This window comes from Myxine glutinosa, chromosome 1 (genome assembly GCF_964187855.1).
Source record: "Myxine glutinosa chromosome 1, kmMyxGlut1.1, whole genome shotgun sequence".
NCBI lineage: Eukaryota > Metazoa > Chordata > Myxini > Myxiniformes > Myxinidae > Myxine > Myxine glutinosa.
In genome coordinates, this window is record NC_136261.1 from 91,606,227 (window position 1) to 91,750,405 (window position 144,179).

At 44.8% G+C, this 144,179-nt stretch overlaps 2 protein-coding genes across 2 annotated transcripts in view; both read left to right on the plus strand.

The window, feature by feature from the left end:
* The window catches only part of LOC137425329 (uncharacterized), a 106,486-nt gene extending 101,611 nt beyond the window's left edge, over window positions 1–4,875 (plus strand). The window contains exon 5 of the mRNA XM_068113678.2: window positions 1–4,875. This exon is cut by the window's left edge and continues 60 nt beyond it. Within this exon, the coding sequence (XP_067969779.2) occupies window positions 1–1,001 (1,001 nt within the window). The 3' untranslated portion in view covers window positions 1,002–4,875.
* A 30,090-nt stretch (window positions 4,876–34,965) lies between these two features.
* LOC144891361 (uncharacterized) lies at window positions 34,966–100,709 on the plus strand. The gene is made up of 6 exons (XM_078774649.1): window positions 34,966–35,569; window positions 61,885–61,972; window positions 62,108–62,375; window positions 66,490–66,922; window positions 95,499–95,639; window positions 95,781–100,709. Exons 4-6 carry the CDS (start codon window positions 66,502–66,504, stop codon window positions 97,007–97,009), a joined length of 1,791 nt encoding a protein of 596 aa, XP_078630775.1. The 5' UTR covers window positions 34,966–35,569; window positions 61,885–61,972; window positions 62,108–62,375; window positions 66,490–66,501; the 3' UTR covers window positions 97,010–100,709.
* Window positions 100,710–144,179: the final 43,470 nt, after the last annotated feature.

Consider the following 144,179-nt stretch of genomic DNA (forward strand, 5'->3'; position numbering starts at 1 on the left):
GGCCTTTTATGAAGAAACGATCACGACATCAAGACTCACTTCTTATAAATTATATGTTCATGTCTGGGCCTCGCAACACCAAGATTAACATTAAATTAAACAAACACAAAAAGGTTCTAAAAAGGCGAATACGTTATAAGTGTAATGTGTGCAGAATGGATTTTGCTTCAATGAGTAACATCAAAATACACATGAGGATCCACACTGGAAAACTCCCCCACAAGTGCTCTGTCTGTGATAAAGATTTCTCTTGTAACAGCAATTTGAATAGACATATGAAGATCCATACAGGAGAGCGACTTCATAAATGCTCGATATGTGATAAAGGTTTCTCTCAAAAAGCCTATTTGAAATTACACGTCAGGATCCATACAGGAGAGCGACCTTACAAATGCTGCATATGTGATAAAGGTTTCTCTCATAACAGCAATTTGAATAGACATATGAAGATCCATACAGGAGTTCGACCTCACAAATGCTCGATATGTGATAAAGGCTTCTCTCATAACAGCAATTTGAATACACATATGAAGATCCATACAGGAGATCGACCTCACAAATGCTCGATATGTGATAAAGGTTTCTCTCAAAAAGGCTATTTGAAATTACACGTCAGGATCCATACAGGAGAGCGACCTTACAAATGCTGCATATGTGATAAAGGTTTCTCTCATAACAGCGCTTTGAAATCACATATGAGGATCCATACAGGAGATCAACCACACAAATGCTCGATATGTGATAAAGGCTTCTCTCAAAAAAAACATTTGAAATCACATTTGAAGATCCATTCAGGAGAGCGACCTTACAAATGCTCCATATGTGATAAATGTTTCTCTCATAACAGCAGTTTGAAATCACATATGAGGATCCATACAGGAGATCGACCACACAAATGCTCGATATGTGATAAAGGTTTCTCTCAAAAAACCCATTTGAATTCTCATATGAAGATCCATACAGGAAAGCTGAAATCTGAAATACCAGGATATGAAAAATGAGGTTGAGAGGATAAGAAAATGACAGCTTTTAAAAATGCAAAAATTTATTAATTTGGTTCTCCATCTTCTCATAATAGAGAAATATTGCAAAATTGATGCCACAAACTCAAATGGTAATATAACTTAATCTTCTTTTTATAATATAACTTAAACTTAACATTGTGCTTCTTTCAGGGTTTTCCTTTGGTTTCCAGTTTGTAATTCTTGTTTCCGTCTTGCCATTTATTCAGCAAAGTTCCATTTGAGTTTTTTGATTGTGATCTGTGTTTCGGAATTTTGTTTTCTTTCTGATTTAGTTGTTTTTCTCGTCCCTTTTTGATTATGCTCAGATGGTATCTTTCCATGGCAGTTTGGACATCAATTGCTTCTCAATCTTTGCTGTCGTCCATGTTTCATTGACCTGTGTGATATGGGGAGAACAACCTTGTTGTAAAATTGTTTGTCAGATGAAGTCTTCTCCCTATTACGAAACTTGAATTTTTGAAGGGTTTTGCAATGAAGAGAGGTCCTAAAAGCACAAATGCACTGCCTGTGTTTTTGCGAATTCTGGAAAGATACCTGTTACGGATTCGTCACTTCCGTTGTTGTGGTTCTCATCCACTGTGAACATTTTTGTTGCATGTACTATTATTGTTGTCGTTTAAGTGAAATAGAGATTACTATTTTCAAAAGGTAAAAAAGTTAATGTTTTAAAAGAAACCGGAACCGGACGAAGACGAAGAGGAAGAAGAGAAAAAAAAGAAGGCGGAGCGAGTGAGTCGGACAAGAAGCCGAGCTGCTTCAAGGTCCTGAGCGATCGTTGGCGAACGAGGGTCACGTGTGAACTTTGAATTCCTGGGAAAGGGATTCCTACGAAGGAGTTGTTATCGCTGTGACAGATAAACCTGCGTGACAGGATTTGCGGTTGATTCTGAAGAGAATCATCGGAGTGCCGTTACGCCACGAGAAGGGCCGTCGGCCATTTTTACCTCGCGCAGGATTTGCGCTTCGCTCAAGGTTTTTCACCTCGCTTCAACCATTTTCACCGCATTCAGACGTTAAACTGGTGTGTGTGTGTGTAACGTGGCTTTTGAGTGGGAAATCTGCGGTTCGCCGATTGTGAGCCGTGGAACGTCCATACCCGAGGGTGTGATTTCCCAGTCGCCTTGAGGGCACCTTTGCGCAGCTTTGGCAGCGTGACTGTGACTGTCATCCGAACGGGATTCTGGTCTCGATTAGACATCGTTCTGACGATCACTGGAGCGGATCGACTTTGACTTGATGCCGGAATAGAGACATTGGGAATGTTCTTCTTTTCGCTCACTTGGAGCATAGTGAGTTATATTGTACGAACCTGATGGTACCATCATAGGAAATATATACAGTCACGTGAAAAAGTAAGTAAGTTTTGACCATGTAAAGTTTTGACTTTTTCAACATATTTCAACATACAGCTATTTGATCTTCATTTCAACAATATTGATAGTTAAAGGTGATATAATATAACAAATATCATGAAACATTTACATTTTGTAGCCCATTGTATAATTTAAATAAACATAAATGCAAATTTCGCATGTGGAAAAAGTAAGTACACCCCAAGAAATGTTTTTTAAATCTTTTTAACATATGTGGACATATCAATATTTGATCTTCATTTAAACAGTATCGAAAGATAAAGGTGATCTAAATGAACAAAAAACAATGTCAAATTGACTTTGCAATAATTTATTCAACAAAAAATTGTTGCACAGCTCGTTTCAAATCCCCCCACAACATCTCAATGGGATTTAGATCCAGGCTTTGACTTGGCCATTCCAGAACCCTCCATTTCTTTCTTTTCAGCCATTCCTTGGTGGATTTACTGGTATGTTTAGGGTCATTGTCATGTTGCAAGGTCCACCTTCAGTTGAGCTTCAACTTTCCGACAGATGGCCTCACATTATCCTCAAGCACCCTCTGGTACAATGAAGAATTCATAGTGGATTATATGATGGGGAGCTGCCCAGGCCCTGATGCAGCAAAGCTGCCGCAAATCATAATATTTCCACCACCATGCTTTACAGTTGGTATCAGGTTCTTGTGATCAAATGCTGTCTTTGGTTTTCGCCCAACATGTCTTCTGGTACTGTGGCCAAATAGCTCTATCTTTGACTCATCTGTCCAGAGCACATTGTTCCAGAAGTGCTGGTCTTTGCCTAGGTGTTCATTGGCAAACTTTAGTCTTGCCCTGATGTTCTTTCTGGACAGCAAAGGTTTCCTCCTGGCACACCTCCCATGTCGATCAAATTTGTGCAGCCTCTTTCTAATGGTAGACTCGTGCACTTTGACATCAACAGTGGCAAGAGCTACCTGTTGGTCCCGTGATGACATTCTGGGGGTTCTTAGAGACTTCTTTCAGCGTCTTGCGGTCTGCTCTCGGTCTGAACTTGCTGGGGTGGCCTGGCCTGAACAAGTTGGCAGTTGTTTGGAATCTTCTCCACTTGTAGATGATCTTCTGGACAGTCGAATGATTGATTTCAAATTGTTTGGAGATCTTTTTAAATCCCTTCCCAGACTCGTAGGCATCTGTAACCTTCTTTCTGAAGGCCTTAGCGAGCTCTTTTGATCTAGGCATGGTGATGCCGCACATTTCAACAACAAAGAGCAAACCAAACTAAATGTCTGAGGTTTAAATAAGACAGGTTCCTCCAAGATCCTCTCCAACGATGTTCTAATCATTTGCACCTGAGCTGGTGCACCTGATTCTAATTTTAGGTATTTGAAGTAGTGATAAATGTAGGGGTGTAATTACTTTTTTCTCATGCGAAATTTGCATTTTACGTTTATTTAAATTATACAATGGACTACAAAATGTAAATGTTTCATGATATTTGTTATATTATATCACCTTTATCTGTCAATATTTTTGAAATGAAGATCAAATAGCTGTATGTTGAATTTTCTTTTTTTAAGTCAAAACTTTACATGGGGTGTACTTACTTTTTCACGTGACTGTATATGATGTATGATCACTATATATGATCACTATATATATAACACTAGGTATGATCGCTTTTATTTAATTCTGTCCAAATTCAATTTTCCAATGTTTTCAGAATAGCTTCATGTGTTTGCTGAGATCTATGGTCCTAGGTCGTCACCAATTCACATGCACCTGAGAATCACTGACTAATCACTTTTCTGTGCTGGACTCATACCTGACATGTTTGCAAATTTACCAGCCCGTTTCATCACAAAATCTAACATCTCCAGCCAATTTAGGCAATTTTTCCTTCATTTGTGGGACAGTCAGACAAAATTGATCAGACAGATAATGAGACAGTTCATTGGTAAAAAATTTCCCACTTTCCTCTCTGACACTTTCAGGAATAATGCATTCAGCACGCCCTTTGTTACAACAATTCATTTACTCAATATTCAATTGCAATTTTTTTTTAAATTCAACTTTCAATGATACTCAAACTTCAAACATTCAAAGATTTGAAAACCACCTCAAAATGTTTTGCCAAAAGTTATAATCAATCAATAATTCTTGACAATTTTAATTCAATTATATTCAGATTATTATTGAAATTTAATAGTTATTCTCCAATTCAACTTCTGATTTCCACACTAATCCATTTCCCTGTCAAATTGCTCTTCCATCAAATAATATCCTCGATTTCCATAATCCTCATCTGATCCTACGGAGCTTGAAAGCTCTCCTTTGTACCAGTGCAATCATCTAACTCCACAAAAAAAACTTGTGGTACTTTCCGTACCCTCTGATCATGCTGATTATTTTTATCATAATTCCAAATACATGTATAACAATACTATCCATCTAAAAAAAAACATTTTCTTTATAATCATTGTACATTTGTCATGATATTACACTAACGTGACAACATCATTGTGTGTGTGAATCAGCCCTTCTTTTATGAGCTTTAACCACGAAGGAAAAAGAGGAAGAAAAAAAAAAACACAAACAGGGAGGGAGAGGAAAGGAGGAAGAACAGGAGAGATGATCTCTTGTGATAATGATGACAGAAGACAAGCAAGGAAAGGAAAGAAAGATGGGGAGAGAGAAAGAGTGAAAGTGAGACAGAAAGAGAGGAAGATAGAGATAAAGAAAGAGAAAGAGTGAAAGAAAAGATGACGTATTGATGGAGGTGGCAAAATCAACCAGCATTGGAATTGCCATGCCCATATGCCAACAACATGCCAATGGGGTTTACAGTGAAGATTTGAGGGGAGGAGGAGAAGAAGAGAGACAGATGGAGAGAAAAAGAGATGGAGAATGAGAACAAACAAAGAGAACTAAAAGGAGATGGAGGGGGAGAGACAGAGAGAGGCAGGGTGAGAAGGGGTGGCGAGAGGGAAAGAAAGAAAAATGGAGAAAGATGGAGTAAAAATGGAATGATATAGAAAGAAATGAAGAGAAAGATAAAAGGAGATGGAGAAGGAGAGAGGGGGGCAGACAGAGAGGGAGAGATAGGAGGAAAAAGGAGAGATTAAGGGGAGAGAGGAGGGGGAAAGATGGGTATGAGGGGAGATGAAAGGTGGGGTGTGGATAGAAGGGAGAAGGATTGATGAAAGTGAGACAGAGGAAAAGAAGGAGAAAGAGGGAGAAGGAAAAATGAAGTGATGGAGTAATGGGCAGAGACAGACAGAGAGATGTCGTGAAGAAGAAGAAGCAGAGAAAGGGAGATGAAGAAAGAGAGAAAGAGACATGGACAGGATCTAGAAAGCATTTTCATTCAACCCCAGAAATAATTTGCATCCCACGAAGCATTTCCTGCTTAGTGCAGCACATAATAAGCAGCTTCCTCTTTTCAGGAGTAAGCCACCACTTAATTTAGCGGGACCATTACGCAACAAGTGTGTATTAAAACTGCAAGATCACCTGGCCTTTTCCCTCTGTCAATCCCCATTACTCTAAACAGCAGTTATTTGTTTTCTCCATATTTTATGCAAATAATAAACATTACACAAATTTCAATGTATTCATTCGACCGACCACATTTGATTCTTCATTTTAGATCTATCCATCGATAAAATTTCACATTTGTCCATACATTTCACAACAAACTTCACGAAAATCGACTTAATCGCAAGAAAATGATGATGTCACACCTCACACCTCCTTCACACAGTTCCACAAAACGTCTGCACGCATGCGCACTTTTGACTTCTATCTGAAGAAATGCACATTTCCCTTTATTCCATTTAACCCATCATAAATACCACTTTATGAAGGCATTTCATACCTTTTCAATTTCTTCTAACGTCAATCATAATTCCAGCATCAATTCAAGTGTCTATGGAATAATTTCGTGGTACAAAATGCGATCGCCATTTCCGGGTTTTTTATTTTATTTTATTTTATTTTATTTTTACTTATTTATACACCGCCCTTTCTATGTCCTGATATTTTATGCTTCCTTCTTGACAAAGATTTTTTTTCAACGTATAACAATTGTTTCGTGCTCCTCCCCAAACCCTGGTCACGGTGCACCTCCGAGCCCCGAAAGGAGTCACGGCAGAAAGATGTGTTATAATGTGTGTCAATGACCAATGGTGAAACCACACCAACCAATTGTTACCAAAAACAAGTATTGTATTAAGGTCACACAAGTATAACAGCACAAGTACAATATGTTTCAATTGCACCACAAAAATACCATATAATTCCTGTGATGGTACCATCAGTTTCTTATTCAATAACACACTGTGCTCCAAGTGAGCGAAAAGAACATTCCCAAAGTCACTGTCCCGGCACCAAGCCAAAGTCGATCCACGCTCCGGTGATCGCAAGAAAAATGTCGAATCGAGACCAGAATCCAAGTCAGCTGACAGTCAACGCTGCCAAAGAGGCGCAAAGGTGCACCCAAAAGGCGACTGGGAAATCACACCTTCGGGTATGAACATTCAGCGGCTCCCAAACGGAGAACCACAAATTCCCAATAGAAATCCACGTTGCACTCGCAAACCAGGCTAACGGCTGGGTGCGGTGAAATGGCTGGAGCGAGGTGAAAAGGCTGGAGCGATGCGAAATGGCGGGAGCGAGGCGAAATGGCGGGCGAGCCCGTACTGGAGGCGTACCTGCTCTCCAACGATTCTCTTCGGAATCAACTGCAAAATCCGACACGCAGGTTTATCTGTCACAGCGATAAACACTCTGTCACAGGAATCCCTTTCCCAGGAAACCCAAAGTTCGCTCGTGACCCCGTTCGCCAGCGTCTCTCTCATCCGACTGTCATCCGAACGGGATTCTGGTCTCGATTAGACAACGTTCTGACGATCACTGGAGCGGATCGACTTTGACTTGATGCCGGAATAGAGACATTGGGAATGTTCTTCTTTTCGCTCACATGGAGCACAGTGAGTTATATTGTACGAACCTGATGGTACCATCATAGGAAATATATATTGGTTGTACAATTGATTACTATTGTTGTTGTGCTGTTATTCTTGTGTGATCTTAATACAATACTTGTTTGTTGGTAATAATTGGTGTGGTTTCACCATTGATCTTTGACATACAGAATAACACATCTTTCTGCCGTGACTCCTCTCGGGGCTCGGAGGTACACCGTGACCGGGGTTTGGGGAGGAGCACGTAACATAGCCGTCAATGAAGGAGGTTCGTAAATGTCTGACCTGAATTGAGAAATTAACTTTGGAGTGTGTATTGGTAGAAACCGGAATTCAATGTAAATATTCAGTGAGCATATGCCACAATGGGTAGAGCTGGTAACCTCGACAACCTCATTCCATTCCATCAGTGAAGATTTCCAATCCGTGCTTGTTATACCTCTGAAGTACTGCTTGAGGGGTGTCTGAGGGGTGGAAGGGGTTTAAAGGAGTGAAGGTAAAGTCAAGAAATTACCTCGGGTTCGTAAATAAATTAACTCCGGAGTGCACCACGGAAATAACGGGCCAAATGACGTCCTCATGACTGTTTAAAACCCCGATTCAGGTGCATTGTTGTAAAAAGTCTCATTGTAGAAGGTTTCGTCATGATTAACCTTGGGGGCTCAAAGCAGTAAGGTCACAAACAAACAGAAAAACAGTAACTCACCTTCTTGTGAGTGAGGTAGATGTTATAGGTTTACCCGTTAGCATGTGGTGGCTTGTAGATGGCGGCACGTGGGTTTGTGGCAGGCATTGTATATAAGGATCTACCGTCGTTTATGATGATGATATTGTTGCGGATCTCTCGAAGCCCGTCGACGAACAGAGTGGGGTGGGGGGGGGGGGGTTAAACCCCTTTTCCCCCTCGGGTCTTCGATTCCACGAGGCCGAGTCGCCACCCCCGTAGCGAGCGTGTGGAAGGGTATCGGGTCGACTCCATGCGTACCTCTGGTACCCACGCTGCCACGAGAACGGGGACTGGACCTCGCACAAGCCATGCTATGCGAATAGGCCGAGCAGTTTGCGTATCACGTGACTCGTGCCGTTAATTTTATTGAACCCGATTCGAGCGGTTTTATTCGTGCAATGCTAGGCCAATAGATGGAAATGATGGGAACGATCAAATGGAAGGAAGAACACAGGTTTATTTACAGTTATACAGGGCGAAGAGACACAGAGCAGGCACTTAAGCAGTCTTAACTTATCGCCCAGACACGGGCCCACTCACTCACGCGGGGCAAAAGGAGGAAGAACAAGTTTGCATGCCAAACGCGCCTTGACGCCGGTCGCTCCCGGACAACTCGCCGGGCATGGCCCTCGGGAGTTCACGGCACCTATGCTGGGAGCGCAGGCAGGGAGATCGGGCGTCTGTGGCTCCGGAATGGATCGTCTCCACAAGCGCGATTAACACAGCCACAGAGCGCAGGGCACAGGGGGAGTTCGGGTACAGAGGGGAGGCTTATAACACGCAAAGGACTTCACTCGTGCTGCGACAATGTCTCTTTCTCACTGCGCTCACAACGCTCTCACACCACGAACTCGGGCACGAACAAACTCTCAAGATCTGTCTGGTGCTCTGACTCTGACGCGGGGGGGCTCGGGGCAGCGTCGTATATGGCCCCTGCCCAGCCTTACCTGAATGCCTTGCCAGACTTGTTTCAGGCCTAGCACATGGCATTCCAGCCTAAAGAACACCTAACTCACTGGCCTGCTCAACGCAAACTAACACAGGAGAGGAGACGACACTTACATTTACAAAGAAATAACTGAACTAAAGCAGGGCTACATGTTGTGGTGCATCTACCTACGAGGGGGGTAATCTTTATTCTCAAAACCGTAACACGACCCCCCTCTCTCACCAGACTCGTCCCGAGTCGACCCCAACAGTGGAACGACCGGTAGAGCCTGGCATGCAAATTTACCCTTACTTTTAAATGTGACACATAGGTGTAATTCCCCTAACATTTATTCTGACCCATGTGTGCGACATTTTTAACACTAGATATGTCCCCCCTATTGCGTTGAGCAGCTACTCTAACAGATTCACACCCACAACTACCCGAGTATTTTCAGAAATTTCAAACTACACACATAGCCGGTGGGCACATTCTTATATTTACAACCACAGAACTTAACTTTATTTACAATTCTATGACCCAGGACCTGTACTTTGGAAAAGAGATTTGGAGGGGAGAAAATCACACTCATTATGGCACTTGCTGCTTGCATCTTGCATCTTGCGTCTTCAGTGTGCGGCTACCAAAACCGGCTGGCACTGACCGGCATACAGGCCATATGAATCATCAGGGCCATCTAAACTTTCACATCTTCTTCATACCTGGCACACGATAGTAAACAATGCTTTTCATTGGCCAGCAGGGCCACTCTCGTGTGGTCCAACTGCGTGGCATCAGTGCCACTCAAACAAGTGGTCCAAAGGTGCAAGATGATTTTGTAGCAAGATGCTGCACAGCAGAGGTGCGAGGCCACAAGGCTTGTGGCCCATAAGTATGACAAGGTGCAGCAAAAGACATGGCAGCGAGGTGGTTTTGGCAGCAGAGTGCTGCACAGGTCGGCTTCCAAAATGGTCCTGGGGCAGGGAGGGAAGACGAGGCACAACGAGCAAGCAGAAAGGACACAGTGGCCATGAAAAACAAGGTGACCAGGCACAACCATGCCTGGTGCGGTGTGAGGGACGTGGTAGAGCGAGCAGAGCAAACTTGTCCCTAGCCGTCCGTACCCCCCCCCCCGCCCCCACCGTTGGCTACACTACCCTAGCCCCCCTTGTATTTATAATCCGTCTCTACGTCCTGTCTCCCATATCCCCCTCTATGCCAAATTCATCCCCAACTCCCTCCCAGGAAGGAAGGAATGGAAGACAATAATGTCTTACTTATGTCGTGATGCGTCTCACTTCTGAAACGGCTCACAGAGCCTCGGTGTGGAGCTCGTCCTCCTCGGCGAATGGCTGTGTATGGTGTGAAGGGATTTCTTATATCCTAACTACTCCAGTAACATTTACACTGTTAAACTGCCCTGGGTCGTACCCTGCCAATCGGCCTCTTTAAACTATGTGGTTCTAAGAACCCGAATTCCCATTGCCCACACTGTGGTGCCCTCCAAATTTGGGTCTCACTCCCACAAATTTTCTCGGTGTGCCCTCGCACAATTTCGGGGCTGGGTCGTGTGGCTCCACCAGCAGGTCCACCTACCTGCGCACCGCCACCACTGAAGCCACCTCCCGAGCTTGCCTGTTCCTGACGACTAGCTAACCGGGGAAGGCCCTCCCTGGCACTTACCCCCTCTATGCCCACCTTGGCATCGGGCAACACGAGTCCTCTCCGGGGATCCTCGGGCCCCACTCACAACTAACCTAACCGGCTCCCAGAGCCGACCTGCGGCCTCACCTGGCCGACAAACTACCAGTGGTGGAGTGCCTCAATAACTACATGCACCAATTAAGCCACACGCCCAGCCATTCCACAGTCTCATGCACCCTACAAATCACTTCTTGCTACTACCCGCACCAAAGGTGTCAATTTCCATGTAATTTACCTCTGCCCTCTACCTGGCTTTACACTACCCCCCCCCCCCCCGGGCTTTCATGAATGGGTTCCACTTCCCCCCCATTCAGTCCTTCGCACCATGCATTCCGCACCTTTTATTCCACACCTTTTATCTTGCACACCATTACACAAGTCCATCCACACTACTACACAACTCCGTTTATTCTCAACACAATTCCTCACTCAAACAGCATCATCTATCTACCTAATTTCCCCTAAAACTCGTGCTTCCCCGTCGTCCCTTTAAACTAAGCACACCTTGTTCCTTTATCATCCACCTAAACTCTCTACGTCCCCTCTATAGTTCAGGTGTCACTACTTAAATCTCATGTCTCTACTGTCTTCTAATTCCCAGCCCTCCCTCGGCTAGCTTCGGTGCCCCATGGAGGCAACCATTGCTGGCACCCCCATGTGCCTATCACTGCCATCCCCCTAAACTAATGCTGATGAGCCCCCCTGTCACCATTCCCCCACGTGGGGTACACTACTCTCAGTCCTTTACACTACGAGCCCCCATTCATGGAGGTACATTGTCACGGCTCGGCCTCGAAGGGCCGAGCGATCCATGCGGGTGGTTGGTCGCCTGTATGTGGTGTCCGTCCGGCATTTTCGATCCAAGGGGGGAGGAATAGATGGGCCGAGGTGCCGGGCTCCATCACTGCGCGGGGCCTCGTGGTCCCACGCACGGTGACCAGATAGGGTGCGTGGCTCCGATAACTCCTACCTCCCCTTGAACCCGGCCGATCGCCCTTGCAGCCATGTGGCACCAACCATACAGTGCGGGGGCCAGAGGCACGAATCGTGCATGCCGGTCCTTGTGAGACCGACGCAGCACAGATCCCCTCCGGTCTCTGCAGCACACAACTCAACCGGGGCTCGCGTACGCCACCCGTCCCACTACGCGCTACCCCGGTCGGTGTCGATGCATGAGCCGCGTCCTCACCACGCGCGACCCACTCCACACTCGCACACCCAGGCGCACACGCGCCCCTCACACTCTTTGCTATCGCACACTCCGGTGCACACGCTTCCCACACACCCTCCGGTGTGCATTCTTTTTCCACACACTCGGTCCTCGCACACTCCGGTACACACTCATCTCTCAAACACTCCGTTGTACACTCCGGTGCACACTCTACCCACACACACTCCGGTGTGCATTCTTGCTCACACTCCGGTGTGCATTCTCACTCACTCCGTAACACTCTCTCTCACCACGCGCTCCGGTACGGACTCCCTTTCACACCGCACAATGGCCCCTTCATGAATGCCCGGGTCTCGCCTTTCTCCCAAGCGCGCCGTGCACCCGTTCGCGCCAAACACATTCTCGCCATTATTTCTCACCGCGGGGCTCTCCTTCTCTGCCAGCACCTGCAGACTTTTTTTTATTTCGTTGGCAAGCATGGCATCACGGTGCAAACACGAACTTTGTGCGGATTCCATTTCTTTCTCCCGTGATTCGCTCCCTGTTTCTCCCGTCTCTTCAACCCCAATTGTTTATTTTTCTCGCTCGACGATCGTCGGCGCCCCTAAAATTTTCTCGTCCAATTCGACCTTCGCTGGCGCCCCCCAAATTTTCTTTTCAAATTCGACGATCGTCGGCTCCTCTACACCCCGCGTCGCGACTCCCATAGCCCCAGTCAATTTGGCTGTGCTCCGCTTTACCTCGCTCTCCACGCGCTCCCCGTATCGCGTCACCCCATCGCGTACCACCGCGACCTTCCTGCTCAGCCTGCGCCCAACCTCCTCCTCTGCCTTTTTCATGTCCCTCTTGGACGCTGCCCTAATCTTTTCCATGTCACACCTGGATTCCTTTATTTCTTCCCCCAATTTTTCCATTTGACCACCCATCTTGTTTTCCAACCCCTCCTTCATTTCTTCCATTTCCCGGGTGGATTTCTCCCCCTGGGCATCCATTCGATTAGCCAATCGATCCCCCATTTTGTTCATTTCTTCACTCCTTTTATTCATTTCTTCACTAATTTTATTCCTTTCGCATTTTGACACTGCCATGTATGCGCTGAATTGTGCCATGAACAGCTGCAGGTCAAAACCCGCTGGAACAGTGGGCTCGGCTTCCGCCGCCACGTGTGAGGTGCCGCCATTTTCTTCCCCTGCTGCCGCCCCTACCTCAACTTCCTCCTCTGCCAACTGTCCCTGCCAGTCATGGGCCATTAATTCCTCTCCATCCTCCATTATTCCCACCGGCATTTGACAGTCTTGGCCAGCCATCGTACGAATATAATTTGGTTTTTAAACTAAATTTCGTCCACTCGTAATTTTTTTTGAGTGCATGAAGCGCACTCTAGGTCCGATTATCCCACTCCTGACATCAATTTGTTGCGGATCTCTCGAAGCCCATCGACGTACAAAGGGGGGGTTAAACCCCTTTTCCCCCTTGGGTCTTAGAGTCCACGAAGCCGAGTTGCCACCCCCATAGCGAGCGTGCGGAAGGGTATCGGGTCGACTCCACATGTACCTCCGGTACCCACGCTGCCACGAGAACGCAGACTGGACCTAGCACAAGCCACGCTAATTGAATACGCCGAGGGGTTTGCGTATCACGTGACTCGTGCCGTTACTTTTATTGAACCCAATTCGTGAGGTTTTATTCGTGCGATGCTAGGCCAATAGATGGAAATGATGGGAACGATCTAATGGAAGGAAGAACACAGGTTTATTTACAGTTATACAGGCCGAAGAGACACAGAGCAGGCACTTATGCAGTCTTAACTTGTCTTCCAGACACGGGCCCACTCACTCACGCAGGGGAAAAGGAGGAAGAACAAGTTCATGCGCCAAACGCGCCTTGACGCCGGTCGCTCCCGGACAGTTCGCCGGGCGTGGCCCTCGGGTGTTCACGGCACGTATGCTGGGAGCGCAGGCAGGGAGATCGGGTGCCTGTGGCTCCGGAATGGATTGTCACCACAAGCATGATTAACACAGCCGCAGAGCGCATGGCACAGGAAGAGTTCGGGTACAGAGGGGAGGCTTATAACACGCAAAGGACTTCACTCGTGCTGCGACAATATCTCTTTCTCACTGCGCTCACAACGCTCTCAAACCACGAACTCGGGCACGAACCAACTCTCGAGCTCTGTCTGTTGCTCCGACTCTGACGCGGGGGGCTCAGGTCAGGGTCTTATATGGCCCCTCCCCAGCCTTACCCAAATGTTCCAAGCCCCTCCTCTCGCTGCCGTTGTGAGCCACTCCCCTGTAGCTCCTCCCTTCGGCCTTGCCAGACTTGTTTCAGGCCGAGCACGTGGCATGCCAGCCTAAAGAACACCTAACTCACTGGCCTGCTCAACGCAAACTAACACAGGAAAGGAGACTACACTTACATTTATGAAGGAATAACTGAACTAAAGCGAGGCCACATGTTGTGGTGCATCTACCTACGAGGGGGGTTATCTTTATTCTCAAAACCGTAACAATATGTTACCCACCAGTGCTGTAACGACTCCAAATATTGTTTTTTTTTTTCACCCCTTCTGACATGTCATTGAATGCGTGGCTGTTCTGGCTTTAATTTAATGTATTTGTTTAATCTGCACTGCTTGTAATTTCAAACTGCAGTCAATGGGAACTTATAAAGAACGGCGTTGGTTAAAAACGCACCAGTTGGCCCGATCACCCAAGATCATCACGACTTAATGAAATGAGATATTCGAAATCTGTTTTGTTGTCAGACAATCGTAATACATTCTCTAAACAACTGCATAGATATACGAATAAAAATTGATTGTTTAAAACTGTAGGATTGAAGGAGCTGCGCTCCAACGCGAGTCGAAAGAATTGACGCGACCAAAGACGGAAATTCGTCCGAGTTGCTTTAATGCACGTATCAAACTCGGGTACTCTGAAAAGCCCGTTTATCGGGCAGCAATATATATACACATTTATGCCGGGGCGTTTGCCCGGGAAAACCGAGACCGGGCATGCCCGGGTGTCAAGGGCGAGTCCTGGAAAGGCGAGTCGACATGCCCGGGCGTCCTGGACGCGGCCTGGGAAGTCGAGGCTGGGCGTGCCCGAGCGCTCTGGGCGAGCCCTGGAAAGGCGAGAGTGGGCATGCCCGGACGCTCTGGGCGAGCCCTGGAAAGGCGAGTCTGGACATGCCCGGGCGTCCTGGACGCGGCCTGGCAAGTCGAGGCTGGGCGTGCCCAGGCGCTCCGGGCGAGCCCTGGAAAGGTGAGAGCGGGCATGCCCGGGAAAGACGAGACCGGGCGTGCCCGGGAGGTTCGGGCGTGCCCGGGAACAGCGAGTCCAGGCATGCCCGGGAGAGGCGCGTCTGGGCCCGTCCGGACGAGCCCGGCATGGCGATTGCGCCCTGGCCGCGTCCTGGCAGGTGCAAGGCGATTGTGTACAACCAGCGGGAACCGCTACACACGCCCCTCCAGAATCGACCTGCACCGGCAGGGTCAATTTTTGAAAATATGACCCATCCCGCCAAACGGGCGGAAAAGTCCTGGATGTGCGGGATCGGGTACCTGTCGGGGGTGGTAGCGTCGTTGAGGCGGCGGTAGTCGCCACACGGGCGCCATCCGCCCCCCGGCTTTGGCACGATGTGCAGTGGTGAGGCCCGCGCGCTATCGGAGCGCCGCACGATGCCGAGGTGCTCCAATGCGTCAAACTCGGCCTTTGCCACGGCGAGCTTGGCCGGGTCGAGGCGGCGGGCCCTGGCGTAGACCGGCGGGCCCGTAGTGGGTATGTGGTGCTCGATCCCATGCCGCACTGCGACGGCCGAAAACGTCGGCCGCGTGAGGGCCGGGAATTCCGCGAGCAGGCGAGCGAACTCGTTCGCCGTCGGGAGGGCGCACGCCAGTTCGGTCGGCGCGGAGCTGCTCATCGCACACGCCAGGGAGCTGAAGGTCTCGGCGTTGACAAGGCGACGTCGTTTGACGTCGACCAGCAGCCCGTGCGCGCAGAGGAAGTCGGCGCCCAGCAAAGCCATGGGGACGCAGGCGGTCACAAAGGTCCACTGAAAGCGCTGGCTGCCGAAGCAGAGGGTGACGTCGCGCGGGCCGAAAGTGCGTATGGCCGAGCCGTTAGCAGCGACCAAAGAGGGGCCGCAAACGGCGTCCCGCCTGTCCTGCTCGGAGGCGGGTATGACGCTCAGTTGGGCGCCGGTGTCACAAAGGAAACGCCGCCCGGACGCTTTGTCCCGAATAAAAAGCAATTTGCCCGAGTGGCCGGCGCTCATGGCTGGGAATGAACGCCGGCCCGGCCGTTTCCCGACTTGCCGAAAGTGCACGGGGGTCGGCACGTCCGAGCCTTGTGTCCGAACCTGGCGTGGTAATAACACCACGCCTGGTCAGGTGGAGGCCCCGGCCGTCGTGTCGGAAGCGGTCGGCGCGGCGTGGCGGCCGCCAGTTGCACCGGCAGTTCGGCCTCCAACCGCGCAGTGCGCTCGGGCGTCGTGGGCGTCGCCTCGGACGGCGGCAGGCTCCAGGTAGCCGCTCCGATGTGCTGGCCCGCCGAGGAGATCTTTTCGGCTTCCCTGGCGAGGGCGCGGGGATCTGTGATCGACGTGCCAGCCAGGGCGAGGCGTACCGGGTGAGGCAGCTGGCGAAGGAACAGCTCGCGGAACAGAAAATCCGGAGAGTGCTCACCGAGCAACGAGAGCATATAGTCCATGCGCTCGGACGGGCGCGTGTCGCCGAGCTCGGGCAGGTCGAGCAGGTGCCGTGCGCATGCTGCCGGTGAGAGGGCGAAAGCATCGAGGAGGAGCGTCTTCAGCGCGTCATACTTGTCAGCAGCCGGCGGGTGCTCGAGGAGGCTCAGGGCGCGGGCCGCGGTGGCGGAACCGAGCGCTGCCATGACATGGTGGAACCGGGTGTCGTCCGCGGTGATGCCTCGCAGGGCAAACTGGGAGTCAGCCTGGGCGAACCAAACAGCCGTGTGAGCCTCCCAGAAGGTAGGCAGTTTAAGAGTCACTGCCGTGTCCATGTCGGTAGGTCACCAGGTGAAGGAGCTGCGCTCCAACGCGAGTCGAAAGAATTGACGCGACCAAAGACGGAAATTCGTCCGAGTTGCTTTAATGCACGTATCAAACTCGGGTACTCTGAAAAGCCCGTTTATCGGGCAGCAATATATATACACATTTATGCCGGGGCATTTGCCCGGGAAAACCGAGACCGGGCATGCCCGGGTGTCAAGGGCGAGTCCTGGAAAGGCGAGTCTGGACATGCCCGGGCGGCCTGGCAAGTCAAGGCTGGGCGTGCCCGAGCGCTCTGGGCGAGCCCTGGAAAGGCGAGAGCGGGCATGCCCGGACGCTCTGGGCGAGCCCTGGAAAGGCGAGTCTGGACATGCCCGGGTGGCCTGGCAAGTCGAGGCTAGGCGTGCCCGGGCGCTCTGGGCGAGCCCTGGAAAGGTGAGAGCGGGCATGCCCGGGAAAGACGAGACCGGGCGTGCCCGGGAGGTTCGGGCGTGCCCGGGAACAGCGAGTCCGGGCATGCCCGGGAGAGGCGCGTCTGGGCCCGTCCGGACGAGCCCGGCATGGCGATTGCGCCCTGGCCGCGTCCTGGCAGGTGCAAGGCGATTGTGTACATCCAGCGGGAACCGCTACAGGATGTATATTTTGTGTGTGTATTTGGAGGTGTATATTTAGTAAAGTTAGCGAAGTGGTAACCTTTTTTTGTACAAACAACTTTTTTTCACCCTTGAGAGTGATGTTGTTTGGTGAACAGTAAAATTACCTTTAAATCGATGTATTGGTTGTGTTTGTACTATTTTGGTTTTTGAATGATGAGCGCAATTGAGAGGTCACGTGACTCCTTCTTTACCAATCATGTTAAAGGCTTAAATGAAGAGTTATTTTTTGTCCCCCGTCGCACCGCGGAGCGAAAGGGGGACTATGGTTTTCCCCTCCGTCCGTGCGTGCGGGTGTGCGTGCATGCGTAAGCGAAGGACCGAATTCTAATGTGGTGTGTGGGTGCAACCCACGTCAAAATCCAAGATGGCCGCCGCCATGTCTGTCTGATGCCATGAATGTCTGAAACTTGTGAGCAGAATATCTTGAAAAATAAGCGAAGTACTAACTTCTAATCTGGTGTGTGGGTGTATCTATGCATAAGGAAGAAGGCGATTGAAAATTGGTCGCCACGTCAAAATCCAAAATGGCCGCCGCCATGTATGTCTGAACCTTGTGAGCGGAATATCTTGAAAAATAAGCGAAGTACCAACTTCTAATCTGGTGTGTGGGTTTACCTCGGCATAAGGAAGAACGCGATTGAAAATTGGGTCGCCACGTCAAAATCCAAGATGGCCGCCACCATATATGTGTCTGAACCTTGTGAGCGAAATATCTTGAAAAATAAACGAACTACTAACTTCTAATCTGGTGTGTGGGTGTATCTACGCATAAGGGAGAACACTATTGAAAATTGGGTCGCCACGACAAAATCCAAGATGGCCGCCTTGCGTCTTCCACTTTGTCAACTCACATCACTTCACCGACGGGGGACCTCGGCGTAACGCTTGTTGTCCACTTCGCACCGCGGAGCGAAAGGGGGACTATGGTTTTCCCCTGTGTCCGTGTGTCCGTCCATCCGTCCGTTCGTGCATGCATGCGTACATACGTGCGTGCGCAAGCGAAGGCCCGAATTCTAGTTTGGTGTGTGGGTGCAACCCACGTCAAAATCCAAGATGGCCGCCGCCATGTCTGTCTGACGCCATGGATGTCTGAACCTTGTGAGTGGAATATCTTGAAAAATAAGCGAAGTACTAACTTCTAATCTGGTGTGTGGGTGTATATGGGCATAAGGAAGAACGCCATTGAAAATTGGGTCGCCACATCAAAATCCAAGATGGCCGCCACCATATATCTGTCTGAACCGTGTGAGCGAAATATCTTGAAAAATAAACGAACTACTAACTTTCAATCTGGTGTGTGGGTGTATCTACACATAAGGAAGAACGCTGTTGAATATTGGGTCGCCACGTCGAAATCCAAGATGGCCGCCACCATATATCTGTCTGAACGTTGTGAGCGGAATATCTTGAAAAATAAGCGAAGTACCAACTTCTAATCTGGTGTGTGGGTGTATCTCGGTATAAGAAAGAATGCTTTTGAAAATTTGGTCGCCACGTCAAAATCCAAGATGGCCGCCACCATATATATGTCTGAACCTTGTGAGCGAAATATCTTGAAAACTAAACGAACTACTAACTTCTAATCTGGTGTGTTGGGGTATCTACGCATAAGGGAGAACGCTATTGCAAATTGGGTCGCCACGTCAAAATCCAAGATGGCCACCTTGTGTCTTCCACTTTGTCAACTCACATCACTTCATCGACGGGGGACCGAGGCGTAACGCTTGTTCACATCCGAGTTACCAGTCCGATGTCTAGCGGATGAGAGATTGGAATTAAATCAAGATGACATATATCTATCTGCACATCACAAGCTTAATTAAAACAATATCTGACGTGTACATTGTTTTCAAGTGACTTACTTCCACATCGTAATTATAGTAAAACTCGTGTTTAACTCCAATTAACAATATATGACGTGTAGTAATTGTGTGGGGGATTGTGCCATTAATGATGGCGATTTGTTTTAGTATTTAGCTTCAATACTTCGTATTAAAAGCGAATCATTACCCAGGATCAGCTGAGCTCAAGGGAAGACAGCTCATCGACTGATAGGACAGAGGATAAGACTGGAACTTGGCCTTCATTGGCAATTCGGGCCGATAGGATAGGGGATAAGACTGGAGTCTGGTCTTCATCAGCAATTCGGGCCGATAAGGACAGGATGGGGCCATTTCAAACCCTTTATTCCTTTGAAGCTGCCTTTGTCTCACTGAGGAATAATCTGATTCGGTTGGTATTTAAACTCTACTCTTGGCATGGTGGAGTCAGATGTTTGGGGATCCTGGAGGCTTCTTTGAATCCTGTTCCTCGAAGCATCTCCACGATCGTGTATTTGGTATATTAATAAATTTGTTACTCTTCTTCTTCAACGTGATGGACCTTCGATTCATTCACCAACAATTGGACACCGCTCCTTTCCTATGCCATCGCCAGGCGCTGCATAACGTTATTGACGGGCACCGAAGGGGGCTCAGCAATGACGCACGCTGAAAGGGAGTACTCAGTTTTCACTCTGGTTGTTTGTTTGTTGTACACCGCTCCTTTCCAATGCCACCTCCAGGCACGGCATAACGTCATTGTCGGCCACCGAATGGGGCTTGGCAGTGACGCATGCTGAAAGGGAGTACTCAGTTTTCACTCTGGTTTTTTTTTCTTGCTTTCTTGTTTTCTTGTACACTGCACCTTTCCTCTGCCATCTCCAGGCATTGAAAAACGTCATTGTTGGGCACGGAAGGGGGCTCGGCAGTGACGCACGCTGAAAGGGAGTACTCACTTTTTAATCTGGTTGTTTGTTCGTTTGTTTTCTTGGTTGTTTGTTGTACACCGCACCTTTCCTATGCCATCTCCAGGCATTGCAAATCGTCATTGCTGAGCACTGAAGGGGCTCGGCAGTGACGCACGCTGAAAAGGAGTACTCAGTTTTCACTCTGGTTGTTTGTTTGTTTTCTTGCTGTCTTGTTTGTTTGTCCGGGCGATATCTCAACCATCCTTTGAGCTAGGAAGCTAAAATTTCGGCACAATAGGGAGCAAGTCCTTTTTCAAAAAAGATATTTTTTGTTTTTTGATTAATCAATTAATTGAGGAGTTATTTAATTATTAGCGATTAATTAAGTACTTATTTAATTAATCAAATTTCCTTTCTCTTCTGACCATTAACTCAGGCACCTTTTGAGTTAGGAAGCTGATATTTGGACATGCCAATGACCAGGCGATTTGACTGCAAAGGCTATTTTTGATTTATTAATTAATCAATTAATCGATTAATTATTTAATTATTCGATTAATGACTTCTTTTTTTTTTTTTACGTTACAGATTCTGATGAAATGGTGGTGGTTTATGTGTTCTATGACCGAATTGATTAATAATTTAATTTTTTAATGATTATTATTTATGTATTTTCATTATTAATCATTTATTTATTTTCTTTCTCATTTGGCCAATATCTCAGGCACCTTTTGAGCTCGGAAGCTAATATTTGGACATGAGTGACCAAGTGGTGTGGCTATCAAGGATATTTTAGATTTATTGAGGATTCATTTAATCGATTAATTATTTATTGATTAATCGATTAATTAGTTTTTGATTAATCAATTAATTATTTAATTTTTTATTAATGACATATTTAATTTAATTTCTAAAAGATACAATTTCGGATGAAACACTAGTGGTTTAGTTATGCTATTAGCCAATTGATTAATAAAATATTTTGTGATAATCTTTAATTGATTTTAATTATACAATCAATCAATCAATTAGTGTACACCTCTCCCTCCCAATGCAGCCTCAATTAGCTGCACTGCCGTATTGCCGGGCGCCGGGGGAGCCCCGGCAATGCCGCGCTGTAGGATATTTAATTATTTGGCATGGGGGCGGTGTACTTTGAATGTATGTGTGCTTGTTTTCTTGTTTGTTTGTTTGTTTGTTTGTCCGGGCGATATCTCAGCCATCCTTTGAGCTAGGAAGCTGAAATTTCGGCACAATAGTGAGCAATTCCTTTGTCAAAAACGTTATTTTTTGTTTTGATTAATCAATTAATTGAGGAGTTATTTAATTATTGGCGATTGATTAAGTACTTATTTAATTAATCAAATTTCCTTTCTCTTCTGACCATTAACTCAGGCACCTTTTGAGTTAGGAAGCTGATATTTGGACATGCCAATGACCAGGTGATTTGGCTGCAAAGGCTATTTTTGATGTATTAAGAAATCAATTGATCAATTAATCGATTAATTATTTAATTATTCGATTAATGACTTCTTTTTTTATTTTTAAGTTGCAGATTCTGATGAAATAGTGGTGGTTTATGCGTTCTGTCACCGAATTGATTAATAATTTAATTTTTTAATGATTATTATTTAGTTATTTTCATTATTAATCATTTATTTATTTTCTTTCTAATTTCGCCAATATCTCAGGCACCTTTTGAGCTGGGAAGCTAATATTTGGACATGACAGTGACCAAGTGATGTGGCTGTCAAGGATATTTTTGATTTATTGATGAATCATTTAATCGATTAATTATTTATTGATTAATTGATTAATTATTTTTTGATTAATCAATTAATTATTTAATTTTTTATTAATGACTTATTCAATTACATTTCTAAAAGATACATCTTCGGATGAAGCACTCGTGGTTTAGTTATGCTATTGGCCAATTGATTAAGAAAATATTTCGTGATAATTGTACACCACACCTTTCCTATGCCATCTCCAGGCATTGCAAAACGTCATTGCCGGGCACCGAAGGTGGCTCGGCAGTGACGCACGCTGAAAGGGAGTACTCAGTTTTCACTCTGGTTGTTTGTTTGTTTGTTTTCTTGGTTGTTTTTTTTTTTTCTTGTTTGTTTGTTTGTCCGGGCGATATCTCAGCCATCCTTTGAGTTAGGAAGCTGAAATTTCGGCACAATTGTAAGCAAGTCCTTTGTCAAAAACGTTATTTTTTGTTTTTTGATCAATCAATTAATTGAGGAGTTATTTAATTATTAGCGATTAATAAAGTACTTATTTAATTAATCAAATTTCCTTTCTCTTCTGACCATTAACTCAGGCACCTTTTGAGTTAGGAAGCTGATATTTGGACATGCCAATGACCAGGTGATTTGCCTGCAAAGGCTATTTTTGATTTATTAATTAATCAATTCATCAATTAATCGATTAAGTATTTAATTATTCGATTAATGACTAAATTTTTTTTTTTAGTTACAGATTCTGATGAAATGGTGGTGGTTTATGTGTTCTGTCACCGAATTGATTAATAATTTAATTTTTTAATGATTATTATTTATTTATATTCATTATTAATCATTTATTTATTTTCTTTCTCATTTGGCCAATATTTCAGGCACCTTTTGAGCTGGGAAGCTAATATTTGGACATGACAGTGACCAAGTGATGTGGCTATCAAGGATATTTTTGATTTATTGATTAATCATTTAATCGATTAATTATTTATTGATTAATTGATTAATTATTTATTGATTAATCAATTAATTATTTCATTTTTTATTAATGACTTGCGGAATTGCAGAGAAAAAAATTCATACTGATCGAATCAAGCGTTGTACTTGTCGAATTATGAAATCATAATTAAAGTACCCATGACATCATCATTAACACATCTTATTCCCCAAGCGGAGTACTTGACAATGAGCCATGTTTCAGTTTTATTCCAAGGAGCGGTTACGGAGATATAGAGGTGCAACCTTTTTTCGATTTTTCCAAGATTGCGCCTGTACCACGTGACATATGACGTCATAATTATCATTTTAAAAAATTTCACAGGAGGAGCCGCTCATATTCTGAAAATTTTCTGTCAATCGGACTTACAGTTGCAGATGAATTTTTTTTTTCATACTGATCAGATCAAGTGTTGTACTTGTCGAATTATGACATCATAATTAAGGCACTGATGACATCATCATCAACATATCATTCCCCATGGTGAGTACTTGACAATTTCAATTTTTTCCATTGAGCGGTTTTGGAGTTATAGAGGTGTAAAGTTCTTCCAAGATGGCGCCTGTACCACGTGACCCATGACGTCATAATATTTACTAAAATATTCTGCAGAAGGAGGCCCTCCTATGGTGAAAATTGCATGTCAATCGGACCAACGGTTGCCAAGAAAATGAATTTTTAAAATGCAGACACGGCACAAACATTACTTCACTGAAATGCAGACACGCACATAAGTACATAACTGAATTAACCCTGCTTTTTGCTTCGCGAGCTCAGGATAATAATGTTGGTCTCCTACTTGCTACAGTTGTTCTCTGAACAATCCGTTGTTCTTGTTCAAATTGTTGCCTTCTTATTCTACCCACCTCGTCTTCTCTTGCCCTTATTGTCGCTTGTCGCTGTGTTAGCCTTGTTGTTGTAGCCTCTTCATTTTCTCTTGCCCTCATTGTAGCTTGTCGCTGTTGTTGCTGTGTTAGCCTTTTTGTTGTAGCCTCTTCATCTTCTCTTGCTGTTATTGCAGCCTGTCGCTGTTGTTGCTGTGTTCGCCTTTTTATTGTAGCCTCTTCATCTTATCTTGCTGTTATTGCAGCTTGTCGCTGTTGTTGCTGTGTTAGCCTTTTTGTTGTCGCCTCTTCACCTTCTCTTGCTGTTATTGCAGGTTGTCGCTGTTGTTGCTGTGTTAGCCTTTTTGTTGTGGCCTCTTCATCTTCTCTTGCTGTTATTGCAGCTTGTCACTGTTGTTGCTGTGTTAACCTTTTTGTTGTAGCCTCTTCATCTTTTCTTGCTGTTATTGCAGCTTCTTTTTCTCGCTGTTCTCTTAAGCGGGTACATCTTGTTTCCTGTGTTTCTTGGGACCTGTATCCTCGTTTATTTTGGCACGTTTTGATTTTGTTGAAAATGTAGATTTTCTTGCTCTTCTTGGCATGCTGAAAAAGGGAAGTTTTTTTCCCCAAATAAAATATTGATACAGAAGATGTTTATTCAGATATGATTGATGATATTGATATATATTGTTGCGGATCTCGGACGTCGGCGCTCCCCTTATCAAGGGGGGGGGGGGGTTAATCCCCTTGTCTTTTTATCTGGCCGACCCGAGTCCTGAGAGTTATACGCTCCTTCCGGTCGGTATTAGGTAGGGTTATCGGTCGACTAGGTCCGAATACCTAATTACTAACCCGACCGTAAAGCAGGGAAATAACTCCCGCTCGAACCACGGATATGATGGAAAATGCCGAGCGGATAGCAATCCGCGATCCGAGCCGTTAACAATGGAACTAAACCCGATTATAGCAGTTCCTATCATGCCACGTTTACCCAATGAGAGAAGGGACGGATGCGATCAGACAAGAGGAAACCAGAAGGTAGGAAGAACAAAGATGGGTTTATTAATTACGTACAAGAAGGAGAAGAGGAAACAAAAGAATGTACAGGATAGGAAGAGGAAGAAGCAGCACACAGGGCAGTCTTATGGCAGTCTTAACTTAATACCCCAGACAAACATACACACTCACACGGGGATTGTAGATGGTTGATGGAACGGGTAGAACAGTTATGTAAGGGGGGAAGCTGGTGTCCTGCGGCATACGTAATAGATGCACACTCGTGCCAAACGTCCCCCCTCCACAGTCCTCTCAATCAGCGCGCCGTAAATCTCTTTATAAAGGTGCTTCTCAATGCGCTCTCTCCCATCAGTCCTCTTTAATGAGCGCGCCTCCAGCAAGTCCTCTTGTAATGCACGCTGCCGCCGTCAGTTCTCTCAGTCAATGTGCTCACTGGCAAGTCCCCCGCACAAGTCCTCCGAGTCCTTTTATCAGCGCTCTCTCCCAACGAGTCCTGTGAAAGGGCTTTGCATTCGCACTTATATAACTTGCGCAGCGATCACTCCGCGCGCCCCAAAAAGCCACGCCTGCCAGCGATGTCCCTCAGCCCTGGTTGGCTGGTGAGGGCTTACCGGCCACGCCCTTGACGGCTGGTTGACATGCCACACCTTCTTCCTGGCGTTCCGCCCCCTTTTTCCTGGCCTCACCTCGTGTCTTATGGCAGCGTTGAGCGAGCGCCAAGGCAGCTGTTGCGGGCAGAAGCGCGTATCAATTTGGGAGAGCCATAGGGCAGACTGTAGGCACGTAATGGCGTCGCTTGGAGAGGGAGGTTGCCAAAATGGCCGGAATGGGGACCTACGCTTATTTGATTGACACAACGCAGAGTCGACTATTGGAAACACAGCCTTATCTAAACACATAATAATGAGATAACTGAAGTCCTATGGTGTCCTACGTGTTGCTGTGGCCTATCTAGGGGTGCTACCTTTAACCTTTAATGATGTTGAATTTATTTACACAAGTGTGGGTTCTCAAAACCGCAACAATATGATACAAGTAATTATAAGTCGGGTGATAAGTTGTTTTCTTCAAAGAATAAAAAGGTTATTGGAAAGTTTAAGGATGAATTGGGGGGTAAGATAATGAGCGAATTTGTGGGATTGAGGTCTAAAGCTTATGCTTATAAATATATTGATAATAATATTGAAAAGAGTGATAAAAAGTTGAAAGGAATATCGAAAAATGTTATTAAAGAAACAATAAACTTTGAAAATTATTATAATTGTTTAGCTTTAAAGAAAGAAGAGTTTAGAAAAATGAATACAATAAGAAGTTATAAACATCAATTATATTCAGAAGAGGTGAATATGAAAGCTCTTGGAGCTTTTGATGATAAGAGATTTATTTTAGAAAATGGAATTGATAGTCTCCCTTATGGTTATAAGTGTTAAGATATTGTCGTGTGAATACCCCCCCGGTTAATACCATGGCTCGCGAATGACCAAACAGCTTTAATTGAGGCGACGACCGAAAACTGATTTTGCTATCACAGCACGGGAGAAAGAATGAAGAAGAAGAAGCGAAAGCGCTTATCTGAAGGGGGAACGAACTCAAACGGGAATCCGGGGTAAAATGTACAAAAATAAGGATTTATTAAACGGAACCCGATATAATAAAACGCGACGATGAAATAAATAATGATCCTAAATTGGCATCCCACATGCAGACTTCGAACACGCCACAAAGGAAAATGGATTACGAAAAGAAATGTCTTGTCGTGTAATGGTTCGTGGGTGCGAGCTTATCTGTCCGAAATGTGTCCTTCCAACGTGGCTACCTCAGTCCGCCTCACCCACGAGCTCCGCCAGGCCCGAGTGACCCGCCCCACTCTAGGCTCCTCGTCAACTGCCCACGAGGTCCGTTCGCTCCACGGCACGCCTCGCTCCAGCACCAAAAGCAACTGGGCCAGCGATCTCCCCGCGAAGCCGATCTTCAACACGAGGCCGATCTCCAACACGAGGCACAACGAGAGCCAGGAACGGAGAGCAAAGAGCGAAAGACCGGCACGACTCAATACCCAGAGCAAAGTGTCCAGAATCCCGCCAGCGAGTCCTTTTGTCACTTGGCATGTGACGTCAGTTTTGGCGCCTGACCAACCAGAGCCTCGTAGCTTCCCGCCGTCTCCTCAACCATCTCGCGCCTTCTGCGCTGATTGATTCAAGGCTCGCGCCTTCCGTGCCAACCAATCACACGTTCCCTGTGGCGTGGTTACAGCTCATCTCACGCGATGTTGCTAGGCCAGCTGGTGGTGCTGCTGGCGGCGGCCATCCGGCGGTGCCCCGATCTGGCTTCCTGCCTGTCTTCTTCCAAGGTCATTGTAAGGGAAGAGGAATTATTTAATGTTGCACTAAAGGGCCTATCTAAGTTTTTATATGAGTATGCGTTGCCATAAGGGACAAAGGTTTGGTGACAGGGGGAAATGACGAACAAAGGAATCTTATCCATAATCCCTGTACTATTTAGCACGCCCTGCTCCCTCATAGAGGGGACATCAATACAGCTTATACCGACAACCCGGGCTAACATAGAACTTATTACAGGGTAGATTCCCTATTGCGACAGTCGGATACCTACCTATACAGATCTATCTGGCTCCAGATATTGCTCTACCCAAATTCATAACAATATATTTAATTGATAAGATAAGAACGGGGGTTAGGGATTTTAGCGGGCTACCGCCGCCTTTTTATGAATATATAAATGATAGAACCAAGCAATAACCAAACCAAAGAGTGGAGAAAACAACAACCTTGGTATTTAAATGGAAAACATCATGAATGTGAAAAATTTGTCAACAATGTCTGACAACATGGACCAACCTCTATCAACTCATCCCAACTCTCTCTTCCTCATATGTGGCGACTTCAACTGTCATCATGCCAGCTGGCTGGGTGTGGGTTCCTCTTTCACCAGCCATGGCACCTCAGCAAAGGACTTCTGTGCCTCATTGGGACTGACACAATCTGTCAATTTCCCGACCCGGATCTCAGTCAATGGAGTATCTTCTCTTCTGGCCTTGGTTATGACAAACTTCCCTGCAAATGTCTGCTGCTCTACTTCTGCTCCAATCGGTTCTTCTGATCATGTGCTTGTTAAAGTGGACATCTCTCTGGCCATTCTCAGAGAGCCTCCTCAGCGTCGACGAGTCTGGCATTTCACTCAGGCCGATTGGCACGGCCTGCAAGCAGCCATCAATGACCTGGACTGGTATCCCGGCTCTACTGCCTCTGACATCAATTCTTCCTGGGAATTCTTCCAAAGCAAACTGCTCTCTCTCATGCACAGATTTATCCCATCTCGTCTTCAGTTGTCTTACCCTTCCTCCCGTCCATGGTACACTGAATCTTGTGGTGAGGCAGTTGCCCTGAAACAACTTGCCTTTGCCTCTTGGAAGGCAAATCCAACTAAAGGTAATCTCAGTTCCTCCCACCAAGTTCAGAACAAGTGTGTGTCTACCCTCAGGAGTGCCAGAAAGCACGATCTCTCCACACTCAAGAATGAACTCTCAAACCTGTCTCCTTCCTCAAAATCCTGGTGGCATCTGGTCAAATCCGTTTCTGGTGTTTGTTCCCTCTCCATCCCCTCTCTCGCCTCAAATGGCTACACAGTTGACACTGCACGTGACAAACCCGAATGCCTCAACTCTGTGTTTGCCTCAAAATCTTGTGTCCCAAACCCATCTCTCTCTGTTCCCACATTACCCTGTCGAACCCAACAGCTCCTGGACTCTGTTTCCTTCTCTCCTGATAAGGTGGAGAAGTTTTTGTCAAACTTCGACTCTGATTCTGCAACTGGACCAGACGGCATCAGCCCACGGGTACTAAAATCCTGCTTTGCGGCGCTATCTCACCCTCTCACTGTTCTTTTCACCCTCTCTTTTGCTCAAGGTCATCTGCCAGCATCTTGGAAATCAGCAAACATTACCGCTTTACACAAAAAATGTGCAAAAACAAATCCTTGCAACTACAGACCAATCAGCCTGCTCCCAATTATCAGCAAAGTCATGGAATTCCTTCATTGCTTCGGATATCAAATCCTTCCTCTTCTCCAATGGCTTGATCTCCGGTCATCAATTTGGATTCAGACCAGGTCATGCGACTCTGGACATGTTGTTTCTGCTGTCTCAACAATGGATGGAGGTCCTCAATGCGAAACAGGAAATCAGAGCTGTCCCCCTCGACATATCACATGCCTTCGATATGGTCTGGCACCCAGCTCTCCTCACCAAACTCTCCTCCTATGGTATCCATGGAAATCTCCAAGCTTGGCTTGCGGACTTCCTCTCTGGTCGTAGTCAACATGTGGCACTGAATGGATTTCTCTCATCGCCCCTTCCTGTTCTCGCTGGAGTTCCCCAAGGTAGAGTTCTGGGCACTGTGCTTTTTCTGATCTTCATCAATTATCTCCCCGACTCTCTGGAAAATCCTCTCTATCTCTTTGCTGAAGACTCCCCTCTCTGCCGCTCCATTCCTCATCCCTCAGATCGGCAGCCTGCAGCCTCCTCACTCTCTGCAGACCTGGACAAAATCACAGACTGGTCAAACAAGTGGAACATGTCTTTCCATCCTGACAAATCTCACACTCTTACTATGTCTCTCCGAAAAGACCGACTGGAAAACCCTCCCATCTACTTTCTCAACAATCCTCTCCAGGAAGTTCTGTCGCTCAAGCTTTTGGGTCTCATTATTTGCCATGATCTTTCTTGGGAAAACCACATTGCCAAGCTGGCCGACTGGGCATCCTCTGTCGTGCGAAGCCCTTCCTTGGCACACCTGAGCTCCTCACCACATACAAGGCTTTCATCCGCAGCTCAATGGAATACTGTTCCCCCCTCTGCTCCTGCCTCACACCTAGCTCAGCTTCACGCTGTTGAAGCCAAAGCTTTCAGAATCATTGGAATCTCCTGCGATGAAGCTAACTCCGAGGGCCTTTCACTCACTCACCACAGGCAGGTTGGTGGTCTTTCTGTCTTCTACCGACTCCTCTCCGGGCTTGCTCCCCCAGCTCTCTCTGTGCTCCGTCCCTCAAATATTCCTACAGGTCGCACAAGATCTGCCAGCAACCCTCTTATGGTTAAACTGCCAAAATCTAGGCTCTCTGCTCACCTTCACTCTTTCATGCCCCTTTTTTCCCGCCTCTGTGACAAACTCCCCCACTCCCTTCAATCCCACTCCTCCCTCCAGGTCTTTAAAACAGCTGTTCACCACCATCCCTTATCTTCCCCCATCCAAAACCTTGATATTTTCTACCCCTGCTAATTCACCCCAGATGCACTTTTTCGAAATTCCAACTTCTTTCCTGGAAGTCCTTGCAGTGTCGATATGTTTTATACCTCTCCCACCTCCCCCCAAGCCCTCTCCCTCCCACTGTTCTCTCGAGGTCCCTGCTCTAAAATGTTGTGTTTGTGTCCTTCCCCCTCTCTCCCCATTTTGTCTACCGCTCCCCTTATTTTGTGTTTTATGTGTCGGTTTGTGTCGGTTTGACTTTTTGTCTGATTAATGTTAGCTCTTTCACGAGCCTCGATCTTGTATACAAAAAAAATATGTATATATCAAATAAGTATTTTTGAAAAAATAACAGGGGTAAAAGTAGATAAAACAAATGAGCGAATAAATTTAAATACGAATAGGTTGGAGGCTCTGGGAGGTAATATCCTAGAGTGGTCAGAAAACTGATGGTTGCCAAGAGATTGGGGGGGAAAATAATTTACTATAATCTCAAAATGGTATGTGGCACTGGGGGATTTCAGACAAGGTCATTAAGAGAAGTTTATCATTTCATATCAGCTCAACAACGATACCTAAACCAGGAGTTAAATTCCAATGCCATATTTATCAATATTTTAGGTGGTGATTGTTCTTTTAAGAAAATTAAGCTGTTACCTAAAAATGAAACACAAATATTCGTTGGGTCTCTGTTCGAGTATGATGAAAAATGTGGAGAGTTAATAAGCTAAATGCAGACCATTGACTTCAATGTGTTTTAGTCGTAGGTAAATGGGCTTAGAAAAAGAGGAAAAAAGGGCGATTTAGTGCGTTTCAATGCGCTTTCCCCATTCACTTACATGTTAAATAAAGTGTGTCCTCGAACCAACATTCTTCTCCTACTAACATGCTCTTGGTAGTCACCACAACATGAAAAGCCCTATAAAAATTAAAACTCGCACTTTATTTCAAAACATGCTCTTGGTAGTCACCACAACATAAAACGCCCTATATAAATTAAAACTCGCACTTTATTTCAAAACATGCTCTTCGTCGGCACCACAACATAAAAAGCCCTATAAAAATTAAAACTCACACTTTATTTAAAAACCTGCTCTTGGTAGTCACCACACCATGAAAAGCCCTATAAAATTAAAAACACACTCTATTTTAAAACCTGCTGTTCTTTGATTTTTTTTTCCACGTTGCGTTTTTCCAATTTATGCAACTTTTGGTCGGTTGGGAGTCCCAATATGGCGGCCGTGTAGCTTCATGAGCAAACGCACTCTCATCAGCCAGTCGTTCCTCCATACCATGGAGCTGTGAGTGGATACCATGTCGGATCTGTCATCTGTGCTCTGCCGGCGATTGACATTATTGAGTGTTTGCGATTCAATACATTTTATATCCCTTCCCTAATCCATTGGTGTATCAAATCAAGTAGCACAGCAACCTGTCATTTTTAAACGAATGATGAGCTCCCGTATGCTTGTGTGATAAGCAATAATTGATAGATATAAAATGAAGCGTTTCATATTATAGTGGTGGATCTGGTTATTGAACATTTTAATCGCAAATATATTTCTCCTCAATGTCGGTGCCCTGGGCACGTGCCCAATGTGCCCATTGGTTAATCCGCCACTGGGGATGAGGTTAGTATTAGTAGAAAAAGCAGGTTTAGTAAAATAATAACAACGTTTGATGTATACAAATGCAACAATAAGCACAATAAAAATTGTATAATTCCTAATGTTAATGCATATCGATATTGTTCATCAAATCTACACTATAATATATTGCACATCCCTCATGAGTATATTGCACACAAAACATCCCTCATGAGTAAATGGACCAACCCGTGATCATGGCGGAACGTTGCGGTTTTTAAAATCAGAACACCTGTCCTAAGGTGAAACAAAACTATTCCAGCGATGTTGAAAAGCGAAACACAGCTCAACTAGAACGGCATTCGGTGGAGAGCATACCTGCACCAGGTGAACAGTTTATGTTTTGTTAGGTCGGACACTGAAAGGTCGTATCTGAATTCGACTTAAACCAAGATCGAATCGCTTGTTCTTGTCGCTTAGCAACTCATTCACCAAGTTTCGTCATAATTCGTCGACAACTTTTTCAGATATCGTGCTGTAATATATCGTTTTTGGCCTGAACTCTCATTGGTGAAGAAGAACTTACACAATTTTAAAATTATCGGACCCGGAATCGGATTTGGATCTTCACCAAAATTGAATCAGTTCTTCCTTGTCACACACAACTTGTCTACCAAAGTTCGTCCAAATCAGTTCACAATTTTTTGAGATATTTTGTTCACAAACAAACACACAGACTAGAAATCGGTCAGAGACCGAGGACTTGCCGGAATGTACTTTTTTCAGGGGTGTTGTTTAGAAAGGAAGCGGATAATGTTTGACAGTGTTATTAGTAAAAAAAACAATTTTTGACCTTGAGTTTGACCTTTCAAGGTCACTCAAGGTCAAAGGTCATGGTGCCAAATGAAATGTCGTATGTAACTTCCTATATGTCAGTAACAGTAAGTGTATGCATATTTTTTGTACTTTTAGAGTAACAGTGGTTTGAAATATATTTTAAATGAAAACTCGACCCCCCTGATTTCACGTTTTGGTTGACCTTGAGCTTGACCTTGGGCCTAGAGAGTTAAAAATTGGGCACAGTCTATTCCAGGGCAAGGCAAATATGTGTGTAAAATATGGCGATGCTATGTGCAACGATGTAGACGTAGTACTGTGCACAAACAGACAGACAAACCAACAAACCAACCAACATACTTGCCGGAAATGGTCCGGCAAGTAACAAACCAAACAACTAACATAAATGCCGGAATTTTTCCGGCAAGTAACAAACAGGGGTAAAAACATAACCTGCATCCACCTTCGGTTGTGGAGGTAACAAAAGGTGATAAGGGTTGAACATCACCCGAAATTAACTTTGTTCATTACACAAGCGGCAGAATCAGAAAAGGGTCTTCGGTCTGTCGGGCTTGTGTGTTCAGTTACCAAGCAGCTTGCTATCGCTTGCCAAGCCAGCCGTTCCGTACCAACGGTTTTGTTGAAGTGCTTGCTTGAGTGCTTTAAGCTACGTAGCGATCACTCCACAATAAACTTTTTGTTCTTCAACGAGCCTCGTCTATGTAAACAAAAACAAATAAATAAACACGAATGATGTCGTGCAGAGCACGATACTTGAAAAATCCACCCCCATCCCCTCACCCGAGAAAAGATGCCATTGCGACATCAAATTGTCCATTTCGTTGAGATCAAAGTTGACAATCTTAATCATAGCTCATTGATTTTTAGATGATAATTGATGATTTTGAAAGTTTGACCTTCAACCTTTTGACCTTAAAATACATTGTTTCCCAATTCAGTGAGGCACTTTGCAATTGCTCTTTAATGTTCAGGTTAATCGGATGAAAATTGATAATTTTTTTAACATAAATTTATGATTTTAGAAGTTTGACCTTGAGTTGACATTTGACCTTTTATCCTAAAAAAAATACTTGATTCCCCAATGCGGTGATTCAATATGCAAATGCTGTTCAACTTTCACGGCTATCAGATGAAAATTGACTATTTTAGCATTTTAACCTCAAGATGACCTTTGACCGAAAAATCAATTGGCTTCTCAGTTGTGACTACCTCTACAACTTGGTAAAGTTTCATGACGATCCGGTTGAAAGTGTAACTTGTGGGTAATTGACATTAAACAGACAAAGAATAAATCTGTTGTGTGTAGAACGATACTTGGGAAATCCTGAAAATTGGTTGTTGTCCTTTGGCTGATGTTGACCTTTTATCCAATGTTGACGTCAAAAATAATTGGTGGCTGAATTAATTGTCCTGATATGCAAATCCTCTTTAAATTTCAAGTGAATCAGATGGAAATTTAGCATTTTTAAAAATCTTCCAAAATTGTTGAAATTTGGCCTATCCTGATCTTTTGACCTCAAAATCAATAGGTTTGTTTTTCCTTATGGCCAACTCTATGATTTGGTGAGGTTTCGTAAAGATCGGTCATTTGTGCTCAGGGCCCCAAAAAATGTTAATCTGCCTCTGCCTGACTGACCCACTCACATACACACCCACTCAGTCACTCAATGACTCATACTCACTCACTCAACTCAATGACTGACTCACTCACTCACACAATGCACTCACTGTCTGCCTTACTGATTCCCTCAATGACTGACTGACTCACTGATTCACTCCCTGACTGTCTCACTTACACCCACTCAAAATTCACTCACTCACACACACACACACACACACACACACACACACACACACACACACACACACACACACACACACACACACACACACACACACACACACCGACGGACACTGCGCGATAGATAAGTTTACCCGACGAAGGTCCAGGTGAGCTAAAAACGAGCTTGTAACCTGGTAAAAAGTCAGACAAGTTTTCGGAATCATTTTTAACATACCACGAAATGTTCGTACACCTGGTGATGGTGGGAAGTGACACATTTATTTTATATCAATAAATTATAAAAAAACCGGGAATATCAATTAATTATTTTATTGATAAAAGGGGGAAATATCAGTAATTATTTCATCATTTGTACCTCACATTGAGTGCTACGTCACATAATGATTTTACATTGATAATTTCACAGGGAATCACAGGGATTCAGTGGATTATTGGATTCGATGAAACCTGTTATAATGCAAATACACAATGTATTATGCAAATGTACAATGCAAGTATATTTACCTTCGCAAAAGCGGAAGGTTATGTTTTGATCGCTGTGTATTTATTTGTATGTCTGTGTGTGTGTGTGTATGTTAATCGCATAACTCAAAAAGTATTCAACCGAATTGCATGAAATTTGGTGGGATGATTGGTTATTATACGGGACACATTTGATTAGATTTTGGGAGCAATCGGGTCAAAGGTCAAGGTCAAGGTCACGAAAAGGTCAAAATCGTATTTTTGTTGTTCTGTTCCCTACACTCCCATGCCAAGTACAGAACAGTAGCTGCGGCGAAGGTATGCGCTCTACCGAGTGCCCGTTCTAGTTGATGCATGCATTGGTTTTCTAAAGCTTATATCAGAATATTAACTTATATCAAATGGGTCTTTTGAGGTGAAAGTGTGATGACGTCACCACGTCACGCGGCACGAATGCGGGCCTGTGTCGTTGGAGGTACTGACTTCTATAGGGAGGCCCCATCACCCTCCCCCATCACCCTCCCCGAACACGTCACGGAATGTTGTTACGGGTGTGAACTTGTTGCACCGTAACAAATACACCGCCTTGTGCGTGATTATGGGATGCATGGCAATACAGTGGTGATGTACTTCCGGCGTCATTTCCGGTCTGGACGTGGACCATGTCTTTCTTGAACTGACATCGGCTCCGGCCTCCGTGTCCTTTTCCACAAGCGTCTGACACAGTGATCGGGTCGGATCTTCTGAGGAAAAGGTTTGTTCGGAGATTCTCATTTTATTATTAATACTGAGAAATATATTCTGTAAAACGATGATTTGAAGTGATTCTTCATATTATATTAAAAGAGAGATCGGGCGAACATTATGATTATACAGAGCACGATATGATTATGACAAAGAGTTGTGGATAGATTATGATCAAACTAAGGGGATGAGGTGGGTAAGTGAGAGGAAGAAGCTGATTGGATTTAGGTTCAGGTCGGAATCCAGATCCGGTCTATCAGTGTAGTGTGTATCCTGGTGGAGGTTTGTGCGATACCGAGTGACGTTCTACTTCGTTACCTGTGAAACTAATCCTGGTGTTGGCTTCATGGTTAATGTGGCTGCTTTAAGATGTTAGGGTCACGCCGTTAAAATAACACCAGGTGGGTTGACTCGGCCTGTAATCCTTTTGAAGTCGGCAAAATGAGTACCAGCATCCCGGAAACAGGGAGGGAGCACTGCATCAGCGGCACGTGAAACTGAAAGTGGGTTGTTTTTTAGGGGAATAGGTCTTAAGTCTTGGTGACATAAATCATCAATTTTCAACATTCACTTATTATGTGTGTTTAGACATATTCTTGGGAAAAAATGCCAGGAGCATCGAAAATGCCCCTTTATATGTTATGTGCCATGTGACAAACTATAGAAAAGAAGGGACATTCAAAATAATATTGTGTGCATGCTGGACTACCCTTGTGTTCTTAGGAGGAACCAAGTAATGAACTAGAAAAGTTCGTATAGAGGGGCGCCCTACATCTGGCAAATAAAATACATTCACTTCTTCATGCATAATATTAATGCTAGATGACCGGACAGCCAGCTTAATGTGCATCTGTGGGCCCAGACAAGACAGCTTCAAAGTGTGTATACCTGCAGACAATCAGACCAGCCCTTACCACATCGGACTAAATAAAAAATAAAAAACCTTCTCTGTTTCTTAAAATACACAATTTTGTTGAAAAAAAGGGGATTCTGTTGATACAAATATGTGTGTGTGTGTGTGTGTGTGTGTGTGTGTGTGTGTGTGTGTGTGTGTGTGTGTGTGTGTGTGTGTGTGTGTGTGTGTGGTATGTGTGTGTATTTATTGGTGTGTGTGTGTTAAATTTTGTGTATCATTTATTTATCATGGTAAAAGGTACATATTTCATTTTATCGCTCATTTTGGGAACTCTAATGCTTGGTGTCACGTTCAAATTTGATGTGACGGAAGATAAGATCTGGTGATGATGTCACTGCCGACACATTTTCGCATGGCTCCGGTACCTCAAAATTTGGCCCGACACCACTGTGTACCTGACTCATAATGATGCTGAAAATCATGTTTAAGAATTGATACGTTTTGAATACGAACAAACTGCATTTTGTTCATCATACAAGACTTTATTCAAGATGATGTAAAATACTTGAAAAATATAGAAGAAAAACAATTATTCAACCCAGATGGGACTCGAACCCACAATGCCCAGCTTAGAAGTCTGATGCCTCATCCATTAGGCCAATAAGGGGGTGCCGATTTGATTCATAGAGCTGCATGAAGAAGTAAATGTATTTTATTTGCCAGATGTCGGGTGCTCCTTTATACGAACTTTTCTAGAGCATTACTTGGTTCCTCCTAAGAACACAGGGGTAGTCCAGCATGCACACAATATTATTTTGAATGTCCCTTCTTTTCTATAGTTTGCCACATGGCACATACCATATAGAGGGGCCTTTTATATGCTCCTGGCATTTTCCCCAAGAATGCCCCTTCTTGTAACATGTTAGAATGACAAGGTGGTGCCATAGCCGCTGGATAAAATGGTGGTAAAACCTGGAATTAATTTTTTTTTACACCTTTCAACTTTCAATTAAATTGAATTATAAACTTTAATATTGTATGACACAAATCGTCTTCATAATACTTTCAAGATCCATGATATATATCGATATTTAGCATTAGAGGGCCTGGCATGTATGAGGGACAGGATTGGGGTGAAGAAGACTCTGCTAATATGGATATGCCGTACGAAGCCAATTGCCGCTTTGTTCTATGTTGATCAATAAAACGTCCATTTTCTAAACTACGACTCGATGTCGGCATGTTACAGTGTGCAAGGCCATACTGGTGATGGATGAGACTGCTTCAGTAGCGCTAAACTTCTGGATTTTAAAAACGATCTTTAATACCATTATTTTATTAAAATTGAAGTATGTACTTGAACACGTAGTGAGGCCTCATCTAGAATATGGTTTCCAGTTTTGGTCACCACAAGTCGGAAAGACAGCTACTATCGAGAGGGTTCAGCCCAGGCCTACTAGATTGATTCGGGGCCTAGCTGGACTCAACTAATTTAGGGTGCGTGAAGGAAACGGCTTTATGCATTAGAAAGGAGGCGGTTATGATGGGATATGATAGATGTTTAAGATAATGAAAGGTATAGACAAATTAAGTGCAGAATAATACTTCAGCAGAACTTCTGCTTCAGCAGCATAATACTTCAGCAGAAGTGACAGGATCAGGGGCCGTTGCCCAGTAAAGAAAAGAAGAGTTAATACGGTAGTAAGGTAAGGGTTTTTCTCTCAGAGAATAGTTTATGCTCCGAGAAAGGCAGTGGCAACAGAATCGACATACAAGTTCAAATTAGGATTAGATAGGTACCTGGAAGCTTTAGAGATAGAAGAGTATTGGGATATTGGCAAGACGTTTCTGTTGCTTTATTGAATTTTGTTTTTTTTTGTCCCCCGTCGCACCGCGGAGCGAAAGGGGGACTATGGTTTTCCCCTCCGTCCGTGCGTGCGGGTGTGCGTGCGTATGTGCGTACGTGCGTGCGTGCGTAAGCAAAGGACCGCATTCGAATTTGGTGTGTGGGTGCAACCCACATCAAAATCCAAGATGGCCGCCAACATGGATGTCTGACGCCATGAATGTCTGAACCTTGTGAGCTGAATATCTTGAAAAATAAGCGAAGTACCAACTTCTAATCTGGTGTGTGGGTGTATCTAGGCATAAGGAAGAACGCTATTGAAAATTGGGTCGCCACGTCAAAATCCAAGATGGCTGCCACCATATATATATCTGAACCTTGTGAGCGAAATATCTTGAAAAATAAACGAACTACTAACTTCTAATCTGGGGTGTGGGTGTATCTAGGCATAAGGAAGAACGCTATTGAAAATTGGGTCGCCACGTCAAAATCCAAGATGGCCACCGCCATGTATGTCTGAACTTTGTGAGCGGAATATCTTGAAAAATAAGCGAAGTACCAACTTCTAATCTGGTGTGTGGGTGTATCTAGGCATAAGGAAGATGCCCATTGAAAATTGGGTCGCCACGTCAAAATCCAAGATGGCTGCCACCCTATACATGTCTGAACCTTGTGAGTGGAATATCTTGAAAAATAAGCGAAGTACCAACTTCTAATCTGGTGTGTGGGTGTATCTAGGCATAAGGAAGAAAGCTATTGAAAACTGGGTCACCACGTCAAAATCCAAGATGGCCGCCTCCATGTCTGTCTGAACCTTGTGAGTGAAGTATCGTATCATCGCATGTTTTCTGCGTCTTCCACTTTGTCAACTCGCATCACATCCCGACGGGGAACCTAGGCGTAAAGCTTGTTGTATACAACATGGAGGCTCCTGTAAGAGCTAGCACATTAAACACACATTAGCACATACAAACAACAACACAACAGGCATTGAAAGGCCATTTTCTCTGCGAGAGTGGGGGTTAGTCTTGCGGTCCCCATGACAATCTTCTCCATTTTGCCCCATTTTCTGCATCTCCCCTTGTTAACACCCTTTCCCGCATTTCTTCTTCCACCATCTTCAGCCAAGTCTTTCTCCGTTTTCCCCGTCCTCTACTTCCTTCTACATTCAGTTCCATCACTCTTCTCAACCAGTCACTTTCATCCTTCCTCAACACATGACCAAACCATCTCAACCTGTTTCTCTTCACAGCATCCATCACAGGCTCTATTCCCATCATCTTTCGCAATTCATCATTTGTCTTCCTCTCTCTCAACGATACTCCGCACATCCACCGAACCATTCGCATTTCCAGCCTTCGTTGCTGCTCTACATTAATTACCCATGTCTCACTCGCATAAATTATAACACTTCTCACACATACAGCATACACCTTTCTCTTCAGCTTCAACGACACTCCCCTCCTCGACAGCACGCCACTCAGTTCCCGAAACTTCTTCCATGCACATCTCACTCAAGCAGCCGTTGCCGAGTCTGATCCACCTTCTACATTCAGCACGTCTCCGAGGTAGAAAAATGTTTTCACACCTTCCAGCTTTACGCTGTCTCCGAGATCCAAATCAACATTTCCTCCTTCTGCACCTCTCTCTGTGCACACCTTACACTTGAATGTAGCTGCCAAACTGGTTTATGACCCTCTCAAACCACGACATTTTTGATGAACCCACTCGGCGCACATTGTACATTGAATGGAGTTCACTCCGACACCCTTCCTGCACACAGCACACGGCCACTTCCCAGTTCTTTCCACCTCACCACATTCTTTACCACTTGCCATCACCTTCGTTTTTCCGATATTCACCTTCAGACCCTTTGGCCCCATACATTCCTTCCACTTGTTCATCTTCTCCTTCAGTCCATCCATACCTTCTGCAATCAACACCAGATCATCTGCATACAACAACTCCCAAAGTAAACCCTTCTTTACGTTCCGAGCCAGCACCTCCATCACAGCTACAAATAGCAGTGGACTTAGTATCGACCCCTGATGCATTCCCACCTTCACCTCAAACACACCACTGTTCCCGTCCTTCATCCTTACAGCTGTGCGTGCTCTTTCGTACATTGCCATCACGACTCTGATCAACCATTCCTCCACTTCTAACTTCCTCAATGCCCATGTCAATACTTCGCGTGGAACCCTATCGAATGCTTTCTCCAGATCAACAAACCCAAGAAACAACTTCTTCCTCTTCTCCATGTACTTCTCCTCCAACTGCCTTACAATAAAAAGTGCGTCTGTCGGTCCTCTTCCTGGCATAAATCCAAACTGCATTTCGTCAATCCTCACTTTCTTCCTTTTCCTCCTCTCCAACACCCTTTCCAATACCTTCATTCCATGCTCCAATAACTTTATCGCTCGATACGTGCCACAGTCCAGAGGGTCATCTTTCCCCTTGTATAGAGGGACGAGGGTACTCGGTTCCCAATCCACTGGAATGCGGCCTTCTTTCCCCACCAGATTATAGATCTCTGTCATTCTCTTCAAACCCCAACTTCCTGCTGCCTTCAACATATCTCCAACAACTCCCTTCGGCCCTCCCACTTTTCTACTCTTCATTGCTTTTATCGCTTCCTCAACTTCCTTCTTCTCTGCCGGTCGTAAAACTGCGTTACTCTCCATGTTGTCATCCCATTCATTCTCTGCATTCAACAGCATTTCCATATATCTCTTCCATCTTCCTTTAATTCCATCTGGGTCCATAACGATTTGTCCAACTTCATCCTTCAAGCAACTCACCCACATCACATCACACCTCTCTTTTGTTATCTGCTTTGCAATCCTGAATACACATAGCATATACAAACAGCGTCACGCTCTCTGACCCTCTTCCGAATCCAAGCGTTCTCCGAACATTTTCCTACATGCCTCTGACCCTCTTCCGAATCCAAGCGTTCTCCAAACATTTTCCTTCATGCGTCCTGCGCCTTTGCTACCTCTTTCTTTGCAGCCTTCTTGCCTGCCTTATAACTTTCATGCTCTGCCTTTTCTGCCCCCGTACCCTTCGCCTTCTGCCACTCCTTGAACTTCTTCCTCTTCTCGTCAATCCTCTTTCCAACTTCATCATCCCACCACCATGTTTCCGAGTGCCTCGGTGGTCCTTTTGTCCATCCACGTACCTCACCAACGGCTCCCAACAGACTATCTTTCATTGACATCCAACCACCTCCAAGCTCAACCACATCATCCTCTACCATACTCAGCCTCTCTTTTAATGCCTCCCTCACTGTCACCCCTTTCAACCTCCACACCTTCATTCTCGGTTGGTACTTCACCCGCCGAGCTCTCCTCGCACCTTTCACCCTTATGTCGCAGACAACCAAGTGGTGCTGTGAAACAGCCTCTTCCCCCGGGATCACCTTTGTGTCCCGGAGGTGCCTCCTATCTCGCCTACGCACCATCAGGTAGTCAACGGTTGTCGTCGACCCACCTGACGTGTATGTAACAAGCTTATTCTCCTCTTTCTGGAACTGAGTATTACAAATCAACAAATCAACTCCATCAGCAAGCTCCAAAATCCTTTCACCATGTCCATTTCTCACACCATATCTGTAACCCCCATGAACTCACTCAAAACTGTCCATACTCTTTCCCACATGTCCATTTAGGTCTCCTCATACCACAGCAACTTCCTCATCTTTCACGTTTTCCATCAGTTTCTCTATTGCACACCAGAACTTGTCCTTCTCTTCATCACTCCGACCAACCTCCGGAGCATATCCCGAGATGATGTTAACCAAGAGCTTTCCAATCATCATTTTCACCATCATCAACCTTTCACTCACTCTCGTCACACTCACCACACTGTCTACAAACTCCTCAGAAAACAGGACAGCAACACCATGCACGCCATCTGGGCACCCTTGCCACACAAAGTTGTATTTCTATCCCTGCTTACCCTTCACCATTCTCACACCACTTCCCTTCCATCTCGTCTCCTGCATACAACATATGTCCACTCTTCTTCTGACCAATACTTCCACCACTTCTCCTGATCTCCCTGTCATTGTCCCTACATTCCATGTCCCAAACCTCAGAAACCGATCTCCACGTCGGGCATCAGATGTTTTGTCCTCATAAATGGAGTGATTTCCACCCTTGATTTGATCGGGTTCCCCACCTTGAGTTTTGACGAGAGGGAGTGGGTTCCCCCACGGGGTGCAGCCCGAAGTACCCCGTGGGGGACCTAATAGTTGATTTTGATGTGTTGTTACGGATTCGTCACTTCCATCGTGGTTTTCATCCACGGGAAACATTTTTAGTTCCATGTACTATTATTGTTATCGTTTAAGTGAAATGGACATAACTGTTTTCAAAAGGTGAAAAATTAGTGTTTTAAAAGAAACCGGAAACCGGATTGGGAGAAACCGGAAGAAGAGGAGGAGGAAGCAAAAAGCGGAGCAAGGAGGTCAGGAGAAGACAAGCCGAGCTGCTTTGAGGTCTTGAGCAGACGCTGGCGAACGTGGGTCACGAGCAAACTTTGGTTTTCCCGGGAAAGGGATTCCTGTGACAGAGTCATGATCGCTGTGACAGATAAATCTGCGTGACGGGTTTTGCGGTTGATTCCGGAGAGAATCGTTGTTGGAGAGCAGGTACGCCTCCATTACGGGCCCGCCCGCCATTTCGCCTCGCTCCCGCCATTTTGCATCGCTCCAGCCTTTTCACCTTGCTCCAGCCATTTCACCGCGCCCAGCCGTTAGCCTGGTTTGCGTGTGTAACGTGGATTTTGAGTGGGAATTTGCGGTTCTCCATTTGGGAGCCATTGAACGTTCATACCCGAAGGTGTGATTTCCCAGTCGCCTTTTGGGTGCACCTTTGCGGCTCTTTGGCAGCGTTGACTGTCAGCCGACCTGGATTCTGGTCTCGATACGACCTGTTACTTGTGATCACAGGAGTGTGGATTGACTTTGGCTTGGTGCCGGGACAGAGACTTTGGGGAATGTTCTTTTCGCTCACGTGGAGCACAGTGAGTTATTGAGTAAGAAACTGATGGTACCATCATAGGAATTATATGGTATTTTGGTTGTGCAATTGAAAGTATTGTTGCGGATATGGGATTTGCATCCATTCATATCCGCTTGTAAATATTCCCCTATTTCCTCAATACTTCCCAACTATCCCCAATCCCCCATTCCCTAGTCCCATTTTCTGTAAACAACACTCTGTAGACCCGACCTCCCCCTATTTCCCCCATTAAATGTCGTGCCCAGGTTCACCGCATCTCATGTAAGACAACTATAGGACATCTTGCTAGTTATTCTTAGTCTATGTCAGTTAAGGACTCGTTTCCATTAATTCTGACCCTTCGTTGCACCAGAATGTGATTGTATGGTACCGTTAGGAAGTTTAGGACCTCCCAATACCTCCCCGCAGCTCTTCCTCACGGTTCAACAACAACAACAACAACAGCAACGGCAGCGGCGTGCACAGGGAGTGCGCGTCCTCACTCCGGCTTGGTTGGTAGGGGGTGTTGGGAGGGCACGAGGCCTTCCCAACGAGCCGCCATCGAACATGTGCTCGACGGGGTTACCAAATAGGGGCTCCCTGTCAGCTCCTCGTCAAGGGCGGAGCCCGGTAACCCCCGCACCCAATGGAAGCGGCGGACCGGCCCCAGGGGGGCGGAGCCAACCAGCCGAGGGCGTGTCACTCCCCGCTGAGCATGCGCAGGAAGAGGGAGGTGACGTCAGATGCGCGCTGAACTTGGAGCAAGCAAGATGTACCCTCCGAGCGCTGTGAGGCCTCCCCGCATCTTCTGGACTGGACCGTGCTTTATCCTGTCCCCGAGCCAAGGTGCACCTTGTGCCATCGAACTACCTGTCCCTTCCTGCCATCAATCCCTGTGTAAGTCCGCCTTGTTCCGTTTGTCTGTGGTCTGTCTGGGATAAGATAAGACGGTAATTAAGTGCCCATCTCTTCTGTCTTTTACCTCACTCTGCCGTGTAATCTACCCCCTTTTCTCCAACACTGTAATTATACCCTCCTCCGGAGGTCTTGAGAACTGTACCCCTTGCGTCGTTTCCTCTTTCCCAGTCGTCGTGTCCTTTCCATCATTGATTCGGCATAGCGCGATTTGGTCAACGTCTGGGTGGAATCGGGGTCTAGTCGGGGAATAACTGTTCGGTCGCGGCAATACCACCGCTCGGTAAATAACATCTAAACCGCGTCCGTAACAATTGGTGTCAGGAGTGGGATACGGACCCGAAGCGCGCTTAACGCGCTCAAAATTATAAGTCACCGAAATTTGATTTTGTTTTACAAAAAACCCGAATTTTGAAAGTCGCGCTATGGGAGATCAAGACGGCTGGGTTCCGGTAGAGGAGAGTGAGGCAGGATCGATCCAGGACCAAATTGAGGGACATGAGGAGAGCGAAGCAGTGAGGGCGGCAGGTTCGCAAAATGGCGTCCTCGCGCACGAGGTTACGGGCGCGCAAAATGGCGCCTCGCACATGGCTACGGCGACCGCGCCCGCGACCGTAGCAGCGCCGCTGGTGGATTCGAACCTTTTTTTCCTGCAAATGAGGGCCCTTATGGGACAAATGGGAGACCAAATTGGAGGTTTGAAAAACAGTATAGAGGCTCAGAGTGAGCAAATGGGGGTAATGGGGTCCAATAGCGAGAAATTGAGGGAGGACATGGGGGCCCAGATCGGAGGGTTAGGGAGTAGAATAGAGGGATTAGACAATAGATTAGGGGAAATACAGGAGGGGTTAACGGGGGTAGAAAACAGAATGGCCGCTCAAGAGAATCAAATAGAAGGGGTGAAACATGGGTTAACGGGGGTAGAAAACAGAATGGCCGCTCAAGAGAATCAAATGGAAGGGATGAAAAAGGGGTTAGAGGGGTTAGAAAACAGTATGGAAGGCAAATTGAGGGACATGAGGGACCAAGCGGAAAGGGAAGTTAAACAAATGGGGCAGCAGATAGAGGGGGTCAGAATGGGGGTAGAAACTAAATTGGATGCTCACAGGGAGGAAATGGAGCAGATGAGGGTGGCATCTGGGCAGGAGATGCAAGTGATGGGAGAGGAGATCAGAAGAGGTGTGAGTGAGGAGGTCGGAGGAGTGCGTGAGGAGGTGAGGCACTGTGAGGAGCGCATGGAGAAGGAGGTGAGAAAGGGGACTGTAAAATTGCAAGGTGGTATAGAGGAGTTGACGCTGGGAGTGGAACAGCTGACGGAGGGACAAAAAGAACTAACGGAGCAGGTTCAAAGGAACACTGCGGTATTAGGAGGGTTAAAAGCGACACAAAACGACCTAAAAAATGACTTGATAGCGACACAGAGGCAATGTCAGATGGTACATGAGGGACTGACAACGAGGAAAATGAACAAGGTGGTAGAGGTGATGGAGGTTAAAGAGCGGGAGGTGCGGGAGCACATAGAAAAAAATAAGGTGGAGTTAGAGGAAGAACTTAAGGGGGCGCACGAGGAGATGAAGGAGGTGAAGCAGAAATTAGAAGAAGTGGAAGAAGAGGTGAGCGAAATTAAGAAGCGACGGAGAGAGGATAAGAAAGAGATAAAAGAGGAAGTAAAAGAATTGGTCCAAAGTCTGTGTTCGGATCGTGATGATGTGCTCATTAACCGGATGAGGGATTCGCAGGTGATGGAGGAGAAGCGAAGAGGAAGAGGACCCGGTGTAAGTGGTGACCAATATGGTCGTGCGTATGATGCGCCAGGTGATTTAATAAGCTTGGGGGTCGAGATGGACCCGGGTGTTCGTGAGAGGCCGTTGGTGAAGTGTGCGACAGGTCTGGTGTGCGAAAAAGGAGGTGTGCGAGAAAGTCCGACTCTGGGGTGTGTGAGGAAAAAGTGCGCGCCAAGGAGTGAGGGTGTTGTCGAGAGTGAGTCGGTCGTAGCGCGTGTGCGAGGGAGCACATGGAAGCGCGTAGTGAGGAGTGTTACAGAGGATGTAACGGAAGAATGCACGCCTGTGGTGAGTGTTACAGAGGATGTAACGGGAGAGGATGCGCGAGCAAGGTGTGTAACGGACGGGTGCATGGGGAAAGAGTGCGCTGTCAAAAGTAAGGAAGAGTGTACACGTGTGGTGAGTGTTACATAGGGTGTAACGGGAGAGGGTGCGCGAGAAAGGTGTGTAACGGACAGGTGCATGAGGAATGAGTGCGCTGTCGAGAGTAAGGGTGAGTGCACTGTCAAGAGTGGAGGTGAGAGTAGTAAGAGTGACACGGAGCGTGAGTTGGTTGTGACAGGTGAGAAAGGAAGCACACCTGGAATGGTAGAGCGTGTGTGGGAATGCACGCTGGAATTGGTAGTGAGGCACGTGGTTGGGTGTGCGAGTGAGAGCACACCTGTGATAGTCACAGAGGAGGTGACCGAGAAGGGGGCGCGAAGAGGTGTGTTGGTGAGGTGTGCGAGCGACGAATGTGTGCCAAGGTGTTCGGTGGTCAGGTGTGTGACCAAGTCTGTGAGTGGAATGAGTGTAGCGAGGTGTGTAAGGAAAGGTACGAGGAGCATGGGAACAGCTGGAGGTATGAGCAAGAAAGGGGTAGTGTATGCGTGTAAGCATGCAGGTGAGGCATCGACGGTAACCGGGTTAGCGGTTAGAGCGACTTATAGCCGAATCGGGCCCTCGGTGCGTGCCGGGCTTCGCGTGCCGCGAGAACCAGCGGGGATCCGAGCCACGGCGGGTTCGAAAGGACCGCCGTACGCGATCCACGCTGGGCCTCGCTTTGAACGGCCGCGTCCGTGCTCCACTAGGCGGAGCGGGCAGCCCGATAGGAAGGGTCGTCATGGCGACCACTTTTTGTTGAGGCATTCCGGCAGATCGAGATCGGGCCATGGGATGGCTCCGTGCCGAGATGGTGCGTGGGACCTCGGCCCGGGTAAACCTCCTTCCCTGCACCGAATGCGGGACGTATCCAGCCGCTGGCACCAAACAACCCGCATTCATGGCTTGGCTGTACGAAGCCGAGCTTTAGAAGTGAATTGGCGCACCGAGAGGCATTAGTAAGTAGACTGTAATGACGAGGATAGTGTTTTGGCCCCGAAATTAGAAAAACAAAATTTGATGATTGGCAAAGGATTGGCAGTAATGATTGGCAGATGATGGGTAGTGATTGGCAAATTTTTGATTTGTTGAAATTTGATGTGCAAAATTGGTAGTGGGAGATGCCCCATATGATGGGATGGCCAATCCTCCATCCCTCACAGGGGGGGGCAAATGCGCTATAGATTATGGGGTGTATGGCAGTGAAAACTAGCCCGGGTGGGTTAGGTTATATTGTTAGGGATCTAGAGATTGACATTAGGTAACGTTAAGGTTAGTTAGTGACTGATACCTGTAGTGGGGACGCAGGTAGATTAGTGTGGATGATAATGACGTGGGAGCGCAATAGTTAAAAGGGAAGACGGAGGAGCGCGAGTTTTAGAAGGGAGTAGACAGAGCAGATGATGCAGTATGAATGGAAGTGCTGGTGAGCAGCTTCAAATGAGGCATCGGTGAGGCAATGCTCCGAGGTGTGTGTGAGTGTACAAGTGATGAATGAGAGAGCATTGCGGATGAGTGTCATGGTGAGTAGTGAGTGTTGTGGATCAGCGCGAATGCGCTTGGGGGAGAGAAGGGTGCAGGCGGCACCAAGTATGAGAGCACAGGTGTGCAAGTACAGGTGTGTGGAATATATGGAGCAGAGAATGAGTGGTGTGGAGAGAGTTGGAGTAAGTGGTACGGAGTGGTGTGCATGGTGCGAAGGTGTGGATGGGGGAAGAGTGGACCCCTTTTCACGAGTACCCGGGGAGGGTAGGTTAAAGAATAGTTAGAAGGTATAGGTAAATTGTGGTTGGATATTGGCATTTGTGGTGCGGTTGCAGAATGGTATTGTGGATGGGTGCATTGGTGTGGTGAAATTGGCTGGTCGTGTGGCCTGTTAGTATGAGTGTGAATTGTTGGGCACTCCGCCACTGTTAGATGTCTGCCAGGTGAGCTCTGGGAGCCGTTAGTGTCAGTGGGTACCTGAGGATCCTGGGTGTGGATCGGGCAGCCCCTGCCGGAGAGGGCACTGAAGGGGTGAGAGTGCGAGAGGGCCTTCCCCAGTTAGTTAGGTTAGGATGAGGAGCAGGTGAGCTCGGTAGGCAACAACAGTGGTGGAGGTGTGCAGGTGGGCGGACCAGCTGGGAGCGTCACACGACCCAGCCACCAAAATTGTGCGGGGGCACCGAGTGTTGAATCGGGGAGTGAGACCCAAATTGATGGTGTGCACCACAGATGGTCAATGGGATTTTGGTTCTTCGAACCACATAGAGTAATGAGGGCCAATGGTTTGGCAGGAGAAAGACCCCGGGTAATGTAAAGTTGTTAAAGTCATTTAGGAAATAGTTAGGATTGATGAACCTGTCGCACCATATGCAGCCACTTACCTGAGGTGATGATGATGACTCCACACCTGTGTTTTCTTTGTTTTGTGTTGCAGGAAAGGAGAATTGCTGTTTGGATTTGTGAGACGCATCACGACGTGGATGAGACATTGGGGTGATTCCATCTCTCCCTCCTTAGGAGGGACTGATGATGAATTGGTGATGGCAGATTTTGATGTTGAGTTGGAGATGGCAGATTTTGATGAGAGTTGGAAATGGCGAATTTGATTGGTTAGGAGGGAGAGAAGACGAATTTGGTTTATGGGAGGAACGGGGAAGACAGTAGGGACGTTGTTGATATGTAAAGTAGATGTTTATGGGTAGTGTTGTGTTTTGTGGAAACAGTAAGGGGTAAGGGAGGGGCAATGTAGGTTACCTGGTGGGGGGGGGGGGGGCGTACGGTAGGAACGTACCTGTCTCACCTGGTTCCCATGTGCCCCCAGTGTGCATTACCTTGTATTGCGTGCACTTTTGCGCCCTTACCACCTTACTCACTTGTCTTCTTTTGTCTCCCACCTCCGAGGATCTGGCTTTGGGGCAGAGAGAGAGGAGAGAGAGGGGTGCTGGCTCCGCAGTTGTGGGCCTGTACTTCCGCTGCTTGCTGCCTGGATCGATACACCATATGGACCGCAATTTTTGTGGCCGCCCACAATGGACCGCAGTTCTTTGGCGGTCAAGCACCACCCGTGGATGGACCTCTGGGTCAACGTGGCACCTATGCCATACAGGTGAACCACTTTTAGTTGGCCCCCTGACGGCCACAATTTAGAAATGGACGCGGTTGGCGCCTTTCTTTATTTCTAAAGAAGCCAGAAGGCCAAGTGCACTCCATGAAGGCAAGACCAGCGGCAGAACATCGGCCGGCTGCGACACCACCGGTGACCATGGACACTTAATTGTGCATTGTTATTGAACACTTTATTGGTGCACCGGATGGTGCTGACTGTGCGTATGGGGTGGTGCTTTTGGTGCTTGGACGGGGTGCTCTGCACATTATTAAAGGCCGTAGGGCCACAGGGCACTCGTGGGTTGGTGTATCGATGCTGGCATGCGTGCTCCCTATGCATAACATCTGCATGTGTTCCTCAAAGAACAGGTCCTGGATCGTAGTGTAAATATCAGTCTTGTATAAATGATGCTCCCTACCGGCTGTATGTTTAGTTTGAGGATGCTTTCCGCGATTCGGTTATCCTGTGGGTGTGTTTCTGTTAGGAGAAGGGTGCAACGTCGCAGGGGGACATATTTACTCATTTGTGAACATCTGTAAAACTGTCGCACTCAGGGTTGAGTTAATAGTTGAGGGAACTACATCTGAGTGCCACACTAAAGTAGGTAAAAATTTATCGGGTCGGGACGCCCCGAGGTAGAGAAGGGTGCAATGTTGCGGATATGGGATTTGCATCCATCCATATCCGCTTGTAAATATTCCCCTATTTCCTCAATACTTCCCAACTATCCCCAATCCCCCATTCCCTAGTCCCATTTTCTGTAAACAACACTCTGTAGACCCGACCTCCCCCTATTTCCCCCATTAAATGTCGTGCCCAGGTTCACCGCATCTCATGTAAGACAACTATAGGACATCTTGCTAGTTATTCTTAGTCTATGTCAGTTAAGGACTCGTTTCCATTAATTCTGACCCTTCGTTGCACCAGAATGTGATTGTATGGCACCGTTAGGAAGTTTAGGACCTCCCAATACCTCCCCGCAGCTCTTCCTCACGGTTCAACAACAACAACAACAACAGCAACGGCAGCGGCGTGCACAGGGAGTGCGCGTCCTCACTCCGGCTTGGTTGGTAGGGGGTGTTGGGAGGGCACGAGGCCTTCCCAACGAGCCGCCATCGAACATGTGCTCGACGGGGTTACCAAATAGGGGCTCCCTGTCAGCTCCTCGTCAAGGGCGGAGCCCGGTAACCCCCGCACCCAATGGAAGCGGCGGACCGGCCCCAGGGGGGCGGAGCCAACCAGCCGAGGGCGTGTCACTCCCCGCTGAGCATGCGCAGGAAGAGGGAGGTGACGTCAGATGCGCGCTGAGCTTGGAGCAAGCAAGACGTACCCTCCGAGCGCTGTGAGGCCTCCCCGCATCTTCTGGACTGGACCGTGCTTTATCCTGTCCCTGAGCCAAGGTGCACCTTGTGCCATCGAACTACCTGTCCCTTCCTGCCATCAATCCCTGTGTAAGTCCGCCTTGTTCCGTTTGTCTGTGGTCTGTCTGGGATAAGATAAGACAGTAATTAAGTGCCCATCTCTTCTGTGTCTTTTACCTCACTCTGCCGTGTAATCTACCCCCTTTTCTCCACCACTAATTATACCCTCCTCCGGAGGTCTTGAGAACTGTACCCCTTGCGTCGTTTCCTCTTTCCCAGTCGTCGTGTCCTTTCCATCATTGATTTGGCATAGCGCGATTTGGTCAACGTCTGGGTGGAATCGGGGTCTAGTCGGGGAATAACTGTTCGGTCGCGGCAATACCACCGCTCGGTAAATAACATCTAAACCGCGTCCGTAACAGTATATTGTACTTGTGCTGTTATTGTTGTGTGACATTAATACAATACTTGTTTTTTGGTAACAATCGGTTGGTGTGGTTTCACCATTGGTCATTGACACACATAACACATCTTTCTGCCGTGACTCCTTTCGGGGCTCGGAGGTACACCATGACCGGGGTTTGGGGAGGAGCACGTAACAGTGTGTTTTTGAATACCTATTTCAATATTTTTTGGTTCATCACCTTTTTCTTTCATGATGCCAAGAATTTCAGAAGATAGTACAGAAATCTCGTAAGCTCCGGGGGAACTTTTATAGTTTTATATCCACTTCCCGGATCATAACTAAACTTGTTCTTTTTTTCTGTGTTATTAAACAAGGTATTATCGGCTTCCATAGACAATAACGCCGCTTCATATTATTTTGCGGGATCAAGTTGTATCGGGTATGGTAATGAAGCCGTGTGATCACTCGCTGTAAAATCAAATCTAAGAGTTGTGCTTCTCATTTTATTATACAGTCATGTGAAAAAGTAAGTACACCCCATGTAAAGTTTAGACTTTTTCAACATATTTCAACATACAGCTATTTTTGTGGGATTTTTTTGGTTTTGTTTTTTGTATACAAGATCGAGGCTCGTGAAAGAGCTCACATTAATCACACAAAAAGTCAAACCGACACAAACCGACACAGAAAACACAAAATAAGGGGAGTGGTGGACAAGATGGGGAGAGAGGGGGAAGGACACAAACACAACATTTGAGAGCAGGGACATCGAGAGAACTGTGGGAGGGAGAGGGCGTGGGGGGAGGTGGGAAAGGTATAAAACATATGGACACTGCAAGGACATCCAGGAAAGAAGTTGGAATTTCGAAAAAGTGTATCGGGTGAATTAGCGGGGGTAGAAAAGATCAAGGTTTTGGATGGGGGAAGATAAGAGATGGTGGTGAACAGCTGTTTTAAAGACCTGGAGGGAGGAGTGGGATTGAAGGGAATGGGGGAGTTTGTTCCAGAGGCGGGAGAAAAGGGGAATGAAAGAGCGAAGGTGAGCAGAGAGCCTAGATTTTGGCAGTTTAACCATAAGAGGTTTGCTGTCAGATCCTGTGCGACCTGTAGGAATATTTGGGGGACAGAGCACATAGAGAGCTGGGGGAGCAAGGCCGGAGAGGAGTCGGTGGAAGACAGAAAGACCACCAACCTGCCTGCGGTGAGTGAGTGAGTGAGTGAAAGGCCCTCGGAGTTAGTTTTACCGCAGGAGATTCCCAATGATTCTGAAAGCTTTGGTTTCAACAGCGTGAAGCCGAGCTCAGTGTGAGGCAGGAGAACCGGCCCAGAGGGGGGAACAGTATTCCATTGAGCTGCGGATGAAAGCCTTGTGTGTGGTGAGGAGCTCAGGTGTGCCAAGGAAGGACTTCGCACGACGGAGGATGCCCAGTCCGCGACTGGCTTTGGAGGCCAACTTGGAAATGTGGTTTTCCCAAGAATGATCATGGCAGATAGTGAGACCCAAAAGCTTGAGAGACAGAACTTCTTGGAGAGGATTGTTGAGAAAGTAGATGGGAGGGTTTTCCAGTCGGTCTTTTTGGAGAGGCATCGTAAGAGTGTGAGATATGTCAGGATTGAAAGACATGTTCCACTTGTTTGACCAGTCTGATTTTGTCCAGGTCTGCAGAGAGTGAGGAGGCTGCAGACTGCCGATCTGAGGGATGAGGAATGGAGCGGCAGAGAGTGGAGTCATCAGCAAAGAGATAGACGATTTTCCAGAGATTCAGAGAGATCATTGATGAAGACCAGAAAAAGCACAGGGCCCAGAACACTACCTTGGGGAACTCCAGCCAGAACAGGAAGGGGCGATGAGAGAAATCCAATCAGGGTCACACGTTGACTACGACCAGAGAGGAAGTCCGCAAGCCAAGCATGGATATTTCCATGGATATCATAGGAGGAGAGTTTGTTGAGCAGAGCTGGGTGTCAGACCGTATCGAAGGCATGTGATATGTCAAGGGAGACGGCTCTGATTTCCTGTTTGGCATTGAGGACCTCCATCCATTGTTGAGACAGCAGAAACAACATGTCCAGAGTGGAATGACCTGGTCTGAATCCAAATTGATGATCGGAGATCAAGCCAATGGAGAAGAGGAAGGATTTGATATCCAAAACAATGATGAATTCCATGACTTTGCTGATAATTGGGAGCAGGCTGATTGGTCTGTCATTGCAAGGATATGTTTTTGCACATTTTTTGTGTAAAGCGGTAATGTTTGCTGGTTTCCAAGATGCTGGCAGATGACCTTGAGCAAAAGAGAGGGTGAAAAGAACAGATAGAGGGTGAGATGGAGCGGCAGACCAGGATTTTAGGACCTGTGTGCTGATGCCGTCTGGTCCAGTTGCAGAATCAGAGTCGAGGTTTGACAAAAACTTCTCCACCTTGTCAGGAGAGAAGGACACAGAGTCCAGGAGCAGTTGGGTTCGACTGGATAAGGGGGGAACAGAGAGAGATGGGTTTGGGACACAATATTTTGAGGCAAACAGAGTCGAGGCATTCGCTTTGCCACGTGCGTGTCAACTGTGTAGCCATTTGAGGTGAGGGAGGGAATGGAGGGGGAACAAACACCAGAAACGGATTTGACCAGACGCCACCAGGATTTGGAGGAAGGGGACAGGTTTGAGAGTTCATTCTTTAGTGTGGAGAGATAGTGCTTCCTGGCACTCCTGAGGGTAGACACACACTTGTTCCGAGCTTGGTGGAAGGAACTGAGATTGCCTTCAGTTGGATTTGCCTTCCAAGAGGCAAAGGCAAGTTGTTTCAGGGCAACTGCCTCACCACAAGATTCAGTGTACCATGGACGGGAGGAATGGTAAGACAACTGAAGACTAGATGGGATAAATCTGTGCATGAGAGAGAGCAGTTTGCTTTGGAAGAATTCCCAGGAAGAATTGATGTCAGAGGCAGTAGAGACAGTAGACGAGTCCAGATGATTGATGGCTGCTTGCAGCCCGTGCCAGTCAGCCTGAGTGAAGTGCCAGACTCAGACGCTGAGGAGGCTCTCTGAGAATGGCCAGAGAGATGTCCACTTTAACAAGCACATGATCAGAAGAACCGATTGGAGCAGAAGAAGAGCAGTATACATTTGCAGGGAAATTAGTCAAAACCAAGTCTGGAAGAGAAGATACTCCATTGACTGAGACCCGGGTCTGGAAATTGACAGATTGTGTCAGTCCCAATGAGTCACAGAAGTCCTTTGCTGAGGTGCCATGGCTGGTGAGAGAGGAACCCACACACAGCCAGCTGGCATGATGACAGTTGAAGTCGCCACATATGAGGAAGAGAGAATTGGGATGAGTTGATAGAAGTTGGTCCATGTTGTCAGACAGCGACATGTAAATGGAGTCATCACTGTTTGGAGGACAGTACAGAACACATATGAACAAAAGGTGGGAGCGGAGAGGAAGCCGTAGCCAGAGGTACTCCTGGGTGTGGGGTAGATAGAGGGCAGTGCAAGGAGAGTGAGGAAGAGAGTTTTTGATAAAGATAGTAACCCCACCACCAGGACGAGGCTCAGGTCTATCATACCGGAGGAGGGAGTAACCAGGAAGAGATATTAAGGAATCAGAGACATCTTGAAGGAGGAAAGTTTCTGTTAAGCAGATCGGGTCTGGATTGTCAGAAGCAACCTGAATGGAGAGATCAATCAGGTTTGAGTGAAGGCCCCGGATGTTTGAGGTCCACACCGTTAATGAGGAGAGAGGGGGAGCATCGGGTGCACGACAGGGGAGGGGAGGGGTAGGGTCAGATGAAGGATGAGAGGGGGAGGTCGGGAGAGCAGTTGATAGTGTGTCAGGGTTTACAGAAGAGGTACAAGAGAGGGAAGGATGAGGAGGACGAAAGGTTTGATGGTGATGGGATGAGGCACAGTGAGGGGTTCTTTGAGGGGGGGGGGGGGGTAGAGGAAAGTAGAAGGTTGGGGGAGGTGGAGGTATGACATAGAAGGGAGATGAAGTGGGGAGGAGGCAGCTTTGAGAAGGATGTGGGAGGGGGGAGAATTGGAGAGGGATGGTTGGGGGGGAGATTTGAAGGGGAGGGGTTTGGGGGGAGATCTGAAGGGGAGGGGTTGTGGGGGAGATTTGAAGGGGAGGGTTAAGGGTGGAGTTTAGGAGGGGAGGGACAAGGGAGGAGATTTGGAGGGGAGGTGCAAGGGGAGCGTTTAGAAAGTGGATGATTAATGAAAGACGAACATTTATAACAAATTGGGTTTATTGTGATTTTCAAGTTAGCGATCCGTTTAAGAACGATGGAGGGGTGGAATGAATGTGAATTTAGAGCATGTAGTGATTTAGAATTATAAGAGATTGAATTTTTTTTGAAGTGGAATGAGTTGGAGAGGAAATTGAAAAGAGCCTTTTAAATAGGAAGAAAAACAGCGTGTTGTAATATACCACTGAATAAAACACTGCAGGGGAAAGTTTAAACATATTGTTACGGACCGCGGATAAGATGTTGTTTGCCGAGCGGATGGCACCGCGGCCGAACAGTTACCCCGACTAACCCGATTCCCGAACGTTGGCCGGATCGCGCCACAGATATTCAATGGGGAAAAGACAAAAGCGACACGGATGTGAAGAAGAAGAAGAAGAAGAAGACAAAAATAGGGAATACGAATATAATTTATTTACTATTTACACGCTCAAAGTAACCAAGGAGAAGGAAGGATAATAAAATAATTTACAGAAGAATCAGAGACGCAGTGCAACGCTAGCTTATACGAGCTTAATTAACCCAGGGACAAGACACACAGAACAAACTCACGTACACAAAAGGATGGAAAGGCAGGAGGTGGATGGCTGGAGGGAGAGGAAGGTCCAACGGGTCCTGCAGCACGATCGGCGCGTTTCGCAGCCGCCGCTCCTTCGCGGCCCTGCTCAAAACCGCCGTCCAGGCCCCAAGCAGCTGTTGTTGCTGCTGTGGCTGCTGCTCCTGCTGCGGCTGTGTGGACGTCGCGTGCTCTTTTTAGGACTCGTCTCTCTCGTCTTGTCAAAGCTCATCTGGTCCAACCCCTCAACTCAACAACTCTCTTGCACGTCTCCCTGTCCAACCACTCTTTCTCTCTTGGTCCAACAACTCTTTCTCTCTTGGTCCAACCACTCTTTCTCTCTTGGTCCAACTTCTCCTCACCACCGACAACCACACGGCTCTTGCGCGCGCGCTTTTATATGCCTCAGGCGATCAAGCCGCCAGCCTTCAGGACACGCCCATCGGTGTGCTCACCTCGGCCCTGGTTGGTCGCGCGACCCTCTGGCTCCGCCCTTGATGACGACGGGCGGGTACGCCCTTCTTCCCCGACCCGAGCACATGTTCAATGGTGGTTTTGGAGGGGATGTAATTGGCAATCGAGGCTTGGCAATGGAAGTTTTGGAGGGGATGTAGCTGGAAATGGAGATTTTGGGAATGGGAATGAAAGGGGATCTATCTTGTTTCACTTGGTGCAATGGAGTGTCATCTTAATGGAAGACAAGGCCTTACCCTAATACACATAATAAAGATATAACTATCAACCAGGGGGAAATCTATGATTGGCTGATGTGATTGTTTATGACCTAATTATGGGACGCCCTTTTGACCTTTATACATAACTGGAGTAAGGAGGGTCCAGAATAAAGCAATAATAATTTTTTTTAAACAATAAAAAAACACAATCCTCATATCCATAACAATATTTAAACAGAACCGTGAAGAACAATCTCATATTCACAAAAATACCAACGGGGAGAGGGAGCCTCGAGGGACAACCACAAGTCACGTGAACAGGGCAAAAGATGTCAGCAAAAAGAACAGGGCAAAACAGATCTGGGGAATGGCGTGAAAATGGGGGTGAAACACGTGGTCGAAGAATGAACGAACGAATGAAAAGAACAAAGAAGGAAATGTTTATTTTTTTTATTTTTTTTATTTTTAGTTAAGAATTTAAACAAGGAAGTATGGAGTGAAAAGACTGGGAAAAAATTAAGAGAACGAGAGTAGAAGGACCACAATCGACCACTGGGAGAAAAGAAGCCTCAAGGTAGGAAGCTTCAAGAACGAGGCCGCAAAATACACGGCACAAAATACTCGACTATTACATGCAGGTATGAAAGATAAACACCGATAATTAATCTTCCAAGGGACGCACTTTAGGTACACACACATAAGATAAATACAGTTTTGACAAAAATACAATTGTGAACAATTACTTAACATCGTGTGTGCATGAAGATCGTGACAGCTTCGAAAGACTGTGACCTCCCCCGCAAGATCTCGTGAGATATTCGATCTTCATTTCAACAATATTGATAGATAAAGGTGATATAATGTAACAAATATCATGAAACATTTACATTTTGTAGTCCATTGTATAATTTAAATAAACATAAATGCAAATTTCGCATGTGGAAAAAGTAAACACACCCCTACATTTATCACTACTTCAAATACCTAAAATTAGAAGCAGGTGCACCAGCTCAGGTGCAAATGATTAGAACATCGTTGGAGAGGATCTTGGAGGAACTTGTCTTATTTAAACCTCAGACATTTAGTTTGGTTTGCTCTTTGTTGTTGAAGTGTGCGGCGTCACCATCCCTCGATCAAAACGGCTCTCTGAGGCCTTCAGAAAGAAGGTTATAGATACCTACGAGTCTGGGAAGGGATTTAAAAAGATCTCCAAACAATTTGAAATCAATCATTCGACTGTCCGGAAGATCATCGACAAGTGGAGAAGATTCCAAACAACTGCCAACTTGTTCATGCCAGGCCGCCCCAGCAAGTTCAGCCCGAGAGCAGACCGCAAGATGCTGAAAGAAGTCTCCAAGAACCCCCAGAATGTCATCACTGGACTTACAGGTAGCTCTTGCCACTGTTGATGTCAAAGTGCACGAGTCTATCATTTGAAAGAGGTTGCACAAATTTCATCTACATGGGAGGTGTGCCAGGAGGAAACCTTTGCTGTCCAGAAAGAACATCAGGGCAAGTGTTACGTGTTCCTCCCCGACCTACTGGTTTCGATATATCAACGAACCCCGAGAGGAGTCACGGCAGAAAGAATAGTTGCTCAGCTTCAAAATCAAGCACCAATGGAACCATCCATGAAACCATCAAATGAAACAATCAAATCAAGAAGGAAACCACACCCATGGTTGTCAACGAACAAATAATATATTACAAGCACACAAGAAGAACCATACAACAATGGTGGCAATCAACCATGCAATCAAGATCTTAAGATGGTAACCTAACTCAAACTCACGGCACCCCCAGGTACTGAAACAGAGCCCTTCTCAATGTCTCTAGAACACCATGGTGCTCCCGGCGAAGAGGCGAGGAGGTGGGTAAGGAGAGATAGGCACGGCGGGGACCGTCACGTGGTCCCAGCCAACCTCAGTTGGCGGTGGAAAGAGGAATCCCACAGACGCAATCCAAACGTACACCTACACCATGCAGTCGCGAACCGCACCGTATTCTTCAAAGGCCGCTGTCGCGCACACACATCCTCGGCAAACCACCAGATGGCGGGACCAGCGGACGCGGCTAAACAAGGTTCCGCGAACGATGCGCGAGGTCCCCGGAATGGCGGACGGCTCGTCCTCGAGCCGCAGCCTCGAGGCGAAAATTCTCCGGAATCTCACACCTGTACCTGGCTTTGCAGGCTCTTCCACAACTCCAGCGATCACCAATCGCTCGAGATTCCTTTCCAGGACTCAAAGTTCACTCACCATATACGCTCGACCACGCTAGGTACAGAGCTTTTACCAAACGCGTCGTTTTCCCTCTCCCTCATGTCCTCTTCTTCCTCCCTTGACCTCTTCCGGTGCACCATGCGATTTCCGGTATCATTTTATCATGAGCGCTTTTAAACCTTTTAACTACAATAACCCTTTCCCTTAAACCACAATAACCATAATACTTAGAACCAACAATAATAATAACAACAATAATTAGTGCCGAATCCGTAACACAAGACTAAAGTTTGCCAATGAACACCTCGGCAAAGACCAGCACTTCTGGAACAATGTGCTCCGGACAGTTGAGTCAAAGGTAGAGCTATTTGGCCACAGTACCAGCAGACATGTTTGGCGAAAACCAAAGACAGCATTTGACCACAAGAAGCTGATACCAACTGTAAAGCATGGTGTTGGAAATATCATGGTTTGGGACAGTTTTGCTGCATCAGGGCCTGGGCAGCTCACCATCATAAAATCCACTATGAATTCTTTATTGTACCAGAGGGTGTTTGAGGATAATGTGAGGCCATCTGTCGGAAAGTTGAAGCTCAACCGAAGGTGGACCTTGCAACATGACAATGACCCTAAACATACCAGTAAATCCACCAAGGAATGGCTGAAAAGAAAGAAATGAGGGTTCTGGAATGGCCAAGTCAAAGCCCGGATCTAAATCCCATCGAGATGTTGTGGGGGGATTTGAAACGAGCTGTGCATGCAAGAAACCCCTCAAACATCGCACAGCTGAAATAATTCTGCATGGAGGAGTGGGCAAAAGTTTCTCCGAGTCGATGTCAGAGACTGGTAGACAGTTATAAGAAACGCCTACTTGAGGTTGTTTCTGCCAAAGGGGGCAATACCACCTATTAGAGCCAAGGGTGTACTTACTTTTTCCACATGCAAAATTTGCATTTATGTTTATTTATATTATACAATGGACTACAAAATGTAAATGTTTCATGATATTTGTTATATTATATCACCTTTATCTATCAATATTGTTGAAATGAAGATCAAATAGAAATAGCTGTATGTTGAAATATGTTGAAAAAGTCAAAACTTTACATGCGGTGTACTTACTTTTTCACATGACGTGAGATATAAGTGAGATAAAAGATCTTTGTTTTGGCATTTATTAATTATTTTCGTATTCATCAACTGATCCAGAATGGCTGATGTTTCATTGAAACAATTGTTGTTTCCCACCTCCTTACTGCCTCACAGCAATAATAATCTATTAACTGATTGTGATGAGTCATTCGGAAGAAAACTAACACCCGAACCAAGCTTACTTAAAGCATTAATAATATCTTTTTCCTTCACATTCTTCTTATCTTTACGAACAACAGAACCCCCATAATCAAGCGCGCTTAGCAAATCAATATATACCCTATATTCCACATTTTCCATATCAAGTGGTTCCTCAAAATACTCTGAATTAGCATACGCCGCTTTTGTGAGAAGAAACATTAATCTGGGAGTTAATGTTACGGATTCGTCACTTCCGTTGTGGTGGTTTTCATCCACTGTAAACATTTTTGATTCCATGTACTGTTATTGTTTTCAAAAGGTTTATTGTTTATGAACTGTTTTCAAAAGGTGAAAAAGTTAGAGTTAGAAGAAACCAGAAACCAGATCGGGAACCGGACGACGAAGAGGAAGAAGAGGAAAAAAAGAAGGCAGAGCGAGTGGAGTCGGACAAGAAGCACAGTTGCTTTGCGGTCCGTAGCGAACGTTGGCGAGCAAGAGTCACGAGTGAACTTTGGGTTTCCCAGGAGGGGGATTCCTGCGACAGAGTGGTTATCGCTGTGACAGATTAACCTGCGTGTCAGGTTTTGCGATCGATCCCGGAGAGAATCATAGTCAGGCTGTTACGTCTCGAGAACGCTCGCGCTTTTTTTTTTTTTTTTTTTTTTGGGGATACAGAATCGAGGCTCGTGAAAGAGCTAACATTTATCAAACAAACAAACAAATCAAACAAACAAGCAAACAAAGTATATAAAAAGGGGAGCGGTAGACAAGATGGGGAGAGAAGGGGAGGAAGCACACAAACACAGCATTTGAGAGCAGGGACATCGGGAGATGTGTGGGAGGGAGAGGGCTTGGGGGGGAGGCAGGATAGGCATAAAACGCAAGGACACCAAGGACTTCCAGGAAAGAAGTTGGTATTTCGAAAAAGTGGATTTGGGGTGAAATTAGCGGGGGTAGAAAAGATCAAGGTTTTGGATTGGGGAAGACACGAGATGATGGTGAACATCTGTTTGAAAGACCTGGAGCGAGGAGTGGGATTGAAGAGATTGAGGGAGTTTGTTCCAGAGGTGGGAGAAAAGAGGAATGGAGTGAAGGTGAGCAGAGAGTCTCGATTTTGGCAGTTTAACCATAAGAGTGTTGCAGACAGATCTTGTGCGACCTGTAGGAATATTTGGGGGACAGAGCACAGACAGGGCTGGGGGGGCGAGGCCAGAGAGGAGTCGGTAGAAGACGGAAAGACCACCAACCTGCCTGCGGTGAGTAAGTGAAAGGCCCTCGGAGATAGCGTCATCGCGGGAGATTCCAATGATTCTGAACGCTTTGGTTACAACAGCGTGAAGACGAGCTAGGTGTGAGGCAGGAGCACCAGCCCAGAGGGGAGAGCAGTACTCCATTGAGCTGCGGATGAAAGCCTTGTATGTGGTGAGGAGCTCAGGTGTGCCAAGGAAGGACTTCGCACGACGGAGGATGCCCAGTCGGCGACTGGCTTTGGAGGCCAGCTTGGAAATGTGGTTTTCCCAGGAAAGATCATGGCAGATAGTGAGACCCAAAAGCTTGAGTGACAGAACTTCTTGGAGAGGATTATTCAGAAAGTAGATGGGAGGGTTGTCCAGTCGGTCTTTTCTGAGAGACATCGTAAGAGTGTGAAATTTGTCAGGATTGAAAGACATGTTCCACTTGTTTGACCAGTCTGTGATTTTGTCCAGGTCTGCAGAGAGTGAGGAGGCTGCAGACTGCCGATCTGAGGGATGAGGAATGGAGCGGCAGAGAGTGGAGTCATCAGCAAAGAGAATTGTGCGTCGAGCAAGGTTTCTTTGCTTCGCTTCAGCCTTTGCGCGTCGCGCAAGGTTTTTCTTTGCTTCACGTCAGCCGTTTTCACCGCATTCAGACCTATCTGGTGTGTGTGTGTGTGCAACGTGGATTTTGAAGGTAAATCGGAGGTTCGCTGACTGTGAGCCGCGGAACGTCCATACCCGAGGGTTTGATTTCCCAGTCGCCTGGAGGGCACGTTTGGATTTCCCAGTCGCCTGGAGGGCGCCTTTGCACAGCTTTGGCAGCAGGACTGTAACTGCCAACCCAACGGGATTCTGGCCTCGATTGGACATTGATCTGACGATTGCTGGAGGGAAACAACTTTGGCTTGAAGCCGGGAAAAAGAGACATTGGGAATGTTCTTGGTTCACTCACTTGGAGCACAGTGAGTTATATATTACGAAACTGATGGTACCATCATAGGATATATTGATTGTTCTTTTGATTACTATTATTGTTGTACTGTTATGCTTGTGTGATCTTAATACAATATTTGTTTGTTTGTAACAATTGGTGTGGCTTCACCATTGATCTTGGACATACAGAATAACACATTTTTCTGCCGTGACTCCTCTCGGGGCTCGGAGGTACACCGTGACCAGAGGGTTGGGGAGGAGCACGTAACAGTTAATCTAATAGGAGGTCTGTCAGAATTTAAGAATGTCAAGTTATCATTAACTATCCCTACCGTTTCGTTAACAAGGTAAAACTGATCTCCTTGTCCTATATAAATGAGACCCGTTTTGGTTTTTGAACCCGGTGAATATTCGCTGTTTGGAAGAGCGTTCACAACATATTTCGGAGGTTGATTTGTCTCCTCAAGTTGTTGGCGTGCTTCTTGTGCTTCTATAACTCCTAGCTCTTGCTCTGCCTCTTGTCTCAAATCTGCTAACTCTTGATGTTATTTGGGAGTATATCAGTATATGTTATCGCGGGAACTTGAAACGAAACCGCCTTTTGTTCGGAAGATTTTAAAATAGGTTTAAAAAACTTCTCTTGTTTTCTTTCAAATACGTCTTCACCTAATAGCTTTTGTCTCCATTTCTTCTTTATCCCCTCCTTTTGTTCAACAACTTTTGAAAGTAATTGATTATATTTCTTAAATTTTCTTGCTCGTTCTTCGGCATTCATTTTATTTAACCGAGAAAATTATTGGTCATTATATCATCTTCTTTAACAACAATATATTTACATTTTCCAACCGTATGTTTCATATACCCCTCAAATTCCTTTTTATTACATAATGTAGAACAATTATCTCTCCAAAAATTATTTATATCTATTGCATTTACTTTGAATAAAATAAAAGTATTAGCATTGTTTCTTATTGAGCAGCGAGGAAGTTGAAAGTATGACTATAACAACAACAACAGGCATTTAAAGGCCATTTTCCCTGCAAGAGCGGGGGTTAGCCTTGCGGTCCCCATGACAATCTTCTCCATTTTGCCCTATTTTCTGCATTCTGCATCTGCATTTTTCTGCAATCTGCATTTTTTAATGCATTTTCTGCATTTTGCCTTATTTCTGCAGTTGAAAGTATGACTGACTGAGATAAATGCAATTACAGGAAGTATGTCGCCCCCTTGTATAGTAACTGTCCATAACCGTTGGTTTCTCTCATTAACACAATCGTCAAAGATAACGAGATTCTTTTTTGTTTCATCTAAATCTTGGGGTAAAGGTATATCATCCGTATTATCACTGAGAATACACGTTATGGCTGGAGGCTATGTGAGTTTTGATTACTTTTTACCCTTTTGTTGAGTATCACAAAATAGTTGTATTATATCTTCAATGTTATAATCATTTAGTTTGTGTTGAAGTTTAAATAACCCGATTATATCTTCTTTTTTAAGCCCCGCGTTAAAACCTTGTGATAGTAGTTGATACTCTGGTTGAAAACTTGACTTTGTGAAAATTATGCAATTTTCATAGTCTAAAAATTTTGGAGTATGGAGCATCTACGGCACCACGGCACTAATGGATTTACGATCTACCAACCGCGCTCTTTGTTTATCACGTACAGGCATACTCGAAAAATCTGAATTAGCCAACATTGGGGCCCAAAAGCATCCGATTAACTGCCGATACGACGCCATCGTATTGGCGTCTGCTGGGCGAAGGCAAAGCAAGCCGTCCGCTGAGTGGACAATCCCAGAGTGGTGCGATGCCGATTCCTATTACGAATCCATTCATTTTTCAAAAGTATATCGTAGCGTTGTCATTTAAGTAGATTGCAATAAATACGTTGTTCATATATGCACTCTTCATTCTCATCTTTCTTCCTAACTCTTACTCGGACAAGCAAATCCCCTATGCCATCCATAATGGTACACTCTATCCATACACCACATCCTCCCTTCCGTGGATGTTCCACGGGTTTCGGCTAGTCTTAATGAATTTGGGAGGTTCTTATGATTATTAAATTTAATCTTACTTTCCCAAACGGGTAAAAAAATCACTCATTTTATATAAACCAACTAAAAATTTACCGTTTAATCATCCATCCTATGTGTTAACCCTATTATAATTGTGTATACATATTAGAAGTGACTCAACCAACCGTCTAATTGAGTTGAATATATGTTGAAATATTTTGAAAATGGATTCATCCATTTTATATACCCCCAACAAAAAAAATTGATTTTTTTTCACAAACATTACAATGTTATTTTCAAAAATTTTAAAAGAAATATAACATATATGTTATATTTCTATAATTTTAACTACAACTTACCCACAACCTATCATGTAAATTTAATTATATATATATTTTCATATTATTTACCTTTGTTGTGTCGTTGGTACTATCATCGTTAAACATACACGTCACTGCTGCTCCCATAATTTTATTTTGGGGTGCTGCTCCCGTAATATGAATCATTAACCTGTTTTCCTAAATAGCTCTTGAACAACATCATTTACTTTCAATTGAATGGATGGACCCGCACCACTGATAAAATCATTTGATATCTCAATAGCGCAGATGACTTTACAGTTCACACCCATCAATTCCTCTGGCTTGATGCGATGATCTTCGATGCATGATTCTTCAGTGATTTTGTTGTCATAAAACAAAGTTAGAATTTCAGGATGTTTATCCACCTCCCTGTGCACTTTTCGTATTTGTTTAAAAGTTTTGGACACATTGTTGGTGGGTAACCTTCAATGAAAACTCCCCCATCGCGTTTCCGCCAAAATATATCAAGTCCGTTAACAAAGGCTCTCAACTTGTTCTGATCCTTTTCATCTTTTCAATAACATCGGCTTTCATCAGATGTGTTTTAATCCCATTAAGAATTTCTTCAAACATTTCTATTGTTTTTGTTTCCGCCGTCGTCGGGGGAAAGCGCGAATTATACATAACAAGCAGCAGCGAATATGATTCAACTCTGTGTTCCTTAGCATTATTTTCATTCGCTTTACTACCCCACGAAAACAACATTGGTGTTTCAATAAACAGTTTTCTAATACCACTTTGTGTGTGAGTATGATCATAATTATATTTAATCATAATATGGTAATAGGTAATTCCGTTGTTGCTGTAATACTTTGGTTTTTCAAAGATAATATTTTTAATATCAAAATTCAGATAAGTCAACGCCACTTGTATGTTATATAAGAGAATTATTTTTTTAATTAAAATTTTTTCTTTTTTAGTAATTTGGGAAAATCGTGAAAATGGGAAATTTCAATAAAATCGTGAAATCGTGAAAATGGGAAATTAATTAATTAAATAGTTTTAAAGATAATTATTTAATTATTTAATTGAATAATTCGAACACTTCCGGTTTCACTTCTTGTTTTCTCGTCTCAACTTCCTGTTTTTGGGCAAGGGGGTGATACGGGGATTTTGAGGATTGGTGGGTGTTCCAGAATTCCCATTTTACTACTACTGTCGTGTCTGTGGGGGGTCTCATCAAGGGGTGATGTGTGGTTGATGTTGTCTGTCATCCAAGAAGCGGCATAACCCTAACCTCCCTCACCCATCCACCTCTTTCTCGAAAAATAAATAAATAAATAAATTAAAAATCCCCTTTTTCTCTTTTTTTTATTTAAGTAATTAAAATAAATGTATTTCCCCATTTATTTGACGCGCTTGGGATATCCCTGGTCATGCCAGGATATCTCTGGTCATGCCACATCATCTCAGGCACATTTCTCCCCTCATTCCCCAAATTAAATTGCATCGTTTTCGTGGATAAACTTGGTTTGTGTTGATGTGGCGCAGCATAATGGGCCGAATGGTCTCCTCTGGTTTACTCTGGGTTTATTTTTGTCTCTGTGTATAATAACTCACATTCATTAGATCATGATTGATGAGCAAACTTACAAAATGGGACACAGCGGGTGAACCAACTGCATGCAAAAGCCCGCATTTATTGGATAATAATTGATTGGATTGTCAATGGAAATAACTTATAAAAATTCCAAACAGAGTAAGGAAAATAACATGCATACCCTTTCCTTTCTTAACACAGGCATTGTATCCCTGGCAGGTCATCGGCGAAATGGAGAGCTTCTTGGAATGGCTCAAGTCCCGAGGCCTGAGAGCAGAAACAGCCCAAGCAGTGATAGATAAGCTTGGAATTGAGAATCAGAAGGTTATTCGAGCTTGTACTGAGTCGGATGCATTGCGGACCGAGCTCCTATCTCTCGCCAAAGAGAAATTGCAATTTGCAATGTATGCCGACTTCTGTAAATTTATGAATTCTTTTTCAAAGCCGCAAGATGTCCAGATTGCAGGTTCTTCTCTTTTGGGAAGTATTTTCGTCCACTTGGAGAATGTTATTCGGGAACTTTCCAGTTTCTGTGAAAATATATTTGGATCCCAAAATGTGCACCGAGACAATGTTTCTGGTTTCTCTGGAATTGAGTTCAGTGATTTCTGCAGTCTCCACTTTCAAGATGATGGATCAAGACCCATGTCTGGTATGTGACTTTTTTAATACATCGCATGTCAACAAATATCTTTGTTTTACACCATTGTTTTTTTGTATACTTTTAACTCGTGTAATCTCTTTTGGTGCAGTTTTGTATTGTCTAGTATGAATGTATTTTTGATGTAGGTACAAGGTAAATTTTACCTCACCTGGAACATATTTCCGGGGAGCTTATGGGATGGTGCGTCGTCAGTCTGTCCATAAACACTTGCAACTTCTCTGAAACTGCTGATGGGATTGTGACCAAACTTGGCTAAAATTATATTTTGTATGTTGGAACTCAAGTTTGTTCAGGGCATGAAAAAAAATAATCAAGGTCTCAGGGGGTCTACCCGGGGACAAAGTGGGTCCAGATTTGACCCACCCAGGCCCCGAAATTAGAACTACATAAACGGTTTTGATGAAACTTGACCACAACCTTTATTACCCATGATGTACAAACGTTTGTTCATGCATTTGAAAAATGGGGGTCTCTTTCCCCTATTTTTTTCTTTTTTGGAAATTGCATTAAATTCCAAGGTGTTCCGTGTTTCACGGTAGTAGATGTATATGGTCGGTTCTAGGGCAGGCCACGTTCCCAACATCCCCCTTGACCCCAAACCGAAACTGACAACTAAAAAAACAGGAAGTGACTCACCACAAACCGGAAGTGACCAATTAATTATTTATTTTTCAGATGTCATCGTTTTCAAAAAAAAAAAATTGATTTTCAAAATTTTCCAATTTGTAGCTTTTCCCAATTTTCAAAATTTTCCCAAAATTTCTAAAATAGTTATAACAATCAGTTTTTTTAACCATATGGTTAAAAAAAATTATTTTGCAAATATTGGTATTGCCTGTTTGTAAACATTTGTGAATATTTATGACAGCGAATGTGAATCCCCATGGAGAACAAGCACGGACCCCTGTTGCAATCCGAAGGTCATGCGGTCGGTTACCCTCCATATAGGAACTCTCATCCTTTACTATTACAAACTAATCCCTTAAATAAGAATTCTTTTTTTTTTTTTCTTTTTTTTTTGTATACTGAATCGAGGCTCGTGAAAGAGCTAACATTTACTTCACAAACAAATCAACCAGACAAACAAAATATATAAAAAGAGGGAGCGGAAAACAAGATGGGGAGAGAAGGGGAAGCACACAAACACAACATTTGAGAGCAGGGAGATGTGTGGAAGGGAGAGGGCTTGGGGGGAGGAGGCATGGGAAGGGGGGACTTTAGTCTTTAGAAGGAAATAATAACTTTAAAAAAAAAAGATTTTTAGTTTAAAGAATGGTGTATTGCTACGTTTGTGAACGTGAATATACTGTATACATGATAAAATTCATGAGCTCACCCCCAAACACAGGGCTAAAGAGCTACAGATGATGGGTCCGCTTGAACGAGAAAAAATATATTGTCACGTTTGTGATAAAGTCTTGAAGAGGAGCTTTCCCACTCATCTTAAATCACACAAACACACACTTAAACTTTTACATATGGGAGCTCCACCCGAACGAGAAACAAAATATTGTCACGTTTGTGATAAGACGGTCTTGAAGAGGAGCTTTCCTACTCATCTTAAATCACAAAAACACATAAAGTTGTTGGGGTACACGATTAAGGACTGTGATGGAGCATTTAATGGACATATTAAAATAAGGATTTTTAATTTACAACCGCCAGAACCAAAATCAATCGATGAGGCGGTTGAAACAGTCAAACACGCCGTTGAAAGCTATGTAAAGAATGTTTTGGGTGAGATTAGGCCGAAAAAAATATATTGCTGGTCTCTGGTCAGACCAAAGTTCCAGAATTGATGCGGTGATGCGGTTTTTTTTCTTGGTTTTTTTGAAAAGCATGGATTACACATATAAAGGTGTTGTTTTTGTGTCCTCATGCCTTGCGGTCCTCATCTGCCATGGCACCATCCAGAGAGAAATTAAAGACAGCCAATGGGACAGGTAGGCCTTTTTGTAAATGAACACAAGCTTAAGTTATTTTAAAATGTATTTATTCTGAAAATCATTAAGTTCTTCAAGCATATTATAGACTGCCATTTCGTTCTCGAGATCGCCTCGCCGTACCGACAAACATTCCAATGCGTCGATCGCGTCAACACCGCATGCGCAAGTGGTCTCACAGGCCGATGGTCTCCCACGATCACTTCTCCCAGTCCACCAGATTATCAGACACTTACAACATCATGACAAACGAGATAGGATCCAGGCCTAACTAACGAGACCACCCGCAGCTCTCTAGGCCTTCTGGTTGCTTCACACGAACCCGACAAAGAACGTCTTCGTTTCAATAAATGACAATATCCAGCCGATTGGATTCATGACGTCACGGTACACACAACTACTCATATCTTTGGAACGGCTGATTGGATTTGGACAAACTAAACGAAGTTTTGTAGCGGAGAACCGTGCGCGAACGTCGATACCAATGGCGACTCTCACGGACCCGTATTCCCCGAGATAGCGCGCCGGCCCCGCAACAACAGGCGCGCGCTGTTGTCGGTACCGTTGGAAATTAAATAATAATAAAAAATTGTTGATGCGCAGGGTCAAAATCGATGCGCCCGCTGACCAGACACCAGAAATATATTTTTCTCGGCCTTAAACCCCTTAAATTTTATATGGGAGTAAAAATGGAATTGAAAAAACCAAATACTGAAATAGAGGATCTTATTATAAAACGTTATATGAGAACAAAACCTTACTTTATTGCATCACTCCAGGGATTCTTATTAACGGATGTCTATGATAAACTTATAGAACAAGAAGAACAGGTGGATCATTCGCTTGTGGGTAGTGGATTTACTATTACTAGAATACTTTTCATCGATATACACGTTATAAAATCCAACCCTTTTAAAGCCTCTTCTTGCATTGATTTACCAAGAAAGATAAAACTTAAAAAGGTAGTTATTAATATTCAAAATGATGATAATAAATTTTTATATGGGCTGTTCTTGCACACTTACATGATCCTAAATGGAATGCTGAAAGGGTATCACATTATATTAAATATGAAAATACGCTTTGTACTAATGATCTACAATTCCCAATGGTATTATCTGATATTCCTAAATTTGGGAAAATGAATAATCTATCTGTTAATGTTTATGGACTTATGGGTAAAAACAAAGTTCAGGTTTTACAAACTTCTGATAACTATAAAAATGATGAAATTCATATTGACATTCTATATTATAATTTGGGAAAAAATTCGCATTATGCTTACATCAAAAATTTATCAAGATTAGTTTCTTCACAAATAAACAAACGAGGCTAAAAAATACATCTGTAAGCAGTCTCAACTTCTTTAATAGTCAAGAAAAATTAGACAAACACTTACAATACTGTGTCATACATAAAGCCACCGTAATTAATATGCCAGCAGAAGGTTCAAACATATCATTTAAAGATTTCAATAAAACTATAGTCCATCCATTCGTGATATATGCCGACTTTGAATGTATTCTTGAAAAGATGGATAACGTTTCTTCAAATCCAAACGAATCATCCATGAATAAATATCAAAAACATACTCCTTGCGGTTTCTGTTATTATATTAAATCATCTGTTAATAATAATAATAATAATGCATTTATTTTATATAGCGCTTTTCAGGAAGCCCAAAGACGCTTTGACAGAGTGCAAAACATAACGCATAGCAAAACATAAAGACAATTGCAAAAAAAGAAGAATCAATAGGGAAATATTCAAAGCACAAAGGAGGGAGAAGGAGAGGAGATAGTCAGGGGTTAGATGCTGTGGGTTAAATGTTGAATGCAGTGTTGAACAGGTGGGTCTTGAGTGATGTTTTGAATGTGGTGAGTGAGGAGGAGTCTCTGATGGTGTGAGGTAGCGAGTTCCAGAGGGTGGGAGCAGCGATGGAGAAGGCCCTGTCCCCCCAGGATCTAAATTTGGTCCGGATGGGGGGGGTCAGGAGGTTGGTACCAGCAGAGCGGAGGTTGCGGGTGGGAGTGTGTCTGGAGAGGAGGTCAGCCAGGTAGGATGGGGCCAGGTTATGGAGGGCTTTGTAGGTCAAGAGGAGGATTTTGTACTGGATTCTCTGGGAGATGGGGAGCCAGTGAAGCTTGTAAAGGACGGGGGTGATGTGGTCACGGGTCCGGGAATGGGTGAGTAGACGGGCAGCGGAGTTCTGAATGTATTGGAGTTTATTGGTGATTGTTGAGGGTGAACCATAAAGGAGGCTATTGCAGTAGTCCAGACGGGAAGTGATGAAGGCGTGGATGAGGGTTTCTGCAGCCACAGAGGAGAGGGATGGACGGAGACGGGCGATGTTTTTCAGGTGGAAGAAGGCTGTCTTTGTGATCTGTTTAGTGTATTTGTCGAAGGAGAGGGTTTGGTCAAAGATGATGCCAAGATTCCGGATGTGAGGGGAGGTGGACACTGGGAAACCGTCGATGTTGAGGGCAAAGTTATGGGTGGACTTGGTGAGCGTTTTTGGGCCAATGATGATTATTTCAGATTTATCACAGTTAAGTTTGAGGAAGTTGATTTGAAGCCAGGATTTTATTTCAGTGATGCAGTTTGTCAGGATAGAGTGGGTGGCGGTGGAGATGGACTTGGTGGAGATGAAAAGCTGGATGTCATCGGCGAAGCAGTGGAATTGGAGACCATGACGGCGGATTAAGTGACCGAGGGGGGACAGGTAAAGGATAAAGAGGAGGGGGCCAAGAACTGAACCTTGGGGGACACCTTGGGGGAGGGGAGCAGTGGGGGATTTGCAGTTATTGATGGAGATGAACTGACGTCTGTCAGAGAGGTATGATTTAATCCAAGAGAGGGCAGTGCCGGTAATGTTAAAGGTGGTTTCAAGTCGGGTGAGGAGGATGGTGTGATCGATGGTGTCAAAGGCAGCGCTGAGGTCGAGGAGGATGAGAATGTTGAGGTTGCCAGCATCAGAGGAGAGGAGAAGGTCGTTGGTGATTTTGAGGAGAGCAGTTTCAGTACTGTGGTTGGACCGGAATCCGGATTGGAATGTTTCATACAGGTTATTGGCAGAGAGGTGATGCTTGAGTTGAGTGGCTACAGCGCGTTCCAAAACCTTTGACAGAAAGGGTAGGTTGGAGATGGGTCTGAAGTTATTTAGGGTGTCAGGGTTTAGTCCAGGTTTTTTCAGAATGGGGGTAACAGCAGCAATTTTGACAATAAATACAACAAACTAGAAATTTATAGGGGGAAAGACGCGGCTTCTGAGTTTATAAAACGATTAGAAGAGGACTGTGCTCTCTTAACGTTGATAATGGAACAAACCAATAAACTGATGAATCCTCTAACAAAAGAAGAAGAAACAGAATTTGGGCAATCAAATAGCATCTGTCATATTTGTGAAAAGAAAATTGATTTGGAGGATGATCCAACGAATGTAAAGGTTAGAGATCATTGTCATCTCACCGGTAAATATAGAGGCCCGGCCCATAATGTGTGTAATCTTAATTATAAACGCCCCAACTTCATCCCCATCTTGCTTCACAATAACTCGCATAATGATACGCATCTACTCGTATTTATTAATGAACTTTCAAAAACATATGGGAGTATTTTGGCAATTCCTCACTCAGGCGTAGGCGGTCGAAGCGATGCAAAAAGTCACGTGGTCCAAAACCAAAGGCAAACTCGCGGCGGAATGGGAAATCCCAAAGGCGCCCTTCAGGTATGAACATTCACTGTTCAGTAGGCAAACCGCAACTTAATCTCCAAACTCCGCGTTGCGCACACACATCCTCGACAGACGACAGGATGGTGAAAAAACTGACGCGTAGCCAAGACCTTTTGATGAACAAAGCGCGAGTGTCAAAATGGCCGACGGCTCTTACTTGAGCCGACACGACCCGGCGATGATTCTTCGGAATCGCAATGCCCAAACCTGACCACGCAGGTTTTTCAATTCTCCAGCGATAACACCTATCGCAGGACTCATTCCAAGGAAATTCAAAGTTCACTCGCGACTTTCATTCGACACCGCTCGCTACAGAGCTGGAAGCTACTCGCTTCTTGTTCTTGTCCAGCTTCACTCGCCATGCCCTCGCCTTCTTCTTCCTCTTCGCCTTCGTCTTCGTCTTCGTCGTCCGGTTCCGATTTAATTTAAAACATTAATTATTTTTACCTTTTGAAAACAGTTCATAAACAATAAACCTTTTGAAGACAATAATAGAACATAGAATCAGAAATATTTCAAGTGGATGAAAACCACAACAGCGGAAGTGACGAATCCATAACAATAACTGAGAAGGAAGTTGAGGAAGCGATAAAAGCAATGAATAGTAGAAAAGCGGGAGGGCCGACGAGAGTTGTGGGAGATATGTTGAAGGCAGCAGGAAGATGGGGTGTGAAGAGAATGACAGAGATCTGTAATCTGGTGGTGAAAGAAGGCCGCATTCCAGTGGATTGGGAACTGAGTACCCTCGTCCCTCCATACAAGGGGAAAGGTGACCCTCTGGATTGTGCCTCGTACCGAGTGATAAAGTTATTGGAGCATGGAATGAAGGTATTGGAAAGGGTGTTGGAGAGGAGGATAAGGAAGAAGGTGAAGATCGGCGAAATGCAGTTTGGATTTATGCCAGGAAGAGGAACGACAGACGCGCTCTTTATTGTGAGGCAGTTGCAGGAGAAGTACGTGGAGAAGAGGAAGAAGTTGTTTCTTGGGTTTGTTGATCTGGAGAAAGCATTCGATAGGGTTCCACGCAAAGTATTGACATGGGCATTGAGGAAGTTAGAAGTGGAGGAATGGTTGATCAGAGTAGTGATGGCATTGTACAAAAGAGCGTGCACAGCTGTATGGACGAAGGACGAGAACAGTGGTGAGTTTGAGGTGAAGGTGGGAATGCATCAGGGGTCGGTACTTTCGGTCTCTGTTTTTCCCGGTCTTTTCACACCATACTTCCTTGTTTTAAAATCTCAAAAAAAAAAAAATTCCTTCTCTGCTCTTATCTGTGTGTTCGTTCTTATTTGTTCGTTCATTCTTCGACCACATTGTTCGTGATCACGTTGTTAAAAAATGTTTCAACTGTCCCCTGAAGAACTGTATTCTGTCGTATACTATAACACCTTTTTCTTCTTCAAAAAAGGATGCTTTCGACTTGCTCACCAAATCTATTCATTCCAAAAAAAAATTCCATCTCTGACAGTGCCTCTTTCATACATTCCCTAAACTCTCCAACACTCCACCCATCCTTCAGCGTCCTCAAACGTATTTTTGACTCGAATGTCTCAAGAAACTCATTTTGCAATAAATGTTAGTTTCCCATTAATCGTACACTTTTCAAAATCCAATCTCACCCCTCCCGTCCAAATCTTCCCCATCACCCCTTCCCTCCAAAACTTCCCCATCACCCCTCCCCTTCAAAACGTCCCCATCACCCCTCCCCTCCAAATCTACCCCCTTGCCCCTCCCCTCCAAATCTTCCCCATCACCCATCTCTTTCAAATATTCCCCCTTGCCCCTCCCCTCCAAATCTTCCCCATCACCCATCCCTTTCAAATCTTCCCCCTTGCCCCTCCCCTCCAAATCTTCCCCATTACCCCCTTTCCTCCAAAACTTCCCCATCACCCCCTCCCCTCCAAAACTTCCCCATCACCCCTCCCCTCTAAATCTACCCCCTTGCTCCTCCCCTCCAAATCATCCCCATCACCCATCTCTTTCAAATCTTCCCCCTTGCCCCTCCCCTCCAAATCTTCCCCATCACCCATCCCTTTCAAATCTCCCCCCTTGCCCCTTCCCTCCTAAACTCCCCCCACACCCCTCCCCTCCGAGACTCTCCCTCGCTCCTCCCCTCCTAGACTCCCCTCTCACCCCTCCTCCTCAAAGCGTCCTCCCTGCTTCTTCCCCCTTCCAACTTTCACCTTCATCTCCCTCAACCTTCTGCCTCACTCTTCCCCCTCCTCAAATAACACCTCACTGCTCCTCACCCAATCACCATCAAACCTTTTGTCCGCCCCATTCTTCCCTTTCTCCAAGCTATTCTGAAATCTCTGACACACCTTCAACAGCTCTCCCTACCTCTTCCTCCTCTTCCACATCTTACCCTACCGCTCCCCCTCCCCGTTCTGTATCCGATGCCCCCCCTTCCTCTTCTTTAACAGTATGGACCTCAAACATCCGGGGCCTTTGCTCAAACTTGACTGATCTCTCCATACAGGTTGCTTCTGACAAACCAGACGTGATCTGCTTAACAGAAGCTTTCCTCCTTCATGATGTCTCTGATTCCTTGGTATCTCTCCCAGGTTACTCCCTCCTCCGGTATGATAGACCTGAGCCTCGTCCTGGAGGTGTGGTTGCTATCTTTATTTAAAAAACTCTCTTCCTCACTCGCCCTGCACTGCCCTCTCTCCACCTCACCCCCAGGAATACCTTTGGCTACGGCTTCCCCTTCGCTCCCACCTTTTGTTCATATGTGTGTTGAACCGTCCACCAAACAGTGATGACTCCATCTACATCTCGCTGTCTGATAATATGGACCAACTTCTATCTACCCATCCCAACTCTCTCTTCCTCATATGTGGTGATTTCAATTGTCACCATGCCAGTTGGCTGGGTGTGGGTACCTCTCTCACCAGCCAAGGCTCTTCAGCAAAGGACTTCTGTGACTCACTGGGACTGACACAATCTGTCAATTTCCCGACCCGGATCTCAGTCAACGGAGCATCTTCTCTTCTGGACTTGTTTATGACTAACTTCCCTGAAAATGTCTGCTGCTCTTCTTCTGCTCCAATCGGCTCATCTGATCATGTGCTTGTTAAAGTGGACATCTCTCTGACCATTCTCAGAGAGCCTCCTCAGCGTCGACGAGTCTGGCATTTCACTCAGGCCAACTGGCACGGTCTTCAAGCAGCCATCAATCATCTGGACTGGTCTCCCATCTCTACCGCCTCTGACATCAACTCATCCTGGGAATTCTTCCAAAGTAAATTGCTCTCTCTCATGCACAGATTTATCCCATCTCGTCTTCAGTTGTCATGCCCTTCCTCCCATCCATGGTACACGGAATCTTGTGGTGAGGCCATTGCCCAGAAACAACTTGCTTTCGTCTCCTGGAAAGCAAATCCAACGGAAGGAAATCTCATTTCCTTTCACAACGCCCGAAACAAGTGTGTGTCCACCCTCAGGAGAGCCAGGAAACAATATCTCTCCGTTCTCAGGACCGAACTCTCTTATCTGTCTCCCTCTTCCAAATCCTGGTGGCATCTGGTCAAATCTGTTTCTGGTGTTTGTTCCCCCTCCATCCCCTCCCTCACCTCAAACGGCCACACGGCTAACTCCGCACGTGAAAAAGCTGAATGCCTCAGCTCTATGTTTGCCTCTAAATTTTGTGTCCCAAACCCATCCCTCTCTGTACCCACCGTACCCAGTCGTACCCAGCTGCTCCTGGACTCTGTGTCCTTTCCTCCTGACAAGGTGGAAAGGTTTCTGTCAACCCTCGACTCTGATTTGCAACTGGACCTGACGGCATCAGCCCACGGGTCCTAAAATCATGTTCTTCCGCTCTTTCACTCCCTCTCTCTGTTCTCTTCACCCTCTCTTTTGCTCAAGGTCATCTTCCATTTGCTTGGAAATCTGCTAACATCACCGCTTTGCACAAAAAGGTGCAAAAACAGATCCCAGCAACTACAGACCAATCAGCCTTCTCCCAATTATCAGCAAAGTCATGGAATCCATCATTGCTTCAGATATGAAATCTTTCCTCTTCTCCAATGGCTTGATCTCTGATCAACAATTTGGTTTCAGACCTGGTCACTCTACTCTGGACATGCTGCTTCTGCTTTCTCAACAATGGATAGAGGTCCTCAATGCCAAACAGGAAATTAGAGCAGTCTCCCATGACATATCACGTGCCTTCGATACGGTCTGGCACCCCGCTCTGCTCACCAAACTCTCCTCCTTTGGTATCCATGGAAATCTCCACGCATGGCTGTCGGACTTCCTCTCTAGTCGTAGTCAACGTGTGGCCCTGAATGGGTTTCTCTCATCTCCTCTTCCCGTTCAGGCTGGAGTTCCCCAAGGCAGTGTCCTGGGCCCTGTGCTTTTTCTGGTCTTCATCAATGATCTCTCTGACTCTTGAAAATCCTCTCTCTCTCTTTGCTGACGACTCTACTCTTTGTCGCTCCATTCCTCATCCCTCAGATCGGCAGTCTGCAGCCTCCTCACTCTCTGCAGACCTGGACAAAATCACAGACTGGGCAAACAAGTGGAACATGTCTTTCAATCCTGACAAATCTCACACTCTTACGATGTCTCTCCGAAAAGACCGACTGGACAACCCTCCCATCCACTTTCTGAATAATCCCCTCCAAGAAGTTCTGTCACTCAAGCTTTTGGGTCTCACTATCTGCCATGATCTTTCCTGGGAAAACCACATTTCAAATCTGGCCTCCAAAGCCAGTCGCCGACTGGGCATCCTCCATCGTGTGAAGTCCTTCCTTAGCACACCTGAGCTCCTCACCACATACAAGGCTTTCATCCCCAGCTCAATGGAAAACTGCTCTCCCCTCTGGGCTGGTGCTCCTGCCTCACACCTAGCTCGTCTTCACGCTGTTGAAACCAAAGCGTTCAGAATAATTGGAATCTCCCGCGATGAAGCTAACTCCAAGGGCCTTTCACTCACTCACCACAGGCAGGTTGGTGGTCTTTCCGTCTTCTCCCGACTCCTCTCTGGCCTTGCCCCCCCAGCTCTCTCTGGGCTCTGTCCCCCAAATATTCCTACAGGTCGCACAAGATCTGCCTGCAACCCTCTTATGGTTAAACTGCCAAAATCAAGACTTTCTGCTCACCTTCACTCCTTCATTCCTCTTTTCTCCCGCCTCTGGAACAAACTCCCTCACTCTCTTCAATCCCACTCCACCCTCCAGGTCTTTAAAACAGCTGTTCACCACCATCTCTTATCTTCCCCCATCCAAAACCTTGATCTTTTCTACCACCACTAATTTCACCCCAAATCCTACACTTTTTTGAAATACCAACTTCTGTCCTGGAAGTCCTTGGTCTCCTTGTGTTTTATACCTCTTCCCTCCTCCCCCCCCCCCCTTCTCACGCCTCCTCCCCCCAGGCCCTCTCCCTCCCGCGCTTCTCCCTGCTCTCAGGTGTTGTGTTTGTGTGTTTCCCCTCCTCTCCCCATCTTGTCTTCCGCTCCCTCTTTTTGTATGTTTTGTTTGTCTGGTTGATTTGTTTGTGGAATAAATGTTAGCTCTTTCACGAGCCTCGATTCAGTATACAAAAAAAAAAAAAAAAAAATCTGCAGCTCCCTCTGTGCACACATTACATTTGAATGTAGCTGCCACACTGGTTAATAACCCTCTCAGACCACTACATTTTTAATGAACCCACTCAGTGCACATAGTACATTGAATGGAGTTCACTCCGACACCCTTCTTGCACACAGCACATGGCCACTTCCCAGTTCTTTCCACCTCACCACATGCTTTACCACTTGCCATCACCTTCGTCTTTCTGATATTCACCTTCAGACCTTTTGTCTCCATACATTCCTTCCACTTGTTCATCTTTTCCTTCAGTCCATCCATACTTTCCGCAATCAACACCAGATCATCTGCATACAACAACTCCCACGGTAAACCCTCCTTCATGTTCTGAGCCAGCACCTCCATCACAGCTTCAAATAGTAGTGGACTTAGTACCGACCCCTGATGCACTCCCACCTTCACCTCAAACTCACCACTGTTCCCGTCCTTCGTCCTTACAGCTGTGCACGCTCTTTTGTACATTGCCATCGCTATTCTGATCAACCATTCCTCCACTTCTAACTTCCTCAATGCCCATGTCAATACTTCATGTGGAACCCTATCGAATGCTCCAGATCAACAAACCCAAGAAACAACTTCTTCCTCTTCTCAATGTACTTCTCCTGCATCTGCCTCACAATAAAAAGCGCGTCTGTCGTTCCTCTTCCGAGCATAAATCCAAACTGCATTTTGTCGATCTTCACTTTTTTCCTTATCCTCCTCTCCAACACCCTTTCCAATACCTTCATTCCATGCTCCAATAACTTTATCGCTCGGTACGAGCCACACTCCAGAGGGTCACCTTACCCCTTGTATAGAGGGACGAGGGTACTCGGTTCCCAATCCACTGGAATGAGGCCTTCTTTCACCACCAGATTACAGATCTCTGTCATTCTCTTCACACCCCAACTTCCTGCTGCCTTCAACATATCTCCTACAACTCCCGTCGGCCCTCCCACTTTTCTACTCTTCATTGCTTTTGTCGCTTCCTCAACTTCCTTCTCAGTTATCTTCTCTGCCGGTTCTAAAACTGGGTTACTCTCTATGTTGCCACCCTATTCATTCTCTGTATTCAACAGCATTTCCATATATCTTTTCCATCTTCCTTTAATTCCATCTGGGTCCACAACGATTTTAGTCTAGTAGGAAGACTAGGTCCCTCTGCACCCCCCGGAGATATACTTCTAATCAGTGTTTCTAGATTGGAAAAAATGTGTAGAAAATGACTAGCTATGGCCCCAAGCTGAAAAAATGTCCCACATACCATTTTTATGCAAATTACTGCTGCAAATTTTATGCAAAATTATGCAAATTTTATGCAAATTTTTGATGAGGAGTAGAGTTGAGGGGTCTTTGAGGGCTTCATCGAGGTGCTCTCGGTTGCAAGACTGGGTCATTCTGAGAAGCACAGCAGGGTCAGAGATCATGATGTTCTCCTCCTCAGTGAATCTCTCCATCAACAGCCTCTCCATTGCCTCACACACTGTTTTGAGGCAAAAGAGGGACTTTGCGTAGGCCTTTCCACTGAGAACACCTTTGAGAGATCCACTTGTTACTAGTTGTGCCTCAAAGAGAATCTCTGCATATCCAGAACCACGCATCTTGTGTCCAGTGAGCATCCCGATGTAGTTCATGGATGTGTGGAAGGGTCCAATCGTTACTACATGACTAGCAAATTCATTTGGCCAGCGCCAGATGATGGGAAGGGCTTTCATGCAGACACCCAGATCAAATGTATTCAGGACCCATCTCTGACCCACCTCAGCAGTTGCTGCCTCGGAACGCTTCAGTAGCTCACGAACAACTGCGTTGTCTGTGATCGGTTGGTGGATAGGCGTGCAGTAGTCGACTGTTGATTTGCTGGGTGGGGGAGAACCAGTTGCAGAGGTGAAACCCCCTAGCCCAGGCACAGGCTGCAGGCCATTGCCATGCCATGCAGGCACCAGGCACAGACCGATCACAGACAACGCAGTTGTTCGTGAGCTACTGAAGCGTTCCGAGGCAGCAACTGCTGAGGTGGGTCAGAGATGGGTCCTGAATACATTTGATCTGGGTGTCTGCATGAAAGCCCTTCCCATCATCTGGCGCTGGCCAAATGAATTTGCTAGTCATGTAGTAACGATTGGACCCTTCCACACATCCATGAACTACATCGGGATGCTCACTGGACACAAGATGCGTGGTTCTGGATATGCAGAGATTCTCTTTGAGGCACAACTAGTAACAAGTGGATCTCTCAAAGGTGTTCTCAGTGGAAAGGCCTACGCAAAGTCCCTCTTTTGCCTCAAAACAGTGTGTGAGGCAATGGAGAGGCTGTTGATGGAGAGATTCACTGAGGAGGAGAACATCATGATCTCTGACCCTGCTGTGCTTCTCAGAATGACCCAGTCTTGCAACCGAGAGCACCTCGATGAAGCCCTCAAAGACCCCTCAACTCTACTCCTCATCAAAAATTTGCATAAAATTTGCATAATTTTGCATAAAATTTGCAGCAGTAATTTGCATAAAAATGGTATGTGGGACATTTTTTCAGCTTGGGGCCATAGCTAGTCATTTTCTACACATTTTTTCCAATCTAGAAACACTGATTAGAAGTATATCTCCGGGGGGTGCAGAGGGACCTAGTCTTCCTACTAGACTATTTGTCCCACTTCATCCTTCAAGCAACTCACCCCCATCACATCACACCTCTCTTTCGCTATCTGCTTTGCAATCCTGAATACCGCTCTCTGACACTATTCCGAATCCAAGTGTTCTCCGAACATTTTCCTACATGCCTCCTGCGCCTTTGCTACCTCTTTCTTTGCAGCCTTCTTGGCTGCCTTATAACTTTCATGCTCTGCTTTTTCTGCTCCCGTACCCTTCGCCTTCTGCCACTCTTTGAACTTCTTCCTCTTCTCGTCAATCCTCTTTCCAAATTCATCATCCCACCACCATGTTTCCGAGTGCCTCGGTGGTCCTTTTGTCCATCCACATACCTCACCAACGGCTCCCAACAGACTATCTCTCATTGACATCCAACCACTTTCAAGCTCAACCACATCATCGTCTACCCTACTCAGCCTCTCTTTTAATGCCTCCCTTACTGTCACCTCTTTCAACCTCCACACCTTCATTCTCGGTTGGTACTTAACTCGCCGAGCTCTCCTCGCACCTTTCACCCTTATGTCGCAGACAACGAAGTGGTGCTGTGAAACAGCCTCCTCCCCCGGGATCACCTTTGTGTCCCGGAGTGCCCCCTATCTCGCCTACGCACCATCAGGTCGTCAACGGTTGTCGTCGACCCACCTGACGTGTATGTAACAAGCTTATTATCCTCTTTGTGGAACTGAGTATTACAAATCAACAAATCAGCTCCATCAGCAAACTCCAAAATCCTTTCACCTTCTCCATTTCTCACACCATATCCGTAACCCCCATGAACTCACTCAAAACCATCCATACTCCTTCCCACATGTCCATTTAGGTCTCCTCCTGCCACAACAACTTCCTCATCTTTCACGTTTTCCATCAGTTTCTCTATCGCACACCAGAACTTGTCTTTCTCTTCATCGCTCCGACCAACCTGCGGAGCATATCCCTAGATGACGTTCACCAAGAGCTTTCCAATCCTCATTTTCACCATCATCAACCTATCACTCACTCCTGTCACACTCACCACACTGTCTATAAACTCCTCAGGAAACAGGACACCAACACCATTTATGCCCTCCGGGCACTCTTGCCACACAAACTTGTATTTCTATCCCTGCCTACCCTTCCCCATTCTCACACCACTTCCCTTCCATCTCGTCTCTTGCACACAACATATGTCCACTCTTCTTCTGACCAATACTTCCACCACTTCTCCTGATCTCCCTGTCATTGTCCCCTACATTCCATGTCCCAAACCTCAGAAACCGATCTCCACTTCGGGCTGTACCCTGCCCATATGTAGTTGTAATTGTCATGGTTCTCTTTTTGAGGCAATGTTTTTATGGCCGGATGCTCTTCCTGATGCCAACCCTCTTAGTCGCCTCTTACGACACGCAGGGATACGGTGTACCTATTCTAAACCAGGTTGCACACACACACACCGGGTAGTGAAGTATGTCTTTTAATCCTGACAAATATCTCACTCTCACTACGTCTCTCCAAAATTACCAGCTGGAAAACCCTCCAATTTACTTTCTCAACAATCCTCTCGAAGACGTCCTGTCACTCAAGCTTTTGGGTCTCACAATCTGCCATGATCTTTCCTGGGAAAACCACATTTCTTAGCTGGCCTCCAAAGCCTGTCGCTGACTGGGCATCCTCCATCATGTGAAGTCCTTTCATTGGCACCTTTGAGCTCCTCACCACATACAAATCTTTCTTCCACAGCTTGATGGATTACTGCTCTCCTTTCTGGGTTGGTGCTCCTTTCCTAACACCTAGCTCGGTTTCACACTGTCGAAACCAGAGCTTTCAGAATCATTGGAATCTCCCGCGATGAAGCTGATTCTGATGGCCTTTCACTCGTTCACCGCAGACAGGTTGGTGGTCTTTCTGTTTTCTATCGTCTCCTCTCCGGCCTAGGTCCCCCAGCACTGTCTGGGCTCTGTCCCCCAAATATTCCTTCAGTACACACAAGGTCTGCCAGTAAACATCTTCTGGTGAAACTGCCAAAATCAAGACTCTCTGCTCACCTTCACTCTTTCATTCCTCTTTTCTCCCGCTTCTGGAACAAACTCCAACACTCTCTTCAATCCCACTCCTCCCTCTAGGTCTTTAAAACAGCTGTTCACCACCATCTCTTATCTTCCCCCATCCAAAACTTTGATCTTTTCTACCCCCTTTAATACACCCCAAATCCACCTGTTCCAATCTCCGACTTCATTCCTGAAATTCCTAGTCGTGTCAATTTGTTTTATAAGGTGTACCATCCCTTCACTCCCCACCCCCAGCCCTCTCCCTTCCACAGATCTCTGGATGTCCCTGTTCTTTACTGTTGTTTTCTTGTGTGCTTCGCGCGCTCTCTCCATATTGTCTCCTGCTCCCTTCATTATGTTTTATATGATATGTTTTGCGTTTAATGTTCGCTCTTACACAAGCCTCGATTTTATATACAAAAAAAAAAAATGTCAAGCTTAGGTTAGCAGGTCCTGGTGGGCTTGCTTGAGAAGGACCAGGACGCGGCAGCAGTAGAGGTGCCGATAGCGATCGAGTACCCAAGCCTCCCCGCTCCCACCTCCCCCGCCCCCCGGCCACCTCCCCAACAGCTCCTGGAAAAGGCAGCACCAATGGCAAAGAATAGTGGGACACCATTGCCTTTGACTAGGTGATGTTGTTGATTAGTCAACTAATGGCATAGATGATGAAAATGCAGGAGGGACAAGGTGGCTGGCATTAGGCATGATATGCATGTGGGGCAGGCAGAGGTAAAGGCTGATATGAAGGCTATGGCCAATGAGAAAGCCGCAACACTCGAGGCTGTACTGAGAGAGGTGATTGAGCATGTGGATGGTGTCCGGAATGAGATGGGAGCAGGTGAAGCTAGAATGATGGAGATAATTGGGATAAAAGAAGAGGTTAATGGACTTAAACAGGGAGTACAATGACCTGTGGAGAAGCAAAAAGAACTGAAGAAGCAAATCCGAAGAAATATAGGATCTAAGGGCAGCTCGAGAAATGCCCTTAGATCCTGTATTTGGACTTGAACAGCAGGAAGGATGTAAAAAGAGAAATGTGGGCAAGTAAGAAAACAATGTAAAATGGGACATAATGGCCGGACACAGAAGATAAAAGAAATGGGACGAACGATTAGAGATGAAAGAACGGAAAATGAAAGAAATAATGGAAGACACTAAAGTAATCTCAAGCCCAAGAAGACAAGCGAGAGGGCAAAGAATGTTGAGGAGATCATGGAATGTGTAGAAACAACGTGTAAAGATCGGGATAACACATGGCAGGTGCAGGAGGGGAAGATACGAACGATCAAAGTGGACCACGACGAGGTGAGGCTGTGTAAGCTGGAGCGAATTAATGATGTGAAAGGGTTTGTGCTGAGCTTGGGTGGAATAAAGAACCCGGGGTTCTTTGGAGTGCCGAGCCTGAGTGTAATGGAGTGTGTGCCATGAGCGAGCAGAGTGGAGTGCATGAACGAGCGAGAGTACGGGTCATGCACCGACTCAGATGGGGGCAACTGTTAGCATGACTGAGGGGAGGGGTGAGGTTACTGAGCGGGAAATATTTTAAATGTTAATATGTTCTGGTCCTGTGCACGGGAGATTATAGTCAGGTTCACTATGTTAACAAATATAATTTCGTTCAAAATTTTGGGAGATTAGCAAACCTGTACATTTTTGGAATCAGAGCATGGAGAATCCGAAAATCAATGTTGGCATTTGCACAGACACCTGCATGGCCGCCATTTTGGATTTTCAAAATGGCCACCATAAAATACATATTTTGCGCTATCTCGGCTTCGAGTCAACCTAGAAACTTAATTAAATATGCTAATCCTATGTTTTCTGGGTCAAGGAATCCAATAAAGGCCTCAAAATAGTGCTCAGGATTATAGAAAAGCAACAAACAAAGGTAATTGAAAACCATTGTCTTTATATTTGTGATCCTTTTACTCTATTACATAATACATGATATTGCAAGTCCTTTGAAGTTATAGGTATGGGTTTATAAAGCAAGAAAGCAGCCTTGTTAGTATCAGATTTAACTATAAGTCCTATACACAGGATCTACGAGGTCTACACCACTCAGGAATATGCTTTGACAGATCTTCATCACTGTCCTGAGGGTCATTTTCGCAAAGGTGTCTATGCAAATGCAAACATTAATTTTTGGATTCCTCATGCTCTGAGTATTCCAGAAATGTATAGTTTTGCTAATCTCCAAAAATTTTGAACGAAAAAACATAGTGAACCTGACTATTAAAAGGAACAGGTTTGTAATCTGTACAGGTCCAAGGGAGGTCACATTTCAAGGCACTGCTGTCACTGTGTGTTAATGGTCCATGTCGGGCAAAACGCCCGTATGCAGATGATTGAAAAAATTTTTCCCAAGGAATGGTGTGCGGCTGAGTGTGCGTGACAAATGGCGCATCCGGGCACAAATGGCAAATTCAGCTGCTGGATCTTCGTGGGATGGCTTATATCTAAAGTAGTGTGTGAACTGTCATGGAGTGACCCATGTGTGTGAATGGAGTGAAATTGACTGTGGAGTGGATCGTGTGAATAAATGGTGTGCGTGAGACGGCTGGTGTGTGTAAGTTGTGTCTCCCGAGCCATGAGGCGATTTGGAGATGTACCACGTTGTGGTGAAGTGGTGTGGATGTGGTGAAGGTTACGGGGCTGCGCATTAGGCTAGCTCTTATTTTTGAACGTTTGACATGTTAAGCTCTCACCATCTACAACTGGTCCATTCGCCCTGCAAACAAACCAGGCCAAATGTCAGCTACATCCATAAATATTCAGAGGTAGTCCAGCACCCTTGAACATTTCCCCCTATAGTCCATGTGATTGAAGTCACGTAACACTAAAAACTCATGAATCTGTCAAAGACCGCATTCTCCCTGTGACTGATCAAGTTATCGATTTTGCAAAGAAGCATCTTGACCTCAATCAGCCACGGGATGATTATAAAGAACTTCTGGAAACTGACCATTTTGTTTCTTGGAGGAGTTCTTCCTCATGGCATTCATTTCCGTGCTCCTGGTGCAATTCACCATACAAGATGGATGTCGAAGGCCATCTACAGTCTCAAAATCTGGCTTTTCCACCAACAGTTCAAGCTGACGGCACGAGAGAGGAATGGCCTACGAGAAATTTGTCTGTTTGTTTCTGAAGTGTATTTGCAAGCCTGGATGAAAGCTCCAAGTGCAGCTGAAGCTCCAATGAATGATCAGCTGCTGATGAAGACCTTGATCTCTTACAAGACTGCAAGTTGTGCAATCTCAGCCACCAGTGAGAAGTTGAGGAACCATCTGTGGTACTTGTCAGAAGAGCTGTTGGGGTTGGCCTTCTTCGACAAACAAGTGCCTATCGCTACTAAACAACTGATGGTGGAAGCACTGAAAGGCGAGCGTCCATTAGATGAAGAACCATCAAAGATGCCACGGCCTGACATGAAAACTTTAAGCGAGAAGGGAATTGAAGAATTTGTCACCACACACAAAAACATTCTTCGAAAAGTTGAAAATCTCGTCAGACTTTTTAACTGTGGATCCAAGCACATGGGGTGACCATGAAGGCTACAGAGCTGCTGTGGAACAGATCAGGGAGTTGAAGGTCATAAATGACCACGCTGAACGAGGTGTGGCCCTCATGAAACGTTACAACCGGCTCCTTACCAAGGATGAGGAGCAACTCCAATTCTTACTTCAGGTCGTGTCTGAACACCGCCGTACTTATCCCGACTGTCGGAAAGCAACATTGGCTAAAATCAGGCAGCAATGATATGACTTATGTTGGTGAGAACCTTCCTTGACTAGAAACTAATATAATAACATCAGGAAATATAATAACATCAGGAATGTTAAATAGAATTAGAAATGAAAAGAACTTTAATAAGTGTATTTGTGCAGCAGCATATTTTGTTGTGTGCTCTCTATATATAAAATCTTGATTCTTGAAGGTGCCTGGACTACCTCTAAATATAAACAGACTTGTATGAAATTTTGACTGCAGTGTTTCTATCCGAAATGGATTACATTGTTTACATTCCCATAGGGAATCCGCCGAATGTCAGTGCGAACATTTAAATTAATTGGCAGGTTATGGATGTGCCACCAAAATTTTCCACAGAGGGGGAATTACATAGGATAGAATATTTAGTGTGGAAGCGGATTAATAGCTGGAACCCCAGAGCAATCGCTGCTTTGTTTCGCTGTTTGAATGTGTTGGGCACCCGAGGAAAAGCTGCCTACCTGTTCATGCCATGGAAGGATCACCTGCCGAATTAAATTGTGTTGCCAGGTTTGGCGGTCTTGATCAGTGTCGGTTGTTGCTTAACATCCCGTCGGGCCGTGTACCTATCCACGGCATGGCGACCTGCAGGTCCAGAGGTCGGGGAGAGTCCGAGAAGTCCCACTCGTGACCCCGCGTCTGCAACAATATTTTCACTCTGTCTGCTGCTTGGGAGTAAAAACAAAATTGAAAACCATTCCAAACAGGAGAATTACTGTTCATATTGACATCATAAAGAAGACAAACAACAGACACAAACAAAAAAAACAGCAATCATAGATTGCAAACCCTCGCCAGGATGTATTTTCAGTGTTTTTAAAGGCTTTTGTATTAAATCGAATATGGCAGCCGAACCACGTGACCGATGACGTCATTATTTTTTTCTAAACTAATTTATTCCTAGATTATGCCCAATAAATTTCATCTTGATCGGATGAAGTTTTGTACTTGTCGAATTATGACATCATAATGGAGGCACCTATGACATCATCTTTAACATATTTTATTGCCCATGGAGAGTTCTTTACAATGAGCCACGTCTCAATTTTTTCTGTTCAGCACATTCGGAGATAGAGGTACAAAGTTTTTCGGTTTTTCCCAGATGGCGGCCGAACCGCGTGACCCATGACGTCATCATCTTTTTTTTCTCCACCAGTTAATGCCAACATGGCGCTCAAGAAATTTCATCTTGATTGGATGAAGTTTTGTAATTGTCGAATTATGACATCATAATGGAGGAACCTATGACATCATCATTAACATATTTTATTCCCCATGGAGAGTTCTTTACAATGAGCCATGTCTCAATTTTTTCTATTCAGCGCTTTTGGAGATATGGAGGTGCAAATGTTTCGGTTTTTCCAAGATGGAGGCCTAACCACGTGACCTATGACGTCGTAATTATCATAAAAAAATTCCACAAGTTGAGTTGCACCTATGGTGAAAATTTCCTGTCAATCGGACCAACAGTTGCAGAGAAAATCATATTTATTCTGTGCGGACAAACAAACAGACAGACAAACAGCCAAATGAAAAATCACTCATGGAGTGACACTTGGTAAAACAGAACAAAGTAGCATGGCACTCAGTGGAGCATCCTTTTGACCTCAAAAATAATTAGTGGTTGAATTCAGTGACCTGATATGCAAACCGTCTTCAAAGTTTAAGTTAATCGGATGAAAATTGACAATTTTAGAAAATCGGCCAATGTTGACCTTTTGGCCTAAGTTGACCTCAAAAATTGTTGGTGGTTGCTTTCAGTAAGGTGATATGAAAATCCTTTTCAAATTTCAAGCCAATCGGATGAAAATTGAGGATTTTAGGAATTTGAAAACAGTGGTTGACCTTTGGCCTATGTTGACCTTATGACCGACGTTGATCTTAAAAATAGTTAGTGGTTGAATTCAGTTCGCTGACATGAAAATCCTATTCAAATTCCAAGTCAGTCGGATGAAAATTGAGGATTTTAGAAATTTGAAAAAGGTGGTTGACCTTTTGGCCTATGACCTTTTGGCCTATGCTGATCTCAAAAATAGTTGGTGGTTGAATTCAGTATGCGGATATGTATATCCTATTCAAATTTCAAGTCAATGGGATGAAAATGGATTTTAGAAATTCGAAAAAAAGTGGTTGACTTTTGGCCTATGTTGACCTTTTGGCCTAAGCTGATATCAAAAATAGTTGGTGGTTGAATTCAGTTAGCTGATATGTAAATCCGATTCAAATTTCAAATCAATCGGATAAAAATTAAGGATTTTACAATTTGGAAATTGTTGTTGACCTTTGGCCTATGTTGACCTTTGGTCTACAGTGATCTGAAAAATAGTTGGTGGTTGAATTCAGTTAGCTGAAATGAAAATCCCATTCAAACTTCAAGTGAATCGGATGAAAATTGAGGATTTTAGAAATTCGAAATTGTTGTTGCCCTTTGGCCTATGTTGACCTTTTGGCCTATGTTGATCTCAATAGTTGGTGGTTGAATTTAGTTCGCCGATATGTAAATCCTTTTCAAATTTCAAGTCAATCGGATGAAAATTGAGGATTTTAGAAATGCAAAATAAAGTGGTTGACCTTTGGCCTATGTTGATCTTTTGGCCCACGCTGATCTAAAAAATAGTTGGTGGTTGAATTCAGTAAGCCGACATGTATATCCGATTCAAATTTCAAGTCAATCGGATGAGAATTGAGGATTTTAGAAATTTGAAAAAAGTGGCTGACCTTTGGCCTACGTTGACCTTTTGGCCTGCGCTGATCTCAAAAATAGTTGGTGGTTGAATTTAGTAAGCCAATATGTAAATCCTATTCAAATTTCAAGTCAATCGGATGAAAATTGAGGATTTTAGAAATGCAAAAAAAAGTGGTTGACCTTTGGCCTATGTTGATCTTTTGGCCCACGCTGATCTAAAAAATAGTTGGTGGTTGAATTCAGTAAGCCGACATGTATATCCGATTCAAATTTCAAGTCAATCGGATGAGAATTGAGGATTTTAGAAATTTGAAAAAAGTGCTTGACCTTTGGCCTATGTTGACCTTTTGACCCCAAAAATATATAGGATTTTGTCGGACAACGAACTCCACCATTTGGCAAAGTTTGTGAAGATCGGTTTAAAATTGTGACCTGTAGGCAAGTATAAGTGAGCGGACAGACAAACAAACACACACAAACCGGAGTGATCAACATACTTGCAAAAAAAAATGTTTTTTGCCAAGTAACAAACGGACTCAAATGCAATACCCTCTCCTCTGGCGAGGGTTATAACTAATGTAACATATGAGATGGAGTGATGTAATAGACATTGTGCGGCGGCAGTAAATTCCAGAAAATGTTTAAAATAATTTTTCAATCTTTATTTCACGTAAATTTAATTAAATACTTAAACACTGTTGAACACAAATCGCCTTATTGTTACTTCCACTAACCTTCAGGTTAGCATGCTTCAATCGTGCTTAACATCCGGAATTTTTATTTTTAACAATATTTAACTTTTTTTTTTCTTACTTTTTTTAATTTATTTGTATACAAGATCGAGGCTCGTGAAAGAGCGAACATTAATCACACAGAAAGACAAACAGACACACAAAACAAATAACATCGGGAGCGGTATACAAGATGGGGAGAGAGGGGGAAGGACACAAACACAACATTTGAGAGCAGGGACCGAGAGACATGGAGACATCGAGAGAACTGTGGGAGGGAGAGGGCTTTGGGGGGCAGGCATGGGAAGGGGGGGGGGGGGGTGGGAGAGGTATAAAACATATGGACACTGCCAAGACTTCCAGGAAAGAAGTTGGAATTTCAAACAAGGTGGATCTGGGGTGAATTAGTGGGGGTAGAAAAGATCAAGGTTTTGGATGGGGGAAGATAAGAGATGGTGGTGAACAGCTGTTTTGAAGACCTGGAGGGAGGAGTGTGATTGAAGTGAGTGTGGGAGTTTGTTCCAGAGGCGGGAGAAAAGAGGAATGAAAGAGTGAAGGTGAGCAGAGAGCCGAGATTTCGGCAGTTTAACCATCAGAGGGTGGCTGGCAGATCTTGTGCGACCTGTAGGAATATTTGGGGGACAGAGCACAGAGAGAGCTGGGGGAGCAAGGCCGGAGAGGAGTCGGTAGAAGACAGAAAGACCACCTACCTGCCTGCGGTGAGTGAGTGAAAGGCCCTCAGAGATGGCTTCATCGCGGGAGATTCCAATGATTCTGAAAGCTTTGGATTCTACAGCGTGAAGCCGAGCCAGGTGTGAGGCAGGAGCACCAGCCCATAGGGGAGAACAGTATTCCATTGAGCTGCGGATGAAAGCCTTGTATGTGGTGAGGAGCTCAGGTGTGCCTAGGAAGGACTTCGCACGACGGAGGATGCCCAGTCGGCGACTGGCTTTGGAGGCCAGCTTGGAAATGTGGTTTTCCCAAGAAAGATCATGGCAGATGGTGAGACCCAAAAGCTTGAGCGACAGAACTTCTTGGAGAGGATTGTTGAGAAAGTAGATGGGAGGGTTGTCCAGTCGATCTTTTCGGAGAGACATAGTAAGAGTGTGAGATTTGTCAGGATTGAAAGACATGTTCCACATGTTTGACCAGTCTGTGATTTTGTCCAGGCCTTCAGAGAGTGAGGAGGCTGCAGACTGCCAATCTGAGGGAAGAGGAATGGAGCGGCAGAGAGTGGAGTCATCAGCAAAGAGATACAGAGGATTTTCCAGAGAGTCGGAGAGATCATTGATAAAGACCAGAAAAAGCACAGGGCCCAGCACACTGCCTTGGGGAACTCCAGCCTGAACGGGAAGGGGAGATGAGAGAAATCCATTCAGGGCCACACGTTGACTACGACCAGAGAGGAAGTCCGCAAGCCATGCATGGAGATTTCCATGGATACCATAGGAGGAGAGTTTGGTGAGCAGAGCTGGGTGCCAGACCGTATCGAAGGCACGTGATATGTCAAGGGAGACAGCTCTGATTTCCTGTTTGGCATTGAGGACCTCCATCCATTGTTGAGACAGCAGAAGCAGCATGTCCAGAGTAGAGTGACCTGGTCTGAAACCAAATTGATGATCAGAGATCAAGCCATTGGAGAAGAGGAAAGATTTTGATCCGAAGCAATGATGGATTCCATGACTTTGCTGATAATTATTGGGAGCAGGCTGATTGGTCTGTAGTTGCAAGGATCTGTTTTTGCACCTTTTTTGTGTAAAGCGGTAATGTTTGCTGATTTCCAGGATGCTGGCAGATGACCTTGAGCAAAAGATAGGGTGAAAAGAACAGAGAGAGGGTGAGATAGAGCGGCAGAGCAGGATTTTAGGACCCGTGGGCTGATGCCATCTGGTCCAGTTGCAGAATCAGAGTCGAGGTTTGACAAAAACTCCTCCACCTTGTCAGGAGAGAAGGTTACAGAGTCCAGGAGCAGTTTGGTTCGACTGGGAAAGGTGGGAACAGAGAGAGATGGGTTTGGGACTAAGGATTTTGAGGCAAACACAGAGTTGAGGTCGTGCTGTTAGCTAGATTCAAAATCCCGTCTCGGAACCGTCTCGATAAATTTTCAATTTTCATAACGGGATCTCGGCTCGGCTCGGTTCCCGGCAAAGTAAAAAATAAAAATAAAAATTAAAAATAAATAAATAAATAATAAGGCTTCAAAAATAATGGAATTTCATTACAATATATAAACAACAATGAAAAAAATTCATTTCTGATGTTGAGTACTTAAATTCCGACTTAGCTTCCATTTACCGGGATGAAATAAAATACACCGCCTACATGCAGATGATCGGCCACCGATGGGACCGGGTTATCTCATTACAGTTTGTATTGTCGTGTAATTTCTTGCTCGGAATGTCAGAGAGAGGGAGAAAATGTTTCTGTCCAGGCATATTCGAGTCCAGGTTGGAGTTTCATTATCATTTTGTGAGTTGTGATCGCCAAGGGGCTCGCTCCCCCCCCCCCCCTCCTTATTTTGACTCTGTCACTAAAGTAAACGTAATCAACTTATCAGGCCTTAAGTGGAGATAAGATAATCAAAATACTTTCACATTCAAACCGTCAAACCAAACCCCGAGGGATTCTTACAATTTATAGATTTAGCGTTGCAATTAAACATAAACGTTCATCAAAAACTCATTTCATAAAACAACATAATGTATTGTACTTGTATTAATACATTGTGTGTAGAATAATCCGTTATAAACGTGTTTTTAATCTAAATAAACATCGTCCCTCCAATCACGGGGCCTCGAGCGAATCCCTCGATATTAATGTGCTAAAGACCCTAGCAACCACATCCTGTAACTCGTCTCCAAGGACGGACACGTGACCGCAGCGTAAAGTGGAGCGAGGCGGAGTGATACAGCGGAAGGATTCAACGGTTTAAATAAAGCCGCGATGCGGCGGATTTTCATTGTGACCTTTAATCCTGATTTCGTTACTTCCGCCACCAAAGGTGGATGGAGATTATGTTTTCACTCCTGTCTGTTTGTCCGTTTGTTTGTGAACACAATATCTCAAAAAGTTGTGGACGGATTCGGACGAAATTTTGTGGAGATGCAGCGTGTGTGACAAGGACGACATGATTAGATGTTGGTGAAGATCCGGATTCGGAATTCGGATTCGTTTGCAGTGCATTGTTTGTTGACGAGGGGAAAATCCTGGAACAGTGAGTTTACTTTATCTATCATCGTTTGTCAGTTCAGCTGCACTTGCGAAAAATGATGCTTGTGCAGAAGCAGAGTAATGAAAGCAAGGCTCAATAAATGCCTCTATTATGGAAAATATCTGCAAGAAGTTGGAATTTTAACCGGGATTTTTTTACCGAGAAATTGCGTCAGTCAATTTATCTCGGGACCGTCCCGAGACCGTCTCGAAAGCCGAAACCGCCGGGATTTCGTCCCGGTCTCGGCTCGGTTGACAGCCCTAAGTTGAGGCATTCGGCTTTGTCATGTGCGATGTCAACTGTGTGGCCATTTGAGGTAAGGGAGGGGATGGAGGGGGAACAAACACCAGAAACGGATTTGACCAGACGCCACCAGGATTTGGAGGAAGGAGACAGGATTGAGAGTTCATTCTTGAGTGAGGAGAGATAGTGCTTCCTGGCACTCCTGAGGGTAGACACACACTTGTTCCGAGCTTGGTGGAAGGAACTGAGATTTCCTTCAGTTGGATTAGCCTTCCAAGAGGCAAAGGCAAGTTGTTTCAGGGCAACTGCCTCACCACAAGATTCAGTGTGCCATGGACGGGAGGAAGGGTAAGACAACTGAAGGCGAGATGGGATAAATCTGTGCATGAGAGAGATCAGTTTGCTTTGGAAGAATTCCCAGGAAGAATTGATGTCAGAGGCAGTGGAGATGGGAGACCAATCCAGACGATTGATGGCTGCTTGAAGACCGTCCCAGTCGGCCTGAGTGAAATGCCAGACTCGTCGACGCTGAGGAGGCTCTCTGAGAATGGCCAGAGAGATGTCCACTTTGACAAGCACATGATCAGAAGAACCGATTGGAGCAGAAGAAGAGCAGCAGACATTAGCAGGGAAGTTAGTCATAACCAAGTCTAGAAGAGAAGATACTCCATTGGCTGAGATACGGGTCGGGAAATTGACAGATTGTGTCAATCCCAGTGAGTCACAGAAGTCCTTTGCTGAGGTGCCATGACTGGTGAGAGAGGAACCCACACCCAACCAGGTGGCATGATGACAATTGAAGTCACCACATATGAGGAAGAGAGAGTTGGGATGAGTGGATAGAAGTTGGTCCATGTTGTCAGACAGTGAAATGTAGATGGAGTCATCACTGTTTGGGGGACGGTACAGAACACATATGAACAAAAGGTGGGAGCGGAGAGGAAGCCGTAGCCAGAGGTACTCCTGGGGGTGAGGGGGAGATCAAGGTGAACTAATAACTTCATTATTAGTTCACCTGGAACGATTTTCCGGGGAGCTTATGCGGTGTCACGTCATCAGTCCGTCCATCCTTCCATCACTCCGTAAACACTTGCAACTTCTTCTCCGCAACTGCTGATGGAATTGTGACGAAACTTGGCACAAATTATATTTGTTGCGTTGTGATTAAAGTTTTTCACGGCATTAAAAAAGGGGGTCTTCCGGGGGTCAAAGTGGATCCACCTTTAACCCCCCAAAATAGGAATTAGCTTTTTCCTCTGAAATTACATAAACTATTTTGATGAAACTGTACCACAACCGTCATCACCTGTGATGTACCAATGTTTGTTCACGGCACGAAGAAAATCGAAGTCGAAGGGGCTCAATGGGAGGGGGTCCAGGTTTGACCCCCCAAAATAGATATATGCTTTCTTCTCTGAAACTACACACACAATTTTGATGACACTTGACCACAACCTTGACCACCCATGCATCTGTGGAAGTTTGTTCATTGCATTTTAAAAATCTGCCCTTTTGGGGTTGTATGGGGGTCAGAGGCTGCCCTCCAAAATAGGTATTTGCTTTCTTCTCAGAAACTACACATCCAATTCCAATAAAACTTGACCACAACATTCCGTTCATCACCCATGATGTACCAACGTTTTTTCCCAGCATTTACAAAAATGGGGTCTAAGGTAGTCTTTGGGGGTTGGAAGGGGGGGCAGATGGAGGTTGCTTTTTCTTTTGTTTGTTTAAAGTCTTATGATGACGTTTGTATGATTGTACATGCTGCCCTGTCCTCTAGCATCCATTGAAATTGGTTAAAAATTCCATGATATGGTTTAAAATACCTTTAGTCAGTGTAGTACACTCCTTTATTCTACCAGGTGAGCGCCCAGGGGTATTGCCCCGATGTTCATTTTTTAATTGAAGTATACATTCCATGACAAAACATATTCTATGATCTCTCAAGATGGTTCTCAATCTCATTTCTCTGCAAACGACTGACACTGATTTGTACACAGGTGACGTCTATCCTGTAAATGTGGAAGGCAGACAACACAACAACGATTCATCTGTCACAGAAGATTCAAAATGTGCTTCTGCAAAGGAAGGTTCAGATGATATTTACATGACAAACGGAAGTGTTTCCTGTTTTGCAACTGGTGAGTGTAAATGTAAAAAAAATTAACATACGTACGATCTTTTGTGGTGAGAAAATATATAATTTTCGGAAAAGTGTTAAATATTTTGCATTTTGATTTTGACAAAAAAAAAGAAAATTGTTATGTTCTTTCTTTCTGCAGAACAATCCAAAAGTAATACGGGACACATAAGGTCCAGACGCAGCTTGGCAGTGAAGAAGAAGCCTTTTTTGAAGAAACAATCACGAAATCAAGACTTACTTCCTCTAAAATACAACTGCATGTCTGGGCCTCGCAACACCAAGATTAATATTAAATTAAACAAACACAAAAAGGTTCTAGAAAGGCGAATACGTTATCAGTGTAATGTGTGCAGAATGGATTTTGCTTCAACGAATAACATCAAAATACACATGAGGATCCATACAGGAAAACGCCCCTACAAGTGCTCTGTCTGTGATAAAGGTTTCTCTGGTAACAGCCTTTTGAATAGACATATGAGGATCCATACAGGAGAGCGACCGCACAAATGCTCAATATGTGATAAAGGTTTCTCTCAAAATGGCTATTTGAAATTACACGTCAGGATCCATACAGGAGAGCGACCACACAAATGCTCGATATGTGGTAAAGGTTTCTCTCGAAAAGACCATTTGAAATTACATATCACGATCCATACAGGAGAGCGACCTTACAAATGCTCGATATGTGATAAAGGTTTCTCTCATAACAACAGTTTGAAATCACATATGAGGATCCATACAGGAGAGCAACCTTACACATGCTCGTTGTGTGATAAAGGTTTCTCTCATAAAGGTGATTTGAAATCACATATGAGGACCCATACAGGAGAGCGACCTTACAAATGCTCGATATGTGATAAAGGTTTCTCTCAAAACAGCCATTTGAAATCACATATGAGGATCCACACAGGAGAACAACCTTACAATTGCTCGATATGTGATAAAGGTTTCTCTCGTAGCGGCAGTTTGAAATCACATATGAGGATCCATACAGGGGAGCGACCTTACAGCTGCTCGATATGTGATAAAGGTTTCTCTCATAACAACAGCTTGAAATTACATATGAGGATTCATACAGGAGAGCAGCCTTACAAATGCTCGATATGTGATAAAGGTTTGTCTCATAAAGGCAGTTTGAAATTACATATGAGGATCCATACAGGAGAGCGACCCCACAAATGCTCGATATGTGATAAAGGTTTCTCTCAAAAAGACCATTTTAAATTACATATGAGGATCCATACAGGAGAGCGCCCTCACAAATGCTCTATATGTGATAAAGGTTTCTCTCGAAAAGACAGTTTGAAAACGCATATGAAGATCCACACTGGAGAACTGAAATCTAAAATACCAGGATATGAAAAATGAGATGAAGAGGATTTGGAAATTGAAGAAACCTGAAATTGTTCCAGTGATGGTCGGAGCAACAGGGAATCCGGATGATCAAGAAAATCCCAAAGAAGCACTTATAAAGCATTCCGGGGAATATCATGACAAATAATCCACATAGTACATGGTGTTATGTAGAATTATTATATGTAAGTGCAAAAATTTGCTACACTAGTGGAACCAATGTTTTTTTGCATCTATATACCCTTGGCAACAAGACCTGAGTTGGTTCCATTTTTTTCAATGGCGTCTTCGGCGGCCATTTTGAATTTCAAAATGGCCGCCGTTTTTTGCAATTTTGTATGTATTCTAATTTATACAGTCTTAAGCTACACATAGATAACTATAATTACAATAATGAAAGAAATATGAACATTTGCTTTATTCTTTTTTATCTTACAGGTATTCATAGACAAGTTGGATTTCAGCTTCACCGCCGCATAATGTCATCGTTTGAAGAGCCGCCTTCTAAGAAGCAATGCACAAGTTACGAACTTTGTGTATTCTGCCAAGAGAGAACTCCTGAACCTTTGGTTGACGTTGCTCATGCCAATTTCAAATGTGCTTCATATGAAACATTTATTAGCAGCTTACACAAAAGAGTGCAACTTGTCAACTTAAGCTATGCGTCAGCTAGTAAGAGACTATGTGATGTTTCTTCAGTAGTACTTAAAGAAAAAAAGGCTACATGGCACAAGCAATGTTACAAGGCAGTGACAAATCGTGCTCATATCAAACGTGATGAAGTGAACTTTAGTAAATCTTGTGAATCAAAGAATATTTCAAATGTGACGAACCGCAAGAGGGGACGACCGTCGAATCCTCAAAACCGAGCAGCACCGTCGACTTCAGCAACAACTGTGTCAACAGTTACACGATCTCAAAGCAAAAGTGACTCATTCTTCAGAGATAAATGTTTATTTTGCCAGAAAGATACTAATGAGGTTCTCCATCCTTGTACTAGTTATAGTAGAGGCTTGCATTTCACAGATATTGTCAATAAGAGTGGAAACAAGACTTGGCAGGTAAACCTAGGTGATGTGATAACTTCTGGTGATTTACTTGCTAGAGATATTGTGTACCATCACCTTTGTTACACTCGTAACTGGGAAAAATATGTTCAACGTCCACATCGTAAGGGTGGTGAGTTGTCCTTTGAAGCCAAACAGGAAGAGAACCTGAAATCCATAGCAGCTGAAGTAGAGTTTACAAGCATCATACAGCAAAGGATTGATGAAGGAGAGTTCATCCCCATGCCTGATGTGCACCTTCTGTATAAAGATATCTTCCAGAACCACAACGTTCCTGGTTTTGATCCCAACAAGAGGCTATACTTAAACCAGAAACTGAAGAACAACCCGGATAATGTCGAAATCACAGGCATATCTGGAAAACTATCAACAGTTCATTCCAGTGATGCTGGTGCTGCAGCTATTCGGGCAGCTTCTGCTGAACAAAAGGATATGCAAGCAAAGTTCAAAATTCTCTTTCAAAGTGGAAAGATTATAAGAAATGCAATAACACAGGCGAGGCAAAATCCTTGGAAATTTGAGGGGTCGCTAAAGGACAGTATTGAAGTTGGAATACCGGAACAACTGTTCTGTATGATAAGATGGATCATCCAGGGAGCAGCCACCACCAAAACACAATCACGCAATGAAAAGATAAATGGAACATGTGCACTTATTGGACAGCACATCATCCAGGAGTTCAAATCTGATCGGCAGGTGCAATATCAGCCAAAGTCCTCAACTTCAACCTTCAGGTTCACAACTGAAACGCCATTAGGGGTTGGACTTTCACTCCATAGCCATCATGCACACCGCAGTCGCAGAGACATAGACATGTTGTACCAGAGTGGCGTTGGTGTTTCATATCAACGTGTAAAGGAGATCACTTCAAAGATTGCCACCACAGTCCAAGAGAATATGAATGAATTCAATGGCGTTTACGTGCCTCCAGGACTGTTGAAAAATCTGCCAATCAGATGCTCAGCTGATAACATAGATGCCAAGGTAGACACAGCTGATGGACGGAACACATTCCATGGGACTGCTCTTGCTGTCTATCAACGAGTTCCCCCAGATGTATCAGAATACGAGACTGTAGCTGAACCACTGAAGCTGCATGACAACACCTCAACAAAACTTGAGAACATCCTGCCAACTGTGACTGAAATGTCTGACTGTACAATTACTAGTAACCCCAAGCCAAGTAGAAGTCCACGCTATGAAAACTTTAAACTTGGTCAGTATCAAGATAAAGTTGTTAATGCAACACAGCAAGACTTTGCATGGCGACTTTCACGGTATTCACAGAGGCACCATGAAGAGGCATCAGACGGTATACCAGTTTTGTCAGCATACAATTCTCATGTGTGCACTCCAGAAGAGAACAAGACACCCAACCTTGATCAAGTTCGCACAATGCCTATCATTAAGGCACCAGCTCATGAGTGGACAACACTGGTGACAGTTCTTGAGAAGCTTTCATACCTCAATAGTGTTGTGTGCCCAGAAAACACTCAAAAAACGTCTGTTAACTGGATATGTGTTCTGGTGGATTTTCTGTACAAGGAATGACAAAAATGCCAGAAAAATGGTTAATCAGTGTTTTATGTGAAAAGATACATACAAAATTGCAAAAAAGGGCGGACATTTTGAAAGTCAAAATGGCCACCAAAGACGCCATTGAAAAAAATGGAACCAACTCAGGTCTTGTTGCCTAGGGTATAAGGATTCCAAAAAACATTGGTTCCACTAGTGTAGAAAATTTTGCACTACAATGACAAATTTTGCACTTTTGCACTATAAAACCCTGGTGTTTGGGCTAGCAGCTAGGGTGCCGGCTTAGGATCCTACGATCCTGGGTTCGAATCCCGGTCGATCGCTGAATTAACGCCAGGGGGTTGACTCAGCCTGTTCATCCTTCCGAGGTCGGCTAATTGAGTACCAGTTCACTGGTAATTCCCTGTTTGTCGTTAAAGGCGGCAAAAAGGGTTGGCGGCAGGAAGGGCATCCGGCCATAAAACATTGCTTCAAAAAGGGGACCAAAAAAACAACAACAACCACGGTTCCCGAAAAAGGCCAACCCCCGCTTTGCAGGGAAAAATGGCCTCTAAAGGTGGTTATTATTTTTATTATAATGACACAACACCATGTACTAACAGGTGGAAGCTGTCAGAGGTTCAGTGGGGATTCTAAAACGAGCCCTTGGACCAAAGTTATGAGAAAGAAGTTTCACAAACTGGTTCATGAAAAAGAATCCTTTACCGAAAAAGGAGGTGGAAATTTTGATTTCTGGGAGAACTTCTTCCCAACTTCTAAATAAAACCTGTCTATGGAGATAACAACCAACGCTAGTATCCGTACAAATAGACCATGGGCCGAGTCCACTAATTCTGCTTGGTTTTCTAATTCTGTGGTCTACGATGAGAAGTATCTGCATATGTGCTTGATATGTTTAATAAATGTATATGAACCATAAATGAAATGTTCCCACGTTCGAAATTTGCACATTAATTAGCAACGGCCAAAAACAAAGAGGAAGTTAAACTCCATTGCTAAGGACTTCCTTTTCCCTAGCAACGGTTACATGGACGCTTCTAAATCGAGATTTTGAGCATTGCAATCCTCTAATCATGCAAATGTATGATTTTGCAAATCATCTGATGTTATCACATATGATTTTGTGGATTATTTCATATGCACAATTCCTATTAGTGTCCGTCGCTATGGTAAAAATATCCCTAGCAACCAATAATTCACAAACTGCTTATATGCATCAATTGATTCACTAAAAGTATAAATCTGCCCTGTAAATTAGACGAGCCAGGCTCGAAACATACTGGTATACTTTGGGGACTCATGATCCCACCCCACATCCCTATATTTGTAACTTGGAATACAAAGATGAAGCATTAAAGAAACAAATATTTCAAAAAAACCAAAATAATTATCACACATATACTTTAATTGGTATTTATATTTGTGTAGTATCCCCATACTACCTTTCTCTATTTTTGTCCTCTTGAGATATACAGACACACAGACACACATAAACACACACATACTTGTACACACATGACACATGCACATCTAGAGCATTCTTGTTTATATTTAAAATGATCCTCATTCACTCTTCTTTCTTGAAAATATTTCCTGTTTCCTTTCCTTCTCTCCGTTACACACACACACACGCACACACGCACACACGCACACACACACACACACACACACACACACACACACACACACACACACACACACACACACACACACACACACACACACACACACACACACACACACACACACCATTTTAAAAGTCACATTTTAAAGAATCTTAATTCGTCCTCTCTGACTTTCTCCCCCCCCTACCCCCCCCCCCCCCCCTTCCTCTCTCATTCTCTCTCAAGCTGTGTACATCCCTATCTGAAACGGCACTAAATAATGGCAAAAGCCACTGAAATATCCAATTTATGTTCAGTTCATAAACGGCTCATGTGTATCACAAATTCTCTTTGACATGCATATGATATTGCTCATACAAGTCTTGATGTAAACAAGTATGTATGAGGATATCATAGTCTGAATCATTACACAAACGTGCAACTCCTCCAATTCCTCTGACTCTCGGCAAGTTAGTGCACATTAAGTACTGTACATATTATTTGGTTCGATAATGCGGAGGGAGGAAACAAGCAACAACACACAAAACTAGCTTATCCACAAACTTAACCTTTAGCCAAAAATTCAAAACTCCAATAAACATTTGTACAACCCCTTCCTCCAGACCGCATCCCCCAGTGGATGCCACAAGACGCAACCTTACCTGCGGGGCCATGCCAATGCACCCCTAAATTTCTGCGGGCCCTGTCCAGGTGTTACAGGTGAGTGACATGGCTCAGTGGATTTCACCCTTATTGTGACATTTTTGGACACATCTCAGCCAAAAACTCAATGAGACTCACTCAATTTAAATATAGATTTATTTCTAACCTTGCAAAGAATATTTACACGAAAGTACAGTTATACTTTATAAATAAAAACATGACGCGTCGTCGCGCGTCGCACGTCTCCCTTCTTCCTTCTGCTCCGACAGCCTCGGAGCCGTCTCTCCTTAAGTAGACCTTAGCTGCTTTCATCTCGCTCCAGTGGAATCGCTTAACGCCAGCCTTTCGGGCAAGATAGTCCATCTGGTTTCCATTACGGAGGACACAAAGAACTGATAAAGATCCCCCTAATGGTGGGATACATTCCAACTCCGCGTCCACCATCGCTGGAGGTCACTGGGTCATTCCACAGATGGTCGACTGCTTGCTCCGAGTTCCCCACACACCCTCCTTGCACGATTTGAGAATCCTTTATATTGCAGTACAATTTAACTACCTGCATAATTCGCCGACCCGAACAAATATGAATTTATATTTATCTTTACTTCCACAATCCCTCATTTTTTATTTTTGTTTATATTAACCATTAATCTAAACATCGATTGCAAAATACTCAAATTACAAATTTGGTAATTCAATTTCCTAAGGCATACACCGTCATCCTGGAAGAATCTGATCACAAAACATTTCCTTGTCCGTTGACTCTTTCCATGCTGATAATTCAGTTCATTTCGTTTGCCTCACAAATATCTCTGCAAACAAAACTTCACCTTTACCAAGACACAACAATTTCAATTCACCATTTTGAAAATAATAAAGCATCTGCAACATTTGGCAATTATTCTTTGAAAATACGTTTTGCTTCAGAACAAATGTTGAGTTTCTGTTTGAAAAGAAAAGAAAAGAAGAAGCTGATCACTTGTTTGACATTCAAGTATGAAACATTTTCTTCTGGTGTCTTCATAGCACTTACACTATTTCGCGTAGGATTTTCCGCTGTTGTGATAGCTGGGCGGAGTCATAAACTGACCCTGCTCTGCATGTAGCATCCTTGCCACTCTGGCTGTGAGCCATTGGTAGATTTGAACAAGGCCTTTGTCCAGTTGTAATCGACTTGCCTCCTCACTCATCATGAGCATGGAGCAAGTGTTGATGTGATGTTGGTTGACCAGCAAGATGTGGAACAGAGATGCCAGATGCATCCACAATGATGTTAGGACCATGGTGTTCAAGTTGTCCATGGTCCATACCAGGAGCCTCCAGCAGAATCGTGCACAGCTGTTGTGGAGGAAAAAGCACAGCCATCCACTTACAGCTCCACGCTGGCTCCCCAGATGTTGGCGGAGTAATGACACACGTCACCGCATCCAGTAGAAGTCGCAGGCAAGATGTCGTCGTCCCGCAATTGCTGACGTGAGGAATGTTAGAGGCATTCGAACAAAAGTAAGTGATCGCCTTTCTTCCATATGTTGCAGTGTGATCCAGACAAATGGTCACATAAATTTTCCTTGGTGAAGGTAAGCATCCGTCTCCAATTTTACAAAGGAGAATGTCTTAATCATTCTTTGAGAAGGAGGGTGTATGCCAAGATTAACTTCATTTTTTTTTTAGCAACAAATTTTCTTTCTCGAACTTCTTCCCAATTCCGTTATCACTCCATTTGAGATGTGATCTGGACTTATCCTTTACTCAGCCACATCTGAATCTGCCTTCCACACACACTGAATCAGATAGGGTACATCTTAACATGAAATCACCATAATCATGTATATATTATAACAGCTTCACATTTGACAATATATTGTTTTCCTCAAAACATTCAAAAAGTTATATTCATTTCTATTCTTCTTCTTACACGCATAATATCCAAATCAGGTATGTATTTTCACTACTAAACTAAGAATAGCATTTAAAGTTGCTTTCAGGTTAATATAGTTTGAAAAATTAAACTCATGCAGTTATTTTAACACTACTCAAAGAAAATAAATGCACTAATAATGAGTATATATGATTACAATCACAAACAGGAATATCTAATTCCCAACAAATTTTGCAAACAAGCAAACTATGCATAATGTATTATTATCATAGTTCCTCCGTCACTTTTTTTTTTTTTTTTTTTTTTACATGAGTAATTGATTCTATCGTATTAACTACAAGTAAGTGATCTTCAAATAATACCCTACATTAATTTAATTTTCATGGTGTGTAACTTGTGGTGATATGAGTTCACTGATGTTGTAAAACTGACACAATTCATAACATTTTCGTTATGCCATTATCTTAACTCTACTGTACTCATTTACAACATTACTTAATTCAATCTTTTTATCTCCACATTCATGTCAACATAAAAGTCGTTCTATTTTGGGTCCATATTTGTTTCTGTTCTCATCAACCTCCTATGGTTTACCAATTTGTTCCAAGACACTGTAACCAAAGGTTTTAACCTAGGCTCTACCAAACTATTTCCAATTTGAACTCAAAATGCTAGTTAAACAACAATTCAAAGAATTAACTTCAAAAATTCAACAAATTCATTTTATAAACAGATCTAATTTTCATCCAATAATTTTCATCTACCAAGCAAGTATTCCTCCACATAAGACCTCTACCAAACTTTAAAAATCTGGGATTTCTGATTATATGGATGCACACTCTCAGGACATTTCAGGCTGCTGTTAACAATCCACAATGATAAATTAATTCCTTTACCCACAATTAAATTACGTATTCAAATTGAGGATGTTATCCCTATCACATTCATTTATAGATTCATTGTTTTGGATCTGTCTTCCAACTGCTGTAAGGAAGAATAATAGCTCTTATAAGTCTTTGTAATATCTCACTTAATTTACCCAGCATCTAAGAATTATTTACTATCCATTCTCCTTCTGTTAACCAGTGACTTTATTTAAACTCCAAAGCTTAATTTGATGAATCCCATGTGTACAACCACCACTTGTTCAAACCCCTACTTGTTGTAGAAAATATCCAAGTAAGTGTTACACCCCGATAACTGTTGCTCATTTATTTCTATGCAACTAGTGAGTACTAATGACACCAGTATGCCAATATAGGTGTTGCAGATTATCAAAATATGTTGCAGGTACATGTAACATCGAGTTCTGAGTTTAAACTACGTAACAGCGCGTTCATGTCTGCCCCTTGGTTTCAGATTCACAATGCATTCCGTTTTGAAAACTCACAATAGTTCAATTCAGCAAGATTTTGTTTACTATCTTCCCATATCATCTACGCCTAATACACATCCATACATACAGCACAATTTATATGCGGATAAAATTCAAATTTATATATATATATCAAAAAGCCGTGAGCAGAGTATTCTGATAAATCCATGTAAGATCTCTTACAAATTTAGCTAATTTTGTACTCCCACATTTTTTCTTTTTTTTAAATGAAGCTCATATCCATGAATAGCTTTTATTCTCATATAAATTCTATCAAAAATGGCATCCCAAGATTACTCACAATTCCTTTACTATTAATTAATGGCTGCTTATAACTCAGCACATCAAATCGTTATATTCCATCTGCCTTGACAAAAGAGATAATCTTCATAATCAAATTATGTTGTTGTTTTATTTTACGGATTTTCTGGATATTTGATCCCATCCACATGAAACTATCTATTTCAAGACAGGCACACTGTTTCAACAATCTTTTGAGATTGTCACAAAAAAACCCAAACAAAAACACAAACATTGACACACAAAAAAATACACAAACTCATGCATTATGTATATTTGTTTGCATTGGAACCATTATGTGCAGATCAAGATGGGTGTCAATTTCATAAAATGTGTCCCTCAATTTTAGAAATGCAGATACACAAACAGACAAAAAAATTTGTTATTCTTAGAAAACCCCTATAATGTCCACAGTGAAATCACCCTTTTGTTTCCCACATTAACTTATCCAAATTTGACAACACACCCATTTACATGTCAGTCGACCACTGACCTATCAATCATGCAAAACAATAGTCCGAAATTCCCACCTGATAATCATGTGACTCTTGTCCCTTGGTTCCCAAAAAAAATTGCAAAGCAATTGTTCCAAACTTTGTAAATGAAAAAATTGTTTTGCCCAAAATGCTCCCTAAACCCACATTTATAATTGGCAAATATGAGACTTCCAGAATTAACTCTAATCCTGGATCTTTTAATTCAATGTTCGCAAAATTCCCATAAAATCATCACGTATACTCGAAATAATCACTTGTTATCGCAAAAAATCGCATAGCCGCTAAGAATCGTTAATGGATGTAGCATTCTTCATTCTGTTCATTCCTTCGCTACCATTAGTGCAAGATAAAAGATTTCTACCATTATTTATTATGGGAACCTCAATTTCATCTGTTCCCTGCGCATCGTAAGAGCGTGACCAAGGGTTGGCGTCAGGAAGGGCATCCGGCCATAAAAAACATTGCCTCAAACAGGGAACCATGATTGTCATGGGGCCCGCAAGGCTAACCCCCGCCCTAGCGGGGAAAAATGGCCTTAAAACGATCATTCATTCAGGAGTGAAAGGTTATAAACAGGACATCAAAAATGTCACCTCCAACAACGTACAATCGTGAAACATATACAAATATACAAGTAAGGTCGACCATAATTTACATAATGATACAATATTATACCTCCACTAGACGACCCATGACCCGTTGGGTCAATGTCAGTTTGAATAGATATGAGAATAGAACTAAAGCGAACGCTGGACATCATCAGGGAGATTATTTGGGCCAGCAAGCCATAAGGCTCACCTCTCCAGCGTTCTAAATCACTTACCTGTGACACGTGATTTCGGCCCTTATCTCCGATCACGTTTTTTTTTTGTTTGTTTTTTTTTAGAAAAAACACGCGACCCGTGGACTACCACGATTTTGTTGTCAGAGGACACTTCTGATGACGATGTTCTTTGTCGACGATCCTCCATTTACATAAACTCGCACGTTCTCTTTCCTCTTCCCTCGACTGAGCGCCACATACAGCTGACCATGCTGGAAGACCGGTTTCTCCAGGTAGACCAGCACATTCTCCATAGTTTGCCCTTGCGCCTTATGGATCGTCATTGCGAAGCAGGATTGTATGGGGAACTGGCAGCGCTGCAAAGGGATATCCTCAGCTTCCGACAGATTTAGTCGGATCCGAGGGAGCATTACAGTTTCGCCTTCAAACGTTGAACTTATGATCCTCGCAACTATAATATTTCGAAGCATGTCCTCAACAATCATGCGCGTCCCGTTGCAAAGTTTCGGAGGGTCCAAGTTCCGCATCAAAATGATAGGGGATCCTTTTTTGAGCTCGAGGTTGTGCGGCGGCAATCCCGAGACTTCAACGGAATCTAGGAATTCCGTTGGGAAGTGCGTCGCATCAGTACCCTCAGTCACACTGTTGAACGCAGCATACTCCTTGCTAGCACCAGGGAACCTTGTGATGCATCTTGAATTGATGTTTCGCATCATATCGTTGAGGGGCACTAATATAGACCTTGCTGAAAAAACCTCCATCGGATTGGCGAATGATGGATATATGGTATCGATGCACTCATCGAGCCCACTCGCTGTCAGCAGTATATCCTCTGGCAAATCTATCTCATCATCCGCATTTTTCTCGATTCTATCCTCGCCGATGTCGAGCAAAAATCTTGAAAACTGCCCACTTCCGTTGGTCAGTCGCATATTAGTTCTCAAGTGAAACATTCCAAAGCTCTGCCATAAGTAGGACTTCTTTATGCACGCATTCTCAACGTCAGCATCACACCCTCTTTTCACCACGGGCAGAAGTTGACGGAAATCACCACAGCATATCGTCAAGATCCCTCCAAAAGGCTCGTCTTTGTCACATACATCACGCAACGTGCGATCCACAGCCTCGAAACTCTCTCTCTTGATCATAGGACACTCATCCCACACGATGAGTTTTGTACTTCGAAAGAGGTCTGCGATAGTGGAATTTTTATCGATGTTGCATACGCCATCTTCCCTCGGTGTCAGAGGGATTTGGACCTTTGAGTGCGCTGTTCTTCCACCAGGCATGAGGGTAGCAGCTATGCCAGATGAGGCCACCGCAAGGGCAACTTCTCCACTCGCTCTCACTTTAGAGAGAATCAGGTTAATAAGAAACGTCTTCCCTGTGCCTCCAGGCACGTCAATGAAAATCATTGATGACTGATTCGTGCGGATGCAACCGCACGCAAAGTCATAGACAACTCTCTGCTCATCATTGAGCAGAAGCTGCCTTTCGTCTACGATTCGCTGTTGTTCCTCCATGTCGTATTGGAGTTCTCTCAGTAGGTGAATGTTGGCAATCCCTTCATGACGAAGAACAGTGGTTGGAGTCGGCAAGTGAAAATGTGCAACAGTTCTGTTCAACAATTGCAGTTTCTGCTGCAAATACGATAAAGCCAAGTCATGATGGCACTCGTTGATGGCAATATTGGGATCATTTGCAGATCGTCGATGAGCTAGAAGATAATCTTCAGCCATAGCGTCCTTGAAACGTTCCCATAGATCCAATGGATTGTCGACTTCACTTTGTGTGAGGAGCACAACGAACAAATCCCTCATGGGTCTGGGAAGGCGTGTCCTCTCAGCATCCTCCAGAGTCTCGCATCAGACAGCGTCTCCTTGCAGCAAACCCATTTCTCTGCAAGCGTCTTTGAATGTGGGTAGAATGACATTATCACACGTTCTCAGGACTTCGAACGAAGTCGGCCCTCTCACGTGGTGGAGGAGTAGTCGGAAATAGTACAGGTCACCAGTACGCGGCGAAACAGTGTAAACTCGTCCCAATATGTCATCCTCAAACATTCCAGGGTTGCCCTCCACCGGTCTGCCCTGTTTTCTTCGTTGCCATCTCTTCTTGGTCCATGTATAGAATCTCGGAACATCCACGTACAACAGTGTCTTAGCAAAATGGTCACGTCTGCAAAGATCCATAAACTCTGTCAACGTGGTTTTGGCCATATTGGGATTATTTCTTTGTTCACGAACGTTCCCAGCAAAAAATACCTGTTGTTCATTTGGCAGATGTACTCCTAAACGGATAACGGCCGGCTTCCTGTCATGGACTGAGAATCCAAGAATGGAGGCAACAGCCTCTGAAGGTCCAATGTATCTACCCGTCAAGTACTCCGTTATCTCGTCGTTTGTGCGCAGTGCATACGTAGCTTGATCGCTACCTTTCATGGCGTACTTAATAACATACTTGATCGACTTTATAGAGCAGCATATTTCAACGTTTATGTGGCAATCAAACGTTTTCAGGAGATAGAGATTATGGGGAACACCCCACTGATTTGTAACAGGTCGTCGTTGCCTCCCTTCTTGGTGCCCTTCAAATCCTCCCATTTCTGGGGATCTTCTTCTATATATGGGGTACGAATCGTCTCCGCACTGTGTGTACGGAGCATATGACCGCGGGTATCTGTGTCTGCATGCTCCATTCTTCCAGCATCCAGTTGCTGTGGAACAATATGGACCATGGATCATGTGCTTCAACACCAGTCTGTGTCCCTCTGGATCTTCATCGGGATCTGGTATTTCAGCTTGTACAAATCGATCATAGTCTTGTGGTCTCGGCTTTGAAGCTTCATCGAGCCACAGCAAACAGTGTATGTGAGGGAGACCTCGCTTTTGGTACTCCACACACACACAACGTGAGCGATACAGTTCCCGAAGAAGCCTTCTGATCCAGTGAGGTATTTAATGAACACCGTTTTCTTCAACTCGAACACTCTCGCAATGAGATCCGGTCTGTCGTTCTCACTTTGGTGAGGAAACAGGTTATTGGAGATTTCAGGCCACTTTGGATTACACGTCATAGTGATGAAGTAGGTCGCGTTAACATATTTTCTTACGTACATCATGGCATCTTGACATCGCTCCATCATATACCTCGGCCCCCCTACAAATGTCGATGACAGTAGTACGCGGCGTCCGATGTTGGACAAATCGTTATCGTCATTGAGAGCATCAGTGAAGCCACTGTATGTAGCAGACCTCAGCGATGCCTGGTTCAGTCTTATAAACGCCAATCTTGTGCCTTTCATTTTGGCTGCCATATCAACAAGATACTGCTGGAACAGACGTCCCCTTCTGAGGAGGTAGTTGAACTCATCCTCGTGGTTCATTATTCGGTAGGAGTAGTATTTCATGGCAGTCAATCTCCTGCCATTGGTCATGTTCATTTCGGGCTGCCATCCGTCATCTCCGAATGGGAAGAAGAGAACATACTGGAGTGCATCGTAAGAACGGTGCAACTCAGAAATACTTTGCAGCGCTCCTCCTCTTGCTTTCAATACAATGTGACGCGCTGTAGCTTGAGGATCGACAGTATTCTTCACAACGACACCCACTTCATCAGCGATTTGACCATTGAACCTCCTCTCATGTTCACCAGCTGGTCTCCTGTTGGGATCAATAAGAACGAACGCCTCTGGCAAATTGCCTATTTCCTCGCGTGCCATGCGGAACGAGTGAACGTAAGGATTCACTTGTCTCAGCACGGTCTCTAATGCTCCAACTACATCACGGTGAATACCAGCATTGGTGAGTATCCGCATCCTCAACTGTACGCTGTCATGTGGATCTAAGAAATAAATTTGGAGGAATTTCGGTTGTTCATCCGCATTTGGCAAGAAGGAACCGATACGATGATGTATTTGACCCTGAATTATGACCGATGGGCTCCATGCACCGTGCCGAGGAGAAACTTGGCTTCCTCCAAATGATGTCATTTGAAATAGACAGTTGTATTGTCTGATGTTCCTGCGGAATTCGTTCGCTGTGGGTCCATCGCCGGCAAACAGATTGTGTAATTGATGGGGTAAAGGTCCCAGATTTCCCAAGGACACCTTTCCATTCGTGCAGCAAAAATGAGCTGTTTCACCTTGGAAAAGAAGCGCTCTACAATGTGGACAAATCTTGTCCATCGCACCGACGTCAGCAGAAGTGAAATTTCTTGCATTCTGCGCGTTTCTCTGCCTTGTCTCAAGAACTTCCCTTATCCTATCTCTTTCTCGCTGCTCCTGAAGACGCTGTGCCGTCTCTGCAGATTCCGCATCTCTCCTCATACGATCTCTTTCTTGCTGCTCTTGATGGCGCTGTGACGTCTCCTCTGCAGATTCCGCATCCCTTCGCAAGCTGACTCTCTCTCGTTCCTCCTGAGGACGCTGCGCTCTCACCTCCTCCGTCTCAGCACTCCTTCTCATCCTTGCCCTTTGTCTTTGCAGCTGAAGGCGCTGTGACCCTTGCTCAGGCGTTTCAGCATGTCGTCTCTTCCTTTGGCTTTCTCGTTGCTGCTGAAGACGTCGTGATCTCCCATCGTCTGTTTCAGCACCCCTCGGAGATACTGCTTCCGCACGAGAACTTGAAGGAATGTTGCTATTCGCGTCCATAGACGTGAGGTGTGATTCGTTGTCCGTGTCCGTAGCGCCGTCGGAGGGTTGATACGACATTCTTCCTGCAAATAGTATTGTGTTTGTGCTATCGTTTTGCCGATCATCAAATGACAAATAAATTACATTGTGAAAATTAAAGATTTCAAATAAACCTATTTAAAGTGTATGCGCATATAAATAATAAAAAAAATCGAAGAAATATCTCTCGGTAATTTCCTGAAGCATATTTTACTTCCGGGTAATAATGTTGAATGAAATAACGAAGATATATACTGTATGCCTGTTATTTTAGGCGGTGTATTTTCGTATATCAACGTGGCGCGATTTTTAAAATATATCTCTGCAATTTCCCGTGTGTGCGTGAATGTTCTCAATTATTTATTTTACCGAGTCTAAAACCATCGATAAAAATGAAATCAGATGGAAGCTCCGCAAAGATAAAGGCGTGAGACAGACTCGATGGCCTTGAAGATACAAGCCTTTCAGAATTCATTTCGTTCTATAAACGGAAACTTTCATCGGATTTTCTTCCCGTTTTTTTTCAACCGAGTCTAAAACTATGTTAGCGACTGTGAAAAATGAAATGATATATCGAATTTGATTTGAAATAAAACTGAGAGAGAGCGCAAGACACCACGGGCCTACAAAACAGGCCTCAAAGCTATGCGAGTTAATAAAATGGTGGATATTACTACTCTCTCAAAGGGGTAAGCCACGCCCCCGGACCGATCAAATGTTACACACAAACACGCAAGATTTCAATTTTATAATTATATAGATTTCAGTGGATCTTCATGAAAAAAAAAGCACAGCACCATTTCTAAAGATAAAGAAAGTCTTTAGTGGATCTTTGGCCTTAAAGGAAATTCATGGCACCTTTTCTGAAATGTTCCGGGGCTTTCCGCATACCTTGAAGAGGTATACCTTGTGGTGTTGCCCACCTACCACATTTCTCTCCATAAAAAAGTAACACAGCACCATTTCTAAAGACAAAAAATCTTTAGTGGATCTTTGGCATTTGATCAATTAACTATAATATTGCTACAAAGAAAAAAATCATTCTTGTTCTGAAAACTGCTCATTTTAGTCTAGTGATCTAATCTTTTGAGGCCAATCATCATTTGGGATCTACAGCAATGAAGGCCTAATCGTTATCTAATGTACAGGTAAGCACTGGTACCCTTGATCTTGGTTTTTCCTATGAAATAGTCTCCTATATGAATATGGACAGCATCGTCTCCAGTGTCCCATATTTCCACACTTAAAACACCGTAACCTGTATGTTGCATCTCCTAAAGTTGGTATGACAGTCGTTCTTCATTGGTGACTCCAGGAAGAATCTCTCCAGCTGTCAATTGATGATGGCAGCTGAGTCCAGGAACACCTCCTTTTTGTACCACCGTTTCACCAACCGATCCCCAAACTGATCGGACAGGTAAATGACCACCGATAGGTGGGGAACCACGTTTCGGTTCCTTGTCACCAAAGCCAAAGCACCTTTGCAGAGGCCAGGTAATTGCATTCCCTGTTGAAGAATCACCAGATGTTAAGCACATACGTATTATACATATATTTGGACCCTTCCTTTTTTTAACTTACCCCCTTGCCCATTTTTCAAGGTATCTTCACATTAACATAAATATTCTGATTCCACATTGATTTCACAATGTGGATTTTATCACATTTTGAATCAAACTATCTTCGAATGAACTCAAAAATCAAAATAAAAATGAAATCAAAATCAAAAATGAAAATCAAATCAAAAAATGAAATCAAAATCAAATCATCTATGATTTCAAAAATCAAAACAAAAATGAAATCAAAATGAAAATCAAATCAAAAAATGAAATCAAAAATCAACTCAAATCATCTTCCTCTATCCAAAAAAAAATTTCCCCAAAAAATCAAGTTTATTATCACAATCTTCTGATTTCGACTTAAATAGGTCAATGCTCCCTTTTTAAGAATTCACTTTTAAACCAATTAAAAGACAACATGCATAATCCCTTGTCCAATTTGGTCCAACTTCAATTTTGAAAACTAACTCAAAATGTTCGGCCAAAAGGTCTAACCGATGAAAAATTATTGACAATTTAATTCAATTATACTCAGATTATTATTATTGAAATTTATAGTTATTTTCCATTTCAACTTCTGATGTCCACTCTAATCCATTTCCCTATCAAATCTTACAAAGGAGCCTGGAAGAGAATGGAAAATCAAAAGCTCTCTTAAAAGAACAATAATATGTTGTTCCAAACCCACAACAACAAAAAAAACATCAGCCAAAAAAAATAAAATCCTAATAAAATTCATAGAAAACCATTTAGCTCAATACAGCCTGATTCCTCATTTCACAAGTAGGAAACACAATGCCGCTTCTTGGGGGCCCTCCAAGGAGCGAAAATATGCTTCCCACTCATCCTATTACCTCCATCAAAAAAGAGGATATTACATTTAAACCCGTATGCTTGTCTGTCTGCACAGAACAATTTTGATTTTCTCTACATTCGTTGATACGAATGACAGAAAACTTCCATCACAGGTGCAACATCACCTGTGCAAGTGTGTAAAATCATAATCATGTCATTGATGACATGGTGTAGGCATCATAATTGTTTTAACACAACAATCTTAAAATCACTGAGAAAAAATCCTAGCAAAAATCCACAATCCTGATTGCTGTGTCAATGGTAATATTACCTACATAACATATCATGGCAAGGGGTTCAGGGAAACCAATAACGTTTACCTGCAGGACATATTTCCACCCCATGCAAGACCTGCCTCAGTCAGGTCAACAAAACCCCCCCAAAAAACCTGTATAACACTAATCTGGACCACACCCTACCATCTACATTGTTCACAAACCACCCACCAGCCTTTTTGGTGGGGTGAAGGTGGGGAGGAGGGGAAAAATGGATGATGAAAGGGATAAATTGCATCCAATACCAATCAATGTTGAACAAGGGAGGAATTCATAGATTACATGCATCAGCATATTTTTAAACAACTCATTCGAACAAACGAAGCATTCAGATTTAATATTTTCAAATTCAGAATCCGAATAAATTTTCAAAGCATGGATTGAAAACATTATTGGGTCAACACTTCATTTCATTAGCTCTTGTATGAGCCTCAACCCAAGTGAGTTCAAGTGAGAAATGAAGAGAGAGATAAAGGGAGACAGAAAGATTGAAAGGGAGAGAGGGGGCAAACAAAGAAAGAGAAAAAAACAGGAGAGATGATCTCTGATAATACTGATGACAGAAGACAGGTGTGATAACATAATGATATCACAAACATCACCTCGAATTAAAATGAATTAATGTAGCAATGAGCGGAGACAGACAGAGAGACTCAGTGACGAGGAAGGGAAAAATCCCTCGACAGGAGAAAGACATCTGCATTTGCATCCCGGGAAACATTTGCTACTTAGAAGCATCTGCTGCTTAAAAGCATTTGCTACGTCTTTAAAAGTCCAGTTTAATTTACCTTTAAAGCATGTTCTATTCTATCGTGGGACTTCATTTGTGACCGAATGAGCATTATGCAATTTTCATTCAATCGCCCTGCATTATAAAAATTCTACATGTCCATAAAATGGTATTCCCTCATCAATTTTTATGCCGATCGGGTAAAATTTGGCTATCATCCAACTGGCCGCTGGAATAAAACCCTCAAAAAAAAAATGTACATTTTCCTAATGGGGATTCAGATATAGGGATGATTACAGATCAAAGTGTCATATTACACAAAGCGTGGAGGGGGGTTGCCAATTCCACCTGTCCCCGTACACACACAGCACGGAATGTTTTAACCTTTTGACAGGGTGCCGCATCAATGAATATGTCCCACGCCATGCTGGATGTAAACTTGGATGATCCATCGACCAGTTGCAATTAACCAAACCAAAAATACAGGGCTTGTCGGACATCTTGCTCTTCTTCTTCCATGTGCACAAAATACCAAAAATTCCTAAAAAAAAAAAATAATAATTTTGTTGACAAAACTCAAATGGTAAAAATTACAGTCCTGAAATGGACACTGAACACACACACACACACACCTGCTGTTCTGGTGTTTTGTTGGGGGTGTTGGATCACTTAATATCCCCTTTGTATGAGCCTCGACCATAGGAAATAGATTTGCACCAAACAAACTATACATAATGTATTATTATCACAGTAGTTGAGCATCATGATGGCCGGTGAGCGAGTGTGGACGCGATGTGATTTCTGCCCAGTGCTCTGAATGTCAAAGTGAAGAGATTCACAGAAGCGCGGGTAAACGGCGTGAGTAACTATACGCACCATCCTCATACCGCCTTAAGATGCAAAATTAATGTACACTCCCGGTGCTCCTCATTTTACCTGCACTGTTTTCAATCGGTGCTAGGTCTGAGATTGCCGGGAGCATTCGTACTGTGGTACTGTACTGTTCACTTCTGTGCACTGTACACTTCTGTACACTTCACTGGTTTGTACACCTGTACTTCTGGTCTGTACACTTCTGTTCGTACCATACTGTTTGCCAATCGTACAAACAGGGCACAGAATCCTCCAGGCATGACCCAGATTAATAACCCAATATTTATTGCAATGTGCAAAGATTGTGCAGGGAACTTTAAATATATTTTTTGAAATCTTTAATGAAATGTCATTTTGTATGCTGTAACGAAAAGAGTAACTTTGGTTTTCCCAGGATAGAAAGGTGTACGGTAATGTTCTTATACACCGCCCAAAAGACCTTTTTTTTTCCAGGGACATTTCCATTTGAGCTGTATTCTTTATACAGTATCGTCGGAATATTTTATTCTACACACGTTGTCACAATAAAAAGTTACAATTAGTTACTTTGCACGTGGGGAGAGAGGCGGAGCATCGTTTACGTGTCACCACTTAAATGTGGTAACAATTACGCGTCGCGTTTGTAAATGCTATCTCCAAAAATAAAATAATGAGGGAACAGAACAAGACCGCCAATGAACGTTAACCCAGACTTGCACCGGGATGCTGAGCAACATAGACATTGGAAGGTAATGTGTGCTCAGCAAACATACACAAGAGCAGCTGTAATAAATCCGGATGAAGTATCGGATATTATTGGTTAAGATCATCATTGTGGGCCGAGTCCGATGACGTCACCATCCGATGTACTGTTCTGCCAAACATTTCACGAATGAATGAACAGGACAAGGGGCGGATTTACACTGTATTGCCCCAAGAGAAAAGTTCAATTACCTCGAATATTTGCCGCACCTGCTCGATTGACACAACTGCAGGAGTGAATGGTGAAACAGATATGTGATAGACTGCACGGATTAGTCTATGTTGAGCGCTTGTGTTCATTGGCTGTCTATCACAGCGTGTATGTAATCAGTCGGCGTTCGCTCGCTCGCTCGTTAAATGGACCGTGGAGCTCACGGCTCCGCCAATGAAATGCAGGTGTCTCTCTCACCACAATTTACGCGCCAAAGCGCACATTTACAGTGCGATTTAACTCCATTCTCGATCACTGAAATGCAAAATCATGTTCGCATACAAACACACTATGTACGTATAAGTGTGTCAATCATGCATCAGGTGCAATTGGGTGTGCGTTGCATGCTCTCGGGTGAGCGAACATCAGAATGTATGAGCCCTGTGTCATGCGATCGGCCATGCGCACTGTACATCGGCTAGACAGAATCTTTCTTTCGCCTCGCTATTCCAGCGGCTCGTGCCTCGTGCCTCGTCATAATCTGCCTGCACATCCGCACTCCGCGTTACCATGCTGTTGGCTCCCAAAACAATCGTTCTGATTATAAAGGGAAGCCTCTCACCAAACTGTTTCGTTCACAAATTATGTACGCAAAGTGCTGCGAGATGACATTTCTGGCGCTCAAACACAAAAATATATATATATATATCGCAAATAATCGCTCTAGATATGTGTTCCTTACATCCAAATTCAGTCACACCAGGTTCAGTTTTGCAGACACTTTCTGAGGTTGGCAAGATAATACACAGGAAAACTCTCCATACCTTGAAAAATCACTTGGACGTATTTGAAGCGAATACGATGGGCCAACCTCTTCCAGCGCTGCAATCTCAGCGGTGCCTCCAAATTGTTGACATTTTTGGACACATCTCAGCCAAAAACTCAATGAGACTCACTCAATTTAAATATAGATTTATTCCTAACCTTGCAAAGAATATTTACACGAAAATACAGTTATTCTTTATAAATAAAAACATGACGCGTCGTCGCGCATCGCGTCGTCTCCCTTCTTCCTTCTGCTCCGACAGCCTCGGAGCCGTCTCTCCTTAAATAGACCTTAGCTGCTTTCATTTCGCTCCAGTGGAATTCCGAAGTCACTTAACGCCAGCCTTTCGGGCAAGATAGTCCATCTGGTTTCCATTACGGAGGACACAAAGAACTGATAAAGATCCCCCTAATGGTGGGATACATTCCAACTCCGTGTCCACCATCGCTGGAGGTCACTGGGTCATTCCACAGATGGTCAACTACTTGCTCCGAGTTCCCCACACCCCCTCCTTGCACGATTTGAGAATCCTTTATATTGCAGTACAATTTAACTACCTGCATAATTCGCCGACCCTAACAAATATGAATTTATATTTATCTGTACTTCCACACCCTCATTCATACAACAAAAACCCTTAACCACTCATACACATTCCAAAAATCCTTAAACACAAAATCATTACCAAGCACTTATTTCACCCCCTGCAGGACCATGGCATAGATGTCATATTCGTGTGTGCGTTCATTTCTACAAGGCAGCGGGGAGGTACCGCACAAGTAAGATGGTGGGGGCGCTCCAGGCTGTGGTGCCCGCAGTCCAAAACCAAGTCACTTGACTTACAAATTCATTTCCACTCCCTCCCCCCCCCCCCCCCCCCTTTACCTCTTGGCCCCGTGACAGTTAAACAGCCCTTTCCGCCGTTACCCCGCCGTTGGCGGGTCTCCACACACCAGGCTCAGTGGCCTCCTGCTTCAGCGCAGCTACACGGGTCGCCAGGAGTCTCCCTTACCCCAAGGCGCCCAAACAGACCCTCCAGCTACAATTTCCAGATACCATAGGGTGTCCATAAGGGTGCAACCATCCATCCATCCTTCGGCCCCCCTGTGAGGAACACGGCTGCACCAGCCCCAGCTGGCCAATGTGGTGAGCACCTGCTGCCAACAAACCTCACACAACCTTGGCCCTGGGGGAGACAGTCGCAGTGCGCGGCATTCCCCTCACGTCACCTACGCCTCCCTCATCCCCCAGTCCACACAAATGCAGCCCCCAGTGCCCACCCACACTTGACCATCCCAAGGTTCAGTCGACAGCCATGCTCCACCAGGAGACTCCTCCAGAAGGCATGGTCCACACACCTCGGACACCCATAGCACCACGTTGACCCTCAGACCCCCAACTCCATCCGCGTCCCAAATATCGGCACAGTCGCCCACACAGCCAGTTGAAGGCTGTGGCTTGCTAATATATCAATTTTATCACAGCCTCCAACACTTTGGTCTAAACACACCTGGATCAATAATGGTGCCACTGTGCAATGACCACCGTGACATTTCAAAATTCACCCTTAAATTTGCATCTAACCCTCAGATTACCCATGCCAAACATTTTTCACAATTCACTAATTTCACCAAAGAAGGGTGCTTCTCCATACACATGCCAGGCGAGCATGGCCCATATGCTCGGCATGTTACACATTCCCGATTCAACAATCCCATGGCTCTCTTCCCAAACCGAGAGTCCACAAATCATAACGAGACATCGGTGGAAGGTCATTCTCACCATCATGTTCCACAGATGCCCCAATGGTTGTCCGGTGGGCTATCTCATTCCTGTCCATGCGGTTCGACCCACGTCCATAGACCAGCACAGCATGGCAGGTCACCACATGCTGGCTGTCCCAGAGTCTCAGGGAGAGGGTGTCAGGCCGCATGCCCGGGCGGTCACCACCCCAGGCCCATGTTGGCCGTCCGCGATGCCACTACCAAAGCGTGACCCACAACACCTCCCCCTAGTGGTCTTCAATATGCACCATCCCAGGCCTGAGAAACCACCTCGGACCCCCTGGAGGTCTTAACCCCCACCAGGGTCCGGTGACCCCTCCGGCCCGAGCCCCTTGCTCGGGCGGCGCCCCGATGGACAAGGGATGCCACACTCCACCAGACCCCCCGTGGGGCCCAGGTCGTACCACGACACCCATGGCTGGACCCCACGTCCAAATCTCGCGAGCACAGCCCCCCAGCTGGCTGGCATCACCAAATTTTGAAAGGGGCACATTTCCCCCGAGGCCATCCCCAATGACCTCTCCTTATCCACATTCCGCAGCCCGGGGACCAACTCCCACCAAGGCTGCTCCAAATCCAATTCCCATTTAAATCTAAATTTATTTTTCCTTTTAAAAATTTTGATTTCCCGTCCCAAACCACAGCTGCAGGTAACAACTCCTCCCTCAGGTTGTTCTGCCCCTCCCTGCAGCTGTGCCACATTCCCTACCGGGACCAAATTTTCCGAGGCTCTATCTCCCGACTCTCCAAGGTCCAAATCCAGCTCAGAGCTAAAACACTTCCCCCGCTGAGCATGCAATTTTCGGAGCCTCTTGTACCCAATTGGTGTGCATGGTGAGGGTTCCCTCGGTCACCTCAACCGCCTCCTCGGACCGACTCACCTCCTCCCCCAAACTCCTTTGGGCCTGGTCAAACTCTACCCTCATGGGACTGTCCCAGGTCTCCAACCGCTGTGTCACATCATGTACATCATCCCCATCAATAATTTGCGGCCCCCACAGGCCTTCCCCAACAAATACCCAGTCCGGCTCCATTACTCGGACCCCCCCCCCCGCCACCCCCCCCCCCCTATTGTTTACCCCTGTTGCACTGCACAACTGCCCTTGTGCTGCACCATTCCAAATTCATCCCCTTGTTGATGTGTTGGGGCATCCACCCGGCCCCGATAACCCTCCAGGTCACCATGTGGGAAACATTTCCCATTTACCTCCAATTGTTCATTCATCTTCCATCTTCCATATTTCATTCCCCTGTTCACTCATTCGTTCATTCATTCCACATGGGGTTTTCGTTTCTTTAATCTGTGCATCCAATCTGTCACTACCAGCATCACTTTCCTCTTTCATTTCATCGATTTCTTTACTCATTCCCCTCATAATATCACTCATGCCCCTTATTAATTTTAACATGGCCTGGAAAGACATAGGACACGTCTTCTGGGCCAATCGCTCCGAGACGGGGAAGGTTCCATCTTTATACTCCAAATTTCCTTCCCCATTTATCTCCATTGCCATTCCCAGCTCCTGAGCCCCATGCACATCTGCATGGGCCACACTCTCCTCCATTCCCACTTTGAATTCCCCCCGTTCAGATTCGAATTCTGCCACCCTTGGCTTCTCCTGTGCCCCATCATCACCATTCATTCGTCCTTCCTTCAACTCACTCGTCCATTCATCAATTTTAATTGCCATTCGCTCACTCTGAGCATCCATTTTGTTTTCTAGCCCCTTCATGTTTCCCTTCAATTTATTCCTTTGGGTATCCATTTTTTCATTCAACCCATCAATTTTATTTTTCCACCCGTTCCATAAATTGCATTATGGCCTGGAAACCTGCCGGGTCCGCCTTGATAGCGGGGGTAGCTCCATCACTATGCTCCACCCCCCCTCCCCCCCCAACTACCTCCGATCCACTTCCAATGCTATCCGCACCTTCCACCCTTTCTCCCATATCACGTACCTCTTCCATCCATGGAGAAGAGGTAGCTTTCCCGCGCGGATTTTACCTCAGAAACCAATTTAACTTTAATGACGCGCCGTTCACGTCTCGCTCACCAATCGACAAGTCAATTTTAATCGCCTCCGACTATAACAATTTTTCGTCTGAATGTGGAGCAAAATGTGCGCCCGACTGTGTCAATAGCAGCCGCGGACAAAAAAAATTTGTCCGTCAGGCCCGTATCCCAAACTCTTGACACCACTTGTCGCGCCAATGCCCTCTGTTAATACCGTGGGATCTCGGATGACTAAACGGGCTTTAACAGAGGCGACAATCAATGACAGATTCGACTATGCTAGCACGGGAGGGAAGAATGAAGAAGAAGAAGCGGCGAAAGCTCTTACCTGACGCAATCTCACCGGCAGCTCCGATACTGCAGGGAATGAACTCGCACGAACACAGGATTTTGAATAGAAAATAAAATAATACAAGGATTTATTTACAATAAATAGCGGGACAGGAAAATAACGCGTCGGTAATCACTAAACCCCTCTAATGGAGCCCTCCCACACTTCACTTCAAATACAAACAAATGGGAATGAATTAAATCAAAGAAACCATTGTGTGTGCGTTTGTGGATGTGAGCTTATCTCCGTCTGGCTGGATGTGTCCGTCAGGAATCGCCCATGCTCTGGTGCTCGCATGAAGCAGGCCTCCATCCTCCTCGCTCACACTCTGCTAGGCCCCGAGCCACCCGCTCGCCCCGGTCTCACCTGGCGCCTGCTCAGCGGCACGCTTCGCTCGCCCGCTTGTCGGTCGCACGCGAGGTCCTGTTTGCTCATAGCACCAAGCCTCGCTCCAAGCATTAAGCGCACCAAGCACCAATCACCAAGAGCACCACGAAGAACTCTGGGAAGAAAGCGCCAATAGCACGCGCAGAACCCAGAGCGAAGAGAGCCAAATGCCCGCGAGCGAGTCGTTTTGTCACCCGCGGTGTGACGTCAGCCCTTTCTCTCCCAATCAGTCCCTCACTTCTTGGTGGTCTTTTCGTGCCTTCCATCATCACCGGCGCTTGTCCTCCAACCAGCGACCTGCTTTTAAGTAGTGTTTCCGCGCCTTCCGCACTGATTGGCCGAGTGTTCGCGCCTTCCTCACTGATTGGCCGGGGGGTCCACGGTTGGTGGCCAATCAGTGTGCCGCTTCCTTCCACCTTCCTTTCACCATTCAGTGGACAGCTTCTTACTCCAACCAATCACACGTTCCCTGGGCGTGGCTCTTGCTTGTTAGCACGATGTTTGACGCCCATGCCGGCGTTGTATGCGGCCGCTTCCTGCTTGTCTTTCCGGTTTGTTTAATTGTAAGGGAGGGGATTTTATTAACGTGGTGCACTAAGGACCTATCTAATTGTCTATGGGAGTGCGTTGCCATAAGGGACACTGGGTTGCTCACAGAGGGAACAACACACGAGGGAATTTTACCCATAATCCCTGTACTAATTAGCATGCCCCGCCCCATCGTGGCGGGGACGAAGATACAGCTTAATCCGACATTCGGGCTACACACAGAACTTATTACAGGTAGATTCCCTATCACGACAGTTGAGCACCTACCTATGCAGATCTACCTATCTATCTATAATTCCAGTAATCTCTGTCTGTACGTTTGTACGTTTGTCTGTGACCGCTGTTTCTCGACAACCACGGGTCCGATATACTTTTAACTTGCCAGGTATATTGCTGGGGACCCGAGGATGTGCCTTTTCAAGTTTTCATATTAATCGGACAATTACTTACCGAGCTATGTCCAAAAAACGATTCAACCAATCAGAGAGCAGCGAACTATCGCGTGTGCCGAACGTGGCGGGCACACTCTGCCTCGGATGGCACATTTGAGAGCGTATTCATTTATTTCACGTTTGCAAACTATGTTGGCGTTAAACTATGTTTTACAACTAATAAAAACGAATTTGCGATTCATTCGCTTTCCTGCGCGTTTGTGCACGCGATGGCGATTTCTTTACCAAACTCCGGAAGCCGTTCGCTTTGGACCAAACCATTGCATGTAAATAGAGGGGGGGGGGATTGTCACCACTCGCAAGCCGTTCGCTTTGGACCAAACCATTTCATGTAAATAGAGGGGGGGGGATATAATTTTAGATATAGATATAGTACGGGCATGCCCTAGTCTATATAAATAAAGGAGGAGTGTGTGTGTGTGTGTGTGTGTGTGTGTGTGTGTGTGTGTGTGTGTGTGTGTGTGTGTGTCTGTCTGGATATCCGCTTATAACTCAAGAACTACACATCGGAGAAAAGTTTTAGACACAGATTCGGAATCAGCATAAAATTCCGGTGGTTATAGGCTACTTTTTATTTTAATATGAATGGTTTAAAAAACTGGGCCAGCTGCAATTCCATGGTGTAGTTTGTGGCGGCGCTATTGCCCCTTTCCGATCCCATGATGCATTGCGGTTCCGATTCGCGATAAGGTCTATGCGCTATCACCGACACTTTTCCACCTTTTCCATACCTTTTAATCAGATTTACCTTATCGTCCATCATAACCACATTACGCTTGGAAACACTAGCATTATCCTTCCCATGGCTAACACAGACACAGTAAAGGAATACTGTACGTCGCCTCTGTTTTGAATGAGAATCAGCAGTTGCGCGTACGTACAGTATACTGTACGTACATATTTATATATTTTTAATGTGCTTTTTATTGTATTTTAAATTGTTTTTTAGCTTCTTTTATTGTTAATTTATGTACTATTTTATTTACTTTAAATATATTTTTAAGGAAAACAAATGTTTTCATGTCCGTAGGAGTGACGTAAAGTCGCACATAATGACGTTCACTGCCCGGTCATGAAAGAAATTATGATTCTCTTGACAAAGTGACATGAATATCAGGCAGTAAACCTCCCAACTGAGTTTCTCAACAGTCGTCAGCCTCAATTCTAAAATCCTTAATTTTCATCCTATTGACTTGAACTTTGAATATGATTTACATATCGGCTTACTGAATTAAACCACCAACTATTTTTGAGATCGGCGTAGGCCAAAGGTCAACCACTTTTTTTTTTAGTTTCTAAAATCCTCAATTTTCATCCGATTCACTTGAACTTTGAATGAGATTTACATATCAGCAAACTGAATTCAACCAACAACTATTTTTGAGATCACCATAGGCCAAAAGAGCAACAAAGGCCAAAAGTCAACAACAATTTCAAATTTCTAAAATCCTCAACTTTCATCTGATTGACTTGAAATGTGAAGAGGATTTGCATATCAGGTCACTGAAATTGAACCACCAATTCTTTTTGAGGTCAGCATAGGCCAAAAAGTAAACATAGGCCAAAGGTCAACAACTTAAGGTGAAGTTTTAAAAATCCTACATTTTCATCCAATTGACTTGAAATTTGGATAGGATTTGCATATCGGGTCACCTAATTCAACCACCAATTATTTTTGAGGTCTAAAGGTGAAAATATCAATATGGGCCAAATTTCTAAAATCGTCAATTTTCATCTAATTGACTTGAAATTTGAAGAGGATTTGCATATGAGATCACTGAATTAAACCACCAATTATTTTTGAGGTTAACATAGGCCAAAAGGTCAACAACTTATTTCAGGAATATTTCAAGACATATTTCTGGCGCAGGGGCAATCAATGAAGGTTGTAGGCCTGAACTTCACAGAACAAGTGTTTGCCCATGGCCAGCTGTACGTGGGCTGCTCGAGGGTCGGAAAACCAAGCAATCTTTATGTCTTGGCACCAAGTAAGAAAACCAGAAATGTTGTATACCCAGAGGTTTTGAGAAATTGAAAATTGAAAAAACGTCATGTAGGAAATGTACTGTGATATTGCTCTAAAATATACATGTTCTTTTCATCATATATTTGTATTATTCTTATTCAACCCGGGCGAAGCCGGGTACCTTAGCTAGTCTATATAAATAAAGGAGGTGTGTGTGTGTGTGTGTGTGTGTGTGTGTGTGTGTGTGTGTGTGTGTGTGTGTGTGTGTCTGGGTGTCTGGATATCCGCTTATAACTCAAGAACTACACATCGGAGAAAAGTTTTAGACAGATTCGGAATAGCATAAAATTCCGGTGGTTATAGGCTACTTTTTATTTTAATATGAATGGTTTAAAAAACCGGGCCAGCTGCAATTCCATGGTGTAGTTTGTGGCGGCGCTATTGCCCCTTTCCGATCCCATGACGCATTGCGGTTCCGATTCGCGATAAGGTCAATGCGCTATCACCGACACTTTTCCACCTTTTCCATACCTTTTAATCAGATTTACCTTATCGTCCATCGTAACCACATTACGCTTGGAAACACTAGCATTATCCTTCTTCGGACCCATGGCTAACACAGACACAGTAAAGGAATACTGTACGTCACCTCTGTTTTGAATGAGAATCAGCAGTTGCGCGTACGTACAGTATACTGTACGTACATATTTATATATTTTTAATGTGCTTTTTATTGTATTTTAAATTGCTTTCTAGCTTCTTTTATTGTTAATTTATGTACTATTTTATTTATTTTAAATATATTTTTAAGGAAAACAAATGTTTTCACGCCCGTAGGAGTGACGTAATGTCGCACATAATGACGTTCGCTGCCCGGTCATGAAAGAAATTATGATTCTCTTGACAAAGTGACATGAAGATCAGGCAGTAAACCTCCCAACTGAGTTTCTCAACAGTCGTCAGCCTCAAGGACTCCCAACACACAGGTTGATTCTCAAGGTGGGAGCACCAATCATGCTTCTAAGGAATCTTTATCCACCAAAGCTGTGTAATAGAACACGATTGACAATCCAGCAAATGATGCCGCATGTCCTAGAGGCAACCATCCTCTCAGGACAATACAGAGGAGAGAAAGTATTCATTCCAAGGATACCACTTATTCCACCTGACCTTCCATTCTCCTTCAAGAGGATTCAGTTCCCCCATCAGGCTATGTTTTGCTATGTCCATCAACAGGGCGCAGGGGCAATCAATGAAGGTTATAGGCCTGAACTTCACAGAACAAGTGTTTGCCCATGGCCAGCTGTGCGTGGGCTGCTCGAGGGTTGGAAAACCAAGCAATCTTTGTCTTGGCACCAAGTAAGAAAACCAGAAATGTTGTATACCCAGAGGTTTTGAGAAATTGAAAATTGAAAAAACGTCATGTAGGAAATGTACTGTGATATTGCTCTAAAATATACATGTTCTTTTCATCATATATTTGTATTATTCTTATTCAACCCGGGCGAAGCCGGGTACCTCAGCTAGTATCTATATATGCCTCTACCCACCGACAACAATATTCATTGTAATTTTTCATATGAAAATCCGTCCCTACTGGGCAAAAGTTCACATTCTTAAACTACATTTATTTTGTTTTACCCTGCAGTAGTGCAGTATAAACAGTTCTCAGCTGAAATAAAACATAGGTGTAATCTTTTAACTTTGTAATGAAATGCATAATTTCCCAGTCTTACCTTCCATCTGTAATACAAAATTCTGTATGAATTAATCTTTCATTTTCAAATGGAAATGATGCCAATCTGTAGAAAATGGCAAAAACTTTGTTGTTAAATGAAGGAAAAAGAACAAAAACGCAGAGATTTTTGTTGATACAATAACATAATGCATTCCTGTCAATCATATTTGTGCATTCAGTAGCAAAACATGAAAATAAATAAATGACGAATAGACTCAAGTTACAAAAAATCCACAGAGTATAAGGAAGTAATTAAGCTTCTTCATCTAATTCCAGAGTGTCAATTTCTTCCTCAACCTGGGTAAAGTCAGGAACAGACGCCTGATTTGCACAGTCTTTACATGAACACAAATCAGTACATGGAAGCTGGTTGATCAAAACGCTAGCACCGCCATCGAGTACATTGTGTCTTCTTGCAAGAGCAGTGAGCAAGTTCCATTACACTTGATGGTGCTGGAGGAAGACCCATCCAGTCTATGGTGAGCAAACCATCGTCATTCTTCCAACCATTGTTCTTTGGTGATCGTATTTCTGGTTTGCTGACAAGGCACATCTTGTGAATGGCAGCTTGGTATTTTGCTCGCAATATGTGCTTGTGCAGAGCTTCTCTGGAGGCAAGCTTTTCTCTCCACAGCTCCCAGTCTTGAACATTCTGCATCTTGCTTAATTTGCACCGTGACAGCCCTTCTGCCCATAGAGTTCACAGGTGTATGCTTTGATGTCTTCATGCAAGGATGGCGGTACTGCAAACGTCATGCTTTTCAAACATGGAGCAGTGGTCTTTACTTGATGTCAAGATCTTTGCAGATTTTAGTTTGCTGTTACCATACAAAGCACTTGCTATGTTACATCCAGTAAAACAATGATATCCTATCAAGGCAGAACAAACTTCTTTCCCGAAATGGTCAAATATGCGACGGACAGCAATTGTGCGTGTTGTGCTTCCTCTGCCTGTGTGGAAGTGGACCTCTGCATCTATGTCCTTGCAAAGTGCAACACATCATACCAAGGCATCGGTGTCTGGACTGATGATGTGATCACTGTTACTTGCAGCGTACAAAGAGTGAAGTAGAAGTCTCGCATCAGCTTCTCCTTGTGTTGAGAACAGACTTGGGATTGGTGAAACTTCCACATCATTGCCAAGCATTCAAATAGAATGACACTAAATGCCATGTCTATCAATAATTGTGATATCATCAGTCAGCTTCCCAGTCTTGCACCACTGTTTGAACAGAAAGTGGAGCAGATTTTCCTTGTTATCACCACAAGATAGAAACTTGGACCATTGTTTTGGAGTCCTCTGATCAGGAGAAAATATTTCAGTGATCTGGGTCCCTCCCTCTGCTCGTCTTCCTCTTTCAGCATTCTTTATGCTGCTCGGCATGTATCTGTCCGGAAGAAAGATCACAACTCTGGACTTGTTCATCTTTGCCTCTTTCACAAGGACTTTGAACGTTTCATCAGCAAACTGTCCAAATGTTGGCTGTGGTTTGACGACTGATGAGTGCCATCGAATCCCTTACCCACATTGAGCCAAATGGGATCTCCTCAACTGTGGGTGATGATCAACTGATCCTTCCAGGAAGTGCATGAGTTTGGCCTTGTTGGTTTTCACAAGAGAGCCGTCATGGTTTGCCTTGTGGTGCAGGATATGGTCCCAATGAATGAACCAGCATCTCTTTGATGTCAACCTTTCTCACTGAACCAACAACAATCAGCCTTGCGAACAGTTCCCTGTATCAAGGCGATGTATTTACCCTTCACTTTTGTTATGGTGGGCTTCGCTGTATATTTGAAAGTCTTCAGCTTCATATTCTTCATGGTGTTATGAAAACCAATATCATTTGATTGAAGTATCTTCTGGCAGAATGTTGTGAAGGCAACTTCGCCTTTTTCCTTAGCCTCATGAAGGTCTGCAGCGAAAGGTGCTGATAAAAGCTGACCTCATTTTATGTGATACAGCTTGTCACGTTCTAGTGAAATATCAAAAGGGTTTACCATATTTTGAATTGTATCCATGATGTTCTGAATGTCCTTCTCATCACGCTCTATTCGTGTTCTGTTTAAGTCAACACAGGCCCAACATGAAGTGTCACGACCAGCCATCTCCTGACGCTCTCTCGTAATGGCAGCTCTTTCATATTTTGATAATGTCCATCTGTGCACTGCACCCTTCTTGAGTGTGAATCCAGTCAGTCCTCCTTTTGTCTTGGAGTCTCGGTTTGCAGTTTGCTCAATTACTTGGTCACAAGCAATTTGAGCAAATCCATGCTTCTGTTATCTCTGTGCCACAAAATTCCCAACTTGAAACTCTGCATGGATGTCAGGGTGACTCTCTCTCAAGCAGCACATCTCAAACCAATACGATGTCAGATACCTTGATTCTGTCATATGAAAAGAAACAATGTAGAATGGAATGGATGGTCAACAGGTGAAGGTTTCAACTAGCTTGCCTTGTAGCCCTGATGAATATAAGCAAGTCTTCAACCATCTGAATATACATGCTCCAGAAGTGGAACGTCTCAATATTCAGGTTGTCCATGATGAAGTTCTCATAGCCACTGACAAGCTCCTGGAATTTCTTTGAGTTGACATGGTCATCTAAGTCTTCAGCTGGGAATGACTTCTGCATGTCAATCGCAAGCTGGGATGCGACATTTCTCTCCTCTTCCGATGCAGTTTCCAAGTATGACCACCATCGGAGTCGTTGCAGTGCTTCACAAAGTAATTTGTGAGATGTTATGCTCCTTTTGTAATGATGGCCACTTATTACTCCTCCGACGGACCCAGTAGCAACCACTTCAGATTTTATGATGATGTCCTGCAAGCCAACGTCAGAGTATCTCTTTCCAATACATTCAAGAAAAGCCATGCCCGTGTGGAATTCTCCAATACACAGAACAAGCCGTTGCAAGAAGAGGTCATGCTTCCATCGGATTTCTTGAGCCTTTGAATAAACGGCCTGGTCCATGACTACAACAATCTTGTTGAGTCCCAACCCATCTGCTATGGCAAGGCTGCGGCAAAGGATCATGTACACTGTGTTTACCTGAGTCGGACTGGCATCTACGACAGGTAAGTAGCCAATATTTGTTTGTGTTGGAATAGCACCTCTTTCAAACAATGTGTTGAAACCAGTCCATCCAGGTAGGACACTTTCATTAGGGTCTGCCATTTTTGTGAGAAAGCATGCACTATTGATTCTCCGTGCAGTTTCCTGGACATGGATGTGGTTCTTCAAGACCAGTTGGACATTCTCACCAGATTTCTGGGGCCCTTTCTTTTGCCCCCCCCCCACCCCCCTCCCATCCCCCCTTCCTCCACGATATAATTCCAGGTTGATATAATTCCAGGTCTCTGTAGGGATCGTTTCCTCGTTCTCTGCACAGATCTTGCTTCATCACGTGAGTCATCAGTGAATACCTGTCTTTGAATTATTATACTATTGGTATAGTCTAGTAGGAAGACTAGGTCCCCCTGCACCCCCCGGAGATATACTTCTAATCAGTGTTTCTAGATTGGAAAAAATGTGTAGAAAATGACTAGCTATGGCCCCAAGCTGAATAAATGTCCCACATACCATTTTTATGCAAATTACTGCTGCAAATTTTATGCAAAATTATGCAAATTTTATGCAAATTTTTGATGAGGAGTAGAGTTGAGGGGTCTTTGAGGGCTTCATCGAGGTGCTCTCGGTTGCAAGACTGGGTCATTCTGAGAAGCACAGCAGGGTCAGAGATCATGATGTTCTCCTCCTCAGTGAATCTCTCCATCAACAGCCTCTCCATTGCCTCACACACTGTTTTGAGGCAAAAGAGGGACTTTGCGTAGGCCTTTCCACTGAGAACACCTTTGAGAGATCCACTTGTTACTAGTTGTGCCTCAAAGAGAATCTCTGCATATCCAGAACCACGCATCTTGTGTCCAGTGAGCATCCCGATGTAGTTCATGGATGTGTGGAAGGGTCCAATCGTTACTACATGACTAGCAAATTCATTTGGCCAGCGCCAGATGATGGGAAGGGCTTTCATGCAGACACCCAGATCAAATGTATTCAGGACCCATCTCTGACCCACCTCAGCAGTTGCTGCCTCGGAACGCTTCAGTAGCTCACGAACAACTGCGTTGTCTGTGATCGGTTGGTGGATAGGCGTGCAGTAGTCGACTGTTGATTTGCTGGGTGGGGGAGAACCAGTTGCAGAGGTGAAACCCCCTAGCCCAGGCACAGGCTGCAGGCCATTGCCATGCCATGCAGGCACCAGGCACAGACCGATCACAGACAACGCAGTTGTTCGTGAGCTACTGAAGCGTTCCGAGGCAGCAACTGCTGAGGTGGGTCAGAGATGGGTCCTGAATACATTTGATCTGGGTGTCTGCATGAAAGCCCTTCCCATCATCTGGCGCTGGCCAAATGAATTTGCTAGTCATGTAGTAACGATTGGACCCTTCCACACATCCATGAACTACATCGGGATGCTCACTGGACACAAGATGCGTGGTTCTGGATATGCAGAGATTCTCTTTGAGGCACAACTAGTAACAAGTGGATCTCTCAAAGGTGTTCTCAGTGGAAAGGCCTACGCAAAGTCCCTCTTTTGCCTCAAAACAGTGTGTGAGGCAATGGAGAGGCTGTTGATGGAGAGATTCACTGAGGAGGAGAACATCATGATCTCTGACCCTGCTGTGCTTCTCAGAATGACCCAGTCTTGCAACCGAGAGCACCTCGATGAAGCCCTCAAAGACCCCTCAACTCTACTCCTCATCAAAAATTTGCATAAAATTTGCATAATTTTGCATAAAATTTGCAGCAGTAATTTGCATAAAAATGGTATGTGGGACATTTTTTCAGCTTGGGGCCATAGCTAGTCATTTTCTACACATTTTCTCCAATCTAGAAACACTGATTAGAAGTATATCTCCGGGGGGTGCAGGGGGACCTAGTCTTCCTACTAGACTAGTATTGTGGGTGGGTGGTTCATCTGCCAGATAGAGTTTCTTCACCGAAGTCATTGTTATCCCATACAATCGTTGCATGGATATTTGGCTGGATATTTGGAGGTATGAAATGCTCTCCTCGCTGAATCTTAAGTTGGGCCAGAGCTGTATTGTGTTCAAGGACCTGGGAATTTTAAGTACGATGTCCCAGGCCATTCAACAACCCGATAAGCTGAGCAGATCCAGTTAAATGTGTCTAACCGACATAGCCAACCCAGAGTGCTTAGGCATGAGCCTCCTTCCATCGAATGCAATGTACATTATATCCTGGAAAGTTGAAATAATCTTCTTACTTTCATCTTCACCAACGTTTACACGTACAATTTCTTGAGGAAGTTCATCGGACGCTCCTGTTGACCATGCCATGAAGTTCAAAAGCTCATTAGGCACAACACGAGCAGCAGCATCCATGTTGATGTCTGCTGCTGTGGGTGGCCAGATCAGCTGAGGATTGGCACTAGTTGCACTGATACTCCTCTTCAGTGATTGTGCAGCAAGGTAAAGAACTCTACAGTTATGCCATGCATTCATATGAGACGTGGTTTCATCTTGGTTTGTGTCTGAGTCATCTGTCTCATCCATGCTTACATCAGAGGAGAGTTGGAGAGTAACCAATAAATATGCAAAACTTTCTAAAATCCTGTTTTCTCTTTGTAATTTTGGGGTATTGAGTTTAGATTGATGAGGGAAAAAATGAATTTAAACGATTTCAGCATAAGGCTGCAACATAACAAAATGTGAAAAAAGTGAAGGGGTTTGAATACTTTCTGAATGCACTGTATATGCAATAAAATACTCTCATCTTTGCGCAATTCTGCAGCATTCACCAGCTTACCCACTCTTACTGTTTCACTGGATAAGTTTTTTTTTTTTTTTGCTGAAGTGTTTGGTGATGTACTTTTCTTGTTTGTTTGAAGTGTTTGGTGAACAGTCATTAAATTTAATGTTTCATTACGCATGATAATACAAATAAAAAGCTTAACCAAGACATACAGCATGTAAGTATCTCCACATCAACAAGTTAGTGCAGTGGTCATACATACGTCTGTTCATCAACACACACTAAGTGCTAAAACATGGTGAAGTTTTCACCAGACCGGACGTGAGTGGGCCGATGCAATTTGTAGTGTGCAGGACTGTAGACAAATTGGTTCCAATTTTGGTCTTGTCAGTGAAACGCATGTAACATGCACAGTGCCATCCAACAGAGTTAGGAACAACATCGAGAAGATCTGGTGCCAAAACAAGCTCCAAATTTAATCGATCGATAGCTTCAGTGTCAATTGTACGTTCTCTAGTTCCCAAGCTTTTCTACAGATGAACACTTTCACGAAATTTTTTGCCAACTTATGTCCGAAAAAGAAATTAGATTGTCTGCACATTGGTGCACACCGTGCATTGTTGTCAGCTGGGAATGACTATACATGTTGTGATGTCATAATCCCTGTACTAATTAGCATGCCCCGCCCCATCGTGGTGGGGACGAAGATACAGCTTAATCCGACATTCGGGCTACGCACAGAACTTATTACAGGTAGATTCCCTATCACGACAGTCGAGCACCTACCTATGCAGATCTACCTATATCTATATATGCCTCTACCCACCGACAACAATATTCATTGTAATTTTTCATATGAAAATCTGTCCCTACTGGACAAAAGTTCACATTCTTAAACTACATTTATTTTGTTTTACCCTGCAGTATAAACAGTTCTCAGCTGAAATAAAACATAGGTGTAATCTTGTAACTTTGTAATGAAATGCATAATTTCCCAGTCTTACCTTCCATCTGTAATACAAAATTCTGTATGAATTAATCTTTCATTTTCAAATGGAAATGACACCATTCTGTAGAAAGTGGCAAAAACTTTGTTGTTAAATGAAGAAAAAAGAACAAAAACGCAGATTTTTGTTGATACAATAACATAATGCATTCCTGTCAATCATATTTGTGCATTCAGTAACAAAACATGAAAATAAATAAATGACGAATAGACTCAAGTTACAAAAAATCTACAGAGTATAAGGAAGTAATTAAGCTTCTTCATCTAATTCCAGAGTGTCAATTTCTTCTTCAATCTGGGTAAAGTCAGGAACAGAACCCTGATTTGCACAGTCTTTACATGAACACAAATCAGTACATGGAACTTGTGTACTAGTGTAAGCAGCAGTAACTGCTTAGACCCTTTGCACGCCATGTTGCGATGTCCCAAGAACGTGTTCATGCACACACTACGATGACTGTGATTGGTTAATTTTGCGGAGCCTCTGTTACAACCGTAATGATTGATCAAGTAAGGCTTACAATGACGTCATTATTTCAGAAAAATCCCCTGCTGCAAGGGTAATTTCATCATCGTTTGTATCAGATTTGTGAAAAAATGTGCACGTTTTAAAAATGGGAACATTCATAAATGCTCTTAGAAATCTTCCAGCTGATCATAAAAGTTTAAATAAAGACATTCTCTGACGCAGGCCGCGGAAAGTAAGAATTTGAGGGCTCAGCCCATGGCCTAAAATGTTCTTTTTCTGAAAAGGATTTTATTTCTAAACGGAGCTTGAACTTACATGGTGCAACCCACGCAAAAGGTGCTCACATATAAAGTGCTCTGACTGGGAAAAGTTTTGCTGATAAAGGTTTGTTAAATTCACATAGCATTACCCATACTGGGTTGTACAATACATGTCCCCCTTGTAAGCGATCCTCAGCAGTAGGCAAGGTATTCAGTGAACCAGTAAGGAGTAAACTGTAAAGTATCGTGAAATTGTACAGCCTTTTGGGCATTTACCTTGTAAGCACAACGTTTCAGAGTTCCATCTGTACCCTGCACCCCAATCCCCTTGATGAAAGCCATACGGCCGGCTGTCACCAGAATGTCCACAACAATGACTGCAAACTGGTGTCAGAAGGCAACAAGAATCTCAAAATGCTCACCACATCTGCATCCTCAAACTAAGTTTCAAGAAAATGTAAAATTTATTCATTTGGTTCTCCGTATTGTCATAATAGAGAATTGTTGAAAAATCGATGCCAAAAACTCAAATGGTAACAGAACTTAATCTCTCAATCTGATCTTGGATCTTATCATTCTTTCAGTGTCTTCCTTAGGTTGCCAGCTTGTAATTCTTGTCAATTTCCATCTATCCAGCCAAGTTCAATTTCAGTTTTTTTTATTGTGACCAGTGTGTATGAATTTTGTTTTTTCTGATTTTGTTGTTTTTTTTGTCCCTTTTTGGTTATGCTCAGATGGCGTCTTTCCATGAAAGTTTGAACATCAATTTTTACTCTCTTTGCTGTGGTCCATGTTTCATTGCCATGTGTGATATGGGGACAACACCCTTGTTGTAAAATTGTTTAACAGAAGAAGACTTCTGCCTATATTTTTCATGAAACTTGAATTTGTGAAGCGTTTTGCAATAAAGAGAGGTCGTCAAAGCGCAAATGCACTGTCTGTGTTATTGTGAATATGTTATGGCACATTATGATCAATTTCTTATTAATCAGTGGAGCATTTGGGGTTGTCCATATCCCCAAGAGTAATCCTGATCAAACCGAGAGTTGTTGACCAAACCAGTTGAAAGCCTTGCATAGCATTTACCAGCATGACTGCACTTTAAGCCATCACTGATTGCTGCCTAGCAGCTCAGTTACACAGGTCCCAATGTGGAAGTCCACATAGATGGTTGCTCCCACATTTTTGTCAACATACATAGTAATACAATGTTAATGCAGTGAATACCTTCAAACACAGACTTCCAAAGAAGAGGGGAACGAACTCTTCCCCCTGCTACCTGCCCCTCTTCTCCCCCCCCCCCCCCCCAAAAGGTTGAGATTAAAGTCTATGTAGTGGGGTGCCCGGACACTCAGTCATTTCAAATTGATGCAAAAGTTTCGTTTGCAGTAGGAATTTGAAGGTAAGGGCCTAAAGAACAATTTTGGTTCGAGTGTCAAGCACTCAGATCAAAAATGGGGCTTTTGGGGACGTGGGGGGTTCCCGAACTCCCACCGGCCTATGCAAAATATGGAAACTGTTATAACTTTTGATTGGATGATCCGATCTGAACATATGAGGTATGTATGGATTCAGGATCAGGAGTAGCAACTTGTATTTCAAGCATATTGCCCATAGAAGCAATAATTTTGCCGGTATCGGCGCATATCCACAAAAAATGATCAAGGGTCATAGGCCCTTTAAGTTGAAACATGTTTTTTTTAAAATAAACTGCACAATTATACTCGGGCCCAATGATATAGTGACATTTTATTTATCTTTTAACTGTGCTACAATATGGTGGTGAGTAACTGCTTAGACAATTGCTTGATTAACTCCTTGAACAATAGTTTTAATAAGAAAGTGGCGAACAAATCGACCATATATACATGTCGGTATTGGAAATTGTTCTGGTCCAGCTACTTCTCGCATTTGCACTTGCACAGACGTGTGCACTTCAACTTTGCCCTCATGCACTTGCAGAGAGCGCAGGTACTTGTGCAAGTACATTTCACATCCAGGTGGAATACATCCTTGGCGAGGGGCAGCGAGGTCCAAATGGGAAGCAGCTTGCCGTCCTCTTCCTTCCACCCATGATTCGTGGGGTTGTTGACGGGCATCATGGACCTTTGAGCTGTTGTCTCGATGCTCACTTGGAAGACACTCCTTTTGAGATGTTGATCCATAGAATCACTCGGGGGAATTCTCTCCACGTCCCTAGTCTTCTGTGAGAACACCCTCATTCGGACGAGGTCAACGTCATTGTCCTCGTTTGACTCATTGGAGTACAGCCTACAGACAAAGTTCGTTGCCACTTCTTTCAGCCTTGACGATGTTTGGAATGGATGTCGACCATAGTTGCAAATTTCTCCATGAGGAGGAAAAATTCCCCCAAAAAAAATTCATATGAGTGCTTGACACTCGAACCAAAATTGTTCTATATGCCCTTATCTTCAAATTGGTACTGAAAACGAAACTTTTGCATCAATTTGAAATGAAAAGAAAAAAATTACCCATGCTCGGCCCCCCACTAATGTGGCCAGGATACAATGAACAGTCTAAAAAAAACAAAATGTTCCAAAAAAGGATCCTTACAACAACAGACCAATCGGCCTGCTTCCAATCATCAGTAAGGTCATGGAATCCATAATCGCTTCTGTTATTCAATCCTTCCTCTTCTCTCATGGCTTGATCTCAGATCATCAATATAGATTCAGACCATGCCACTCTACTCTGGACAGGCTGCTTCGGCTGTATCAACAATGAACGGATGTCCTCAACACCAGACAGGAAGTCAAAGCCGTATCCCTTGACATATATTGTGCCTATGATACGGTCTGGCACCCCACCATGCTCATCAAACTCTCCTCTTATGGTATCCATGGAAATCTCCACACATGGCTCACAGATTTTCTCCTGTCGTATTCAACATGGGGCTCGAAATGGAATTCTCTCATCTCCTCTTCCTGACGAGGCTGGAGTTCCTCAAGGCAGTGTTCCGGGCCCTGTGTTTTTTCTCATCTTCATCAATGATCTTTCTGACTGTCTGGAAAATCTTTATCTTTTTGCTGATGACTCCATCCTCGGCAGTTCCGTCTCTCATCCCTGAGATCGACAGTTCCGGGCAAAAAACAGCCTCTTAACTCTCTGCAGACTTGGATAAAATTACAAGCTGGTCAAACACATGGAACATGTCTTTTAAACCTGACAAATCTCACACTCTCACCTTGTCTCTCCGAAAAGACTGTCTGAAAAACCCTCATCTCGTTTCCCAACAATCCTCTTCAACCTTTCTGGTTCTCACTATCTGCTGTGATTTTGCCTAGGAAAACCACATTTCCAAGCTGGCCTCCAAAGCCAGTCCAACTGGGCATTGTAGTGAAATTATACCAAAGTTGAACCCAGGAGTGATACTCGCTTAAGCCACTGAGGGGCGTTTATAAGACCCGTGACATCCGCGATGCTGAGCCACTCCTGTGACATTTACTATGACATGTAGTCCGTAGTCTTGAATGGTACGTACCCGCACCTATATGCTAGACTCGCTTGCTTTGACTATTATTATCGGTCCTTTCTATATGATGCCAAGATCCTGATATCTATTGCATGATTGTATTTTATACAGGATGATGTCAGAGATCTAATTGTGATTAAACCAACCTGTGGGACAAAGTTGTGGACCTGATTGATTTCCACGACATTTAATCACAATTAAGATCTACGGAAATGGCGGGACACAAGATGATCAATGTACCGACACTCGGCGCCAACCCGCAAGCTGAGGATTCGGGCTCGGAGTTCACTCACTGGCTCAAAACGCTGGAGAACCAGTTCGGCGCCCAGGATGCCGTTCCCACCGCTGAAACGAAGCTGTCTGTGCTGCAAACCAAAGTCGACCACCGCGTCTACAGGAGCATCGCACGTGTACGACGTACGATGCCACTGTGGCCGAACTAAAGCGACTTTACATTAAGAAACGGAGCGTGGTGTACAACAGGCATCTGCTCGCAACGCGGCGTCAACAGCCAACTGAGTCGATCGATCGCTTCGCCCAGGAGCTGCGACACCTCCTCGCGGACAGTGCTCAAGAGGTACAGACACACGAGCAAGTCCAGGACGATCTTGTCTGAGACGCTTTCGTCTCTGGGATCAGCTCTACAAATCTGAGGCTCAGACTCTTGGAGACAGCTGACCTGACGTTCGCGGAGGCCCTACGGGTGGCCAACATTTACACCGAGGCCCGGGAACAATCTACCGCTTATGACCACGCACGGGTCGTTGCGGGGACTACTCAACTCGCGCGACCGGAGAGGGCTACCGCCGAAGATACGGGTGCGGACTCGACTACGGCCGAGCCCCTGGCCGCTCCCGAGGTGGACTCGGATTCCGGCCTGGCAGCAGCTACAGCAGCCAGGCCAAGGCCGGAACGAAACGCGACGTGTTACTTCTGTGGCAATCGACAGCACCCCAGGTCGGCGTGTCCTGCTCGGGAAGCCATATGCCATTTGTGTTCTACTAAAGGACATTTTGCAAAAGTCTGCAAGAAGACCGCGTGGGGCACGCGAGCTCGCGCGACCTTGAATGGGCTTATCGCTGAGCCAATGGACCGAGCACAGAGCGGAGTGCCTCACCCGGCTTTGATGAGCTGTCCTCCTCCTCGCGGGCCCCTGGCTGCACGCACGTCCTTTGTGAGATACATCAGGCCACCAAAACAAATTGTGCGAACATGACCGGCCACGGAGCGACCGACCTTGACTGGTGTTCGAACGCCCTCCTCAAACAAACGACAAGCTTCTGCTTTGAAAGCTCCTCCTGTTTTGCAGCAAAGGCTGCACGTGACACAAGCACCATCCGACGGCAGCTCGTACGAACTACACGCTCTTGCTCGAGCACATGAAAGTACAATTGACTGCGCTCTTTCGCACGTGACACGAGCGCCATCTGACGGCGGCTCGTACGAACTACACGCTCTTGCTCCGGCTCGACCAACTATGCGTTTGGCACGGGGGCCCTCCGCGGGCTCCTCAAACGCCCGGAAAACTGCAGCCGGTGTGGGATCCACACGAGAGGCACGATCTTCTCGCTTGGACGGCACAATACCTGCCGGATCTTCCGGCCTTGATCAGGCCATTGTTCTGCTCTTGGTCGAAGGCATTTTTGCGTGGGCCCTAGTCGACACGGGATCTACGGATAGTTTTGTCGATCAGCGGCTGGTGCGTCACCATGGGTGGCCGGTCCTCGGGACTACACGACAGATCTTCATGGCCTCCCAAGGACTTAGGCTCAGCACGAAGGGGGAATGTCGATTGAAACTTGTGATAAAGGGACGCATGTTTTTCGATGTACATCTCATGGTCTTGCCTGCATTATGTGCTGACATTCTGTTAGGACACGATTTTCTTAAGCGACATGGACGTTTGGAAATGGAGTTCGGAAGGACGGACACGCTTGCTGTGTGTGCGCTCGCGAAAATGGAAATTGAGCCTCTTTCGCTGTTCCCCAACCTGACCACTGACTGCACTCCTGTAGCGGTAAAATCGCGGCGCTACTCCCGGGCAGACGCGCAATTCATTGCGGAAGAAATGGCCCAGCTCTTAAAGGACGGTGTTATCGAACCTAGCCAGTCGCCGTGGTGGGCCCAGGTCTTAGTGGTGCGAAGTGAGGCCCATCGCCGGCGCATGGTAATCGACTACTCACAGATGGTTAATCGCTTTACACAGCTGGACGCCTACCCCTTACCGGGGATGGACGCGCTAGAACGACAGGTTGCCCAGTACTCCGTCTACAGCACTCTCGATCTGCGTAGTGCGTATCATCAGATCCCCATCTCTAGGGCTGATCGCATCTATACTGCCTTTGAATCGGGTCAAAGGTTATACCAGTTCACCCGACTACCTTTTGGGGTAACGAACGGGGTCGCCTGTTTTCAGAGGGCTACAGACGACCTCGTTACTAAGGAGAACTTGACAGATGTCTTTGTATATCTGGACAATCTTACGGTTTGTCGGTATGACCAGGGGCATCACGATGCTAATCTGAAGCACTTCCTCGAGGTCGCGCAGAGGTATCGCCTAACCATGAATGAGGCTAAGTGTCGTTACTCTCTACGCACGATAGATCTTCTGGGGTACACCGTGACCCATGGCTCAGTCTCTCCGGATAAGGAGCGTCTGCGACCTTTGCTCGATATGGCTCCGCTTAGCGATCGGGCTTCGCTGAAGCGCGCTCTCGGGCTGTTCGCCCACTATTCGAAGTGGGTGCAAAATTTCTCTGCGAAGCTCCGCCCCCTCGTGGCCTGCGACACGTTCACCATGAACCCGGCCGCCTTGGCGGCCATCGGGGGCCTCAAGGCCGACATCGCTGGCGCCGCTGTGGCGACGATCAACGAGAGCGAATCTTTTGTCTTAGAAAGTGATGCCTCGGATCATGCGATAGCGGCGACTCTCTCCCAAGGGGGGCGCCCTGTGGCTTTCTTTTCACGGACTCTCACCTCCGCTGAGCGGAGGCATTCATCTGTCGAAAAGGAAGCGTACGCGATCGTCGAGTCGATTCGGCGATGGCGACCGTACTTACTCGGGCGATGCTTCCAAATCATCACGGACCAACAAAGCGTTGCGTTCATGTACGACACCTTACATGCTCAACGTATTAAGAATGAGAAAATCATCCGCTGGCATATCGAACTCGCCGACTTCTGCTACACCATCAAATACCGCCCGGGGAAGGATAACCTGGTCGCCGACGCCTTATCAAGGCCGGCTACGTGCGCGGGGATCGTAACTTTGGAGGGACTGCACGCTTTGCTCGACACTATGTGTCATCCAGGGGTGGCGCGTTTCGCTCATTTTGTGCGTAGGGGTAATCTGCCATACTCGATTGAGGACATCCACCGGATCTGCCGTGACTGCGCTATATGTGCGGAACTCAAACGGCGTTTTTACAACCCTCCCATGGGGACGCTGGTTAGGGCTACTAGACCGTGGGAGAGATTGGCAATGGATTTCAAAGGACCGCTGCCGGAGTCGAGCAACTCTCGTTAACTGCTCACTATCGTTGTACTCATCAAGTACTCGCGATTCCCTTTTGCTTACATGTGCGGGGATATGATGGCTGCCACGGTCATACTGTGCCTGCAGAATTTGTTTTCTTTGTTTGGGTATCCGGCCTACGTGCATACCGATCGGGGTGCGGTGTTCCTGTCTCAGGAGGTGAGAGGTTATTTGCTCCAAAATAATGTTGCTTCGAGTTACACCACACCGTACAGACCCCAGGCGAATGGGCAGATCGAACGCTTCAATGGGATTATATGGAGGGCCGTCATGCTAAGCCTCCGGACCCTCGGCCGGGGTCTCGATAAATGGGCTTGGTCGCTACCTGCGGCTCTGAACTCGATCAGGGCTCTCCTATGTACAGCCACCAACCAGACTCCTCACAAAAGACTGTTCCACCACCCTAGAAGCTCGGGTAGTATCCGATCTTTACCCAGCTGGCTCGCTGAGCCGGGGCCGGCCTATTTCAAACGAGCGGTGCGCACAAGCAAGTACGACCCCTTAGTAGATAAGGTGCAGGTACTCCAGGCTAATCCCGAGCATGCTCGGGTGATGACGGCAGATGGACGCGAGTCCACTGTCTCCGTACGCCATCTCGCCCCTTGTGGGGTCATCGACCCTTATAGAGATATCGACGAACCGATCTACGAGTCTATGGACTCTACCGAAGCTTCCTCTATGGAACTTATGCCGACACTTCTGTCGTCACCTACACCCCTGCCTGAAGGCTCTGAGGTGCCCCCTCCGACACCTGCCTCCAGCGGCTACTCCAACGCAGGGGACTCCGGGCTTGGGGACGCCGTATCCGGTAGTTTCCGGACACAAGCTGGCAGGGTAGTTCGCCACCCCGACCGTTACGGGTGGACCGACTGACATGGAATGACGTCCCCAATCAATTAATGCTGACGCGCGCTTGGAATCTGCCTAGCGGCAGTATAGTTCTAAAGACGGGGAGAATGTAGTGAAATTATACCAAAGTTGAACGCGGGAGTGATACTCGCTTAAGCCACTGAGGGGCGTTTATAAGACCCGGGACATCCGCGACGCTGAGCCACTCCTGTGACATTTACTATGACATGTAGTCCGTAGTCTTGAATGGTACGTACCCGCACCTATATGCTAGACTCGCTTGCTTTGACTATTATTATAGGTCCTTTCTATATGATGCCAAGATCCTGATATCTATTGCATGATTGTATTTTATACAGGATGATGTCAGAGATCTAATTGTGATTAAACCAACCTGTGGGCCAAAGTTGTGGACCTGGTTGATTTCCACGGCAGGCATCCTCCGTCGTGCAAAGTCCTTCATTGGCACTGATGAGCTGCTCACCACATACAAAGCTTTCATCCGCACCTTGATGGAGTACTGCTCTCCCCTCTGGGCTGGTGATTCTGCCTCATACCTAGTGCAGCTTCATGCTGTTGAAACCAAGGCTTTTCGGATTGTTGGTATGTCCGGCGATGAAGCTGATTATGGGGGCCTTTCACTCTGTCACCACAGGCAGGTTTTTTTTTTTTTTTTTTTTTTTTTTTTGTATACAAGATCGAGGCTCGTGAAAGGGCGAACATTAATCACACAGAAAGACAAACCGACACATAGAACATATAACATCGGGAGCGGGAGACAAGATGGGGAGAGAGAGGGAAGGACACAAACACAACATTTGAGAGCAGGGACCGAGAGACATGGAGACATCGAGAGATCTGTGAGAGGGAGAGGGCTTTGGGGGGGGGGGGCATGGGAAGGGGTGGGCATGGGAAGGGGGGGCATGGGAAGGGGGGGGTGGGAGAGGTATAAAACACATGGACACTGCCAGGACTTCCAGGAAAGAAGTTGGAATTTCAAACAAGGTGGATCTGGGGTGAATTAGCGGGGGTAGAAAAGATCAAGGTTTTGGATGGGGGTTGATTGATTGAAGCGGTGTATGGTTCATGAATCAATGATATAAGCATTGTTCGGCACTAATCTATCTATAATTCCACTAATCTCTGTGTGTATGTTTGTTTGTTTGTCTGTGACCGCTGTTTCTCGACAACCACGGGTCCGATATACTTGCAACTTGCCAGGTATATTGCTGGGGACCCGAGGATGTGCCTTTTCAAGGTTTGAAATTAATCGGACAAGTAGTTACCGAGCTATGTCCAAAAAACGATTCAACCAATCAGAGAGCAGCGAGCTATCACGCGTGCCGAACGTGCCGAACAGACTCTGCCTCGGACGGCACATTTGAGAGCGTATTCATTTATTTCACGTTGGCAAACTATGTTGCCGCTATGTTGGCGTTAAACTATGTTTTAAAACTAATTAAAACTAATTTGCGATTCTTTCGCTTTCCTGCGCGTTTGTGCACGCTATGGCGATTTCTTTACCAAACTCCGCAAGCCGTTCGCTTTGGACCAAACCATTTCATGTAAATAGAGGGGGGGGATTGTCACCGTACTCGCAAGCCGTTCGCTTTGGACCAAACCATTTCATGTAAATAGAGGGGGGGGATATAATTTTAGATATAGATATAGTACGGGCATGCCCTAGTATTAATAACCAAGGAAGTAAGGAATTCGCCTCGGTCTTTTGATCGTAATATCATTTTCGAAATAATGATAACGTAACTTTAATGTTACAGTAAATCTAATCATAACAGCAATCCCTTCGTAGTGACTGCAAACGTACTGGAAGTTAAAATATATAATCTTCGACATATTAAAGAAGCGGCAGCTTTGTTTCCGTTACGTCATTATGTCTATGCGCGTGCGTCTCACCTTCAGGGTGAGACTAATAATGTTATCAATACAATGTAGCAGCTACCGCTGGGTTTTCACAATCGCCTTGCACCTATCAAGGACGCGGAGCGATCACCATGCCGGGCTCGTCCAGGACGCCCGGGCAGGCCCGCGCTCAACTTGCCAGGCCTCGGTCGGGACGCCCGGGCATGCCCGGGCATGCCCGGGCAGGCTCGCCCTCAACTTGCCAGGCCGCAGCCAGGACGCTCGGCCACGCCCCTCTCACCTTTCCTGGGCAAACGCTCCGGGATAAT

Excerpts from the sequence above, each read along its gene's own strand:
- LOC144891361 (XM_078774649.1), top strand. The coding sequence starts at position 66,502 with ATGGAGAGCTTCTTGGAATGGCTCAAGTCCCGAGGCCTGAGAGCAGAA. Across the intron at positions 66,923-95,498 it reads TGGATCAAGACCCATGTCTG|GTGACGTCTATCCTGTAAAT; the intron begins GTATGTGACTTT and ends ATTTGTACACAG. Across the intron at positions 95,640-95,780 it reads TGTTTCCTGTTTTGCAACTG|AACAATCCAAAAGTAATACG; the intron begins GTGAGTGTAAAT and ends TTCTTTCTGCAG.